Source organism: Ptychodera flava, chromosome 19, assembly GCF_041260155.1.
Source record: "Ptychodera flava strain L36383 chromosome 19, AS_Pfla_20210202, whole genome shotgun sequence".
Taxonomy (NCBI): Eukaryota; Metazoa; Hemichordata; class Enteropneusta; family Ptychoderidae; genus Ptychodera; species Ptychodera flava.
Window position 1 is genome coordinate 38,527,922 of NC_091946.1, and position 144,179 is coordinate 38,672,100.

Here is a 144,179-nt window from a genome sequence, read left to right on the forward strand (position 1 = left end):
ATTTGATGATAAAATTAAATGCACAAGAATTATACATCAAAATGTTGCCTTAATAACCTGAATGTTGTGTGATATATGCTACGATGGCAATGGCTGAGAATACAATTCTATATACATGCATCATTTCACCTTTGAACTTGGATCATTTACATAGGTGATGTATCACTGAAACATCCTGAGACATATCTATTGACTCAAATTAATCATAGTTATGCATGATAATATTTCAATTATTTGATAATTCTAATCACGGTATAGAATCTGCTGAGATGACAATATTTTTTCCTGCAGAATTCACTTATATTAAAAAAACTGAGAAAATCTTTGTGAATAAAGTGAGAGTCTGCTATTTTAATGAATATTAAATTTCATTAATCTTGTGTCCTGGGAAAGACCTCAAAAACATAACGCTCCAAGTTCAGAGATAGGGAAGTCAATGCAAGTCTTGTGTTCAATGTGCAATACAACCCAAATATGTCACCATATTCAACAAGTATCTGTTCAATGGACAGACAAATTGTTAAACTACAACAATTTATCACAGACCTTAGAGAAAAACTCAATGATATGAATACACTCAGTAATGTACTTCCTATTTATTATTGTTGTAAGGCATTTGTAACAATGATAATCATACATTTTATTACCCTCACTTTGTTACACACCTAACCATTTGCTGGCTAACTTATAATACAAACCTGTTGTTTCCTTTAGATTTTGTGAACACTAAAAACGAATGAAAAGTTATCCATATTACCAGAATGCCTGGCACCAATTTATGTCATATGTTTGTTTCTGGTAACCTGAACACTAATAAACCTGCTGACCCCACTCGGACATTTTTTCGCATTTTCAAAAATTTTAGAGTAAATCCTTCAAATTTTACCATACTTTAAGGGTCTAAGCTGACAAATAGAAAAATAAAAGTCTTCCTCTACCTATTAACATACCTTAATTTTCAAAGACATGTTACCAGAAACAAAAGTATTTTTTTATGTAACGAAGAACAAATACCCAAACCATTTCATTACCAGGAAACACCACTAATGGTCTATTAAAGGCTATAAAATTCTATAAAACACTTCTTTTCCTCAAGTTTGTTCTTTCTCCTATGTTCATTTTCACTGTGACTTCTTTATAATAATTGGTTGGGGGAGGGGCGAGATATCTCTGATTCTAAACGCCATGCAAATATTTATCAAAATAAACATATACCAGCAATATTCAGATCACACAGTGTCATTTTGATACATTTAGAAACAAAGTAGAGGACTCCCATTAGTCATAGTATCGCATCATCTAATTTACAACGAGCTTTGATGACAATATAGCACAGTACGCAGCAAATGAACAAACTATGATGAACATGCAACAAATAAAATATAAAATGAATATATTAATAAACTATGTTAAATTTGCAAAAAAAACAGTGTTCATTTTGTAACTGTATCTAGTACTTTAGGTTGCCAGGTTCAATTTAAAGTCAAAGGTCATTATCAAATAATTATGCCTATTAAATATCAACACAGACTAACAATCATCATATTGTCACTCCCAGGTCAAAGGGCAAATATCATGCCCTATAACACCTTCATGACCCCTTGTCTATAATGTTAGTTACCCAGGCAACAGCATTAATTTACAAAGTGCTTTCTAATTAATACAAAAGATTGAATTATTTACTTCAATATGTTTGTATAACAAATGATAGCAGTTCATATAATTGTAACAAACAAATTCCAAAATGTTAAAAATTGCAAGAGCTGACATTAAATGCACTTTTTAAAAACTTATGGACTGACATCAAAATGCATTTCTTCAAAATCTCTACCATGATGATTTTGAGTAGTTTTGAAATCCTGCTTTTACAGCAGGATGTGGCTCGATTGTTTCTGCATAAAACCGAGGGAAGATAAAATGCAGTACAATGTCAGATGTGAATTATGTACAATCAAATTGTGGCTGGCGAGTCTTGAGATGAATGGCAGATTGCATTATGGTGTAAGTGAAAGCAGATTAATCAATTTTAAATGATAACAAATCAAATGATAGAAATAAACAAATGAATCTCATACAATAAATATTTTCATGCAGTATAGTTGACTTTGAACTTGGATTGCGGGCTGACTTCACTGGTTGCAAATCTGAATATAAGCTGTCTTTTCTCATTTTGATCATAATTGACTGAATTTCCTTCCTTTATTTAAACCTCCTTATGGTTTTCCCAAAATGTCAAAACAATTTCCATCAAATTATCATTCTGTTTTCCAGAACTACAGCATACTATGTACCCACGTTCAACAATTACCTGTGTTGTTAAAACCATGTCATTGCTAATAAAATTTTGCGCATGATTAGGTCTTACAGGTATCAAGATAGGAAAGCCATTATCTTGCATGATCCATCGCCTTGGAAACATTTTGTAATATCATCTAGGGTATCATCTGCACAGGAAACAGCCAAATATGAAAACACTGGATTTCTGTATTTCATTCCGATGATTGTAATTAAAATTTGAAGAAGCAAATGGAGATTACAGGCATATAGAGTGTAAGAAGAAACTATTAAGTTGATATTTTTCAGTTTGCTTTGAATGGATATGGAGGTCCAGTCAATCTTTGAATAAAAATACAAGCTATAAAAACACATTTGAGAAGAGCATTAACTTTCAGTGACTTACGACAAAACAAAAGATTGACCGATTAATTTGGATTTAAATTTCAACTTTGTTAAAATCAAATATCAAAAAACAAAATTACAATAAGGAGTCATCATTTCACATCATGGCCAGGGTTGTGATTTAATAATACAATCACTTATTCTTTTTACAACTACACATAATTTTTCTAATATTGATTAAGCATATATATCCATATCGTAAATTCTAAAAAAGTTACATTTCAGTCATATAAAATTCCATTTTAGTGATGTTTCACAAAATCATTCAATGTAGAAATTCTATAGAAGCTATACAGTATCAATTGTAATTTCTGTAATAAAAATATCCAAGTTTCCAGGACTATATTTGGAGTACAAATAAATGTGGGATTATAAATCACACATTTAAAGAAATAAATGTCAAAATTCAGTGACTTTAAAGCACTATAACTGACATATTGAGGGTGAATTAATATTTTTGTACATTTTTTGAAGGTAAACATTTAATGGACAATGGATTTAAACAGGTTATGAGATATTTCTGGCTTCAATAATTATTTGAGTTGATCATATGGTGTATACAATTTGCATTCAAAGCGGTGTCTGGTATCTCCGGGCTGCTAAGAATAGAGAGTGATAGCTAGATGTAACATACCATGACAACGACAAAAATTGAACAACAACAAAAACAATAACAATCATCATCATCATCTATTGAATTTTCTCTTCATATTTGTTTCAAGCTTAGAAGAATGAATTTGGCAAACACCAAAATGTAGACTACATTGCGTATCTATTCAAATGTGGATATGATATATTTTATCAAGCAAATTAAAAGATTTACTTTCTACAGAGTTGACTCATTACCACCATTTTATGATTAAACATCCAGAAATCTACAAACTATACATTTCTTTGTCCTATGGATGGCACAAAGTCATTGAGACTTGCTGAATTGCTGTAGCTGTCACATAACACTAATTTTTCAGTTTGAATTGGTCCTGTTTTTTCCGTACACTCTAAACTGAATACAGTCCATCAAAGTGAATGACAATCATGAAAGCTGATGGGGACTGCAATCATGAAAAATATCATAAAAATTTCAAACTTCCATATTTTGAAAATACCATTTGGAGTGTGACCTTTGACACTGAGTTTAAAATCATGGCTATAAAATTATGAAATCCTGTCTCTCTATTGAACCATTCTGTGATAAAAAAAACTATGGATAGTATTCATGTTGTCTACAATATATTATACAATGACTGAAATTGGTGATAGTCTTCAAGTCCATTTGCTAAGAAGAATATTCATTATTGTAATAGTAAGAATAATAACAACAATAACAATAACAACAATTGTATATAGAATTAAGCAAAAGGAGTTGTGATACTTATTAGCTGTTTGGTTTGAAACAGAGATCACAAAAAAATTGGACAATCATAGAACATAATCAAAATATTAATATCGTTTAAAGTGCATTATCATATAACATGGTTGAGTGAAACCGTCAGAAAATGTACATTTTACTCACACATATCCTATCGATATCAAGGAATTGACAAACAGTGATAGTATATGAAAAGTTTGCTTCTAAATGATAAATTGGTAGGAATACATCCCTTGAGTATTTTGTTATTAATATGGATATTATTATTTAATTCCGATTCATTATTCTATTCATTAAAAATGATGAATTTTGATGACACTAATGAATTTCTTAATTAAAATATGACATATTCTATTACTGATATATAACCATTAATAATGTACAGTTTATTGAAAAAGAAGAAATCTGATTCAAATATTATCTACGGAAACAATTGTACCACACTTATATGACGATGTAATTTGAGAGTTTTGTCATACATGTATCTGAAATTAATAATCTTAACTCTGTTTCCATCAGAAAAGGTTGAACTCCACTGCATGCCAAATCAGCAAGCAGGACAAATTGACGCACTTGAGTTAAATATGCTCATTTCTTGTCCAAAGGTAAATATTAACCAGAAGTATTGTAAAAAATACGTGATTGTTGATTTATCATGGTTGATGCATGATATGAATCAATGGTATTATCTTCAGAACATATTGTACTCACAATTCAATGCTTACTAAATCAATATCAACATGTTGAATCTTTACATAATGAAATTTAAAATGCATGCCATAGTTCTACGTGACAGTGCCACGTACTCTAACTCAACGTTCTCTTAAACATTGTGTTCATTATAGAAATAATCCACGAATTGTGTCTTACAACTAATATTCCTCATTATACACAAGAACAAAATATAAATAAGGCCATATGAGTTTGAAGAACAATCAAATCTGGCAATACAGATACAGTACTGTATCAAACCTGAAGGGCTGATTGGCATGCACTGGGAGCCGGCATGAAAAGGATTCCGCTGGGAATTTTCCTGAAGCAAATAAAACTTGTTTCAAAACAGTAATGACTGTACTGAGGAATCGTGCCGTCTTCATTACTATTTAGGTGATTAACTGCCCTCTGACCCTGCCCACCAACATGGATACCATGGCAACATCTAAACTTTCCCCTACCAACAATGTAATCGTGGCAAAATCTAACCAACTGCTTGGATCAAAAGGTCAAAGTTCCAAACCGAGTGATCAAATTTCAAATGATGTGACCAGCATGCACACAAAATATAATTCAACAGCTCACAATTGGTAGTTAATATTAAAGAAATGAAATCAAAGTGGATTTAGGCTAGTTGATTATTAAAAATCAATAAAAAATTCATATTTATTGTTGATGGATGGTTGTTATTGTTCTGAAGCTATGCACAGTTTGAGATTTCAAATCTTACAACAGTAAAACATAAATAAATCTTGCAAAATAGACATCAGTCAAAACATGTTTTTGAACTCCTTAATCAGGCAAATATGGCAGGTAATTTTCAGCTCCAATCAAACAGTATCAAATGCTGAGATTTGGAATAGTGTTGGTACCCGTAAAAATTTGTTAGACCTTTTTCAGAGGAGTATCTTTGCATTATAGAATAACAAATCACCCTATAAGATATCATTCTAGTTATTACAGCATTGGATAATAAGACATGCTATAGTTGCCATGGTAACATACTTCTTATTGCTAATCCTGGCATATCCAAAAACACTGCAACACAGAAAATTATCTTTGGCAATATGTAAAGAAAATGATATTGATAAAGCTTACAGACATTGACGCTGATTTGATGGACTAGATTGAAAAATTGAAATCACTAAGTTTTCAGACATTGAAGCAAAAGAAATGAGTTTTCTGATTGCAAATTTGAGAAAAAGAAAGGGATATACATTAATTCAGTGTTTCTCAAATAATCAAATGTTATCAAGTTTGCTGTAGCAATTTTTTGCATTTTTATTATGTATTTTCAAATATCGGAAATATATGGAAATAATTTCATTTTAAGCTGTTCAGAAAAATCTGATAAATTATTCAAGCATATATCAATGATTTTAATTATTTTGTCTCATCATTGTTAACTTGTCTTGGTAAATAATCTGTCTCTACAGATTGATGAGAAGTTATTTCTGAAAGACTATTTCCCATGGAAAGGCTCGGATATTTTGACCTTTCTGTGGAGGAAATTGGGAAAGAAACAGTCAAAGAAAGACGGGCTAACAATTGTCATTTTGAAATCTCTTAGACAAATGTCAGAGTTGAATGCTTGATGTGGCATATATGAAGTGCTACTTCAAAGACGTGAATTTCCATTTTAATTTACTAATCTGGGTCATTTTAATTCAATAATCTGCCGGGCTGATATTTTCCAAGGAAATTGGTTTTCATACGAGAATAATTGAATTCATAATAAGCAAGTGATCATTTCTTGGAAATCACAATTGTGAAAACGAATCACACTGTTATATTAATTTGATCATGTTTTCAATGTCATGATAACTCTGTTCCTCTGAAAGACTAAGGTCACTGTTGAACTTAAATTTTGGTAGACGTTTGTAAATTGAAATGTTCTAGAAAATCTAAGAATTATTTTTAAACCCGAGCAACATTGTCATATCAGTTGATTGACAATTAATCGATTTTGATGTTGAAAAAGTGACAGCACTACATTGAACAGAAATCACTACTTGTATGATCACAATATCAACAACATATTTCACGTTTAAAATCAGATCAGAATTTCCATGGTTGAAAACATCCTTCTTCAATGAAAATGAGAAATTTTGACCACCTGTGGTGCTTCCACTTCATATTGCTAATGTATTTTGAAATAAAGCAGTTCATGCTGAAAATCATGAAAGACATAAACACATTTATGTCATTTTAATTTCAAAAACGATCCACACTTTCATTTTCTAAAATTATATTCATTTTGGCAGCCAATTCTATGAATATCATTAATGGATAAATACACATATCAGTATTCATATGTAAATAACATTTTTTAATTTTCAAAATTTGAAAGAATTAAAGATATGGTTCATTCTATTATTTTCCATTAATGATAATTGATTTATAATATCAGTGATTGGAGAGTATAATTTTTTCGTTTTTTTAAACATTCAATGAAAAGTAAAATATCAGTGTTTTAACCAATCAAAAGACTGCTACAGTAAACTAGAAATAATTCTGATTGATTCTATCAATAGCATCTAAATATGCACCAATGGAAATAATTATGATTCATTCCCAATAATATCATATCAAGAACATTTATGACTTATCAAATAGATTGCACATATACCCCATATAACATTTTTAAAAAGTGCTTGGAGTTGGACATTTCAAACAAAATTAAGCTACGAGTTTTAAAATGATTTTTTTTCTGAATAATTTCATTATTTTTCCTGTCATTGAACACATGATTAAACTGTAATGGATGATTGATAACACATTACAGAGTTGGTTTCCAGCATTGCTCTGATGCTGATCACAAATGTCAAATTATTATATCTTATTTTCTGCATTAATATATATATATGCAAAAAATATGGTCAGTAAATATTATTTTTCCTTGCATTGACTCTCACTGAATTGTAAATAAGGAAATGTAGCCATTGGACCATGTGGTAGCCATTGTTCGTTACTATTTTGTAATATTTGACTTAGATCAGGTGATAAACTTACAGCCCTGGCGTGACATATTGACACAAATAGACTGACAACATTATTGATTGTCTGGCTTTGTAAGTGGTCTTTCTGGTTCAACAACAGGGCAACAATTTTACTTTTGTAATTTTTGTGTTTTGAACCTCTGTAACTGGAAAAATAACAATATACAGATGAAAAATAAATACACATGAAATTAATTAAATTGTAAATCTGCTTTCATTGTATGTTAATTCTTCATATGCAGGTCAGACTATCATGGTTACACATGTGCTAAAGCATTTACTGTATTTCTGTAATTAAAAAAAAAAAAATTTAACTAGAAAAATATTTTCACTGATACAGCACATTGTAAGGAAACAAATAATTATACAGGTCATTTTGATAATTAATTGCTTTCTGGAACCTCTTTGGAGAATAAGAAAATACCTGCCAAATCCCAAATTGTCTTTGGTATTATTTACATGTAAATTTTTGTTCACCAATGACAGTCATTCTTTATGACCTTTTGACCTGGTCTATCACAGTAGTCCATGATATGAGCCATAGTTGTTTGCAGAGAGCTAATTCACCTTCATGCCACTTATACAAGGAGAAACCAAGGTCACAGGGTTCAACAGGCTGGTCACATGATCCAAGAGGAATTTCAAGGACCATTCTTGATCTGTTCTCAGTCCAGCTTCTCTGAAGTCAAATTATTTTGGTTTGTAATGTTGTAAATTCTTATTTTAAGATGGTGGCATAGGTAGTTATTAGAACTTAATAGTAATTGTAATGTTGATTGGTATTTTCAATAATGTTTACTGAAAAGAAAATAAGGAAATACATAAACAATGAAATATAATTTTGGGAAGGGAGTAGAAAATAGTGAAACACTAATTGAGAGTATATTCATCCTGTATATACAGTATTTTGTGGACAACAACAGGGGCAAGGCCTTTCACCAGAGTGAATTAAGTCTTTTAAAAGAACACATGGTCCCAGTGGGTGAATTATTAACAAACAAACAAACACATAAATAAAGCGAGGGGTCATGGATGTTGACACACTGCAGACAATTGGAATCAGGTGATGCAGCTGCTGATTATAATGATAAGGAAGTCTAAATTTGCATTTCAAAAAACCAACAGTAAATGAGACATATAGATGCAATCAGCTTTACATTCATTTTGCATTGCACCATATAAAACATTGCATTGAAAGGGACAGTATGATGACATTCATTTTGCATTGTACCATATAAAACATTGCATTGAAAGGGACAGTATGATGACATTCATACAATGGAATGTGTCAGATATAAAAGAAAGGAGAATATGGCAATAACCTAATTTCAAACTCTCATAAAATGCAGATTGAAGAAATATTCATATTTCCAATCAAAATCTAATACTATCAAGTTATAGTAATGATTATAATGACTATGATGAAAGACCAGACTGGTGCTCTAGTTGCAAATATTTATTTTTGATATTTATTTCTGTAAACATTACATATGCACCTGTAACAAACATTGCCAAGATGTTACAAATATAATTATGGATTTCAAAACTACATTTGATAATTGAAAATGTTTAAGTATTCATGTAAAGATATGATACAATCTTATCAGTTTCATTCATTTCCATGGTGACATAGGTTGGAGTGATTCTCTTGTTCATTGTAAGCTATGAATTACATTTTCTTTAACGATACATCTTTATCTTGATATACTAAAATATGATTATGGCTGCCTCTAATCTTCAGCCACTTGAGTGTAAATCTTTATAAATTACATCTTTTCAGATTTAAAGTCACCCTCCTTGCAGTTCCCTGGACACTCAACAGCTGACCAGTTTGAGAAATATATTTGTTTCCTACCATACATTGAAAATTAATATATCATTTGAAAAAGTCATGAAAATATCATATGCTAATTTTGACAAATCAACACAAAATTCTGGTTATTTTATTGATATTATTTCAGTGGTACAAAGGTGATGTTATACTTTTGGTAAAAATGCTAAAAATTTGTTCAGCTTATATAAAAATATATCAATGAAAAAGGTATATGGTCAAAGTTCAAATAAAAGTACAATGTTTCATCAGATATTTTTCTCAAAGTACCATGTTTTTGCTGCATTTAGATTTTCTGCTTAAAGCAATTATTTTGACTCACTATCAATAGTTTCAACATTGCATTTGGAAAGATTTTGTTTGGTGATCATAATAAAATGAACAAGTTTATAAATACATTAATGCAATAATCTGGTGCGTTCTAGATCATGATCATTACATTTCTTATCTGTAGATATAAATTAGTGATTTCCTTGAAGTCATGGATTTACATTTAACAACAGTATGCATCTATAGCTTTATATCTGAGTTTTGTAGCCTTTCAGATTAATAATGTGTTAATCCAAATCACTCGCCAATATCTACGGAAACAAGTGATCAGAGAATAATCCAATATTGATGGTTAGAGTTGAAAATGGCTATAATGAAAATAAAATAGGAGTGAAAATTGATATATTCAATTGACAGTCATGCTTCATTCTCATAGCTTTTTGTGCTGCTGTACGACATCAATTATTATTTAGGAACAATGGCGATGCAAATTTTACTATGAAAATGAATATTTCCAAGAGCAGGATCTACACGAACAATTGAGCATTTTTTTGTAATGTTTTGCCATAATTTTTTTCATTGTAAAATTCAGGAGGTACTTCATTTTAATCATGAAAAATTCAAACAATATATTTTTGCGCTTCCTGCAGAACGGTCAAATTGACATTGTGCAGTGCACGCATTTAGGCAACTTCATTGTTCTCCTGGCGCGGCGCTCACGACATTCAAGTTTACATGTAGCAAGTCACTGCACTGGTGGTTCCTTCAAAAATCTTGTGGGTCGTGTTTTTTTTCGTTTCGAGAGCACAGCTGCCGATTTTAAAATTTCACGAATACAGTCATGTCTGCACGGCAAGCGTGCATACAGCACGCTACGCCGGAGGTGATTTAGCATTCATACCACGTAATCATCAGCGCCAACCGCTGAATACCTAACGAGGCAACAAGATGGCCTACTTTCCTATGACATAAACTGTGTCTGCCAGCTGATTTGAATTTCAAAGTGATGATGTCATACAGCCGGAGAAGATCGTGTTTGTTTGTCGGACAGAAAGGTCGTTATCCCTCCCTTATTTAATTCCTATGCACGGGCCCCTGGTTGAAAATTTAATACAGATTTTACGGCCGCTTTCCGTAATTGGATCACGTGGTGGCTTTCACATGCTGCTCTGTCTGTGGTGTATTTTGTCTCAATCCGCCGTTTGTTTATTCATTATAATTTCATGATTCTCCGTGACCTTATCGCAGTATATCTCATAGTAATACAGAGAAAAATGATAAATCAAAAATACATATCTGAGAATAGGTGACATATTCAAAGTTTATGTTGGGGTCAAACGACGTTAAATAAAGTAGTTCCCCGCGGTTGAAAATCAAGATGAGGTACACTGAGGTTCGACCGCCATATTGCAGCTGTCACCCCAAGAACTTGTGAGAGCTCTTTGCGTTTGAATACTTGATTTTACAACGATATTCTCGCATTTGAGAGCGGTATCCACCCGAAATCGACGCCAAACGATACGAGGATTCGATTTGTCGTAGTTTCGTACAGATTTCCAGGATAATTCGGCGGTTCGCGAGGTTATAATTTTGGTCACCGTTGTCTGTGTGCAGCGTTGCCTTCGTGGACAAATAATCGCTGAGGGTGAGTGAAGTTTTATTGTTGTCAACGATCTCCATTTTCGCACTCTTTCCGATGTTTTTTTGTTCTCTCGACTAATCCCTATAAACTGAATGGGCCGTTGGAAGACAATGCAGTGAGTATCAGCGTGGTACAGTCTGAAATTGTAAAAAAATCAAGGGTTATAATATGCTGGGGCCCGTCCAAGGTCACGAAATTGTCCGAAATTACAATCTGCCTGGAACACAAGGACGTCGGGACCCCATTATCCAACCTTCCTTTATCCAAACCATGCCGGGCCCCTGTTCAGTGTATTTACTCAGTGTATACCATGGTATGATCAACTCGCTGAAACGAAACATCTACAATGATCGGACTCACATGGTATCTGCTTTCGGTTTTCCAATATAACTACTTTTTGTCTCCATGTCTATACACCGAGAAGAGAAGGAAGTAGTTTCAACTCGCATTTCTTGCAGTTTCATTACGACAAGCGGTATTCGAAATGGGTTTTCCCCGTACACCGCGCACCGTGCGTGCTTAGTCGTAAATTTAGTTGTTCACAATGTGGCATGGTTTCTTGTGAAGGGAATGCTCATGCCGTAATTATTCTCTCAACATGCCGCGACGAATTGAAACTCAAAACTTATCACGTTGGCAAGTTTCTAGGAGAGCAAATTTGATTACAATTTGGTAGGGATATAGTTTATTTGTAAATTCATGAGGTAGTACTCCTACTACTACCTCTATGGTAAATTCGATCAGCAGATTGTACTTACCATTAACAGTACTCAGACTTACATGTAAGTCTGTGAATGAACATCAGTTTTGATGCTTATTAATTTTCCTGTGAATGTACAGTCCCAGGTTAATCAGAGAAATCTCTAAGATACCACGCACCCAACATACATACTTGGCCATGCTACAAATAACTCTAGGGACATCTGCAGAACAATATATATATATATATACATATATATATATATATATATATATATATATATATATATATATATATATATATATATATATATATATATATATATATATATATATATATATATATATATATATACATACATATATGAAAGATTAAGCAACAAGTGAATGGTTTCCAAAACCAGCTTTACATTAATTAACAAGTAATATTTTTCACGAGTTATAAACATTGTCTCAATTAAAGCCAAACTGTTGTTGTACATAGCAAGTCATATTCACGATCGTACAAGTGAGTGAGAAGTGAGTACAGAAGGACATTATTGTGAATTTATTGATTTTTTCCAAATCTCATCAAACCACCTCTCTGTGCTGCAGTGTGTTCTAGTGTCAATCACAGAACACAGGGAATGTATTATACATCGTAAAATGTAGGTTGGATTTCCAAAAGTATAACTACTCTACTGGGTTTCATTTAGTGTGTTAAACTTCATCAACTTTAAATTTTCATCCCACATTATCCAGTTAAAATTGTTCGTCGCCAGACTGACATGTTTATTGAACAATTAAAATATAATGAGGTGATGTACTCAATTCAGTGTGTTCTTGCCGATTGATGTGCATGGGTGCCGTTGAGGAAATTGCATTACAGGGTGATCAGACATGTAACAAATATGCTGGGGGCAATTTTGACTTTGTCTGTGTTGAAGCAAAGACAATTTGTCGCTTTTTGTGTAGACGAGATAGCCAGTGCATATTTGTGGTAGTCCAAAGTTCCTTTCACTGTGACATCCCATTTTAGCTGTGTTCATTAATTATTTAAACATATATGACAGGAGAGGTTAACATTAATTAAAGTTGGTCTTAAATTTACTACCTCGATTGACCAACTGTATTTAGTCATGAGCAGACTGTCAGTGACATTGTAAGTTCTTTTAGTGAATGTTATCTCTTTACATTTAACCTGTGAAAACACTGCGGGGTCAAATTCTTTCACTGTCCCTGACCTTCGGATTGACTCAGTCTGGCTAATTTACAAGTGACCCGACTGTTGTTTTTTTGGCATTGCTTGGCTTCAGTCATTTTTACCCCAATGGATAGCAAAAGCACTGCAGAATATACACACATGTGTACTTGCATTCACATGTCCAGTACTCTGTGTGCCTTCCTTGCAGAAGAGGCAGTGTGTTGGAAATACACGCATTGTACTGGTGAGACACATTTGCATACAAATAGCAAAAAGTACTCTGGTGTGAGTGGACAAGGAGTCTTTGATGTTACATACCAGTTACATTACTGAAATTTCCAGAGGCAAGCTTTCCCCAGGGTGTATGGTTGGCATGTATGAAAGCAAGTGAATTGTGGTGACAATTTATAGGCTACGCTAATGATTCGTGACTGAAAATGCCAGCGCTGTAGTGGCAGCCATATCTCATAAATGTTGATTTATAGTGTTGTTATGTAGGTCATTTCCCCCACACTCATCATGACCTGAGTTCAATCAGTCTAGAACATTCCCAAGGTCACTGCCCTTGATGACCTCACAACCTTGAATTCAATTAGTCATGTTTGGAATGTTCTGGAAAGTTGATTAGTTGTGTAAGGGAGATAATTTTAGAACAGTAATTAGCATGTCAATAAAAGGTTCTAGATTGTTCTTACATGCCTTTATAAAAGGGACGTGCACAGCTTCCAGTCAGACTTTTGGGATCGTGTCTCTTGTGTGTTACTATAAACTCCAGCAGTAGTCATTCTCAAGACTTTTCAAGACCTTCACTGTCAACGCTGGATTTATACTGTGGACTTTGTGCAGCTGCAAGCCTGCAAGGACTGTTCATTCATTCAACTGACTGTTACAACTCTGAGACTGGAGCTTTGCCGTCCCAGCTGAGATAAGTAGTCTGTACACTTTTAAAGCTTGTACTCTATCCCTGACTTAGCAATTAGTTTTTTTCGTAATAAATTTTGTTTAAACGTTAACTGCTGAGTTCACCTTTTGTTCGTTATCTCTGCACGTAACAAATTGGGGGCTCGTCCGGGAGACGAATATTTTGAGCCGTTTGACAACATTTTGACAGCCTTTTCAAAACTACTGTATACTGTGAACTCAGCGAAATTCAATCATGGCGGAATTCAAGCCAGACGAATTTATGGATGACCTTGATCAGGACACATTTAATTCCCTCAGAAAAGACAACCTCATAGCACTGGCAAATTTCCTTAAAGTAGATGTCAAAAGATCTATGCGCAAGCGAGAAATTCAGTTCAAGATTGCAAAACATTTAGTTAATTCTGGCCATTTTGAGGAGTCTGCCTTAAAAGATTATGAGCCTGAGTCTTCCTTCGAACTCAAAAAATTAGAATTAGAAATACAGGCAGATTTGGAGCTTAAGAAATTGGAATTAGAAAAGGAAAAATTGCAAATGGAAGAAAGGGAAAGGCAGGAAAAATTACAAATGAAAGACAAAGAATTACAAATGAAAGACAAAGAATTACAAATGGAAGAAAGACAGAGAGAAAAGGAGAGAGAATTGGAAGAACATCGACTACAGTTAGAAATGAGACGTTTAGAGCTTGGACAATCAGGAAAATTCTTCCCTTCAGACAAGTTTGACATCACTAAGCATTTCAGGTTAGTTCCCCCTTTCCAAGAAAAGGATGTTGATAAATATTTCCTTCATTTTGAGAAAATTGCTCAGAGTCTGAATTGGCCTAAGGAGTCCTGGTCTATGCTTTTGCAGAGTGCTTTGGTGGGTAAAGCCAGAGAAATTTACATTCAGTTGTCAGTAGAGCAGGCTTCAAATTATGATTCTGTGAAGGAATTAATTCTCAAGGGCTATGAGTTGGTGCCTGAAGCTTACCGTCAGAAATTTAGGGATTGTGAGAAGGTGAAGGATCAAACTTATGTTGAATTTGCTCGAACAAAAGAACAACTGTTTGATCGCTGGTGTTCTTCTGAAAAGGTCAGTCAGAATTATGACAAATTACGACAGCTTGTTTTGATTGAGGAATTTAAAAGGTGCATCCGGAGTGACATCAAGACGTTTATCAATGAACAAAGGCAGATACATTGGAGGTTGCTGCACGTTTGGCCGATGATTATTCATTGACCCACAAATCTTCATTCTCAGCAAACCATCCCAGTCCTTTCCATACAGAAACAATGCAGGTAAATTTAACTCGTCCTTTTCATCCAAGAATTTGTCAAAGGCGAGTAGAAAATCAAATGACAACAGTTCACAGAGTTCAAGTAACACTCCCACATCATCAGATCCCAAGTCTCAATCTCCTTCTGACAAACAGTTTGGTACACTTTCTTGTAATTATTGTAAGAAAGACGGCCATTTAATGTCAGAGTGTTTCAAATTGAAAAGAAAACGTGAAGGTCAAAGTGGTCAAAGTGGATCTAAGCCAACCGGCTTTATTTCTTCATCAACTCAATTAGAGTCTAATAATGTGTGCAACACATTTTCTGAGGTTAAACCCCTCTCATCCCCAATTAATGAGGTCAAGGTCAATTCTTCTCAAGATAGCATTATGGGTATTTTCGAGCCATTTATTCATAATGGTTTTATATCACTTTCTAGTGATTTCTCTTCCGCTACCCCTGTCAAATTTTAAGAGATACCGGGCTTCCCAGTCTCTTTTGTTGGCAGATACCCTGCCGTTTTCTGAAAAGTCATTTTCAGGTTCTAAAGTTCTTATTAAGGGGTAGATTGTAATGACTACATTCCTGTTCCTCTCCATAATGTCTATTTGTCTCGGACTTTGTTTCTGGACCTGTGGCTTTAGGTATTAGGCCTTTTTTGCCTTTTGAAGGGATTCACCTTCTTCTTGGAAACGACCTTGCTGGGGACAAGGTCATTACTAATCCACTTGTGACTGATAATCCTAGTTTAGATCAGGATCCAGAGCCAATTGAACAAGAGATACCCGATTTATTTCCTTCGTGTGCAATTACTCGAGCCATGTCAAAGAAAACTCCGAGAATCAAAATACTCTCAAAAATAATGTCACAGATGTTGACTTAAATGACACCTTTCTCAGTCAGGTGTTTGACACGGAGCATTCCGTTATCCCTCGTGGATTTGAAACTTCCAGTAAAACTTCTGCTGACCAAAGTCAGACATTTTCTAGATCAAATCTCATTGCAGAACAACACAAAGACCCAGATATTTTGTCTTTGTTTGACAGGGTAGATGATGAAGGTAAAACTTCAGATAGCTCTGTTTCCTATTATACAAAATCTGGTATTCTCATGCGTAAATGGAGACCTCCAGATGTCTTGGTTGATGACGATTGGGCTATAAAACATCAAATTGTGGTTCCAAAGCCCTACCGTGCTGAAATATTGCGCCTGGCCCATGAAACGCCCTGGGCTGGTCACTTAGGAGTAAGGAAAACTTATCATAAAATTCTCAGTCACTTTTATTGGCCTAATCTCAGGCAGGATGTAACACATTTCTGTAAAACTTGTCACACATGTCAGATAGTAGGAAAGCCGAATCAGACCATTCCAAAGGCCCCTTTACAGCCAATTCCTGCATTTCAAGAACCATTTAGTAGGATACTAATAGACTGTGTTGGGCCCCTACCAAAAACAAGATCAGGAAATGAGTACATGTTGACAATTATGTGTACATCAACTCGGTTCCCAGAAGCCATACCACTGAGAACATAAAGACAAAGACTATAGTGAGAGCTTTAGTCAGATTTTTCACTTTATTCGGCCTCCCTAAATGTGTCCAGTCCGATCAAGGCTCCAACTTTATGTCTGGTATTTTTCAACAAGTAATGGATCAGCTAGGCATTAAACAGTATAGGTCATCCGCCTATCATCCAGAAAGTCAGGGTGCTCTTGAGCGATTTCATCAAACTTTGAAAAACATGATTAGGACTTACTGTTTTGACACAGAGAAGCAGTGGGATGAAGGAATTCATTTTTTGCTCTTTGCTGTTAGAGAGTCAATTCAGGAGTCTCTTGGTTTTAGCCCATTTGAGCTTGTATTTGGACATACAGTCCGTGGCCCACTTAAGCTCGTTAAGAGAAATTCCTATCAGACGATGATGATTGTCTGAATATTTTGCAATATGTGTCAGATTTTCGTACAAAACTCTCTAAAGCATGTGAATTAGCCAGAGAAAATCTTGAGTCATCTCAGCAGTCAATGAAAACCAAATATGATAAAAGCACCTCAAAACGGAAGTTTGAACCAGGTCAAAAAGTTCTTGTTCTACTTCCAATTCCTGGCAAACCACTCCATGCTCGTTACTTTGGGCCATATCTAATCGATAAGAAATTGAGTGATTTAAATTACATCATAATAACACCTGACAGGCGAAAACAAAAGCAGCTATGTCACATAAATATGCTTAAGCCATATTTGGATAGGGATAATCCTACTATAACTCAGCCTGTCAGTACCGTCAGTTCTGGCCATTATGAAGATAGTGATACTGAAACTGACTTGAGTGAAAATACTCTAAACTCAAAGCTGGCTCGGTCAAGCTTCAGAACTCAGAAATCCTGGAGAAGCTGGAGTCTACAAAGTTGGCACACCTCCAGCCAGAACAACAACAACAGGTGAAAGAACTGCTCCACGAATATAAACACCTGTTTCAAGATGTTCCAACGAGGACAAACGTCATCTATCACGACGTTGATGTTGGGGACAGTAAGCCTGTAAAACAACATCCATACAGACTGAATCCAACAAAAGCAAAATATCTCCAGGAAGAAGTCAAATACCTGCTGGACAATGACTTTATTGAACCCAGTAAAAGTAACTGGAGTTCGCCGTGCATACTTGTTCCCAAACCAGATCACAGTTATCGTATGTGCACGGACTTTAGGAAGGTCAACACTTTAACAAAGACAGACACTTTCCCAATCCCGAGGATTGATGACTGCATCGACCGAGTGGGAAAAGCCAAGTATGTGACGAAATTTGACCTACTGAAGGGATTTTGGCAAGTCCCTCTGACGGATCGTGCTCGTGAAATATCCGCCTTTGTTACACCAGACGGATTGTTCCAGTACAAGGTGATGCCATTCGGATGAAGAACTCTCCGGCAACGTTCCAACGGATGATCAACGACGTCATATCCGGGCTAGACGGGTGTGCAGCTTACGTTGACGACGTCATCCTGTATAGTGACACCTGGGAGGAACACATCAAGCTCATGCGGAAGTTCTTGAGAGACTGAGCAAAGCAATGTTGACTGTCAACCTTGCCAAATCTGAGTTTGGTTGGGCTAGGGTAACTTACCTCGGACATACTGTAGGACAGGGTGAGGTAAAACCTGTTGATGCCAAAATCAGTGCCATTTCAAGTTTTCCCATACCAAACTGCAAACGACAACTGATGCGCTTTCTCGGTATGGCTGGTTACTACAGAAAATTCTGTCCAAATTTCTCCACAATTACTGAGCCTTTGACTAACTTACTTAAAAAGAAAGTACAGTTTGTTTGGTCAGAGCAATGCCAACAGGCATTTGATACACTTAAAGCCATACTGCAAAGTGCCCCAGTATTGTCTGCACCAGATTTCACTTTGCCATTCAAATTAGCTGTAGATGCTAGTGATACGGCTGCTGGTGCTGTTTATTGCAAGAGGATAGTCATGGGGTAGATCATCCTGTTTGCTATTTTTCACGCAAATTTAACAAATCCCAGAGAAACTACTCTACAATTGAAAAAGAGTGTTTATCTTTGATATTAGCTTTACAGCATTTTGAAGTTTATGTTACTTCTTCAAATCAGCCAATAGTGGTTTATATTGATCACAACCCTCTTGTTTTTCTGCAGAAATTTAAAGGCAAAAATCAGAGATTGCTAAGATGGAGTTTAATGTTACAGGAGTTTAATCTTGACATTAGACATATCAAAGGCAGAGACAATTTAATTGCAGACTGTCTCTCTCGTATTTAGAGTTTATTGTTGTTCACTTTCAAGAAATTTTACTTAGAGTAAAACAAAATGTGAGTACTTAAATCCTTTTCAAGATTACATTTGCAAAAGAAAGATTTTTCTTTGAAAAATTTTCTTTTTTTTGAAGAGGGGGTGTGTTATGTAGGTCATTTCCCCCACACTCATCATGACCTGAGTTCAATCAGTCTAGAACATTCCCAAGGTCACTGCCCTTGATGACCTCACAACCTTGAATTCAATTAGTCATGTTTGGAATGTTCTGGAAAGTTGATTAGTTGTGTAAGGGAGATAATTTTAGAACAGTAATTAGCATGTCAATAAAAGGTTCTAGATTGTTCTTACATGCCTTTATAAAAGGGACGTGCACAGCTTCCAGTCAGACTTTTGGGATCGTGTCTCTTGTGTGTTACTATAAACTCCAGCAGTAGTCATTCTCAAGACTTTTCAAGACCTTCACTGTCAACGCTGGATTTATACTGTGGACTTTGTGCAGCTGCAAGCCTGCAAGGACTGTTCATTCATTCAACTGACTGTTACAACTCTGAGACTGGAGCTTTGCCGTCCCAGCTGAGATAAGTAGTCTGTACACTTTTAAAGCTTGTACTCTATCCCTGACTTAGCAATTAGTTTTTTTTCGTAATAAATTTTGTTTAAACGTTAACTGCTGAGTTCACCCTTTTGTTCGTTATCTCTGCACGTAACAGTGTGAAATGAAGTCAGTTTCTGGATTCAAGCTGAAAGTTTATACAAAATATGTTATTCCTTTGTGTGTGTTGCGTTCAATTTCTCTGGCCAGTTTTCATTTTCTGAAGGACAATGCAGTGTAACGCAATGAATAAATAATGCTAAGTGTGTTTTGGAATTGTTGATGGAGATTCAGAGAGCTAACATCGTCCTTTTATTAATATAAGCTGTGTGATGGGAATCATTGACATCAGTATGATGGATACAAAAGAAAATTACTTGGGATACGTAGAAAGACTCCGGTAATTGTGTGTGCCTTGAAGTGAGAGTATGGAAATTAGGTCACAGGGCATGGCGTGCATTTGAATTACTGTGCATCTCCATTAGTGTTGTAGCTGCCAGGGATGTTGTAGTCACCATGGATATGATAGCTTGGTGCTTGGCAACTAATGGCAACCCTTTTATTCTGTGATCGGAATCAACATTTCTGGTACTCCATACTTTTCCAGGGGTATTCCATTTCCTGTAAATTTCAGTGAACTTTCCCCATTGGAACGTGGGCATATTGATGAGATGAAACAGTGGAACCCAGACTGAAAAGTGAATGATATTTCAGAGGAGATCTATGCTATTATATAGTCACTTTCCTGTGTGATATGCATTGTACAATTAACTGTTGAGAAATTACAGCCACTGTTGGATGTAACAGCTGATGCACTTCCACTGTTTTCGTGTTACTGAATTAATGTGTTTTCTATACACCAAACCATCCCGTGATGGAGGAAAAAAGAACCAATTATAAAACTTCAGGATGATATGTTCCATCTTTCATCCCATACCTTGCTGTACTTTGAAATCAGTTTCTTCTTAAAGTATAGGTAAGCAAAATTGTGTGAGTGTGATGTGACGGAAAGATTCCATCCTTTAAATTTTGTTGGTATGATAATGAAAAAAATAAACTTGATATCACCAATACTCAGCCGTATCGACTGCCAAGAGTCGTCCTGTACTCATGTTGAACATGATATCACAAGATAGTTGTATATGTATCATGACTACATTTAAGCCAGCATTCTCACATGTCTTCAAGACCAAGTTTTTCTTCAAATAACTGTGTTGTGTGAGTTTGTATGATTACTAGAAAGTTTGCTGTGTTTGAAAATGTTTATGTAACACAAACATTGAACGTCATGTCATTTGAGATGGCTGCATACAGATTTGTTGTAACCCTGAAATCTAGGTTTGCAAATGATAAGTGTAAAAACATGCTAATGTTAAAGAACTATGTTAATTCCTATAGTGTAATTACACTAATCTGTTCAGATTTCTGTTTTTTTAGCAAATTCCTTTCCCTGTCCAATTACTTCCATGTACCAGGCCAGACTGCTATCTTTTTGGTGGAAGTTTATCGAATGCAGGTCAGACTGTTTTGTATGAATGGAAATGACGGCATGAACTATTTCCAAGTAAATCTGTAAATTTGGCCATTACTAGCAGGACTTCTGAACTTGGGAAGGACAAGCCAGGAGTCATAATACAATAGCCATGATCACTCCAACAAAGGAAATGTAATCAAACTCTGGATAAAAAAGAAATGCAAACTATCTCTCTTGTTTTATTTATTTGTGATCAGGCAATCTGTTACCTTTTGTCTGACACATGTGCAAACATGCTGTTGTGTTGTGGCGGGTAGACAGCCATTTTACCTCATTAGAATTTCAAAAAGAAATGATATCTAGCCAGCCAGATTTTAGAAATGGTTTGTATAGACCAGAAATAGATTGACCAAATATTTCTTCGTGTTATAATGGTAAAGCACTTTTGCTGTGACTAAAACTTAACAAATGAAGCTGGCGTTAGATTTAGTGGTGGTGGGGAGGGGTGGATACAATAATGTATTTGAAATTCAGATGTGCCCTGCATGAGATCTGTCTTCCTATGCAAATAAAATTGATCAGATGCTTACAAACTGAATGTGTAAACAGAAAAGTATTTTTTTTTAGTGACTCTGTCTTGAGATTGAGGTATCTGACTTGTGATTGTGTGTGATAGTTGTTGGCTTAATCCTTATCCTGGCAAGTTGATGTTTCACTATCAGGTCAAGTTGGTTAAAACTAGTGAAGCACAACATATCCCGTTTGGTGCATTGTATAACAAAGTATTGAATATTTGAAGGCTCCTAAAAACATATCTACTGTACACATATTTTTTACAGATTTTAATTGACAAAGCCAAGTAGGTGAAAATACATACTGTTTTGGTTAATTAATTAATACCACTTTTTACTGACGTGACAGATGGGGAAGTGATACTGTCTCACATGAAAAGAGTTATAGCACTGTGATTATCCGCAATCTCTGACTAGAAAGGGTAGATTCTGATTTTGGAACCTAGTGTATTTTGCATTATCTAGCATGTACGTGTTACTGTGATATGCAGGCAGTTGTTTCAGAAGACTACAGTCTCACATTGGAAAGCAAAGATTAGCGGCATTGCTTAGTTAAAGAAACAGTTTTCCTCTCTATGTTCACTGCATCAAATTTTCTACTACGTGTTGGCTGAAAAGCGGTAAGACCAGAGAGAAAGGCCTGTGGTAAGATTGAGACATTGCTTTCATGTTGTCACGCTGATTCTGTAACTCTTTCCTGGAATAGCCTAGAACAGCATTGTTTTCAATCCATTGTTTACAAGATTGGTTTTACCAGTACACATATTGACTCTTGAATTGAATGAAAGTAAACTGCATCTTTGTTGATGTGGTTGCATAATGCGTTCAATGGTGAAAACCTAATCCTTAGTGTAGGTTTTGCAGCATTTCTTGCACAAAATTAAGCCCAAATTAATACTCATTATCATATGAATATTGAAAATCCCATATTGTAGCCGAGCATTTTGTCATAGAGCCGATCATCAGCAGTAGTCTCTACAGCGTTACTCTGTAAATAAGATTCATAATGCCATATGTACTTCAGTGGATTTTAGGTCACAGTAGGTTCAGCTGTCGCAGCCGTTTTGGAAACAACAATAGATCAATATAACATGTCTACACCAGGTGATTGTGCTCCACCCATCATCACATTATGGATTATGCAGTAACAAATATTATGGGTGTCATACTCATGGTGTTTTGAGTTGGACATGCACTGCAGGGTAATATTCTGCTGCTTTTCTGCCTTTATTCTTGTGAGATTTGTGTACAAAGCTCTGTATGAATGATGTAGCAAAACTGACAAGTATACTCGTCAAACAAAAGTACATGTAACTCAAAGGCCATGCTGTGAGTTTGTGGTCAGTGAAGAATTGTATGTCCCAATGCCTGTTGTGAGAACTGATACTCTTACTGTGGAAAATACAAGTATGAGTTGTTTATGCATGGAACTAGACAGTTAGAGTCAGTGAGTCTATTATAAACACAAAGTGTCAAAATAGAGAAGACAAAAATTCTGTCCTTGGTCTATGGTACTACAAATAGGCTGAAAAACATAGCAGTTCACTGAATGAGTTACTCAGAATTGCAAGTGATAGTAAGTTGTGTGTTTAGAGATATCACCATAAATCCTGCAGGATCACATAAATTTCATTGCATTGTTGATTAGGTGTGTGAAAATCTGTTCCAATGGCATCCAAAGATATCAAAAAGTTTTCCTGATTATTTGATGTCAGTGGTACAGTAACTTTTTGAATATTGTTTCTGAAATGGCCATGTAGGTTTAGTAGCATAGAAAACACAGCCATCATGGTGGGTATATCAAAGAGTTATGAATGACATCAATATGAACCTTTCCCAAAATGACATCAATTTGAACCTTTCCCAATCATTATCTTGTCAGCTTGGTGTAGTGTCTGCAAAGATGTGGAAAGTGTCAGATCCTGCAAGAAAAAAGTATTCTCGGGTTACAAAGAAAACCAGTCTTCTAAACAGGATTTGGGAAAATTTGACTTTTGAATTGATATAGTGTGCTGAGACTCTGCTCTGACACAGCAAGAGTAGGTATATGAGACTGATCAGGGTATGTAGATGTTGTTCATCAATAGATAATTTTATCAGAAGGAAAGAAGATCTGCACATTGTGGCCAGTTTAGTAATATTGGTATTCCTTTGCAGCAAGTCAGCTTTGTCTTCACCACAGTCATTTTCCTGTGCTGAGATTAGGCTTATCAGGGAAATACAAGCGTAGATGTATTCATGTAACTTTAAAGTGAAAAAGAATGTTTCCAGTATAATCATTTTCTTTTGACATTTTTACATTTATCTCATGATTAATTTCTGTTTCTCTGGCAAGTGAGAAGTTGTATGTCATCGGATCACAATAGATCTATAGCAATTTAGACGTTTTATTGAGGAATGGTTTAATGTTATGGGATTTACAAAGAGAAAATAAAATTAGCATAATTGGGGATTACTGGATATTTCTGGAGCTGATAATAGTGTTTATGTCTGGCTACTTGGCTATTGACATCTAGGTTTTTACTATAAATAGCAACTTGGCAAATTGATGCAACTATCTTTCATTGAGGCTTACAGTAGGGTCTTCTAATTGGTGTTCAAGAAATTGAAATGAAGGCAAGTTGTAATTCACATTTGACAGCACAAATGTCACTTGCAGTTTCCCAAATTCAGGTCATTGGGTAACAGGGCAAGTGGTACTTCCATAATATAGTCATTGCTCATATGCAAATGTTGCTCTGTTTATCTGAACACATGGTGATTGGGTGTCTTTGTGTAGTGTTGCAAAGAGGTCGACATTACAATGTACAACAAGGATGTTATACTGCACGTCTGCATTGGACAACTGAGGGTCATAAATTGAACCCTGGCCCTGTGACTGTGGTGTGTTTGTGATGTTTTGGGTATGACAGTCTCTGAGTGAATGAATGTATTTGTATAATGGTTTATAAAGAGATTATAACCCCTTTTCCTGCCAAGTCGGTGAAAATCCGCTTGAAATTCGGTGTAGCTAGAATCTGAGCAGCCACGGCCGTTATCCTCCCAAGGCGGTGGAAATCGGGCTACTTTTTGGTACCCCCTTTCCTGCCTAGTCGACGGAACTACGTGTAGCAAACCCTTGCTCGCGCTAGGGGTCGTTCGAGGACAGGTTTTGGGCGAGGAACGGCGTTTGCTCTCGAAATGGGTTCACAGAGAGTCCAAGGACAGGGAAAGGTGCGGAAGCTACCCAGCCAGTCCCCCACCCCGGTGGGGGACTGGTTTTTTTTGGGGGGACGAGTAGCGTACTTGGCAGGTTAGCACGTTGACGTATTCTAGCGGAGTTTGGGGTAACTTGGCTCTGAGGCACTACATAGATTGCGGCCGAAATTGACCGACTCGGCAACGCTAATCTGTAAGGCAACCGCCTAAGACCGCCTCAGCTGGCGGTGCAATTTTTTGCCAATGGTGCGAGACGAAAATCACGGACTTGGTCCTGATTGACGGGAAGTGCGAACGGATTTGACGGACTCGGCTTGATTAGTCCCTGACATGGAACTGATCCGAACGGACTTGAGCGACATTTGTGAAGGGTAACCACCGCTTTTAACCGACTTGTTACCTTCTCGAAAAGACTACCCACTCAGATGTCGGACGTTGTCGGCTGCACTTGGCTCTAGACGTTCAAGCCGTGCAACGAAACACACCGCCTCAGCCTTGCCATTCAGGAACATGGCCTCAAAATTTGATACCATTGTTCACCGACTTGGCGGCTGCGGTTAGGTGCGTGAACCGTTGTTCACCGACTTGTTACGCCTATGTTGTCCCTGTGAAGTTCGGCTAACGGCCGAGTCTAACGGGAGTTGGCAGACCTGTGTTTGGTTTATACCGTAGTATGACCGACTCAGGTAGAGGTACCTGTCGGTATATTCCGAGTTTTACGCACTCGGGGCGTCAATGACGGGTCGTCATCACCGCTGATGACGTAGACGTGCTGGCCACGTTATTTGAAGGAGCCATGTTTGCCCAACGGACGAGGCCGAGACAGCCGTTGACAATTTTGGCATCCTTCATCTTTGACCGCCTTAGTTGGGTAAGCCGCTCGGCAGGCGACGGTTATGACCTAAACAAGCCGCTGAAGCACTGTTCGTTGCCGTACAAGAACGAGACGGCCAGTCCATTACTGCTTAATGGGCAATCTGTCGGGTTGGCTTGTCACCGACTTGGATGACAATACGCCCTGCGCAGGCGTACTTAGAAGGGACATGAGGTTAAAGATACGGGTTTCCCACCCGTACTAAACATGGGCTTGGGGCCAACGTCCTGGGTGGCAGGTGCGCATGCCACGTACCCAGCTGGACGGAATGTCAAGTTGAGATGCTAATGACATTGACTATGTTATGCTAAGTGCTCGATTGATTTGCATCGCAAATGAGTATTATTAGCATATCAAATGGTGCGGACGCAATTTACATGACGGGTAGGAATGTCAGCGCCGGTTGGTGGACTGATTGCCGTAGGTCCATTATAATACAGGTGGTTGCATATATTAACACCCCTGCGTCCAATCATGTCCAGGGCTTTGTTTCCCTGTGGCTTTAAAAGGAGGGACCTGCTAGTCTGTCGACACTGTTCCAGACATGAGCTTGACGGACCGCAAAAGTTTTCTGAAGGCGAGCAGACGACTGAAGCTCAAAGATGCAGAGTCTCCGGGCGGTAGTGGTAGCGATCGTTGTGATGTCCCTAGTAAACGTTCTAAGAAGTCGGGCAAAAACGCTCCCGTAAGGCGAAGCCATCTCCGGCTGAAAAACCCAGTGGTAAGCGTAAACGTAAGACCGATCGTTCTGCCGATGAGGATGATGACGGTCACCGGTTGCCAGTGGTTCTCACCCGGCTGCTCCGGGAGAGACTACTTCACCTGCAGAGACTACATCTGCTCTTGTGGGAGATACTTCACCTGCACAGACTACGTCTGCTGCTGCTAGTGAGACAGTGAGTAATGAGACGGCTGATGCCATTGGTTCTCCCCCGGCTGCTCCGGGAGAGACACCACCTGTTGCTACTATGACCCTCATCCTGCGTCAGGAGGGGTTCCTGTGCCCAGTGCGAAAGAGCTTGAGTCCTCGTCATCAGCAGAGGCTGCCGAGCCCGCTCCTGCCATAGTTTCGTGTGCTGCGATGTCCCCGCCGAAAAAGATAGTGCGGAGGGTTCGTTATCAGGATAGCCCACCTGATTTTGAGCCAGATATGATCCTTGATGCCGCTACGGGCGAGTTCAGGCCCAGACGCCCAGACGACGGTGATATCACCGCTGAGTCCGACTCGGAGGTTGACGAGGATGCGGCAGAGGACGATGACTTTTATGACAGGCAGTACGTAGGTGAGGCAAGCTCTGACGACGATGATGACGTTGCTGCTGTGTTGGCGGAGGACGACACACCTCCTGTCTGGCGTATGTCGGAGACTACCGATGCTAATATATTTGAGGAGACCGATTTTGACCATGAGAGAGGACCGACTTTCACCTTGCCCAGCCACGCCCGTGAGCTCGATTACTTTTTTAAGTTTATTCCAGCTACACTGATCAGATTGGCCAAGGACGAGACTAATAAATACGCCAAATTCCACCAGCGACATATCGCTAGGAAAATAGATAAATACTGGCGTAACGCTGACTACCGAGAGGTGCAGGCGTTCATTGGCGTCTTAGTCTGTATGGGTATCGACCGTAAATCATCAGTGGAGGATTATTGGTCTAGCGATCCCTTTCTGAGAAACCAGGGTATTTCTACTGTGATTACCCGCAGTCGCTTTCAGCAGCTTATGCGATACTTTCATCTGGCAGACCCAGAGAACGATCCACGTCGTGATCCTGATGAGGCACGCCGCCGACGTCGGTGTCAGGAGGATCCCCTGTATAAAATCAATCCATGGATGGAGCCCATAGTTGATCGGTGCGTAAATAATTATAAGATGGGTAGAGAGATCTCCATCGACGAGGGCATGGTGCGATTTAAGGGCCGTTCTAAATTTAAGCAGAGATTACCGCATAAGCCTGATCGAGACGGTTTCAAGATATGGCAGCTGTGCGACTCCACCACTGCATACATAGCTAACTTTGCACCGTACCTAGGTGTGAAATATCGGGATCGGACTGATGGGAGACGGCAGGAGCGAGGTGTGGTGAAAAGAATTACGATGGAGCTGGTCCAGCCATTCTGTGGATATAATCACAGCCTATTCTGTGATAGCCTGTTTAGCACGGTCGTTACTGCTAGAGAGCTGATGGAGACCGGGATCTACATGGTCGGGAGTTTCAACCGCCGTAATCGTCGCACCATGCCCCCTCAATTAATTCCGCCGGGTAAGAGGAAGCGCCTTCCTCTGTCTGTTGGGGATATGAAAGCCACGACCAGAACGGACTCTCGTCTTAACATCACTGCTTATCAGGATAGTAACGCTCAGGTGCTGATCTTGAATACGGTCTATCCACCCTTGGAGTGCGTGCCAGTGGGGGAGGGAGACGAGCGGCGACAAGTGCCTCTGTCGCTGTATAATTATCGCCGGTACATGGGAGGCGTCGACCGAGCCAACCAGAAGCGCAAGTACTTTCACACTGGGCGCAAGAACCACAGATGGTGGACATATCTGGCATGTTACCTGATTGATGTTGCCCTGGTAAATGCATATATATGCTTCAAGCATGTACACCCTGATAGTAAGCTGACCCATAAGATGTTTCATCTGCGTGTCGGGAAACAACTCATTGGCGGTTATTGTGGGCGATCGCAGCCCAGTGTGAGAGAGGTCGAGGCCACTGTTTCTCTTGCCTCGTACATCAATCCACAAAATCAGCCGATGCACGTTGTCAGCCGTTTGGAGGGGCGGCAGAAATGCTGTAAAGTATGTAGCAGAGAGGGTAAGACCACTGCGAGCGGACGACTGTCTGAGACGTCCAAAGGATGTAGTCTGTGCGGGGTTCATCTTCACGAGGGCGAGTGTTTTGCGGCTTTTCATCATCGCATGATGCTACGAGGTAAGAGGAGCATTGGCGTGCAGACCTCTACTCACACAGCCCCGACGACACCCATCAGCAAGAGAACCCGACGTAAATAACGGACAGGGGACAGCTTCGCCTAACAGTGGCTTGACTGTATTTTGAACACGGACCATGATCACATTTTGAGCACGGTTGTGCCGTTTGTTTGTGCTTTACGATCCCGCTGATTGTAAATTGAAACACGGATTATTTTGTACAATCCCCGATTGTAATCTTTGTAACACGGACCATGCACTCGGACGTCGAGAACAGACTCTGAGATTTATTATTCGGCATAATGTAAATTATTCCCGAATAAAATACTATCTATGGATCGCATATTTTCGTTTTGTTTTGTTTTGTTTAGACGGATTATTTTGTACAATTCCCCCTATTATAATTTTTGAAACACGGATCTGCCACCCCGATTGTAATTTTTGAAACACGGACCATGCACTCGGACGTCGAGACAGACTCCGAGATTTATTGTTCGGCATAATGTAAATTATTCCCGAATAAAATACTATCTATGGATCGCATATTTTCGTTTGTTTTGTTTTTACCCCCACTTTCGTTTTTGGCAGATCCGTAAGGACGCTATAGTAAGGATGAACGTGCGTTGTATCACGTGGGAGGGGCACAGCCCAACGGAGGCTGTGCTCGTGCGACGTAGACGTTGTACCAACCATCTGTCGTTGGGGTTAGTGCATAGAGCAGTTGCACTGTCCAGAGCTAAGGTGGTACAAAACTGCACCTTAGTAACAACTGCACAACTAACGTGTTAGGAAACGGTAACACTAACGAGCTAAGTGTTCACTGAACTGGCCAAACTACGTACACGCCTTCCTTCAATGGCGGAACTATGTCGTTGACACTACGTCAAGCAGACTGCAATGTGCGACTCTTCCAAGTCGTTCAAGGTACGTGGCCAAGTGACACAACCCAGGGGAAACAGGACAGGTTTGAGGGTGCTCCCGCACCCATAGCACTAACCCCTGGGTCTTCTACTAACCCACGAGAGAGGTGACGTTTCCCCGGTGTGGCCGTGCGTGCCGGCGAACGAGCTTTACTTCCGCGAAAGTAAGCTAGAAAAGGGCATAAAAGTGCACGTCCCCGGGGCAAACAACGCCCGTGACCTCGTCATTTTCTGGACACAACCTCATCAGCGGTTGCCCCTCTATACGGGCATGCAAAAATTTTTGAAGTCTAACACGTATATGGTCGGTAATCGTACCCCGAAAATGCGGTATTTTCCCGCCAAATGCCTGGCAGGAAAGCGTGCAGGAGAGCCTATCTTCTGTAGACACGGAAAAGGGGGCCGGTTTTGACCGACTGGCAGGATAACGGACAGGGGCGCTCGGCAGGAAAAGGTTAAAGAGATTATAACCCCTTCACATCCCTTGTTCACAGTATCTAGTTCCCACCTATATGAAAACCATTGGGTAATAGCAATTCTTGACAGCAAAAGGTCACAAATTTGAAAAACACTGTAGATATAACATGCTAGCCATTCATTCATTTACAAATGTTACATGTCAGTACATTTTATCTATAAACTTGGGTAAGTCTACAGACTGTCCTGTCTGAAATAAATAGCTTGTCCTAAATTTCAATGTAAATACCCACTGGGGTCACCATTTATACAGGAAGTTGAACAACCTGTCAGCAATGCAGTGTGACATGCTGTGCATACAGTTAATCCTTCCACACCCATTTTACCAGAGTCCTGACAAAAGAAAACAATCCAGTCAGCACAATGCCTGTAGGTGAGGTTACCCAGAGTATGATGGCTAGGTGAGCAAATACAAACACAATGTTAGGAAGATTCTTGTAAAAATCAATGATGATTGTTATGATAGTTTACGTTCAGTTATGAAGTAACCACACACAGATACAGTGACTATATTTATCAAACAATGGACACAGCTGCAAAACAGCTAATTGTCCTGGTACCAGCCCCTTCTTTCACAGTGAGTTACCATGTCACAATTTACTGCATCTGAATATTCTGTAAATTTCTTGCTTTATGTAAAGTCATCTCATGAAGTGATAATTTCAGCGTGCTATTTACATTTCATCCAAGTGTGTTGTGATTTTGATTCTGTATGGCATGACCTGATAAAATTCCACTGTACTTCAGGATGATGTTTAAGCAATAATAAAAAAAAAAGATAAAATAATTGCAGTATGAGTTGTCACTGTAACCTAACCTCACAGAAAATTTCGTTTAGGTTGTAATAATATATTAGTATCAGGATCAGAGCACAAGTACCTCTGTACTACATGTTTCAAAACACTGCTTGGTTCCAAAAACCACAAGTTCTCAGACCACCATCTAATATTATGTTAGTGGCATTTGGACCACCCTTGTATATTGTGTAGAATTAGAAAAATGCTATACATTAATATTGATGCCCATTCTTCATCACTGATTCAGCTTAATAAAGTTTTATGATAAGGTTTTTGTGTACAGTCTACTCAGGCCTAACATAACCTGTTCACCCCGATCCCCCGTAAATAGGTCCATGCTAACCATTGATAACAATGGGTTTGGGTCAAACCATGGTGACGAATGGGTTACATCACAGTGAGTGCTATTCAGTAACAAGGGAAACTGTTTTGATTGAACAACAAGAGTACATTGATGAATTAAGCCATAGGCCAATTCAAATTTTACAAGTCATATAAATCAAGGCTTGTTTTCACGTTGATAGTGATACTGTGAAATTATTTTGTCATCATTACCATCTTTCTTGTCGGGTCTACCTGAAAATAGTGTGATGGTCTGAACGACCACCCATGATCTGAAATTACAATTTTGAACCCAGTCATATAACACTCTCTGTCACAAATACATACTCTGTGGTTATTTTGACCTGAACAAGGTAATCAATATTGTGACACAACCCTTCTGCACTGTAGAATGATTATATGATGAAAACGTCATTGTTACAGTATTCGGAAACAACTAATACATTATGTAAATTTGAGTGTCTACCAGTAAAAGATGTTTTGTTATGTACTTGTAATGAGTCTGCAGTCCTGTATAGGCAGTTATTATTCATAACACAGTGTATGTACAATGTGAACCTGAAATAACAAACTAACCTGAAGTATTTGTTTCAAGGTAATTGATTGGTTGGTTGACATATACAGTATAGTAGGTATGAAATATGAATACATTGTACCATAATTGATACGGTCAGTTCTTCAAGTTCAAAGTATTGCCACGACAACAAGTGACTGATTTTGATTCATGCAATAAAATGAAAAAAATATCTTACAAGAACCATTGAAAAAATTGCCATTGATAAAGAAAAGAATCAAGTAAGTTGCTTTTAACTCATGTACCATTATGTCTCAACCATTTAGGAGTCTGACTTACCTTGACAATATCATTGACAAACTAAAGCAGGATCCAGTGACTATATGAATCATCCCTGACATTCATTTTATTATCATGATAAGTCTACTTTTGTCCTCCTTGAAGAGAGGTTATTCAATATTCATTTCTAAAGTCATGACCTCGGAGAAGTTAGGCGTACATGTACATGTGGGTGGAAAGGATCGTTGAAATGTCAGTGAGTTTCTGATATTTATGGAATCTTAAGACACGGATGAATTGTTTCAATAAAGATGAAAATTAATCAAAGGAGTCAGTTTTACAGGTATAATAAGTGTAACTGCAGGTGAGTCAGGTGTTGAGTTCATTCAACATTCTGGAAAACTGGAATCATCATAGATCTGTGATAGTTCTATAATAAAAAAGTTGATTATGATGATAATGTATGTTTTGAGTTGCATCTACATATGATATTATACGGTGTTAGGAATTGCTTGTAGCACTTACAAAGATGTTAGATCACAAAAACAAATTGTCTGTTTCATATATTCTAAGTATTGTAGATGTGAATTGCATCAAGTGTAGTAGCATTATCATGGTTGGAAGATGTTATTTTATACAGTGTATCTTCAGCAGCCATGGTGAAGTTTCCATCTACACAGCTGGTAAATAGCACAATAGAACATATGCACATGCATAAGTAGTAGATATTCAAACGTTAACCCTTTTCCTGCCAAGTCGGTGAAAATCCGCTTGAAATTCGGTGTAGCTAGAAGCTGAGCAGCCACGGCCGTTATCCTCCTAAGGCGGTGGAAATCGGGCTCCTTTTTGGTACCCCCTTTCCTGCCTAGTCGACGGAACTACGTGTAGCAAACCCTTGCTCACGCTAGGGTCGTTCGAGGACAGGTTTTGGGCGAGGAACGGCGTTTGCTCTCGAAATGGGTTCACAGGGAGTCCAAGGACAGGGAAAGGTGCAGAAACCTGTCCGCCAGTCCCCCACACCCGAGGGGGGCTGGTTTTTTTTTACCGCTTTTTAGCGGACTTGGCAGGATAGCATGGTGACGTTTTCTGGCGGAGTTGGACGTACTTGGCTGCCTGGCACTATACAGATTGCTGCCGAACTTGACCAACTCGGCAATGCTAATCTAGAAGGCTACCTCTTGCAAACGACTTGGCAGATATGCCGATGGTGCGAGACGAAAGTCACTTATTCAGTTGTGCGTGACTGAAAATGAGAACGTATTTTTGACGGGACGGCTCGACTTGTTCCTCCCATGGAACGGATATGAACGACTCGGAAATACCATTACAAACTGGTGTCCGACGTACTAAGCTGGGCTTCAGCTCTGCAAGTTCAAGCCAGGCAACGTCCTTCACTGCCTTGGCCGTGCCATTCAATGGACGTAGCTTTGGATTTTTATTTATTCCACCGTCCGAAGTACTGGCTCTGGTTTGCAGGCAAACGTATCCTCTTGCCGATGCATTGGTAACTACGTACGCTGTTTGCGTACAGAGAATTCAAAAGGGCACATGAGGTCAATATGCTACATGTACGGGGATAACGTCTGCATTTAGCAGGGACTGCTTTTGTTATGCAAACCAGCTAGCAGTACAATATGGCTGCCAGCATGTGGACACGTCGATGGCTAGAACAATGGAAGCATATTGCGTTGCACCCGTGCATCGCAAAAGTGAACTGAAGACTTGGGGGTAGTGACTGGTTATCACTGGTTAGCTGCAGCCCAAGCCATGTCGGTACAAACCCGTACCTGACTGAGGACCACTCGATTAAGTCAGTAATGAACGGTAACACTCGTAAGCCAACTCCCAACTGAGCTGGCAAAACTACGTAAAGCTGTGCTTCAATGGCTCAGCCATGTCGTTAATACAACGGCAAAAACGTAGTTTTTGTGCTACACTGCCAAGTCGTTGGAGGTACGTATTCATTGCCCCTACCCTGGGAAACAGGACAGGTTTGACGGTGCTTCTGCACCCCTAGCACGACCCTCAGGGCCTCTGACTAACAGACGAGTGAGGTGATGTTTGTGCCTAGCGGACGTGCGTAATACTGAAGGAGTTTATTTCCGAAAAAATAAACATGAAACGGCAATAAAATGACGCACTCCCAGGGGCAAACAAAGCCGGTGACCTCAATTTTTTTCTGCAGCAACCCTTGAGCTCCTTCCCCTGTCTACGGGCATGTAGAAATTATCGAAGTCTAACACGTATAAGTACGGCTAAAACTACCCTGAAAATGGGCGATTTCTGCCAAAATGGCTGGCAGGATAACATGCAGGAGAGCCAATCTTTTGCAGGCACATATTATGGGGCGGTTTTCTACTGACTTGGGAGAATAACGGACAAGGGCGCTCGGCAGGAAAAGGGTTAAAGTGAAAATTCTGTGAAATATGTCATCATTTCCTTCTTGAATGCCAAGATTGACATTTTAGCTCAAAACACAGGCTGCACTTGAAAACACAGGCTGTACTTGAAGCTTTCAAGATATCTTACCAGAAGTGTTGGGTGACGTAAGAAAGCTAACTCTGTTACAATGGATATTTTTAGGTTGATCTACTTGTCACATATGTCATGCAGCTTTGTGATCTTTCTTGAAATGGGCTAAGTGTGTGATTTCTCACCAGATGAGTTTGTATTGGATGATGTGTTCACGTGTTACTCATCAAGTGATTCTAGAGGAGTGGCCTTCTGTTGAAGGTCTGTCTGTACATGTATCCACATGTACGTTTTCCTTTCATGTTTTGTTCTATATAAACTATTGTGCATTTTTTGCTGGCTTTCATGTGTAATGGATGTATGTTAGTGATTTCTTGAACCCCTCACCCCATTTCCTGGCTGTAGATCCATCAATAACATGGCAACAATTACTTCACAGCAGACTGGATTCTGACAACCAAAATATGGGCCATAACACTGTTAAATCAAAGCTCTTGATGCAGTGTCCATATGCACGCACGTCTCTATAATTTGTAATTCACTGGTTGAACCATTTTGAATACAAATTTGGATGATGTTCAGGGAGCTCAAGTACGCATCTTCTGACATAATTTTCCTTGAATCATGGGTTTTATGACTTGTAACCAGTGATCAGCGTTAATACTTCCCATTCAGTATGAAATGTGTCAGAATTATTTGCAGTTTTTTTGGCAGTTGTGACCTTGGTAGTTTAGTGTACAAATGTATTTTACCGTTTGTAGGATGTTTATCGCAATTGTAATGTTATTTACGTAATTTTATGAAAGTTTATGATGGTAGAGAGCTGAATTGACCGGTATCCATCAAGAACAGCAAAAAAACAAGCAACGGTGGAAACATTACCATTTCTACATGTAATATAAAATGTGATAGATACCTATTTCATACATGTAAATCTATACTTATTTGACATTATAAAATAATGTAGCACCACATATGTTCTCTCATAATCAACCATGTGGTGTTTTTGTGTTCACATTGCTCTCTGAGTAATACATATGATCTGAACAGTAACTGAAGTCTGTTTCTCATCAGTAATGTAAGTACAGAGTTAGTGTTATGAATTGTCAAATAGCATGTTTAATTTGGATGGAAGTTTTTGACAGGTACACACAAACCAGACTGTAAAGACATCTGTGACTATCTAGTGTAAATCTGACCTGTTTGTGGTTAGGACTTGCATATTTGTGAATTTGTGGGCAGCAGGGTTGGATGGCCATAGCAGTGGGGTATCATTGATGAGGTGCCAGTCTCATTGTATTTGTAGATGATCCTTGATCTGTGAGATCTCGCGAGATTTTGGCGATGAATGTCAGTCAGGTGTTACCCATGTTAATATATCATTTATAAATACTTCCATGTGTATATAGGTTGACCAAAATCTAGTACTTTCATACCATAGAGATGATGTCTGGACAGGCTTGCAAGATCTTGTAATGTTGTATGCAGTCTGTGATCCATTGCCAGCTAAAAGTAATACAGAATGTGGTAGCTTATATCTTCTGTGTAGTGTCCTGGAATTATGGAGTTTGTATTTGTGCTGAATGAAGAAAAGAAAACTGACCTACAAGTAACACAGTGATCTTAACCACAGTAGTGATACAAACCTTAAGTGAAAATACCAGAGTGTCAATCACTTTAAAATCACACTCAACTATTTTAATGGTTCAAATGGACTTTTGGCTCCAGCTGCAAAAAGTAATGACATCATTACACTTGAGTAATTTGAAAATGTGATGAGTACAGAATCTCTCCCCTAGGTGGTTGTGTGTATGTCAGTTGGTTTAGCATCATGGCCTGGAAGTCAATACAGCCTTGCCAACCCTTTCCCTGTAGCTAATCTCATTTAGTGATGAGAGGATCGTTTTAATCCTTTGAGTGCTGTATTTTTTCCCACCCAAATTTTAGTGCAACATTTTACCAATTTTTATGAACTTTTTTGTCATTTTTTAGATAATTTTGGACCAAATGAACAAAACATTTCATTGGCAAGAGTTTCTTATCAAAAGTTTGGCAAAAATCTGACAAAAATTGACTGAGATATATTTTGTGAGGGCAACAAAAATTGATGTTGGTGCTCAAAGGGTTAATAGAACCTGTCACTGAGTCTCAGTAAAAACTGCCTCAATTACCTGTCACGTCTCGGTAGAAACTGCCTCAATAGCATTCAGGGTTCTCCACAAGGGGATTTTTAGGGGTGGGCCACCCCTCTGGTTTTGGAGCAATCTATTCATATGTTAATAACTGCACAAAAGAATACACATTTTCACAACAAAAGAATATGCAAATCCAGGGTTTTACATCACTTTTTACTTTTGAGAGTCCCTGGGACCCCTGGTGTTAGAAAATGCGAGTCCTACATCAAAATATGGGGGTCCCATTTATTTCAAAAGAATATTTTATTGTTTATCCATGCCATGGTCTTCACTGTGTTCAATTAGTATTAAAACAAAGCAAATGGTTACACATTTCTTAAAATAACTCTTACATGAAAATTCTAGTTCATACTGAGGGCCCTCATTGATCAATTCAAAGAACACTATCCATGATTGAAATTATCTCATAACTTTAATGACAGTTCACAACATTGTGAAATTTGAACAAGTACTCAATTTGGCAAATTGACAAGAAGGTAAGTAATTCCATATTCTGAAATGGCATTCACCTACCAAGTCCAGTAGGTTTGAGTTCACACTCTGCCAGCAGCTCCTTCGGCAAATTACCTAGCAGTGTTCATGAAGTCAAAATCATCTATGATGGGGCCAACCAGTTTGATGAACATTAGTCTATTAAACCTTTGAGGATTGAGTCTATTTCGTGCCCTCTGTTTGATGGCATTTTGTACTGAAAAGCCCTTTCACATGGGGCAGAGGACACTGGTATGACAAGAGCAATTTTAGCAAGAATGGCAAAATCAGGATACTCCTCTGTAAAATAAGTTAGCAACAGCTTGATATACATGTCAAAATTCAGTGCCTCCCTATGAGATCTTGTGAAATGTTTGTAAAACAGAAAGTGTGCCCTAGCTCTATCAGCATCAATACCTGGTGTATTGTTATAATGAATCAACAGTTGATCAAGCTGGTTGACCCCATAGTCAGGTAGGTTGGCCAAATTTTCAGGATATCTGTGTGGGTTGAGAATCACATCAAAACATTCCAGAATATTCATCTCATCATCTGAAATCTGCTATCTAAATTATGCAGCAGTTTGTTGATATAATTTGCTCATACACTACGGAACCTCTGTCTGAGTGGCTGATTGTCAGTGATTTGAATGTTTTTGTATGTGTTTTTTCTGACCATTGCCAGGAACATCACCCAAATCATTAAAGACTTCTCTGACAGTGTGTGAATCATTAGTCATTGTATTCAATGTGTCCCTAGTAGACTGAACACTTTTTTTGATATGGGATAGGTTGACAGAATCTTTCTGAAATGTAAGGCTCAAAATTCCAATGACAGTAAGGACATCAATCAATAAGGCAGTGAATAGCAGAAACAATGAATTGGAGACAAATTTCAACAGGCCATCAGCCTTTCCCCCTTTTTTGTCACTTGCCAGTGCCAAGGCAATTGGCTCAAAACTGATGAAAATCATCTTGACAGCTGATTCAACCGACAACCAACGAACAGATGTAGGCTCAGTAATTTGTTTTGGGTTCCCATTCAACAGAGTTTGAATTTCTCTAAGTTTGTCATATCTCACACTAGAGTCATTGAAATATTTATAATACAATACAATACAATACTTTATTGCTCAACAACACACTCAAGGAGTGCGGTAAGGCAAAAATTACAAAAATATATACAATGAATGGATTATATTCAGTGTTTCCTCTGGCTAATTTTTTCTGTTAGCCATACTGGCTAATTAGCATCAAACTGATTAGCCACCATTTAGCAACAAAATGTTTCAGTATGAGCGTGCCCACAGAGTTTCCCCAGGGAAAAAAATCATATATTGGCTAATTTGCATAACAATAGATGCAATTGTTATGGTAATGATTTTTAATGCTTTTTAATGCTCTGGGGAGAACACAGTGGTATATTTCAAAGAAAACAACATACAAATGTACACACACATATTTTTAACACAGTCATGTGAACAACTTTTTATTTCTCGTTCGTCAAGATACTGTATCAACACATTGTTGAAGACTGTCCCCACACTGACAGATCAAGATACTTTCTTGGACAGATCTAGAGCCAGTGATTCACTTTCACAATCCATGATCTCTCTAAAAGCATTCAGCTTTTCCACAAGTCCTTCTCTGAAAGGTATACTTGATGATTCATGTTCATTTAGTTTACAAAGTACACCAGAACAAATATTCTTCTGTCTTTCATATTCGACCAAACAGTGAAAGCTCTGTTTTGAAAGTCAAATTGCTCGATATCAGGGCCTACAATTGCAATCCTCATTAATCTGTCGACAGTTTTTGCTTTGAGGGCTGAAGGCCTACAGTAAAATTACTCGCCAGTCTGTGCCCTGCGGTACGTTCATGTTTGGTGAAGTTGTCTTTTTTAAAAAACTTCATATGACCGACCAGATGTCAAAATATTGTTCTGCCCTGCTGATTGGCACACTTACAGAAAAACATTTGTTTGTCTTTCTCTAAATTCTCAAAAATCAACCAAGGGAATTCGACAAACCATTCCTCCTGTAATTTACGTTTCTTCTCAACACTGCCCTTGGTCACGTTTTCTAGCGTTTCTTGCCGCTTTCACTTGTACAGACAGTGGAGCTCGCCAGTGACTGAGAGTTTACCGGTAGTGATTCAGGGTCTGTGGCTATCGGGTTGCATTCTGCTGGCCCTATTGAACTTTGATCAGTGTCGACTGCTTTTCTGTCCGTAAGAGGTCATTATGTAAGCAACCCATCAATGCACCATGTGTGCTATTCAAATCAATCATGGCGGGTCATTAAAAACGTTTCAGCGACGTTTAGCTTAAACCCCCTAGACTATTGTTTAAAAGTCGGCAGAGCGTGCGCAACACCACCCATTTTTAAACCCCTTATGCCAAGAGGGAAAACAGTGGCAATGACTCAACACTTCCGCATTAGGAATTTGGATTCGCCAGGCTGGCGAACTGGTCTTCAAAAAAATTCGCCAAATGGACATTCCATTCGCCAATTGCCTAATTGGCGAACGGCAGCGGAAACACTGATTAAGCATTTTGATATTCTTTGCAATATTCAATATCTCTGCCTGCTTGAGAAGCAGCAAGATTCAATCGATGTGCAACACAATGCACTTGAACAAGGTTGGGATTTCTGGCTTTTAATTTTGCACCCAACCCGTTCAAACGACCGGTCATTACGGCCGCCCCGTCTGTTCCTAGTCCGTATATTTTGTCTACGGCCGCGTCACAGATTTCTTTCCTAATCAAAAATTCAATCAAGGCGGTTTCGACCCCTGCAGCAGTGGCATCTGTAATTTGCTGGTTATCGAGGAAAGAACATTCGCCTCGCCATTCTGAATATATCGAACATACTAGTATATAGCAAGTTTCTTATGAACGGTAATGTCACAAGTCTCATCCAACATTATACCGATGAAGTCACTTGCATGAATACTATCAATCAGGGACTTCTCGATCACACGTTGAATACACTCTTCAAACAATGTCTAAGCCGTTCAGATTCTGTAGATGCATGATGTCAGTGAATACATCGCACGGAAGGTCACGTTTAGCGATCAGGTAAACAGTACGTAATTGTGCAGCGTACGCCTCGAGTTCGTTACTCTTACCCTGCAACTGCCGGTCCTCTACAATTTGCAAGCAGTAGTAAATTGCGACCCGAAGATTAGGATTTTAACACTTGTGAGATGACTTTTCGAGTCCTGATGACATGTGAGAGTTGAATGTTGAAAATTGGAACAACCTTCCGTGAACGGGCATGTGACATTCGCTTTCAAACATACATCGCATTCCATGACGTTTCACTCTTCAGAATATCGAAGCCATTTAAACCTATCGAGCCAACTTCTGTTGAATGTCGTAATTTTGCTGACTTGGCCGGGGGACCTGATGTATCAGTATCGCATGGCGTAGCTGCTGTTTCGGCCTCGACCAAACCTGCATCGTGCTGGTTGCTGCGGCCGCCGAAAAACTTTCGCAGATCGGCCTGTTTTGGGTGTTTGACACGATCCGCCATGATGCATAAAACATGTGTTAATCGACGCAAACAAGAAATCGACCAATTAAGAATCAGTTTACATTTTGAAAGTCACTTTTTACCGTAATATAATTTGTTTCCGCGGGTACCATTGGTCATCAAACAGTGGAGGCCAATGCACTACGGAGCATTCCATTAAAGTATGGGTCGGTAAGGTTACTGGGATGTGTTTTACGTGTAGCAGCTTCGCGAGATATGCACACTAGCACAGATATTTCTGCGTCCGAAGGGACGCGTAGTTTAGTTTTTGAGGGGTCCTGCGTCCGGTTTTATGCGTAAAGGACGCAGAAATGCGCGTCATGTAAAACCCTGCAAATCATATGCATTGTTATGTAAATTGCCGCCCCTCTAATTTTCTAAGCTGTGGAGAACACTGGCATTTGAAAACTAGTACAAGTCATATCCTAAAATAAATCATTTTGCTTTTGGTGCCCGTCATGTGTATGCTTTTGCCGGATAGAGTTTTGTTTCCCCATTCTGAAACTGTACAAACCTTTGATGTAATCCCAAGTATTTGTAAGTATATGGAAGTGATTATATGGAATGAAAACTGCTTGGCTGTGTACTGTTGTCATGTTGGTTGCCTGGCTAGTTCAAGAAGTTCCACTTTGTAAACTCCAAAGGTGAGTGATACAGAATATAGACAAACAAAAATATCTGTCCAGCCGGAAAAAGGAAGAAACACGTTTATTTCATTTACAGAAATAGTGGCCATTATCACGCAGGTAACAACATTTACATGTACCTCCATGGAATATTTGAAATTACGTTTTTTTTTCAATCTGAAGTTAATTATCTTTTTTTTGTGCTTAGTCATAGAAGATGTGCATAAAAGTTCAACCATACCATAATTGGCCAGAGAGGCAGCTGACAATTTAGCATCTGTGCCAGGGATCGCCCCACCCGGTCGGCGGTGGTCGGCGCCGACCGGCACTCTCAGTTGGCGACCACCACAGGAAGGCCGCCGACCACTGCCTCATTGTTTCAATTTTCCAGGTCACACTATCATCGCGGTGCGCGAGCACAAACGCAAACACGTTTTAGAAGGAAAAATAATGCGAGGAAATTAAATTCATTATAAAACCACCATTGTTTTCTTTTATTGTGTGATTATTTCAAGGGTTATACGAGGTGATAATCACGGTGTTCTGTCAGTGCGTGCCGTCAAATCTTCCCCAGAGCCGGTCGCAAAGTTGTTTTGCCGAAGTGGTAACGAGGTGTCACTCTTCACCCTTGGTATCGGCAAAATCAAATATGGCGGTTAATCATAAGATGATCGGCATAAGTTGTGCCAAAGTGAAGCAATCGAAACAATGACTTGTTTCATCGGTGCCGATTTCTAAAGGCGATTTCTAAAAGACGCTGCTAGTTTACGAATAAAAACTTGCGAGCCTGATGTGGTACTACCTCACTTTGTGATTTACCACAGTGCTATACAGATCGAGCTCTCTACCCTTCAGCAAGTTACGTCGCCATCAGTTACAACGCAGCATTTTATAGCCATGTCTCTGTACCAGTTTATGACTCCCATCAAACGTAAGAAACCTGCCGATGAAAACCAAGATCCACTGCAGTCGTCTAAGAAAGCAAAGCCCGGTGACAGCGTTTCCAAGAGAAAACAAGCATGTGCCTACCGACACGAATGGGCACAGGGGCGTGAGACGTGGCTCTACTATCGACAGGACGAAGGCATGTACTGCAAACTGTGCCAGAAGTATAACAAGCGTCCCTTTGATAGAGACACTTGGAACAAGACACCCTGTCGAAGACTTCGCCTTGGCAGTGTGAAAGAACACGAGCAGAGCGCCGGTCACCTTGATGCCCTGAAACTCGAACTCTTATCCACCACCAGCCATAACATCGCCGAGGTAATTCAGCCGGAAGTTGGTCATGACGCGATCGTTTCAGCCTTCAAGTGTCTATACTTCTTGGCTAAACGTCGCATTCCCCATGTCGCAAACTTCGAGCCACTTTTAGACTTGCTGACACAGCTGGGTTTAACAGTGAAAGACGACCTTCACGTTGCGAAGAACGCTACATACTGCAGCGACCACTCCGTTAGAGAAATGTTACACTTTCTCTCGTCAACGATGGAAGACGACACTATTCAACGGGTACAGAAATCGGACTTTTTTTCCATCATGTTAGATGAAACAACAGACGTCAGCGTAGAAGAACAGCTAACATTGAACTGTCGCTTTTTAGATGAATCCGGCCAGCTTAGCGTAAAATTTCTGAAGATTATTCAGCCCTTGAACTTGAAGTCCAACGATGAGCCAAATCACCTGCCGACCGTGTCACTGAACGCAGAAACCATTGCTCGCCATGTGACCTCGTACTTCGCGGAGTATGGGCTCAATTTTGACAACTTGGTTGGTATCGGGACTGACGGCGCTGCTGTCATGACTGGCAACACAATGGTGTCGTGAAACGTCTACAGCAGGTTGCAACTTCAGCGATTGGTATCCACTGCTGTGCTCATCGTCTTCAGTTAGCGTCAACGCAAGCCGCAAGTTCAGTTCCCTTCGTGAAGAAGTTCACCACAATCGTACGGCAGTTGTATGATTATTTCAACAACAGCGCAGTACGTATGGCCGGTCTACACGCAGTTCAGACAGCCCTTGACCAGAGCGTGCTGAATCCGATCGAGCCGTCATCGACAAGGTGGCTGAGTATGGAAGCGTCTGTCCGTCGGCTGAAAGATACTTTTGTCAGTGTGCTGATCAGCTTAGAAAGAGAAGGTGAAGAGCGTGGCGATGCGAAAGCCATCGGACTTTTCCATTTGATGTCGACGTACCGGTTCATCTCGACGATGCTGCTTTTGTGCGATTTGCTCCCTCATGTCAGCAATCTTTCAAAAGCGCTTCAGGCCAGCGATTTCGAGCACAGCCTCGTCAAGCCCCTCGTCTCGTCAACGGTTTCTACACTGCGGCAGCTGAAAACCGTCGATGGTGAAAATCTACGAAGCCTACCTGATTTGCTCGATACTTTGGAGAAATCAGACGTCACCGTGAAACAACGTGCCGATGACCACGACTTCTTCACCGAACACGTCAAGGGCAAGTACATCGACCGCCTTATGAGTAACATCGAGCAACGGTTTCCGAGCGAAGATGTTGGCTTGCTGTCTCATTTCGCCATATTCGACCCACATCGTATGCAAGTAAACCAAACTGCAGACTACGGCCAGGAAGAAGTGAAGTCCCTCTCAGAACACTTTCTACAGAAGCCAGATCAACCCAACGTAACAGCCGATGCAGTCAACGAATGGACGAACTTTAGAAACTTCGCGAAAGACTCCGTCCTGAAGCAGCCCGATTTGAAAGCACAATCCATCATCGACCTCCTCTGCACGAAGTCAGTCGCCCAGCACGCTTTCCCACATTTGAGCAAACTGGCGAAAATCTACAGAGTTTTGCCCTGCCACACCGCCGATGCCGAAAGAACTTTCTCTCAACTGAAAATAATCAAGACCGTGCCGAGAAACCGACTCAACCAGGCCAGTCTCGACGGGCTCATTCGTATCGCCGTTGATGGTCCCCCAGTTCATGAATTCGACTACCAGTCAACAGTGCAGCGTTGGGCACAGAAAAAGAATCGCAGACTGTGTCGTAAGTGAAATCTGAACTCTCAGAACGTCCAGACCACTGAACTTTCCTTTTGAACTCTGAACTTTCATTTCGACAGTTGAATTCTAACTTTGCTGAACATTTCGCCGACGAACTTTCCCTTATATATTTGCAGAGCCGCACTATTCAATTCTTATGCCCAATGTGTAGATGAACCATAGACTCTCGAGAAAAGTCTATGGATGAACCTACTGTAGTTTACGTACAGAAAATGAATCAATAACACCATTCTCTCATTTAGTTTTCTGAGTGTTTTATTTACCATACCAATATTGCAATTTGTTGCTTGTTGTATATATATTGAGATGATTTTTTCAAGAAACACAATACCACTTTTGAACAAGATTTATGCTTTGTTGTTTAATTTAATTATGTGTAAGTGGCAAGCCCGTATGTGTGTGTGTTGTGTGAGAGTGACCCGTGATACCAGATACAGTTCATGCAGTTTGGGTGAAGAGAATATGAATATGAATGAGGTCATGAATATTAATAAGGTCGTGAATTTTAATGAGGCGACCGCCACTCATTGAAGGCTGGCACGATCCCTGATCTGTGCTATTTACTATTTCAAAAATAATTTTCTTCAGATAGCCTGATGAAGTGTTATTTATTAATGAGTTTTCCAATACGTTGTTATTGTATAAGTGACACACTGTACAGTCATTGAAAGATACACATGTATCATATAAATCCACTTGACACAGGACAGAGAAAGTAAAGTGACAACCAAGGCTCAGATTTCACAGTTATTTTCAGTTTCTTTCCCCATATCTCTTTTCATAAATATTGCGCATGCAGAATTATTTGAGGTTTTGAAAGTCAAAGGTCATTGCTGGGTCAAAATAACTGACACATTGAGGCAGAGAGTGATATATTGACATATCAATGTCTGTAGACTGCTGGCAGACCATGACCTTTGACCCCAACCTGTTTTCAGTCGATCTCAATGGTATTACATTGTGTGTTATATTGTAATAACATTTCAGGATGTGGTGTACAATAACTCATCCTGTGTGGGAAAGCATTGTACGTGATCTCACCTATCCACACATGATCAAAATAGCAAAATGGGTTTGAATATGTCCTCTGTGGTCCAATTAAATCATTGTTTCAAGCTGATGGTGGTGTATCTTGCCAAAACTGACTGCATATATGGCTAATTAGTAATTCTCATCGGCCAACTAACATTTATTGTTCATAATGGAATATTGCAATATTCAAAGGATTTATTTTACCTACCTTGTGTCTATGATGAGAAAGTGCACCTTATCTAAATGAATTATGTAATTTTTCCAAGTATGGAAAATGTCTGTCAAATGCTTGTAATATATGCAATGAATGAAGATACTCTGCATTTGCTTTTCTTACTTGGTGCTTTAAAAAGTGTTAGCTGATTTAAAATAGGTCAGTCTTCAGTACAACCTGCTTGATATGCCATTATCAGTGAAGAAACCATCTTTCATCAGAAAACCTTTGTAAATAATTTATTTTTGAAATGATGTGACTCTACAGATTGCTATGCTGTGTTGTGATTTGGTCTGATCTGATCCAGAGTGATGGTATTGTAAATATTTAATGCTCAAGCATTGCTACATCTACTTTCATCTGTACAGCATTCATGGATACCAATGTTATGTTATTCATGGTTTCCTGGATATTTTAGAATATATACAGTGTACTACTGAAACACACTGCTGTCTTGCATCTCAGTTATCAGTTGTTAATAGCAAATTTAGAATGAAGTATGTGTACACATTGCTGTTCATGAACCTCAACCCTTTGATTGCTGTAATTTTTCCCACCAAAATTTTAGTGCATCATTTTACCAATTTTATGAATTTTTCTGTAATTTTTTTGATAATTTTGAACCAAATGGACATAACATTTAATTGGCTACAGTTTTTATCAAAATTTTTGCAAAGATTTGAAAAAATTGACTGAGGTATATTTTTACAGGCGACAAAAATTGACTGTGGCGCTCAAAGGGTTATCAGTACCACGGGGAAAAGTTGAAAGACTGACTTGGTCAGTTTTCTGTTAACTTCTATTTAGTAATCCAAGTCTTCTATGGTACACAGTAGTTTCAAGAAGTGTTTGTGTGGGCTGAAGTAACAAATCCGAGATTTTTTAACATACACAGACAGACAGACAGACACACAGACACACAGACATACACACACTGCAATGAATCAGAATGGTTGATAGATGAAGGCTTTCAGGCATACTATTGAGTAATAAGACAATAAAATATTCACTGCAGGTATGCACTATAGATGACCTCCAGAGTTGGCAAGTCACTCACCTCTGCAGAGAATATGAATATGTGATCACTTGAAGTGACTTCACAGAGCAGAATAACGCCATGACACATGCACTGAATGAGAATAGATTATTGTTGTAAACAGGCCTCTGTGTATACTAGTATCTCTCAAGGGAATTGTATTGCTAGATAAAAAGCAATTTCATTATTACCAGAGAATTTGAACTAGCTGCAGTCAAGCTTTAGTAATTCTAGAAACAATTAAAAAACAAGTCAAATCAAATTACCAAATCTTCCACTGGTTTCTTGCCAATAGATCTAACCAGTTGGTTGAAAAATATTGTGCACAGAATTGAACTCAGGTGAATGGGTCAGTCATACTTCAGTTAAAATGTCATTCTGCTTAACTTAAAGCTCTGACAATTTTCAGGTATTTTTGTACACTTCAGGCAATAGATGTGTAACTGCTTCATCTACTTTAAGACCAAAGGAGGGAAAAAGGAAGTTTTGCCAAACAGTGTAGGGTAAATGAATAGTTTCTTTCCACAAAATGGCAATTAAATGGTAATATTGGAAGGGAAAAAAGGAAGAAATTAAACAGCAAGCTACTTCAGCTGCAGTAATCAAAACCAAATATTGTTCAAGTTCAACCATGTCAAAACAATGTAGAGACAACAAAATCAAGGAGTAGAAAATCTAGGAAAAGAGAAACATGTTATTCAGGTTTTGATGAGATGAACTGTCTTGTAGAAGTACCATGGATCCCTTCATGACATTGTTGGTATTTGGTATCCCAACCAATCATGATAGCTTACTACAAGAGGAATTCAATTGAAGTGACACAGTGTGCACTGATTTATAGGACTTGTTTATATCACTGACAATCCTCTTTGCTAACTTCCTTCGTTGAAGTATTTTCAAAAGGGAAGTTTCTTCCTAGTCATGTAAGCAAAACAGCGAGAAAGTGAGGTGTGTGTGTTTACAAATGTTGCCAATGAGAATACCGTGTGGTGATGTAGTGATGTGAAAGAATAATATCATGGATGGTTTCAGCAATAATTAATTGATCGACTGCTGAAGTGTTTCATTTGCTATATTGATTGTTACACACACACCCCTAAAAATTGTGTAAATTGCACAATACAAAGAGCAGGAAATAAGATAAACAAATGAATAAGGAAATAAGTTATAAACACATACTCAAGGGATACATTACAAGTTCAGTGACCCCAGTTTATAAGTCAATTTACATATTTTACCACAATGCCAAATGTGACCTTTTTCTGGGTATTTTTTATTATTAAGTTTGGAGTGTCATGATATTAGTATTGTACAAACATTGTTCTTTTACTGTATTTTCAAAGTTCTGGTATCTTGTAAATGCAGACATCTGTTAGTGTTACACATAGGTCTACTCTACATGGCTGTGTACATATTGCCAACTGTTCATGACAAATGCAGTGTTTACAACTGGATTATTGTGGTTTGTTCAGGTCAAGCGTGTGACCTTGAGATGTTTCTTTGATGGTCATTACTCCAAATGGCGCCAAATATCCTTGAGAATCTATAAACTGTTGAAGCTAGCTTTCTGGCAGAGATCCAACTGTTTTGTGTTCATCGCAGGAAAGCTTAACTCTGCATCATAATTAATGTATTTCTTAACATGCAAAGTAAATATATGTCTATTTTCAAGAGATCATGAAATAACCCCCGCAAAATTGAGTAAAATTGTACTATGCCACCTCAAATGTTAAGAATAATGTTAATGAAACTGACCTCAAACACCAGCTATAAACACAGACACAAAACAGACAATTTTATGATGACGAACTGCTGTATTTTGTGGAATTCTGCAGGTAAGAAGTAATTAATATGAGATTGGCGAGTATAGAAGAGCACGCATAGAGATATTTGAGTGTTTTTCCATCTGCTGAACCAAGCTTCTGTTATAATTGACTGGGATTCCTCACACATTCTTTAGCTCAGTAATAACTCAGAAACTATGGCAACCACACCCAGCTGCCAAGTGTCTGATGTCATCCACAAACTATTACAAATTAAATTCTTAGTTCAAAAGACCTAACAAGTGTCAAAAATCAGCGTTCATATTCAGACGGACAATTGGTGGCCATTAAAATGACTTGTCAAAAGAATGGAACTTGAGTGAGATATATTGGACAGAGTTTTGTGGAGTTTTACATACACATGTAATTTCAACTCAATTCAACCAGCAGTGGTGAACTGTTACCCCAATAGAGAAGTCTGACAAAATTTCTGTGTAATAGAGCCCTAATCATGGATTAGGAAGGCGAGGAAGCCATAGATTTCAGGTTATCCCCTCCATCATCTACCCATACTTACCTTTGTTGTAATAGTTGAGTCCATTTCATGAAGAAAACTAGAAATCCCATTGTTCATGTTGTTCTTGCATATTTGTCAGAAACTAGCGGAAAACAGTTTTTGAGAAGAAATCCATCGGCAGGTAAGATTCAGAGTTTCTGAAAATAATTGGCTGATTTTCTGTGCTGCTGTGAGAGGATAGTGTGTAAAGTGATCAACACTGAAAATATGACATTGTCAAACTCTATGTGCTTGTGATATATTACATGTACGTGATGTAGACTGTGTCATAGGGATGTCAAAGATTAATTGATAAAAGACTGGTGGTGGTGATGTGGTTTCTGTAATGAAGCTGTTATGATAGGAATTACAATATGGCATTGCAGGTTTTATGGTCATTGAGGCAGACGGAATTCAACTTATTTAAATTTTTTACTGAAATACAAGATATGATGGGATTGTCAATTATCTGTATACGTGCATATGTAATGGCAATGTAGTCTTGTCAAAATTATGTTTTCATTTCATTAAATAGAAATATTCTAGGTTTTAATTTATGCATATTATAACTTATTGTGTATTATTATTTGTTTGGCATATGATAAATTTCACACTTGGTGGTCAATTCCAAGGTAATCTTTTGTGATAGTATTGAATTAAACCTGAGTGTGTTGATGGTTAGTGGTGTCTGAATAAAATGACTAAATCCCAGGATATAGCCAGTATAGGATACATGTAGTACCATTGTGCCATTATTGTGGACTGTAAATTTATAATTGTTTTGCCAAATTTTCCTAAAGGACAATAACAGAGACCTGTATGTGGTGATGTATCTGTCAAGTTGTTTTCAACTCATTTGTATTTCTGCTCAGGTATGACTGATAAACCATGCTTACAATAGCCTCAAAACCTTAGGAGAAATTATTGAGTGTTTCTCACTGTATGAAATCGAAATGGAAGCTATTTTCTTTGGTACTGGTACAGTGAAACATCCACAAGCTTTGAGTTCAATAATACAATCCCCCTCTTGTGTTGTTTACTTCAAAGATTCTGTGTCATCCAATAATCTGAAATGAATGCATTTGATACATTGGTGTTGAAGCACTGTCTGGCTTCACGTGTATTGTGGGTTTTCTCACACTGTGTCATGTGATCACGCTGAGTTACTGACCATATATTTTAAGCCGTGGGGAATTTACCAGGGATGTGAAGATTCAACAAAATGCTAACTCTCAGATGAGATCTGCTTCTTTTCAAATGTCATCACCATGGCAATGAAAAGACACAATTTAGAGTATTGGTAACGTTGATGTAGATATCACTCTCAAGAAGTCTGAAAATTCATGGCAAAGTAATTGGTTGGCTTTTCTGTCGGCATAGGTCCCAGATCATACGCTGACCATGTAGGGTTTCCCCAGTAGTTTTACATTTGTGAACTTTTATATCTTGATATTTGCCGACAAACTGAACAATTCTTTTCATGTGAAATTATTTTCAACCTTTTTACCATGTTTCAAGATATTAGATGGATGGCAGCAAATACTAATATATTGATTAATATTCTATTGCATGATAATAATTTAAACTACTAGTATTGAAATCAATGTATGCAAAGCTTTCAGTAATCTGTTGTACTCTTATTCAGATCATACAGTGGATGGCATTGTATCAGTGAGTGATTACAGCTCCACTACAAACGATAATCAGGTTTTCATAAGTTCTTTTCATAACAATCCTAAATATAAATTCCCTTTCAATTTTTGTTCACCTACCTCAGCCAGTAATAATGCTGTTGTCAGTCTTCAGAAGTATCTCACAGAGTTGAATATTGAATAGTTGATTTTATTCCACTGTTGTTGTAAATCCTCTAACAGGATGTTATCATATGTGCTCTGGGAATCCTGGAATATTTCCTCTCTCTGATATTTGATATTCGCTGCAAGAAGACACTCAAGTGGAAGATATCATTCGAGAAAGGCTTGATAAAGTTTTTGTCATTTTCCACTGTTGTGTGTGGGAAAGGAAAGTTGCCTGTATGCTATCAAGAGCAAGAAAAAAGTACTGTACTAATTTTCTGAATTTTTTTGGCAAATTTAATTAGTGTATTTAGTGTTAAAATTGGCAAATATGAAAATCTGAGAGGGAACATTGATCGATGATAATATTTTGTTATAATCAAATTTCTGTATCTGTTGTCTGTGTTTGAAAACACAACAGTCACTGAAGAGACAGACTCACTATGATAAACAATATAGGAGCATTTGGTTTCATGCAATGAAAACATAATCAGTGCCCTACTTGATTTCAAAACAATATGTTAAAGTGGATGTTTTCACGTTACACAAAAGCTGTTTTTGAGCTGCACTGAAATTCAGTTTTTCCAGCTGAAGTTGACATGTGATAATTTGACCCATTCAGTCATCTGAGCCATTCTATCTCTGACTACCTAAATAAGAGATTCAACGTAACCTTGATATTGTCTACTGGGCTTGAGTGTTGGATTGCAGTATTTTCACTCATTCAGCCTGTGATGGTAAGATGTAAACAACATTGTCCTATGGTGTGGTTACACCAATTCTGTATGTATTATTGAATTACAATGAAAGGAATGACACACAAGGGTAAGAAGCCATTTGAATCTTTTATGAAATGTTCAATGCCTGTAAACCAAAAAACTCCAGGTACTGATAGCCTCTATATTCCAGATAAATATGACTCGAAACCTCTGTGTGTTATCAAACGTGCTCTACATGAAACATAGCATGCATAACATTGCATTCTTAGCCACAGCAATTATATCCAAGTATACTGTGAACTTGGCTCTTGCTTGCATTGGTACACCATTACAGTAATAAGGATGGTTCATTTCAACAGGGGTTCCCACAGCCTTTAGTGAACTGGGACAATTTTACGAATAAAAAACAGTAAAATACAAAACTGCTAGCAGTCTTATTAAATTATTTACCTAAGATTCCTAACCAAACCAGTACAAAATCAATATGTGTGTATTTTTAGACGACTTCTAGTCATGTGACCAAGTTACAGGTAAAAGAGCCCCATCACCATTGGCTGCATTGTCCTTGCAATGCTTTGCAGTGTTTGGTTTCAGGCAGTAACTTGTAAAGTATTGCCTTTGGGTTTCAGACAGAGGTTTTATTGTTTAACATGCTGAGACATGTTTGTGAGTTGTCAATGGAGAAAGCTGACATGACAGACTGACCTTTTGAAATCAACCAAGTGTTCTCGTACCATGAAAAAGCTTGTTTGTTTCTCCTGGTACACACAATAACATTTCCACATTTGCTGTGGTATAGACACCACAACTTGCAAGTTTCAACACTGTAGTCTCTATCCTTACAAAAGGTTGCAGGTTGTGACGTTGCTGTGTTTTCCTGTCTTGTCTAATGATTTCCTATGTATGTAGGTTCCACCTACACACTGAAATATCCAGTTTTAAGCTGGAGTGGGTTGTTGTAAAGGTCAAGATTGATTCCATGAAGAGTTTGAAATATGGCTGTAAAAGGCTGTGACACTATAATAAGTAGGTAATGAAGACTTTGACACGAAGAGTTGACTTGTCATAACACACTGAGTTGACAGTTTTACCAAAAACCATGTTTGACCTTTTCTGGGGTTGTTAATATTTTATAAGATGAGAGGCAGAGAGAATTTCTAGATCTGATCCTGTATGTAAGAAAAGCCAACAAAAATTGAACTCAATGTTGACGATTACATGTGACTGGTTTTAACACTGATTTAATTTAATCTAGAAAACTATCAGTTCCTCGTTTGACTAACAGCCATCAAAAAAATTTCACTTTAATACTCTTCACCCAAAATTAGCCTGTTTTGCTAGATATAAAACATATATACCAAATTAATCGTTCAGTCTGGACATTTGTAGTTATGCCTTATTTGAAAAGCATGTTGCATCTTTTGGTTTGTGTCATTGCTATGCAGTCTCTGAAGTAGTGTGTGAGAATGAAGTCTTGGATATGATACAAACCATAACAGAAATGCTGCAATGTAAAGCCTGGTTACAGCATATCACAGTATCTAGCTGCAATGTAAAGCCTGGTTACAGCATATCACAGTATCTAGCTGCAATGTAAAGCCTGGTTACAGCATATCACAGTATCTAGCTGCAATGTAAAGCCTGGTTACAGCATATCACAGTATCTAGCTGCAATGTAAAGCCTGGTTACAGCATATCACAGTATCTAGCTGCAATGTAAAGCCTGGTTACAGCATATCATAGTATCTAGCTGCAATGTAAAGCCTGGTTACAGCATATCATAGTATCTAGCTGCAATGTAAAGCCTGGTTACAGCATATCACAGTATCTAGCTGCAATGTAAAGCCTGGTTACAGCATATCACAGTATCTAGCTGCAATGTAAAGCCTGGTTACAGCATATCACAGTATCTAGCTGCAATGTAAAGCCTGGTTACAGCATATCACAGTATCTAGCTGCAATGTAAAGCCTTGTTACAGCATATCACAGTATCTAGCTGCAATGTAAAGCCTGGTTACAGCATATCACAGTATTTAGCAATTAATTCATGAATTTTTGCTGTGAATTACTGTACAGCTGTAGTTTATACATACTTTCAATACTGGCATTCCCACATCAAATGTTATGTGATGAGAAAAACAGATGAAAGGGCAGAATATTATATTAAAATGAATCTAAAAGAGTGATCATGATTCTTTGCATGTAGTTTCTATCATGCATTTGAAATCTCACATAATACTTTTTGGAATACAAAGAAACTGACAAAGTTTGATAAACTACAGTTGTAGCATTGCATCATCACCAACCATCACAGCAATTGCTGACACGAATAAGATAATATATAGACATAGATTGTGATCTACTCAAGACAAATGAAATATTTAATGAGACTATAAAAAGCACCTTACATAATATGACTTCAGATCTGATCAACATGCTAGACGTATAAATGAATTGCTTGGGTTGGTGAATCATGTGTAAGTAAAGCGACTGATACAATGGCCTGCAAAAGTAAAGTTTCAATCAAGGCCTGCAGAATTCTAAAATAGAGAGCTAATAGTGTAAATGCATCTTACACTGCATTGATCTTTAATCACATTCAATACCTTTGAATGTCAAGGGCAAGGAGCCAGTGTCCATCATGTAACCTTTGACAAAAACTAGCATATATCCGCTTCATAGATGGTAATCCATTGATTTGCTCTTCATCTACTCCAAGAAAAGTAACAAAGAAATATTTATAGCAGGACATTATGAAACTGAAATTCAAGAGTTTTGCCAACATATTTTATAGAAAACAAGGTGAACTGATAGTAAAAATTCCCAATGAATGTAAGTGATGTGACACTTTTAATTTAATTTAGGTAACCTTTACCAAGGGTTATTCTTTTGTTACTTTTGAAAAGTCATTAAACATACCTGATCTACAGTATGGTACTAGAATATACAAGTAATGCAAGAATGTGAAACAGTTACAGTATATGAAAGCAAATTCCCAACACATTCCATTGTGGGACAATGGTTGTGACTCAATGTGTCAGACATAACAGTGTCTGGGGACTGTGAGGGGTCAACGCAGGGCGGGATCATGGGATCACATGGGTGACTGTTTGTAACTCTGGCTGTATATTATTATGAGTGAAACAGGGTTATTTCAATGCAGCCATATTTATTCAAAACTTAGCCCCTGACATATGCTTTTAAAATTTTCATACATAGGTACAGACACACCAGGCTTATTTTTATCTGCATGGTTTGAACAATTGATGTTATGGGTGGACCAGGGCTGCATGACAGAGAGGTGGGTGTGTTTGAAGGAGCTGTTATATAGGTCGAAGGTCATACAGGTGTTGACATACAGCAAAGACTGGGCTTGAGTTTCACATCAGCTCCCTGCAGACTTCTGTTTTGCGATAAACAAATAAAGGATGTGGGTTTCTTTGAAAAGAAACAGCTGTTAGCATTGTGAAATAAATCTTTGGTACAATTCATTAATTCATCCTCTCACCACCATGGTTTTGCCCAAACCCGCTGTTATCAATGGTGATTATGGACCTATTCATAGGGAATTGGGGATGAACAAGTTCATGTTTTGAGGTTAATCAAATCTCAAGTTTTTTTAGAAGTTCATCTGTCTTTCCAGTCATAAATACAACCTAGCAACAGGCGTTACTAACCACGGAAGTGATGGGGACTTACATAAATGAAAAGCTCAGATCACAGTAACCCTCTGTATAAAATGTCAAACTTGTTATCTGAGAATGTATTTCACATTTCATGTCTTCAAGTGATTTGTGAAAAAGTTCTACCACAAAATTTGCTCAAGAAACTTTCAAAATTCAACCTCTAGCTTCTAGTCTTATCAGTCTGTATTCCAGAGCAATGATTTTAGATTCTCCTAAGTATATTTCTAAATCTTATTTTAAGTAATTATCATGTATACTCGTCTTTTATGTAGTCCGAATGCAAAGAAATAAATTTGAATGCATGGCTCTGCATATGAAACTTGTAATATATGTTATTCTTGTCTCAAATGAATGTAAAACTACTAAATATCATGTTGAGAGGTACCTGTTATGAAGTGTAATAAATCTACCAACATGACTCTGCATATATATCACAGATCGCTAAAACCTTATGAAGGTATAAAAGGTCATGAAATATATGAATCTCGTGTAGTTGGTATTATCACTTTCTCCTTGAAAGCCCCTCAAGCAATGTTGTACAGACGTGTGTGTGTGTTGAATTCCCAAATTGCCAATCAGTTTGGTCTGCTGTCAATCAGTATGCCATCGCTAGCATATACGTTCCCATTGCATGTCCATTTCAGGGAGATAGATGTGAGCCTTACTCATGTTTTGACTTTGAAATAAAGTAATGCAGTCATTAGATGATACTTGACAGAATGTACAACCTCAGAAAATTACAAGACAAATTCTCATTACATGACAAGACTCTTAGATAATTAATTACACCTTGTAAACCAGTCTACAAGATGGAATGTGTTGTTGTAGGATATATTAAAAGTAGAAAGTAAACATTGGTTTAATCATGCTTTGACTGTTCAATAAGCAAATGCTGCAACTTTGGCAGAGTTGGAAACTTGTCATGTACCTACATGCACACTGAACATACCAGAAATTTGCTGACCACTATTGACACTTGTATTTGAAATGTATGCTTAAGTAGAACAATATGATATTTCCACGTACACATGTGTTCGTAGAATTTTCTGATTGGCTCAATTTCTTGGCATTTATTCAAAGTTTGAAGGAGTACCTTTCAGATCCGTTTGTAACAATTTCCTGTGTAACACATTAGAGTACCTACTGACCTGTCCAAATAAGGCAAGCAATGCCGCCACCTCTACATGTACATCTCAGTGCACCACTTTGTGGCTGTGTTATGTATAGGTCATGTACTGTATCTGCTATGGTCTATATTCTGGTCAAAACACTGGGTACACTGCAAATTGTAGGAAACTTCCACTGAACTGTGCATGTAATACATGTCGATGTTGCTGCAGTGTGTACAATGTCTGTGTGGCACTGTATATATGATATGTGCATGAACATGGGCCCTCCAGATGCCATAGCATTTGAAATCACCATTTCTTATTTACTGTATTCAAATAATTTTGAAATAATTTCAGAAACACAATGTGGACACTAATATTTAGTCTGTTGATATATATATATATAGAACAGTGAAGACATACAACTCATGGACAGTAGCTTGACCAAACAGGGTATACTCTTCCTACATGTAGCTGTAATCTTGAAATTTTAGGAAGGCAGCAGTTTGAAATGTAAATCTATGAATTTGAAGGTGAATCCATGTTTTAAATTCTAATCCACAGCACACACTATTGCTGATATGTAGCTTGAAAACAATATACAGCTTTTTATAATTTGTATCTAGTTGTGTTCATGGTAAATACATGTAATTGCATTACATATCCTAATGGACTACGTCATTAGTTATGTAATTGGAGTAACCCTACATTCAAGGCTAATGTTCAAAGAGTGACCTGTCAGTGTTTGTTCAGGGGAGTAATATGCTTGACAACTGAATATCTGATCCATTAGATGTAATTACAAATACACCAGCATTACTCTATCTTTGCTCTTACATGCCTTCCTTCTATTGTATTTTCATAGCTGTACATCAGCTGAAAAGCATGACATGACAAACATCAAGGTATTATTGATACTTTATTTTCATGAACTGAAACTCTTGTTTGGTGTTTTATCACCAGTACCAAGAGGTGGAGTCATCAAAGGACAGCTTTTGTCACTTTTGAATAACCTCATTTTGTTTTGGAGTTGTAGAATTTATATTTTAGGAGGATATATGTTTGTTTTTTGATATTTATTTGTATGTTTGTATGTATATATGTATGTCAGTTGTTTGCAATATCACATAGCCTTCAGTATAGGTAGAAGGGTTCATCATATATTCAGAAGGGTGGTTGTATTTCATAGCCTCACTCAATATTCTCAAAGTACACACAATAAAGCTGATGTTATCTGAAAAGTAGATAATCTAATGAAAAATTTGGAATTGCTTTGACATTTATATGAAAAAAGATAACTGCCTTTATTAGTTTAAAACAATGCAGTTTTGTGTGAATATTATTAAGCTAAGGAATTATCATTGCTATGGGATACCTGCTATGTAATTACAGCTACAGGTATCCAACCCTGGGTCATGACTTCACATCTTAATGAGTGCTGTCCATCTTGAAGGGAACTCTATGCTCTGATAATTCCACTCTGCAACATATCTGAATAGCGCCAGTGTCACTCCATCAACAGACACGTATACCCTCAGGGAGATTATCATCACTGGTGCATGCTGAGAAGGAAAATGTCCCTTGGAGGAATACAGTACATCTTGTCACCATGGCAACAGTCTCTTGCATCAGTAGGATTACTAATTGAACTGCTGTTGGCTTCCCTTCTATGGTTGTTTTTCCCATGACCCTTTCAGAATTAGGGCATCGCCGTAACATTTTTTTTTAATGGTAGGAAGATGAAATAGACAAGCTTCAGTGGAAGTAGGAATCACTCATTCATATCTGACACAGTGACAGAAATTTTAATTGTGTAACTGAAAGATAGGTATTAATAAGAAATGTTCATATTTGACACAGCGACAGAAATTTTAATAATGTGACTGAAAGATAGATATTAACAAGAGATGTTCATATGTGACACGGTGACAGAAATTTTAATAATGTGACTGAAAGATAGGTATTGACAAGAGATCAACATCACAGTATTTTTTTACTTCTGTCATCTGTGGTCAGTCTTTTCACTGATCCTGTAGGCTTGTATTTGTCATTGCTGTATTGACTGTTGAATATCAGTTTTCCAGCAGGATGGACTTGCCAGCGACAAAGGTTGTCAGTTTGCACCTCAAATTTAATACATTATCATTTTGTTTGCCTATGAGACTAATTCACATGGCAGATGATTTTATTCATCACATCTAAAGATGTGATTTTGTTGGTTAGGAATATACGTAGTACCTCTACATTGTATGTACAATAGAATATAGAGGTAGGATATTCCAGGTGTGCCACCAACCGACCTTGTTCATGTGGCATGAATATCTTACCCTTCGTACTTTTCACACTCTACTACATGAACATGATAATGTCACGAGTATCAGATGCAACAATGAATTATTGAGGGAAATTTATTATTTTAATCCCATTGCTAAATCCTACCTTGAGCCCAGCATTAAGAATTGCCAGTGAGTTAAGGAGAATTTGTTGATATCTAGGTGCTCTGGTCTGTTTCCCTGCTTTGTGTCTGTTCAGGTATAATCTGTTCACCCCAAATTCCTTGTAAACAGGCCCATTTCCACCATTGATAACAACATGTTTGGACCAAACCATTTTGGTGAATGGGTTAAGCAACATACAATTAGAGGCTTGAAAGAGTGCATTTGTTGATAGTGATCAGTCATCTTGTGACATGAATGGCAAAGTGTAATTAATTACTTTACATGACAGGTACTGCCATAGTATGATTTGACGGTGGAAACCACACTCTACTTTCTTTTCATTTAATTCATTTCCTGCCAGATAATATCACTTCCCCGTCTGCCAAGTCAGTAAAATGCGGTATTGAGTCAAAACCTTTCGTATTTGAACTCACTTGGCTTGGTATTGTATAACAGTTTTAGTCCATAAAAATCATGTTTACAGTATCTATGTCGTCAGGGTCCTTCAAATGTTCAATTTTTTGTTAAAATGCATCTTATGGGAAATGTGCTTCACTATTTTTTAACCAACTTGACCTGATTGTGACCTGATTATGAATTAAGCAGGATAAGGGCTGCTGTAAATCTCATCATAGCAGCCTTAGACAGACACTTGCATCGTGGTTTGAACTGTAATTTACGGTCTCATTCTTCATACTTCACAAAATCAATTTAAATTGGAACATCAACTTGCAAGTACACATACATGTAGATATTTATTTCTGTAGAATTTTGAATGATCATATGCTGTAACTCTGCAGGTATTATGAAACAAACAGAATGAATCAAATCAGATATACTTCATCAGTGGACTTTCTCACAGTCCCTCCTGCTCTGCTCTAGTATGGCCAAGCTCAGCACAAGTTGGCTAAGCCAGCTCAGTGAGCTAGCAAAGCCAGCAAGGGTCACTCCACCAGCATACTGATCTACTCGACACCACCAGCCCAAGTGTTATAGCTAGCTAGGGGCTGTGACTCTACTTCAACTGTAGGTTTGCATATCAATATTCCATTGCTCAGATACAGGCAGAGGATCAAGGAAGCCAATGCAAGTCATCTGAGGATAGAATGTTGTGATCATTTTTGGTAAGGCTCATATTGGCAAGTCAATGTACATGTATATAACATTTCTAGATTAATCTACTAGTATTTGAAACTTAAGGAGAATTACATCATGTTATTGCATGCTTGTTAGTTGTAGCAGTATGAGCAGAAACAAAGTCATCAATTGATAGAGTTGTCCATAGCTGTGTGCATGTGATATGCAAATTTACATGTACTTTATTTAAGTATTCATTTATTTCTGATCACCTATGTGTACAGGAAAGCAATTTCTTTGTACAGACTCACTTCACAAATCTCAATACATAGATAAATATAAAAGAGTGGACTCAGTACTGAAAAACAAAACATACAAAAGTGAAAAAAAAATCAACATAAATTAACATGCTTGTCCTTAACTGCTTTGACATGATGTTCAGTTACTGTCTGTTGTCTTACATATCAAAAAGTACAAAACTGATAAAAGATGTGTGGACATTTTGATGTTGTATTTTGTAAGTGTGTTCTGTCATTCCATATTACCTCTTTTGTAAAAATCTCTCAATTTTAATTTTAGGTTTACACATATAATTAGCATGTTTCTTGCTGAGTAAGCCTCCACTTCAATCGCTTATGAATCAAAGGATTACAAAAACTAAAAATCTACTCATACTTTGATCCGATGATACCTTCCATTAACCAATTAAAAGCTCTAATGTCATACAATGTCACAGTGGCTGATGACCTCAAAGTGCTGACCTCCAAGCGACCTTTATATTGATGCCCTTAAGTCTGAATACAGTGTGTTTATTGATTTGTGTCAGTAATTGTATTGCCTGAATGAAACCTAAGATGACATTTGAATCAGGGGGTGTATGGTATTGTCATCAACTGGGACTTGGCTGGAGGCATATTACTTAGCCTTATGGGCTTCAATCCAATTTCATTTCAAGAAGCACTAGATAGCCAGTCCTTTCATTGTTTACCTTTAGTCAGATTGACAACAGCCTTGACAGATGAACCAGCAGTCCCCAGTCCCTGGTCCAAGCATTAGTGCTTGTTGACACTATTTAATATATAATCTTATTCCTCTGTTATCCTTTGAAAGATGTGCCCAGGTAATGGATTTATTAATCCTCTTTCAACCAGTCTTCATAGACAAAGCACAGAAATAAATACAACTTGGGATAAAGAGGATTAAGAGATACAGCTGATAAATAACCTTGCCCCTTTATATAAGCTGCCATTATCTTGAAAGTAAATCTGAAAGTTTTATTGGACAAAAACACTCCATGTAACTTGTGTCATATCAAACACTCAGTATCAGTTGTCGGTTTTCAGTCTTGCCACGACTGACTGCTGCATTCTCTGTTCAGTTTTTCTCTCACAAAATGTCCAATTTTGTCGTGTCAAAAAGCAATTTGTCGGAACAGCTTATCTGTCTTTTATGTCATAACTGTGGGAGCATGATGTATGGCGTAATATTTCTGTAGTTGTCATCGGCAACCACCTATTAACCATTACTGTAATGGGATTTGCTCAGTATGTCCCTCACTGTGCACCAAGGTCATGTAGCCTGCACACCCCTCTATGAAATAATGCATTGTTCCATACCACTGATATGAAGGTCATCGCACTGTAACAGCCACACACTAAACCTGTCAACAAAGACCCATTGCAATGTGGCAGCTTCAGATCAATGCATAACACAGTGACACCACAGATCACATGACTTGTGTTACAAGGTAGATGGGAAGGAAAGGGGCACAGCAGCTGGCCTTGCATTCACAAGGTAAAGCCAACCATTATTGAAAGTTTCTGTTTCACTTGTACAGGATGATGATGCTTTTTTTTTTTCACTGGAATTTCAGCCATGATGAGGGACATAGAGTATTTTCACAAATTCTCTGATATACATGATAAATAATATAAGCTGTTATGAATGTACTTAACAGTTGTGTTGCCATTGTATTTGAAACAAAACCATGTGCAAGAAAATGTTTACATAATACACATCGCTCATTCATATGTTCAATGTCGTATTAATTGATTTTTTTTCCTGCGTGTCGGTTTCCACTAGAGATTCCATGACATCAGTGAAAGCTATTTTTGTCTCAAATGAAGTGATTGGGGAAATCTTGTCAATGGATATGTCATCTGTCCAATGGGAATGAGTGTTTCTCATGTTCCAATCCCTAGGACTTATGTAGCTTAGAAAAATTAATTTCCCTATATGTACAACCTCTAAACATATACATGCTGATATTACAAACTGCCCCCTTGGAAATATTAGCCCCAAGTTGGAGCAGTCATCTAATGGTTATATCATTTCATGTTAGTCAATACTCTGTGTAAGTAGGCTATATTGTACATTCTGGGATAATTTTACAAATGATCTTTTGGCAGCTCTCCAGTCACTTTAAGTAAGTGCCTACAGTTGTATGTCCACAATAAAAAATGAATACTGTATTAGTCTACAGATACTGTAGTGTACATGGATGTTAATACCCAATCCCTGTTCTGAAATTATTTGCGTAATTAAAGATTTAATTTTCAATCAAATGATGTATGTCTCTCTTTTGCAGGAACAATTGCACCGTGAAATTGTGTGGTTCACTGATTTTTTCTTGCCTTTTTCTAAAATAAACAACTCTGTACTCAGTGGTTTTGTAAAGGGCGGTATCGAGGTAAATTTCACTGTGGTTTGCTTGTTGTGGTACCGGGCTTTCCTCAGAATATCAATGCAATGAGATTAGGGACTACAGAAATGGTACCTTGGTTACCAAACCATTTACCTATATACCCAAACCTTAGCAAAACACTGGTACTGGTATACAGGTGAAACCAAATATACCTCTGTACACACAGTCTCTATGAAGGGTACGCCATTTGAAGTAACAACTCAATTTTGCCTTTTAAGTTCCATCCTAAATGTCAATGTAATAAGACTTGCAGGAAATTCAATTTTCAATGGCATCCAAGCAGGTACATCATGAGGACAAAGATGGTCTTATCTTGATATCAATTGATTGGTAGAAAATGGTATGCAAATGAGATGGCATTATTGAACAGAGCATTTAGGTCCTTAACTGTAACATGGTTATTTTTCATTATTCATTCTGTTCTCTACAGTACAATATTGTTTCCTAGCTTTAGAGTGAAAGCTAGGCATTGATCTGGCTAGTCAGCATGAAAGCGAAAAGACCCAATATTTCACCTGATGTTGTGAAAGGATGTGTTTGCATAAGATTTTATTAGTCTGAGTCAGTCTTTGACGTGAAAGTTATTGTCCGCTTTCAGTTACATGTTAATCTATAATATCAATCTGTGCGGTAGTAGAGCCATGACATGGTTTGTTGTTTTCCGACGTCTTTCTGGAATACGTTTCTATCCAAGGTTTTCCAGGCACATGCAATCAAATTGTCATTTATGCTGATTCTTCAAGTGTAGTCATCCCTGTGGTATCAGTGTCAAAACAATCTCTCTGCCTTGATGTAAACAGCAGTTTTATGGCCTCTGCTCTGAATCAAGTATTCTGTAATAAACTACACAGCATCTGGTGACCACATTTCTTGGAATCATGAAGTCATGTGATTTTTTTTTCTTTAAACATGCCTTCTAATAAATGTGCTGAAAATGGTTGCCTGCAAGCTTTAAGTAATTCTGCAACTCTACCAATTGTAGTTTACACAACAAAGAGAAAAAAAGAACACATTGTTCTTCAGACAAAAAAGTTGCATAAGAGCCAGTCGCCAATGGGAAATTAACAGGTGTGACTTTGATTCCTGAAACATTAAGTTATCAGAATTCATACACACAAATTTCAGCACATATCTATAACTTTTCCGCATTCAAAGCACACTGTCTATTGGTCTCCTTTGAACACATTTGATCATGGCAAAATCTTGTATGTATATGGATGACAAATGACAATGTTGACTTGTGTTGATGATAATGTTCAACCATGATGCCACGGTTTTATTATCTCTGTGGTTTGGAATTGGAAACCGTGCAGAGAGGTCAACACTGGGTCACACTGTCAGTGACCTTAAAAAGCAGGTCAAAGTGTGATGAGTCATCAGTTAAGATGAGTCAGCGCCAGATACAGCTTTCTATCTCAGTATTTGTCTCAAGCAGCAGCTGTGAGGTGACTGATAGGATGTGTGAGATGCACACAGTGAATGCTAGCATTATGATCTGATAGAAACCTCTATACTTATGACAACCCTGATATCACGGTTCATACCCACATCTAAGTCAATAAAGCCTTGAAAGAAAAACTAAGGTAGATTCATATCGCTTCTCTCATTTCAAAAGAGAACATGCAAAATTTATGGTGTGAAATGTTTGCTTTGTGGTGACACCGTCCAAATGTCTGTGTAATTTTCAAGCATATGTGATGAAATATTGGATGAAGTAAGATTATCTATTGTATCTGTTGTGTCATTCGTGCACTCTCCCTTCATGCAGGAATCCTGAATGAAAAACTTTCTAAAAATACCCTCAATGGAACTATTTAACGCCTCAGTTCAGTTTGTCCCTAGCATCACGAGGCTGTGATATGGCCTGTCAATTTCCAGTCACCATGAAAATGTCACTGCATAGAGTTAGCCATACTCTGATAAAGAGTCTCAACTTACAGTTGAAAATGATAACAGAAGTCACCCACTCAGAGTTTTGAAAGGAAACATGAGTAGATCCTGGCAGCAGGTCTTTCGTCTCCATGGCACCTGTCACCATGGCAAATCGTTTGCATTCATCACTACACATGCATAAACGGGCCTGGTGTAAATTAACTCTTGACTGTGCATGTTTATTCACTTTCATAAATCTAAAATGTGTGTTTTCTCCCAGGACAGACTTATTAGTTTTTCTGACAGGCCTGAAATTTTGTATCTCTGACTTAACTCTTCCTTTTCTTTGTGTTGTGTATTACAGATTGTGAGTTTTTTGTTAGTGCTACCTTGGTTGATGTCCTTATGATTGGGTTTAAGTATAGACCAGGATGAGTATTAGCAGTGATGAGGTCAATTTCCTGGTGTATAGGTACCTTCAAGAGTCCGGTAAGTCTTACAACAACCTATTCAAGGGCACGCACACAAATGCACCAAAATTGAGAGTTTCCAATATGGCTGACTTCTAGCGAAAAATATTAGAAAACATCAATAGGCCAAACCCGGAATTTGAATCAACCACGTGCAAACAAAGCCATGTGCGCAAACGCGCATAAACGTACGTGTATTTCCATGCACGTTAGTACACATGTGGGCTTGTTTGTACTGGTATTACATGATTATTTGGGCGTACGGAGTCTGTAGAACGCATCACGTCCTTTTATTCGAGAGTAGAACCATTGCAATAGACATGGACCGTACAAAATGTATCAAATCAAAACATATCAGTTGATATTTCACAGGGCTTTCCTTTGTATTTGAACCAATGGAGTGTCTGTAGTTCCAGAACCTTTTAAGTAGACTTGGCAGGTCTATAACCATCAATTGTAGGAAAAATAAAAAAGTGTACAGTTTGTGTTAGCAGTTTGGGGAGGTCCTGCAGGACCTAGTGATGATATTTGTGGGCAACTGCATGAAGAGTTGTGTGTTTGGAAGTAATTTTTCTGCTTTCTGACCTTCAGCAAAACAAAAAAGAAAGCTGCCCTCTTTCCAATTTCTTCGGAGAGCTTACTGTAAAGTTCACATTTGTGTAATCTTGGGACTGATCCATCTACAGATGGGCTAATCTTTCACTGCAGGCAAATCTTGAAATCCACTTTCTAATGGAACTTCAACCTTATGACACTTGATTGAACTCTCTGTGCCAGGAACCCGTTCCCTCACTGTGAACGGTCAACCACCCAGTGATTTCATTTTATCATTCTCAGAATTAAAGTTGATAAGTAGAAGGAATTTAATCTATATCAGGTCAGAAAACTTATTACAGATTATACCGTTTAACCCTCATACATTTCATTGCTATGTTATTTTCCAGGTTTTTCGCATTCAGCATTTACATTTGGTATAGAGAGTCATATTAGTCAGTCCAACATCAATGGAGCTCTAGTACCGCCTGCAGCTCTTATATCAATTATCCAGAAAGGTCTGCAATATGTGGAAGCAGAAATTAGCATCAATGAGGTATGTGGATTGTATGTGTGTATGTAGAGACAGAAATTAGCATCACTGAGGTATGTGTGTATGTGGAAACAGAAATTAGCATCAATAAGGTATGTGGATCATACTGGTGTGTGTGGAAACAGAAATCAGCATCACTGAGGTACGTGGATTGTATGTGTGTATGTGGAAACAGAAATTAGCATCAATGAGGTATGTGGATTGTATGGGTGTATGTAGAGAAAGAAATTAACATCAATGAAGTATTTGGATTGTATGGGTGTATGTGGAAACAGAAATTAGCATCACTGAGGTATGTGGATTGTAATCACTTGGACAAGTGTTAATTTACATCCTGCAAAAATTACGATCCATGTTCAAACAATTGATGATCACTAAAGGGATAACTCTTCTGAGCGGATAAAACAAAACTTGTTGAAAATACTCTGGGCTGTAAGTTGATGCAAACTTAGGCACACTTTCAACTGAATTCAAATTGGCCTTTATGAACTGCACCCTGTTATCATCGCTGGGTTGCAGCACCACACATATTTCTAGAAGTAATGTGTGTACTAGTGTACAGTTAAGATGAAAAGTAGTCAGTTATCGTGCTAAGTTTGTACGTCAGCAGCAGCATAAATGTAAAGTTTTTTTAAGGAGTGTTGGTGGGGGTTTTTTACATGCATCGATTCAGTTAGCCTGGACCCCATTCTCCGTTTTTGGCCTTCGTCCGGCCAAAAGTGGAGAATGGGGTCCAGGCTACAACTCGTTGAGATAAGGTGCAAAAAAATCTCTTAGTATTATTTTGGTTCTCATCACAATCACAGTCACAGAAACATTGACAAATTCCAAGGATTTTGCTAAGCAAAGTCCCTGCTAGGGATTTCACTTGGGTGTCAACTGTCATGGAAGACTGTGTTGGGTTATTTAAAATGCAAGTTACGATTTTGTCGTAACAGGAAGTGTGTGTGACACTCACAGTTCACATACATCAGAAATCTCTCTACGTACTTCAATGAAAATTTACTTAAAATGAGACATGATTGATTGGTAATGTACATTAAGGGAGGCGTGATTGATTGAAGAATGGTAAAATAAATAGACACGCAAGGAAAAACATTACTTGAAAACATTGTAATCTTTGTGTCGGAAATTTACTTGAAGAATACTTGCAATCAAATCAGCCTTATGGTTTATGTGTGCTGTAAAGGCAGTGTGAAAACAAAAAGAAATGTTATGTTATCGTTTGGTTTTATCACAGATAACATTTATTATATCAGTTTGAATTTCTGTTTGGTGTAACTGAAATAAATTTTTGTGTTAAGAATGTCACGTTTCAATATTTCACTTGAATCTTGCATTCCAACTCAATGCAGACACGCACAGTTCATTTTCCATCCTTCAAAGCTTTGCAATTTAAAACCTGCAAGAAAGAAAAATAGAGAAAAAGATATGTGTGTTGAAGTAGAAAAGCATGGCATGAATTAGAACATGGAGAAACAGCACTCTGTACACATGTACATGAGTCTTGTCTTGAGAAAAGCATCCTTGAAGAGAAATCGCTCCAAGCATGGCAATTAGCTCACTCAGTCTGTGAACGTTGTTTGTACAATGAAAGTCTCAGCTCATATTGCCTTCATCAGATAAAGAACTCTACAATCTGTGTAGATGAATACCTGTATGATTCCCTCAATCATTGTTGAGTCGTGTTTGGATATTTTATTTTTTGTTACACTGTGAATGCTATACATGCCAAGTATTGATATTAATAGCCAAGTTCCCTAATAGCCAGTTACATGTATTCCCTAACTATATCTATACCACTATTCACATCTCTTTGTTGCCTCTAGACTATAATTCAGCAATTTTTTCAATCAGCTTGTCTCATGATATGTTAGAAGTCTGCTATGTGTATAACATTCAGAATTTGACAGAAAAGAAATTGGATTCAAATTCATGTTGATTTACTCTTTACTTCATGCTTTATAAATAAGGAAAACATGAGCAATGTTGTGAGGTTAAGAAAAGGTGATACTAAATTCCAAATAGAAGCAATGTAACTTTCTGTTAACTAGAAGGATCCACTGTTAAAATTTCTGTAATCTCCAAATCTCTACAAAAATAATCAAGGAAAAGTGGAGCAGACTGAATACAAGTGTTTTTTAAAATTGCAAACTCTTTATAAGTGACTCTATGACTAAAGATATTGACTTTCAGAGAAATTTTAATAAACTTCAACAGCTGCCAGGAGTTGCAGTGTTCCCATGGGAGCAAAGCGATGTTTGCCTGTTTGGTATTGAAATCTGGTGTACAAAAGACTTTACTTGGAAATTTTGAGGATTTGTAATTTTTAGCTACTATAGACTATAGTCTATAGAAGCTATTGGGATGGGTATCCATCCGGCGTCCGGCGTCAGTCTGTATGTATGTATGTATGTATGTATGTATGTATGTATGTATGTATGTATGTATGTCCGTTTGTGAGGCGTCCGTCCACTCAAATATCTTGAGAACCACAGTACTTACTGATTTGATATTTGTTGTGTAGATGAAAAATATGATTTTGAGAAACTATTTTTTTAATTTTTTGATATTGTTGAAAATAGGCAAATTAATGCCAAAAAAGGCGTTTTTGGTAAAAAATCTTCTTCTTCATAACCGCTGGTCAGACAGCTTTGTTATTTGGTATACAGGTCCCTAGGGATAACCCAACTTAGATTTGTTAAAATTGTGATGAAATATGCAAATGTGTATTTTTAAGGAATTTTTTTGTCATTTTTGGTCAAAATTTGACTTACATTGTTTGTAATTCTTGTACTGTATAAACCCTATCAATTCACCAAGAAAAAATAATTAATGTGATTTTAAATAATTGAATTAATTAGAAAATCATCAAAGCCAAAATAATTTTAGTGTAGAACTATCAGAAAGTTCAACTTTTTTTGACAGTTCATAGTGAACTGCTTACTATCTTGGAGTTTTAAAACATGTAAAGGCAACTTTCCTGAATCCCATCTTTGACATTCTGAACCATCATTTGTATGTTATCTAATAGTTTGTCATGATAGGGTGGTCAAATAAATAGAGATAGAGAAAGTTCTAATTTCCATTTATGGTTGACTTGGTAAGGATAAAATAAAATTACTTTTTGAGGAAAAAAAATAGAGTGGTCAATTACATGTAAAAGAGTAGTCAAAGTGATAGGGTTTTTATGGTAAAGCTGGGCTGTAAGATTCCTCATGTGCTATTTATAGCAATTATGCAATCTGTGTAAACAGTGCAATGAAAGTGTAACATGATTCCTTATAATGCTTTTGATGACCTTGAACTTCTTAAGTTTCAAACATTTGTCTCTTCAGTGTGCTTTCTCTGAGTACGTACAGTCTCAACTTCTTCAACAGAACTTACTTTATAACCTGAGATATACTGTTATTTTATGACGTAAATCTTGATTTAAGCAAGTCTTGTTTACTTTAATCAGAATGTAATTAACTGTTGTTTATTTGCTACTGTAGACTAATATAGTCTGATGAAATCTGTATTTTTACGGAATTTTTTTCCATTTTTGGTCAGGCCATCCTGAAATGAGCTATCAAAGATATCCACCTTCTTCATCAATACATGTGTCACAAAAGGTTATTCTCTACATAACACAGCAGAGCTCTGTCAACTGTTGAGTTGCTTGTTTTTTCAAAACCGCTGGTCAGACAGCTTTAATATTTGGTTTACATGTCCCTAGGATGACCTTAGTGAGATAATTTCATACAGTCAGGAAATACTTAATTTTGTATCCATGTCTATAGTAGCTTCAGGGACTTTGGCCCTATTTTTTCATCTGTGAAATTTTTTCCAAATAATTATTCCAATAGATACTAATAGTAGAAGAGTTTGACATTACTCTTTCACTGTTCTGATTCCAAGAGAAATTATTACATGCCTCGACGTGAGTGCAAATCAGTGCATTGACTTGAATAGGAACATCCGGAGAGTTAGCGGGCCTGTGAACGATATACTGACCGGTTTCCATGGTTACCCAGTCCGGTGAAGCCCTTCGACGTTTTCAACTTCAAAGTAGACGCTTAACGCTAGAAGTAAAATATCCATGCGCGCACTGCTATTTTGACTTTCGTTAAGAATCTGTTTGATGCTGGTCGATAGTGGCAAAATTGTTTGAAAATGCCCTGCATGTAACTAAATGTCATATAGCATAGACAGTGAAGAGGCATGTAATAAATATATTATTGCCTGAATACATGGGTTTATATGCCCTCGCAGCAGGAGACAATTTGCCGTCCTGGCGTTGGGCACATAAACCCATGTATTGAGGCAATAATATATTATACTTCAAAATTTGCAAGGTTTGGTGTGCTGGGATGTATGCTCAGTTTCTGGTGAATTTGCAGTCCAGAGTGTTGATCACAAAATCCATTTGATTTGATATTTATCCAAATCATTCTCATCAATTGTCTGAATAGAGATATTTTGTTTTGAAATATGATATTGACAAGCACTATTGTTTGTTTATTTTGAAATTTATATTTTGATATTTTTTGAGACGTCATGATGGGAAACCAGTGTTTACTCAAAGTCACCTTGATGATAAACAGAATGAGAACAGCAGGTAAAAAATGATCAAGTTGAGGTTTGAAGTGGTCATCTCATTACTGTCTTTTTCAATCCACTTTAGGATGGTACAATGATAGACAACAGGGCGTTAGAATCATTATCATTAGTAGATGCTGTGATGCCAGATGTTATCTCTTCAAAGAAAGCTGAGATCAAAGCACAAGCCTTGGCTGTGGCCAATACGTCACAACAACAACCCCAACAGAATGACACTAATAAAGTGGAAGGTACTAATGAGAATGGCGACGATTCAATGGCAAATTCAATACAAGGTACAATTTCATTACTATGCCTGCACACTTCTTTAAGGCCAAGAAAAATAAAAAGTTTGTTTCTCATCCTAGACATATTGCAAAAATGATGCGGTGACGCAGGTTTTTTTTTCTTCTCAATTTTGTTTTATTCTTCAACCAACAAAAATGTGCAAAAAACACAAAAACAACATAGGAATGCATGCAGAGATAAATGCACAGCAGTGTTGCTTTAGTATTTTTGTATAGCAACAGTTCTGCGGTTTGACTTTCAGTGTGTTGACTTTCAGTGCAGCAATGCACAATTTTGACTGCGTAATGTAACAGTGACATATGTGTACAGTTCTGAATGGAATGTTAATGTCAGTTATTTTGTTCACAGTTCTGTTTTATACAGCACTGTGTTATGCACTATGTTCACATATTTTTGCGTTTTTTTTTCTATTTTATTTTCTCATGAGCACAAAAAAAAGGTTGACGCGGCGGGATGAGAAACAAATTTTTTATTTGTCTTTGCCTAATGGAACATTGATAGTTGAAAAAATGATCATTAAGTCATGCCAGAATTGAAATTAAAAAATTATATGTTCAAAACTTAGAGATGACTTTAAGTTCTGTCCAGGATTAATTTTTAAAACAGATACAGTGAATGATGTTATGAAAAAATATACCCCTATTTTCTCAAGCTTGCCTTACCACAAGAAAGAACACTGTCAAATTACTACTGCAGCTGCATACTGGTTTATAAATCCTCATCTATTTAAGCCATTGCTTCTATTGGTATTTAAAAAGCCAAAATCAACTGTTTTGCTGTTGCTTGTGAAAAACAATCACAGACTGGCAACCTGGTGTCAATACAAGATGATGCCAAGGTGTGCTGGACAGAATCTTACCATGAATAGCAGATCAAACCTGTATCTCTCTGTGTGATTGATTTTGTGTATTAGTACAAGAACACCTGTGACCAAGGTTTTCCTGCTTTACTTGTAGAGGCAGTGTGCAACTCACTAACAAAACCAGATTTGGTTGAATGCCTTAGCCTCCAAAAGCAAAGGAAAGACTGTAGACAAATTACATCTCACCTGGTTATAATGTCCGATCAAAATAGATGGATATTTCCAGCACTCCAACCTGACCTGTTTTGACCCCTGACCCACATATACTCATGAACTGTATCAACGTCAGCCTTTCTCCCTACATGGTCCAGTGTATGTGCTGTAGAAGGCATAGCTGATATCAACAGAGTTCACACAGCCTCCTATGCATAGACCCTCAACTTTCCTTTTTTACATATTTGAATGCAACACATGGATGTGTCACCCTTTTCTCTGTGGTCTTTTGGTCGCTGATAGCCAACACATAATGAAAAATTGCAAAAGTTCCTGCCCCGAGGCAAAAAGTATTTTTTCCTGATAATTGTATCTCCCATACTGATTCCCTTCTACTTTGCTTGTAACCTCAACAAACAAAAAAATGTTGCATTATTTCTATTTATCCATTGGACGGGTAACTAAAATTTCACTTGCCTAGTCAAACATTTACCAGCCCCAGGCAGACAGGCAGTTATTTTCCACTATTACAGTAAACAGATATAATTTTTATGCTGACTTTCATTCTGTGTTTTTTCCCAGCCAACCACACAGAGGCAATGGAAGTGGATGGAGGAATAGAAATCCCGCCAAGCAAAGCAACAGTTCTAAGGGGCCATGAATCAGAAGTCTTCATTTGTGCCTGGAATCCTAGAAATGATCTTTTAGCATCAGGGTAAGTCACCTTTAAAATAAGTCATTAACCTCTGACCTGACCTGTGACCCAACATCTGAAAGAAGTACATGTACCTCTGATTTGACCAATGACCCTGGGATATTGTATCTAGTTATTATCCTGCGATGGGGATATTAACCTTTGACATGTTGGTCACATTTGCTGTGGGCAGTAAGGTTGCAATTACCACTTATGACGGAATTATATGAGTCCTAATCAAGGCACATTGTGATTACAGCAAAATCAGGAATACTGCATTCAACAGTAAAACAAGCCTTTTGTTGTAAATGTCATTTATTTAGATGTGGATTGTTAGTCAGATAGTTGTCTTACTTGTGCAGTCATCCGATGAAAATTATGCACCTTTTTATCAGAACACTCCTTTTTCTAGGGAGTCATGCATGTTACTTGTCAGTGACTGGTTCTTAAAATCTTACCTTTTCACCCCAAATATTTTGTTTCAACCTATTGTTATCTATGGATGTGCAGGACTAGTATACAAAGGAATGGGGGTAGAAGGGTTCTATTACAGTGTAGTGTGTTCATTGATACCCAGTGACACAGAATAGCTGAGATCGTCTTTCACATAACTCAAACTGATCAAGAAAGACTAGATTGGTCCCTGTCTCTAAGGGTTTATTTAGAAATATTCAACCTTTGGATGACTGTACTTTGACATAGTGGAGTTCTTTTTCAGTTGTATGGCTGAACTTTAACAAATAACACACTGGTTACTAAGGTTTGCAAGAGTCAAAATAGCTGGACAAAAAGTTAACATGATCACCTTCAGATCTTGAATGTATTGTACAGTTTGATTGTTTGTGCACATTATTTTAAGAAAATCTTCATGTATGGAAAAAGACTCTTCTTGTTTTGCTGCCCGTTATTTCATGAACTGAAATAGAAGTATTTTAAGTAGTTGTATTGTGTGATATTCATCCAGGGATTTCTATACATTTACAGTTGATCTTACAAAAGTGAATACCATGATATACACCTGTGGTATGATATATATGGAAATTGTATTGCAACATCCACTGCTAAATTGTACAGCGCCACCTAGAGTTCAATGTAGCTGAAATTAGCATAGTTATGTATTTCATTGTTCTTTCCCTGAATAGGTCAGGAGACTCAACAGCCAGGATATGGAATTTAAATGACAGTCCAAATAGTGCGAATCAATTAGTATTACGGCATTGTATCAGAGAAGGCGGCCAAGAAGTTCCCAGTAATAAAGATGTGACTTCACTAGATTGGAATGTAAGTTTAATTTAGTTACAAGATTTGTAGATTAGCTTTGCTAGCCTTAACTATTTGCGATACTTCATGAAAGAATTTACTGTAACAATGATCAGGATAATTATGGATTTATATATCGCACACATGCCAGCAGACTAGGAATTCAGTCACATATCCACCCCATTGGCCTGAAATGCTTTATGAACTGTTGTTATGATGACCAGATTATAATAAATTAATAAATGTAAGATGTAAGCCAAAAGACAACACATCAGGTTTTGGTAGTTTTGGTCATCAATTCCAATGATGGATAACAAAACTTAGAGATTCCATGTTCAATAGACAGCAAGATTTGATGAATATTAAATGGAGGAATCCGCTAGAGAATTTCCATTTAATGTAGTATTTATCCCGATTGCATGTGTGTTCTTTCTCCTAAAAATTTCTGCCATCTACACTCACAACTGAAAGCAATCTTAAAGTTTTTTTGTTAATAGCAGTTAGTCTCAAAACATGGTTGATATAATGTGAGAGATCTTTGCATAGAAAAAACAAACTTATCTCACTCTATATACTATTTTGATGTGCATTTCATGTAAACTGGAGCTAATGTTGTCTTTGGATTTTATTGTTCCTGTATTGAAAGTTGTGTGTGTGATCTTTTATCACAGAGTGATGGAACACTCCTAGCAACAGGGTCATATGATGGTTATGCCAGAATATGGTCAACAGATGGCAGGCAGGTGACAACGTTAGGCCAACACAAGGGACCCATATTTGCCCTTAAATGGAATAAGAAAGGCAATTATATTCTCAGTGCAGGGGTAGACAAAACCACCATAATATGGGATGCTCACTCAGGAGACTGTAAACAGCAATTTCCGTTCCATTCAGGTGAGTTCAACGTCCTTCACTTCAGCTGACCTTTCCTTAAAACTGTCAAGTTACAGCTGTAAGATAGATAGGCTGACCTCAGATCTCACAGTTCATAAGTTATAGCTTTAGTAAGGTAAAGGAATATGGATGATCTGACCTGAGATCTCAGTGCTACCGATCATAGCTCTAACATGATAAGGGAACATGATGGATTTGGGATTGCTGTGAAATTTCCTTAAATCCAGTGGTTAGTAAAGTGCTGATAAATTGTATTTATTGCCGTTTTGGGGCAGTGTTTGTAGGACATTCTTAGGTCACAAAATAAATAAATTGGTGGTATTTTTTTTAATTTCAGCACCTGCACTTGATGTAGACTGGCAGTCAAATGTCAGTTTTGCGTCATGTTCAACAGATCAGTGCATCCATGTTTGTAAGCTAGGGGTCGAAAAGCCTATCAAGACATTCCAAGGACACACGGTGAGTTGGTCCCTCAGAATGTAGTCAACTTCTGTTACCACCAGGAGGACGCCCTCTATGTTGGGTAACTCTAGAGGGCGCCCTTTTGTGTTCAGAAATCAGAAATTGAGGAAATTTGCAATGGGATTTTGACTTTTCAACCAATGATTCCTATTTACCCGGTGAAGCCAGCACAGCTTAGCTAAATCCCAACCTGTTAGAGTTCATCATGTAATAGCTGTGTTGACTACTGATAATGCGCAAAATATTTTTGAAAATCAGTGTATTTTCAGCAACTCACCTTTTCTATACATTTGATGATATCAGAAAGCTATTCGCCTATTTGTTTCACAACAGATAACTTTGCCTGAAACTTCAGATACTAATGAAAAGTAAGGTTTGTAAGTTTTAAACAAATGTAATATTTCTAAATTGTCCCTGAATACTTGAATGATATACCAAGGACAATATCATTTGAAGAACGAGCCAGCCTTAGTGATACTGGTAACATTTACTGGTCTACTGCTTCTACACAGAAACACTGTGAAGGACCCAGATTTGTATTTTATCATGATCATGAATTTCACATTACTTTGTATATTTTTACCTTTTTCACTTAGAATGAAGTCAATGCCATCAAATGGGACCCATCTGGTACACTCTTAGCGTCATGTTCAGATGATATGACACTTAAGGTAAATACATGTATGTAATTACTATAAACTTAAGGAAAGTCCTCGGGATTATTCTGTTTCTCTTTCCTTATATTGGAAAGTATAGCTGTTGTTTACACTCTTAGTAAATGTATATTTATTGGAAATGATATAGCTGGTCAGGTAGGAAGTTAGAGCACAAGTAAATTCAGTTGACAGTGTTCAACAAAATTCAAAATTGCAGGAAATAAATTGTCACACATTCAGAAGAAGTCAAAACATTGTTGATAGAATAATTCAAATTTCTGTTTGCATTTGTAAGCAAAGGAAACATGAGAGACTCAAATTACTTTTTGATCCCTTTTGAGTGAATAATTTATGCTTTTACATACGGTGGAGTACCCCTTACCCTCCTAATTTTATCCCCAGATATGGTCAATGAAGCATGAAAGTTGCATGCATGACCTCCAAGCACACAATAAAGAAATTTATACGATAAAGTGGAGTCCGACGGGTCCCAGTACAGATTTTCCAAACCAGTCTCTTATGTTAGCTAGGTAAGTATGTTGCACATGTTATGTTTCGGGAGATCCTTAATTTGCTATTCAGAGGTATTTCATTGAAAGAGTGTCAGTTAGTAAGAATTTAACTTCTAGTCTTTCTTGATATTATCTGAAAGTAATCATGTTCTTGTAATATTTGCTGAAAGTAGTACCCACCTTTAACTTTTGCTCAGACTTGTTTCAAGGAAACTTGAAGCGATCCCCTCTCAAAATCAAGAATAAAGAATTACCATGCAAAATTTCTTACTAGAGAAACAAATTACCGAAAAACTACATATTTTGAACTCAAAATGGCTGCCATCCGTGTGTTATCTCCAGGGGAAAAAACTAAAGTTTCAAATTGAAAAAAGACAAGAGTATTCACCCTGTAAGATTCAAATTGCTTTATATTCAAGCTAGGTCAAAACTTTGTATGCCCAGTGTATGCTTTCGGAAAGGAGACAGGAAGAGAAAGTGTAAGGAGTCATCAAATTCAAAAGATGTGTATATTCCTGGCAGCAATGAAGGCCATAGAAAAAAACGGTGTTGTTTCTCCTTCTGGCATACATCATGTAACTCTGTCAGTCTCCTTTCTATGTTCACTCAAAAAAGTAAATAAATATAAAGAGAGGACAGTGCACTATGGAAGACAGAAAATGTTAGATTCTTTAGCGACACATGTACACACTGTATAGTTTTGAATATTGCATTTGTCATCACCATATTTGTGCATGTCAGATATACTGCCACATGTCAGCAGTTCTGTATTTGTGATTTATATGTCATTGTAAATAATGTATCACCAGATCATTTTTGGAAGAGACCTAGAGTGGGAAACAAAGCAAATATTTTTTTATCCAGAAGTTGTATTTTATGTTTGTTTACAGTGCATCGTTTGACTCAACAGTGAGGCTGTGGGACGTAGAGAGGGGTATTTGTATTCACACATTAACTAGGCACCAGGAACCTGTGTACAGTGTAGCATTTAGTCCAGATGGAAAGTATTTAGCTAGTGGTTCATTTGACAAGTGTGTTCATATATGGTCCACACAGGTAAGTGAATTACCCATTCTTTGGTTTGTTCAGTTCACCTTTTATGATAAAGAGCTGAGAGGAAACTTGCCCACAGTACAGGCGTACAAAGAGTCAATTATATATCCATTATGTATTTGTATACGTTTAATCCTTTGAGCGCCAAAGTCAAATTTTGTCACCTTTATAGAATGTACTCCAGTCAAATTTTTTCATAGTTTTGCCAAAATTTTGATGAAAAACCGCAGCCAATGAAATGTGATGTCTGTTTGGTCCAAAATTAACAAAAAATTACAGAAAACTTCAAAAAATTGGTAAAATGTTGCACTAAAATTTTGGTGGGAAAAATTACAGCACTCCAAGGGTTAATACTGTTTATGGTCACTAGTAGCACACAGTATACATAGTTTTAGGCAATGTGTGTGACATTGGCCAAAATAATGCAATGAGTGTGTCAGCATTACTTCAGAACAACAATGTCTGGTTTTTCTCTTCTGCAAAACTTTTGAGGTCAGCTACATTAAACACAACATTTGTATGGAATTGAATAATAGATGTTGTGTATAAGATAATTTAGATTGCAAGCAAATCTAGAAAAGGTTAACTTCTACTGAGAAATTCTGTCAGGAAAATAATGTTAAAACTTATTTCTTCTCAAATTTTAAATCATTGCCAAGAAAAATGAATTCCAGTAAGTCAAGTTTGAGGTGGTGTACAATATTGTTAGGTGAAACCAGTCACTCAGGGACAATCATACATGGTCTACACTTACTAGATGATTTTTTGGCATGATTTGAAGAAAGAATGTTTTCTGCATTATTTTGAATGGAAAGAGGTCACTCAGACAATCATGCATGAATTACACATACAATGTTCTGGTCGCATGGCATGAATTTGAAAATAATGAAATATTTTTGTAAATTGTTCAAAAATCACTGAGGCTGATCCGTAGTGGTCAGTTTCGCTGAATACTGATAATAATAATCAAGTTTCTAATAATTACTTTCTTGGTTTATTCACAGACCGGTAGTCTTGTACATAGTTATCGCGGTACGGGTGGTATTTTTGAAGTTTGTTGGAATTCTAGGGGTGATAAAGTGGGAGCAAGTGCTTCAGACGGATCAGTAAGTATTTTCACATTTGTTTATTAATCTCAGAGCTGAACAAAATCCAGTTATCTTGTTGTCCAAGATCCAGGAATTGTGTTCCGTGACCAATCTTACAGATGTGACTTTGCTATGACAGACGATAGGATTGGATCAAACTGTGTTAGTGAAAGGATTAAGTGTTTTTGCATTAATTTGTCCTTTAACATCATTTTTCCTTTAACATCGGTTCTGTCTGAATTCTTTTACAGGTCTGTGTACTTGATCTCAGGAAGTGAAGTCTGTCATAGTTAGCTGTAGTCTCAACTACTTCCTGATCTCATCATTTATGCTGTCCTGCTTTGAAGATTCCTCTGAATGTACAGTCTTCAACTAACGATCTCATCAAACAGCTGTCTCTATCTCATCTGTTTTTGATTTCAAGTTCAAGGTGACATCGTCTATCCGCAGGCATCAACAAAGATCCAGTTATTTCTCTGAAATATGAAATTATTTGAACGCCTCAGGATAACATTGGACAACTAGAGTTTCAACGTACTAGGTGTTGATTTGTTAGGCCATCCACCCTTTAAAACTAGCAAAGATTCAATGTTCCTTTAGTTTTCAATAGCCTTTTGGACTGCAGCACATTGTAAGCAGGAGTGAGCCAGTCAACAATCTTCGGTTCACTCTGAACTCTGGTGACAATTAGCTTCGCTGAAGGTCATTACACTTTGCCATCTCTTGTTAAGCCCTACCAATCTGTTCGATTCAGTTTGTGTTGATGAACTCTGAAATGAAGAGAAGTCTTTTCAATGAGCTTGGAACTACTGGACCTTGTACAGTTTTTGCTAATTCTACAGCTGCATTGAGTGTTTACCATGAGATAGCATTGCTGAGGCAACAGTGGCCCTCAATCCGAGGTCCATGCCAATGGGTCAAACCAAGAGTTCTAATGGATGCTGGTTCAAACAAAACCATGTGCACAAACGCAAAGAGAAGTGCATGTATGTCCATATGCATTTGTACAGGTTGGTTGTCTGTACCGCCATCACGTGATCTCTTGGGAGTATTGAGTCTGCAGAACACCACCGTGCATCCTTTAATGTGGAGAAGAACCATCGCCTGTGTGTTTGAACGATCTTAGAGGAATCAATTCAGATTAGTTGACAGAAAACCGCTGATCAGATCAACCACCTTGTTCTAGATGTTGTGACAAGAGATGTGCTGTTGATGTCTCAACATAAGGATGGTCTATATTAATTTCCCTTATTTTGTCATCAAGTGATATCGTTTTTCACTCTCTGGTAATTTTTCCAATAATGTGCCAATCAACAATCAACTGTTTGACCTTTGACCTCTGAAAGGTCAGAGGTAAATTCCAGGTTACCGTTAGTGACAGTATTTTGTAGTTGGGGGTTGGGGGTAAAAAAGAAATATTGTGGACATTTGTAAATTTCAGTGACTTTGCAAACTGATATTTGTAATAAGGTGTTTTTATGAAAGAGAGAAGGGAGAAACTGCTGCTTTGAGGGAACTATGATCTAGATTTAGACTTTTATTCAAAGCAGTACGTGTTTTGTAGCCAGGGTTGCCTGAACTACCAAAAGGTTAGACTGCCAACCTACCTCAATGTTAATTGTTGTTTAGTATCCATTTGTAAGGTCTTCTTGTGGCACAGACTTTGATCAAAACTTCTGTCACTGGGAAATTTCATGACTCCAAGAAATCTACCTAGCCTAATTGAGTTTGATGAACATGGGAAACAAATCTCTGCTATTCTGTATCCTTCAGATGTTCCTGTCACAAAAATGGAAAGACAACAGAAAGGAACACTGTAGACTCTAGAGGGCTCACTGTACAAGTGTAAAAATCTTTGGAGAGGGCAACCCTGCAGTCTGCCAAACGTAACCTTTCACCCCTCATATGATACAACCCTGGAGTTGTTTAAAGGCAAATTTGATCTAAACAACTCAGAAATGGGGGTGTAAGGAGCAAGAGCTGTGTACCATAGTTTGCCCAAATTTGAGGAGTTTTAGCTTCCGTTTTCAGTGAATTTCCATCAACTTGGTATGTACAATATTCTGACGTGTAACATGTATATAAAAAATAGGAATGCTACAATTGTCTCTTACAGTCCTGGTTGGCTTATTCTTTCCTGTTGCCCGTGTCTGATCAACATATACCCTATTCTTTGTTTTGGAATTGGGTTTTAACTTTAGATAAACGGTATAAACAAATATTGTGAGAATATTTCCGGGAGAAAGTATTTTCAAGACAAAAAGAAAGTAATTACAAATATAATTAGAAAAAAAGGTAAAGTTTGTGGATTACCAAAAAAAGTAAAAAAAATGTATAAAATATGGTAATTGCCTTTTTTATGAGTTTGTTTCTACTGCCTTACATATTTTGTCAGGCAGTGTGGCTCCTGTAACTGTGAGTTTACCAGGTGTAGTACATTACTATTTGCTCAAGCAGTTTGGCTACTTCTGTTATTTTATTTACCTTTTTGTAAGTATGTCCATTGTAGTAACTCTTGTACAAAAAATTGTTTAAAAAATCATACAGAAACAAAAAAATAGTGTTGGAAGGCTTGCCATAATTCATGAAATGTTGCCTGTCCTAAGCATGAATGCTGTATTTGTTCATTTTGTAGTGTTTCTATTCTTTGCTGACTGAAGCAATGTTTGTCAGAGGGTCGAACAGTAAAGGCAAGATAAGCCCTGAAAAACTAGTGTTTCTGTCATGAACTTTTACCCATTTGTCATCTCTGGCAACAACCTACAGGTTTTAAAAATTCTGTCGTCCAATCGGCTGCCCTGAACTGAATCAGAATGCCGTCTTGTAAGACACAGTCATCTTCAGACTACATTTCAATTGTATGAAGTGTCTGCTCAAATTGTCCATAGTTCATGATAAAATGTTTGAAGATAAGGGCTGACGGCTAATGAAAAATAAGGCAGCCATCCAAAAATACTCTGTGCTGTTGATGCCTGACAAATCTGTCTTGGTACACTATTGTTCTTGAGTGTGTAATTCCAAAGTGTAAACTGCATACTCAGAATACCACTGCATAAAGAATTTCATAAAACCTTGCCACATGGATACATGTCATCAGACTTCCAGTAAAATGTGAAAACAGACTCACTAGTTCATAGAGTGTAATTGTTGTGTGCAGCCCATCCTGGCAAAGATTCCTATAACAAATCAAAATGTGCAAGTTCTGCTTTGCCCCGGTCATCATCAAAATTTATACCACCTTGGGTCAGGTTAAAGTTTTGCTGACAAATTTCATGATTTTGCTGGAATGTATGATTTCTCGACAACTTTAGATGAAAAGAAAACTAAACAGCAGCTTGACGAATATAATCAATATTGTATATGTGCTGTTTGGTTTGTTGCATCGTTGAAATAATCAGTACAATGACCGAGATCTAGAAGACTAGGTCAAATTTGAAAAGAATCTTGTCCAGCTGTAACTCACTGACCAAAATATTTCTGTAAGAATTTCTTTCATTAAAAGAGGACAAGGGTATACATGACTCACCAATGACTCAACCTTAGAAAGCTGTTCATTTTTGTTGCATAGTGTCACACTTTTCTTTTCTGTAGAGCATCCTCATTTTACAACAAGAAGTTTCCCCAAACTTACCAACTTTATGAAGTTGTCCCTCAAAACCTATGATATTGATTCAAAAAATTAAAGACTTTTTAAAACTAAGCTTTGTCACATGTCAAAACATGCATAAGAGTACATTTGTATATGACAAAATTTTGACCATGATATTCTCACATAAGTATAAAGAATTTATGACTTTCAAACTAAAGACCTTTCTGTGTTTAATTTTTGCAAAGCTGAGCACTTATGTGGTGACCCACTCATTGTATTTGTAAAGAGCTGCATCCAAGCAAAATCATCAGTATTTATATATATTGTCATTGTAGTACAACCATGTTGATCAGTTAACTGAAGAAACCTCAAACTTGCTGTGTCCTTCCTGTTTCAAATCAGTTCCAGCTTTCACTGTCTTTCCTCATGGTTAGGCAGTCCTTTTTGTCAGTACTTTAATCCATGTTCCACCTGTTACCCCGAGAAGAAAAAAAAATTAACATGCTTTGCAATGTTTTGCTCAGTATTTAGACAGGAAGGTTGGAAACATCATATTTCCAATGTTGTAAAATGTATGAACTGATTAATTGCAGTCATGAAATCCCATTTGTTTTGTAATCTGTTGCTGCTGAAATTCTTCAAAATTTGTGGTCTTAATTTCAACAAACTGGAAATCCCCATGTCTTACCATTTCATTCACTATTTCTTTCTGTGTGTATGTTTGGGCATTTCCCTCCCTTTTTTACATTACTGCTTAAAAAAACTAGTAGCTGTGCCCTCTATTTTCTGGCTGGTCAAAAACATTTTTGCTAGATATTGTGAATTTCTGTTTTCCCAGTAGTTGATATGTGACCATTTCTCTCATTCAAGTCAGAATAAATTGCTATATTTTCATATAGAGAATTCTTACCTGTTGTATTGTTTATTGCAAATCATCCATCTTACCCACACTATCACTATGGAAACAAGTTCATCTTGCTTTTCAAAGTTTCATTTAAGATCAAATGAATCATAATGAAACTTTTGACATTGTTTTTTGTTAAGGTAGAATGCGCCTCGAGGACAGATATTCGGACTCGCAAACTTTTTGAATTCTCCTTTGAGATACCACGTCTGGGGGTTCATTTTATAACTCTTGATTTAAGAAAACTTTTGACTGTCTTAGTTTTTTGAAAATCATAAATTGTATTTTCTCTTCATAGAGTTAACACAGGAATGATAGCCATTATAATAATTTTCATATCTTTCAAATATAAATCTCTGGTAATTTGTTTCTCTAATACCAAAATTTGGATGGTGATCCTCCGATTTTTATTCTTGAATTTTGAAAGAGTGGTTGAAAGATTCAGTGAGGAAAGTTTGAGCAAAAAGTTCAGTCTTTCACTTTTTAGGCGCATACTGCTTTAATATGTTGTACAGCTTGTCTTAGTAGGGCTGTTCACGATTGACGTCATTGTTCTTTTATTAATATGCAAAAATAAATACTTGTCCGCATATTTGGATTACACTTTTTGAAAATTACGCCATCAAGAATGATAAATATACATCTTAGTAGGCGATTGCTGGTATAACAATGAATACTAAAAGACGTATTCATTGTCAAGATTCAGATTACAAGCTGCAAAAACAGCCACGCGTGCAACGTTGATAAAAGTTTATCAGCATTTGTTGCTTGAGCGTCTGATGTCGCACGCGTACAGCTATATTTAGTAACAAACCTGTAACGGTGAACAGCGCCCTTTTAGTTCTGTCTTTCATAAGCACTTTTCGTTTTAGGTTTTGAAAGTTGTAAATTTGAAAAATTTCAAATGGCAAGACTTCTATTGAAGAACTTGTCTTGCATTGAATTTTAATAATATACTGAGAGCAAATTTCCCTATTAGATTGATGAAAATTAATTGTAATTCAGGGACGTATTTGCATTTCACCCTCCTAAAAAAAACAAAACAAAACAAAACAAAGGAAAACAAAATAACGAAGGTTAGGAAATTCGAAAACGCAAATAAATTATGACATGAAGGTCCCTCCGATTCGAAAAATTTCTGAACAACAAAACTTCTGATTAGTTATCTAGTATCATTTGTTTTCAAAGTATTGTTGCAAAATTTCCAAAATAGGGCGTGGCAACCCTCCATGCAAGGAGTTTCCCTGCCATGCACGTATTTAGGGGCCGTGGATAATTAAAACATGCGCACGGTAAACGAAACTAAGTGCGTTTGTCCTAAACCCCCTCCCCTTACGGTGCTGAAAACAACACACAGTGCGAAAATCCAACCAAGCCTCATTCTGTATCTGCATCCAACAATCGGCGATTACATTCGCCACACTCAGTGTGACAGTTTTCGGACGACCTCAGTTTTCGGACATTCAGTCTCATGCTGTTCGTTGCAGTTGTATTCACTTCGCTCTGTATTGATACTACATGTATAGCGTTTTATAAGTCATGTGTTAAGTGAAGTGACGCGCTGCTGTCCCGTTTTGGATAGTTTTTTTGGTAGAAGCTATTTCGGGCGCTATAACCTTGGCGAAGTTAGCCAGGCCATACGATAAAAGGTGCTGAAAACAACACACAGAGACAGCCCGTGTGTACTGGACACACGGGCTGTCCTCTGTGTGTACACGCATCTAAATATGGTTGAGTCGTCCATGGATTAAATGTAACTATCACGAAATATTTATATACAGTTTTCTAAACACGTCGAAATTGAAAATCGGGGTTTTGAAGTTTCAAATTATCAATATTTAGCCCCTAATCACATTCCAAATACACGTTCGATTATTGCGATAGCAGTCCGATTACTACGCACTCAACATGGGGTCAAAAATTTGGCAACTTTGACCCACTAAATAGCACTTTCGTGCTGTTATTATCAATCGCTGTTCAGTGCCAACTCAAGAATGACGCAACCAATAGAATGAAATGAAACTGTATCCAAAATGATTGTTACGTTATTTTACTCGTGCACTGATTCACATGTATATCAACGAATGCTGGTGTAGCGCCGGTGCCGTACTGGCCTTGTACACGACAAAAATGTACCGCGATATTTTACGGTACAGAAAAACGTGTAGCGAGATGTCACGATAGGAAAACTTGTAGTTGTAGTACGATTTTTGCGCACGATAATCGAAATACAGCCAAACCCCTTCCCCCTATAACACAGAAGTCGCGTTTACCGTGCGCGTGTTTTATTAGTTATAATTATCCACGGCCCTTAATCAACCACTGCAATTAGGCTAAAAGCATGTCTTTGTATCAAGTGTAAATTATTGAACTCTTTCACGTTGCAGGGCAAGTATGGCAGTGTGTTTGAAACCATTTGCTTTGTCGTTCAATCGAGTTAGTTGTTCGGTCAACTATTACGTTATCCCTTGCCCATTTACACTGCCAAGACTATGTACGTAATGATGCTGAAAAACAGTTTTTTTATCAGTGCCTCTTCGTGTACATTAATAATCGACACGCTGGCTATGACACGAATACATGTATATTGTGGACCAACACCTAAAGTCCTCGTTGCATGTTGTTGCATGAGTTTTCTATCGTTATCTTGTATTATCGCCCCGCCATAGGCAGGGTCTGCAAAAATTGTCTATAGACTCATTAGAATGTTCTTCTGCACGGAAATCTTTAGTAAAAGGCGAAAGATTTATGCGTGTTGCAGAAAAACCAGAGTAACAACTTGTGTGGCAACATCATTACCAGTATCTCGCATGACCAAACTTCATATGCGATTTGCTGCAAGATCACTTTTCATACTCCTTAGTACAGTGTTCATCGGCGTTGCTGAAAAAATCCAATTTTGGCTAAATTTATTTTTATTTTTCATCACGTCTTTAAAAACGAAGTGTTTTTGGAAGTATCTTATCGGATATCAAAAATATTTAATTCATTTTTGAAAGCCTTTGCTAGACTGTAATAGGTTTTACAACCGAAATAAGTTCGAAAGGAGTTATGGGAAACAATATTTGCATATCAATTAAGGCCCGGCTGTAGTCTGGTTCCCTACCCCATTCTACCGCGAGCTGCGCCGCCAGCGGTAGAAATGCACGCGTGGGTCAGGGAACCAGACTAGCTGCAGTGGACATATAGCCGTAATTGTAATCACAAATGCAGTCTGTGGGGTGCCTTCTCCGTTCCCGGGCTCCGTTCCCTCTGTACTTGTTTATCATCACGGAGATAAAAAGCGAGATTACCCCATATCGAATTTCATTAATTAGGCCTATTAGTAGACTCGAGAGAAAACTCGAGGGTCTATGGTATGGTCTTGCTGGGAAGATACTGAGAAATTATTGCAACTCACTGTTTACAATTTTTACAATTTTGGCAAATCGATGACTTCGTACTCCTTTGCCGAGACTGGCAGCCGCCGCGCCATAAGGGAGTCGTCATTATTTACGACCTAGGGGTCGGAGAAATCTGAGTCACTCAGAGACACTGAAAGCGACAAGAGGGTTGCTCAGAAGGGGGATTACTCAATTTTTGATTCATAATAAATTGAAAAACCTCTCAGATTGCACCATTGCACACATCAATTTCTCAAAATTTTTTATGCTAGAGGGGGGACACCCCACTCGTGCGCTCCCCTTTGGCTGTTCTAACAGTTTTGATTAGAAAATAAACACATTGAAAACACCTCACATATTGTACCAGACTGTACCATTGCACTCATCAATTTCTCAAAAGTTTCCATGCAAAAGTGGACACCCCATCTGACACTTCCCCCTCAGCCCCTCGCGTGTTCTACCCTGTCAGATATCCTGGTGAAACCCCGTCATGAAAACCCATCCAAACTGAACAATACTATATGGTTAGATACTGGTTATACCATGAGGTTTTTTATCCATAATTTGTTGTGACTTTGAATTTCATTTTGGTAGTTTCACCTTTTTCAATCGTCATGAGTTAACCGATGATAATCCAGCAGGATACACCAGAATGTAAAAGGCCATTACTATTGCTGAATTTTTGTAAATTTTACAAATACATGTATTGATATTTAACTTCTCTAAGTAGGGCTGGGTTGGGGTCAGTCTAAATTTCTGTGTTAGAGAGAAGGGGTTACTCAAATTCATCATGGTTGGAAGGGGGATTACTCGTTTCCGATGACATTCCTCCGACCCCCCCCCGACCATAAATAATGACGCCTCCCTACAAAAATCCTTCACAGCAGATTTCATACACAATGTTGGTTTATTATAACTTTATATAAACTTACATTTTTTTGACGTGCGCTTGATCTGATACCTGTATTGTGTGCGAGCAAGCGTAGGTGTAAATATTTGATATACATTGAAAAGTGTCAGTGTTTTTTATGATGGTTACCTCTCAAACAGGCTCAAAGTCACTGATAATTCTTGCAATCTCAAGTAGGCTTTCAGAATTGCAAATAAAGGCCATCAATGAGATAACCCTCGAGCGACGGATCTTTCAGTCTATGTACAATGTATACGGGTCAGTCTTCCAGCCTTATTTCTTGGATACATCATGTAGAAATACGCTTACCCATTGTTTTGGTGCAGTCTACGCCACTTTATGACAAATTTCAACCCTAACGTGTTTCAGGTGCAGCCAACGAACAATGCACTTTTAAAAAGGTCCTTACTATGATAAGATATATTGTGCATGACAAATAATGTGAATTGACTAATTTTAAGTCAAGAGGGTAATTAACTAGCTGTTCTGCCCTCCCACAGAACATTTTTCGACTTACCCTCCCACACTCAAACTTAATTTTTACCCACTCCCCACTTATTTTTGCCTGTTTCCCCTCCCCACTGTGAATTTTTGAAGCTCCTTCGCCCTGTGGCGAAAAAAAAACTTGCCAATTTCCCCTGCCCTGGAAACAATTCCCCTCAAAAAGTTTTTCCGCCAAGCCCTGTCCCCATGACAATCAACCAATATTTGCCCTGCCCTACAAAAAAACCTAAAATTTGCTCCCCTACCACCTAAAAACATGTCCCCTGCCCTAGCAAAATTAAAATTTCCCCTGCCCTCAAAATTGCTCCTGGAATAGCTTTTTCGATGAATAGCTCCGTCGAATGCACCTGGTGTTTGAGGGCGAGACAGAATGTACCATAATGGCGTTGATTAAACTAAAAAAGGGAACTCGCCTCTACAATCTACCAATGTCTGATAATATACTCACGTGATCATGCTGCTATTTATAGAAACAGAAATACGACATGTTTGTTGTCGAAACCAAATATTCGTGCACCTGTAAATTTGGGTATAAACATTTAACGTTTATTCTAAGTCATCCTGGCAAAGAAGCTATGTCTGCAGGTATCTTTGTAAGCTTGATTACGTTGTGCTTCGTAAGCATTCCATTTGAATCTAGGAATTATGCTGCTGCACAAGGTGAGTTTATTGTCATTATTATCAGACTTCATACCGGTTTAAATTGATTTATCCTCTTGAATTGCTGAACTGTTACTCTTGTAAAATCATAGCATAGCGAAGACGGCTTTCTAGCCACATCATATGTCGCGGCAATCCGCACAGATATAGATAAGTATAAAGCCGGCAATTATATAATTAACAGGAGGGCAGTTTAATGATTGGTATACGTAACTGACTTCACAGCGAAAAATCAAGGAGAATGGCATAGCAAATGATGTTTGTTAATGTTAGGTCAACATTGAACACTGCTTTCAAGGTTCACTGGTTCTACCTATTGGTTGTCGATATCAACAGTAGCTTGAATAAGACTTTTAGGGACAGTACCGTATTCTGTGGTGAAACCATGACATGGCTGTTAAATCTGGCTTAAAACTGACTGAAATCGTTTGCAAAGCTCGTACCGTCATTGTTTGTTTTTTTCTCACATATTCTGCAAATCATCTCATTGGCACTTTGTAATGCATTAACAAACTTCCAGACTCGAAAACCTTCCTTAAGGCCAAGAAAAACAAAACGTTTGTTTCTCATCCTCGAGCGCGTCAATTCAGACCCGCCGCGTCAACCTTTTTTCTGCTCATGAGGAAATAAAATGAAAAATACGCGACGATAGTGCATAACACTGTGCTGTACAGAACAGAATTGTAAACAAAATAACTGAAACTATATATTCCATTCTTGGCCTAAGCTTGTTTGTCAATTTTCGCCCGATGAACTTTCCTTCGAGAACAATTATTAAAGTTAGCTCTTTCGTCTTTATCGTGTTTCTGATTTTTAAAGCCATTATTATAATTCTCTTTTGGACAAGTAAATTCTTAATATCTTTACTGACTCATGGTTTTGAAACACTCGTACTCGTTATCTTCCAATCACAAACTCCTCACAATATTGAAAGTGCGATATGGTATCAGTTCCTCGTTTCTGAAGAAGTGTCGAAACATGCACCAGTCCATGCATTCAAAAGAAATTGCAATCAATCTATGATATCAATCCACAGTCACGCCTACGTGGCCCATAGACGAGCGCACAGGTCAAACCCCTTGACTTGTATATACACATGTCTATGGGCCGTATTGGCGCAGAGCGGCATTGCTGCCAACGAGTGACTGTGTATAAATTGTCCACAGTTTCATGACTTTTACTTGAGGTTTTTACCTGAATCAAACCGTTCACATTTTGAGATCTCAGAGTTAACGCAGTCGTCATTAAAATATGTACACTAACCTCCTCCAAAACTTTCCCCGGGTCTTTCTAGATCTCTGTCATGACGGATACAGGTAAAATGATCTAAACTAATATTACATGAACCATTTCTCTCTCATGTCTCGGTTAAAAACCAACAAGCTGTATCTGCCATAGCCAAGGCAGAAACTTTTCCATTTTATTATGTAATGACCTGACATTAGCGTAAGTAACTTATGGCAGACGTAGCCGGTATCGTCTTCTCTTTTAAGATTGCTGAAATTCGCGTTGACGTTTTGTTACTCCAAAGCGAACAATGTTCTTTCATTAGTCTTTATACATGACATGAGCTGTAATTGAACGAAGTTGACACAGAATTTCCCTTTTGAAAATCAAACCATTTGAAACCACGGATCGAAAGTGCCCGCTTTATCGTGACCAAAATAATCCCTGTACTCGAATTTCCTATTCTTTGTTGCTTATTGAATATTGTCGTTAGAATGATTATGAAAAATGGTTTTTTTTTTCAAACCCTACAATGCTGTAGGCTATATGTCTCTTATCACCCTGCATACAGATCGTGGTCCTTGTCACACGGTAACAATAGGAGGAACTTACTCAGTGGAAGTCAACGAAGTAAGGCTCTTTTTATTTTTTCACTGTCAAGTGAATTTTAGTTGTCTCTGTGCCTTGCCCATGAGCAATTTGCGACGCTGTCGTCGGCCAACTTGGGCCATACGAATGAGCACTGGTAACCAATGTGTGTGTGTGTGTCTGTCTGTGTGTGTGTGTGTCTGTGTGTGTGTCTGTGTGTGTGCGCGCGATAAGAACGGACATTCACAAATATTCCAGTTTAATTTGTCAAACTAAGCATAAAATGGGATTAATTTAATCTTCGACGCGGACGATGTGCAATTCACCTGAACTGATTACAGCCAATTTAAATCGTATTTTTTGTCCAAATAATGGTATCAGCTTTACTTGATTTCACCACAACAAACGAAGATTGCGAAGAGCAGAAAGTGTGCGCAAATCGGTGTTCTACTGAGTGACTCGGTACTGAAGCGAACAGAGCGTTTTCTTTATCGTTGTTACTACTTTACACTCTAGCTGCATAGCCAATTATCGTGACAATTTATGACAATGTTTCAGAAGAAAAAAAGTGCAGTATAGCAAGAACAAAACTAACAAGTCATCGTTGATGACAGAGTCCCCACTAGTTAATGGGCACTTTGATTACTGGTCCTCAGAGAGGATAGAGTCTTCTTCATTAGGTCTTTGATAAAAATACTTTTGAATGAATTCTCTTGATACAGTCTGAGTTGTAGTTCAGGACATGAAAAAATCGTAATAAAATGGCCAAATGGCGGCCATAGTTGATCGTATCACAAAACAAATTGATGTGCATATGTATGACATAGGTCAATGTCCTTGTACCAAGTTTGAATAAAATCGGTTGAGATATGCCTGAGTAATGGCTCTGTACATGAAAAAATCGTAATAAAATGGCCGCCTGGCGGCCATATTGGATCGTATCACGAAACAAATTGACGTGCATATGTATGACATAGGTCAATGTCCTTGTATCAAGTTTGAATAAAATCGGTTGAGATATGCCTGAGTTATGGCTCTGTAAATGAAAAAATCGTAACAAAATGGCCGCACGGCAGCCATATTGGATTGTACACACAAAACAAAGTGGCATGCATATCTTTGTCATTGGTCAATGTCCTTGTACCAACTTTGAATAAAATCGGTTGAAACATGCCTGAGTAATGGCTCTGTATATGAAAAAATCGTAATCAAATGGCCGCCTGGCAGCCATATTGGATCGTATCACAAATCGACGTGCATCTGTATGACATATGAAGTAATCCGAATGAAATCGCTCCAGGCATCTCTGAGATATCTGCGTGAACGGACGGACGCACGGACGGACGCACGGACGCACGGACGGACATGACCAAACCTATAAGTCCCCCGGACGGTGTCCGTGGGGACTAAAAACATCTGCACAAAGTTTCATCAAATTTGGCACAGTTGTACCAGAAACATCGCTCTAATCTCGAATTATGCAAATTAGAACTCATTATGCATGCCACACCAATATAAATAAATCTGCATATGTATGCCATAGTGTAGTATCCTTGTACCAAGTTTAAAAAGAATTGACGCAGGAATATCTCAGATATCTGTATTCATGAGCCCCTATGCAAGAATCCTTGAACGCCTGTGGATCATACCTGCGGACCCTGTGGATGGATATCAAATACAGGAAAGAAAACGGCCGTCACACAGCCATTTATGATCGAATCATTACAAAAATCGGCGTGCATATATATGTGATAGAGATCAATATAGGTACCAACTTCCAATGCATTCGCGCCCGGCATCGCTGAGAAATTTACAAGAACGAACGCACAGTCGTCAAATATAGGAAACAAAATGGCCACCACTCAGCCATTTTAGACCAGATCAAAACAAAAATCAATGTGCATATGTATAACATATAGAGTAATCTATGTACCAAGTTTGAATGGCATCGCTCCTAGCATCACTGAGAAATTTGCGTGAACATACGCACCGACATCAAATACAGGAAACAAAATGGCTGCTAGACGGCCATATTGGATTGGATCGTATAAAAATCGAGGTGATAGGTGATAATCCTTGTACCAAGTTTGAATGAAATCGCTCCAGGCGTCTCTGAGATATCTACATGAACGGACGCACGTACGCACGCACGGACATGACCAATCCTATAAGGGACTGTTCAGTTTTTACGGCCGGGGGGGGGGGAGGCGGCAAAATCCAGGGCGGGGGTCATCGTAATTTGGAATCCGCAAAGGGGGGGGGGGGGGGTCATCGCTTTTTCACTGGTAGGAAAGGGGGTGTCACCACATTTTCAAAAACATAATACCAACAATAAAGTTCACTTTATGCCATGGCCATGATCGACCCTCTTTACCGGCGGGCCGCCTTCGGCAGCCACTACAATAAATATACATTATGTATTACCCATGACCCTCTTAACGGGCAGACGCCTTTGGCAGCCCCACTCCAATTAGGTTTACTTTATGCAATGGCCATGATTGACCCTCTTTACCGGCGGGCCGCCTGCGGCGGCCCACTACAATAAATTTACTTCATGTAATACCCCACGGCAATCTTACCGTAAAATTCCCAATTGAAGCCGCGGCTTGTATTAGAAACATTTTTGAGGGACCCCTTGGATCACGCACTGAATAATGGTAATGGCCGCGCGCCTTCAGCGGCCCTGTCCAATAAAGTCTACTTTATGCAATAGCCATGATCGACCCTCTTTACCGGCGTGCCACCTTTGGTGGCCCACTAGAATAAAGTTGACTTTACGTAATGGCCCATAGGCCTAACCCTCTTTACCGGAGGGCTACCTTTGGCGAACCACTCCAATAAAGTTTACTTTATACCATGTCCATGGACATGAGTTGTCTATGGAAATGAAGTTAAAAATTGCCTTACAGTCGTCCTAATTAACAGACGTTTCAATGGATGTGGCTGAGAAGTTTGTGCACTGGCATCTCTGCTATACGAATAAAGTGCGCTGCGTACCGGAGTTCAAATCCAAACCATGCGGGTAAATTTGACATATGGGTTTTGGTTATTTTTCAGGGGGGGTCATCAATTTTTTTCGTCTGACAAAGGGGGGGTCATCTTTTTTTCACAAAAAATGCAGGGGGGGGGGTCTATATTTTTTTGAACACCGGCGACAAGATTTTGCCACCCCCCAGGCCGTAAAAACTGAACGCTCCCTAAGTCCCCCCAGACGGTGTCCGTGGGGATCGACTAAAAAGCTTTACATAATATAGGGCGATAGCAAATAGAAATCGAAGAACATCGTGAAAATCTGACGACAAAAAGGAAAAACGGCGAACGGATCTGCTGTCAGATGTTTGTGTGTTTGTAATATTTCGATTGTCCACATTCTAGGGCAAACCTATCTCACTTACACCAATGTTCGTAAGGCCCTTAATAGCTGTGCAACGCTTTCGTCCTTGCCTATAAAGAAGTGTCAATGGTTCAGTGTGTCACCATTTATTCCTTCAATAATGAAGCGGGTACAAACTGGAGCAAAATTTGAAACGATTCGTGTGACAATAGCGGCTAAGTCAAAATGCATACTTTAAATACAACAAACAAACAAACAAACCTACATAAATCCATCCATCAATCCATACACGCAGACATGCAGACAGACAAGCAGACACTGGCATACAGACAACATTTAACTCCCCTCAGAAGGCATATATTTGACATACCTTCTCCATATTTATAGGCTACACAAGTTGATACTGAATTGTACCAATTGACTCCAGTCAACGATCAACAATTTCCACTGCATTTTTTTATCGACGACAGTACAAACAAGGTAAGAAGTACATGTAAATGAAACGTTTCTATCTCTTTACGGAGAGTGTGAGAAGACAGTGGTGTTTTTGATATAGTATTTGGGTAATTTAAAGAGTATTTCTTTGAGTAGATAGTACTGTCTCTGAGTCGTGTTGTCTGAGCAGACTTAACAGTGCTATATGTGTACATTCCATACAGGATAAAAGATTTGGTGTGAATAATTCAGGCGTTATCTATCTCGCTGCATACCTCGACTATGATATTGACAAACTCTATGAACTCACCGTGATCTCATATGAACGAGATGTAAGTAGTCTTGACTTCTTTGTCAATAAACATTGTCTTCGTTGTCTTCATCATCATCATCATCATCATCATCATTATCATCATCATCATCATCATCATCATCGTGCACGTCGTCGTCTCCAAGCACGATATTTGTGTCTTCAAACAGACTTTGACTGTCGACGATCGTACTCACAATTTTTAAAAGTCATATTTATAAACTCATTAGGGATGCATTAGGGTGGCAGATAGCGAACAGCGTTAACTGGTAGAAAATTTAGCTTCCTTATTCACGTGATGGTATGATTTCATTTCAGAACATTATTGAGGAGACATGCACACTGCACACAGTGAATATCGTTGTCGTAGATAACCATGATTGGCCACCACACTTCAACGAGACGTGTTGCTGCATCAAACCAAAGAACAGCCCTCGACCGAAAAACTATGTAAGTCAGCGTGTTATTGTCGGCAAGATTGCAAATCTGTGAAATTACTAAGTAAAATCATCGTGATAACAGCTATGCTATATCAGTCACAAGTAGTAAAAATGTTTGAATAACAAACACTAAAACATCGGCAACTATCATTCATCATTCCATTCAGATAATATTTAAGCGGTTGTAACTTTCGATGTCTTTGCCAGCATCTTATGTTTGTAAAGTGTGATTTCTTTTTTCAACTATTACGAAGTCATGTCGTAATGCCAAGTTTAAGTTGTCAACATAGACTGTATTTGACTAAAAAATGTTATTGTTGATGACTGTACTGTACTCAGATAGATTTAAGGAGATATCGAAAAAAAACCAAACCATTGCAATGGAACCACTGAGTGCTGTACTTGATGGATTTTCTCATAAAAGTTACCGTTCACCGTCGATAGTAAATATCCTTACTATCGTCCAGTTTACTAGATATGGTGGTCAGACAAACCAAATCTCCTTCAATCAGAAAACAATTTTCATTAGCACTTCCAAACGTATCAAATTTTATTAAAATAATGTATTTATCACTTTTTCAGCCTTTCGCTTTCAAACTCCTGTTCGGTAAAACCCAAATTCCATTGGGAGAAACAATCCCAGCCCATTGGCAGGATAGAATGTACTTGGACAGCATAGATGGCTGTGAGTATCACTTCAATCCAAATGCATTGTCTTAGATGCTACGTATCGTCAAAAATTTGAAAGTAGACTTTTACAAAGACGCCTACAATAAGCTTACCGATTTCTCTACCAAAGAGAGAGATAATCACAATGGCCGGTGTAAGATAATATTAGTTTTACGTATAAAGCAAGAATATTTCTCCCCCACCCCCAATCTCTCTTGTTAAAGTACTCGATGCAACATGCAGAGCAATATACGCATGGAATTAAATCATTGACATCGGCGTTGTTCATTATTTCTTGAATGTCCTCGTCAAAGATAAGGCAGACAGCAGACAGATACAGCCTAATTTATAATACACACACATACATACATACATACATACATACATACATACATACATACATACATACATACATACATACATACATACATACATACATACTTGAGAAATACGGAGAGAGAGAGAGAGAGAGAGAGAGAGAGAGAGAGAGAGAGAGAGAGAGAGAGAGAGAGAGAGAGAGAGAGAGAGGTAAACACTTTTACTACTAATGTTTACTACATCGAATTAATATTTAGAGTGCACCAAAACCCTAATCGTTGACATCTGTAGATTTTGAGAATCCCATTCAAATTATATTATTTTTTGTACTTTTTATCAGGTTCAAGTAGTATATATCTAACCATAGAGGGGCTACCTCTGCAAAACTCCCAAGTAGTTGAAGCGTTTCCTTCACATCCCGTTCATATCTGGTGCTTCGATGAGAACACTGACGACTCATTTGATGGCGGGTTTTTACAACTTTATAAGGTAACGGAATTTATGTTAAAAGTTGTGTTCAATGGCGGACGACACCTCGTATGTAGACATCGAGATTTGACAACTGAATTGAAAATTAGTAAGGTTTAGTGTCGTGTAAAAGGTATTATTCATGAGCTCAACCCTGTGACGTGTAATGCAAATAATGTAAAAAGTAATGCAATTTAATTCCTACTGAAAATGTTGGCGATTACGTCACATATAGATTCATGTAATATTAAACTTTATATGGTAACGGATTGCGCGCTTGAAGTGTGTCAGGGAAATAAAATCAAATCTTGTGCACTTTGTGCTAGATTCTTGAAAAGTCTATTTTCAGGGTGCAGTTCAAGTAGCAACTTGTAATATCGAATCAGAATTGAGTTGTGTTGATGCGTTACGTCATCACGGCGGCGGACTATAAAAAAGACAATACCGAGGTCACGCCTGTTTACTTATATTGTTGTGTGCGATTTTATCACAAAGGTGTGTAAATGAAGCTTTGTGTATTAATGGGAAATATTGTATATTTCTGTCGATATGCACCCAGGAAATAAAGAAGTTAGGTCAGGAACGTTTTGATATTTTTTTACTCAGGTGTAACCAAGAAAAAAATAGCAAAATTTGACAAAATTATTCGTGATATTTTTTTAAATGTGAAAGCAAGTTTAGAGTCTGAGGGTTTTAACTAGGGAAGGTTTGATTACAGGTCACAACTCAGATTGCTGATTTGGCGTCATCTTTAATTGAAAATGGATGAATTTCTTAATCGAGGACATTTCGGTATTAAAGAAACAAATATCACCCTATGCTTACCCACACTTAAATTCAAAATTTGCCGCCATCCCTATGTTAACTCTATGGGAGACGTCACGTTTTTATTGTAACAAAAACAATACGATAAATGCGTCACCTAGTATAAGAACTTCAAAATGAGCCTCAAGCGGCAGATCAGAACAAAATTGTGAACAATTGCCAGCCCTGACATCTGTCACTAAGACGTGTTTTTCTTAAAGAAAGCTGTAAACGTACTTTAGTTTCTGTAACATACACAGTTTTGGTGCCATATGGGTGAAAATGTCCTTGTTTTATTTTACAGAACACTGACAACGTAACAGAACAAATCCGCAAGAGTCACTGGTTCGCTGTCAACCAATTTAAAATGTATATGTTATGGAATGTCAGCGGAGAATTCGCAAGTCGTGTACTTAGCGAAAGTCTCGTGTCGTGTGAGATATCGTATCCTGGCAATCCTGCTAGGTTCATCGAGGAGGGCAGTGTTATACTCCTAGGTAATGATTGCAGATAATGCATACTGAACCATAATGTTTTGAGAAGCGTACGTAAAGAAGTTACTTGAAAACATAAATGTGACCATTCTATAGACAAGACAAAATGAATATGTTTGCAGAATCAAAGAAAACGTAATGACGTGTCAAAAAACAGACAACATCAGAAATATTGCGAGACACAGCAAATGCCTGTTGGACAGTATTTTACAGGCGAGATCATCAAAACGACTACCGTTATGAAGCCATATCCAAAGATGGCAATAGCGTTTAGAAAACCATTCTATGTATGGAGTTAGAATAGGTCTCTTCACCGTATAACTCCCCGAAAATCTATTTGGAATCAGCAAAATCGTACAACACTCAGGTCTTACTACAATGAAAGCCTGTGTATACATCTCCGTGCGAAATGCAATCTGTCACGTGATCAGAATACCTCCAAAGAAACATCTCTGATGTTCTTGCTTGCTATGCTAATATGCAAGGAACGCTTGGAACGACTGTAAATTGTAATTCTTCCATGATTTTATCCTTCGCGTCTCCTGTGTATTACATGCGGTTGTTTGAATTGTCAAGTCCAACTTTCAGTTTACACCAATGTGTAACACTTTCTTCTATTGAAAATTATTTGACAGGATGCCCGGATGGATATTATGGGATAGAATGTAAAAGGGAATGCATTTGTAGAAACGGAGCAACTTGTCACGCTCTTGATGGTTCGTGCAAATGTGCTGCTGGTTGGCGTGGGCCTGCATGCGACATTCGTGGGTTACATTTTTTTCTTTTCTTGTGTCTTATTGAAGCAAAAAGTATAGAAATATACACATGCATGGAGTAAAAACGGTTATGTATGACAGAAAGTAGATAAGACGTTAAATCAAGATGTTGGCAGTCATCAGTCATGTGATCGAGGCAACTCTAATCGTAGGTCAGTTTTAGTCACATGTGGTCATAGTTTATGCCAGTCACAAGGGCTGCAGCATGTGTTTACTACACTCAATGAATTAAGAGTTACTGGCTTGTCTATGCTTATGATAAGAGAAATAATATTGTCTAGAACTTTTTTACACATGCTACACATATGCTATTATTATTTATTTAATAACATTGCATTAAGATGTATTTATGTCTTATGAGCCAAAGTCCAGTTTGCTGGATGTGGCCTGTTTCGAACACGCAAATTCATTTGATTTTTTTACAATTTGTAAACGCCATATAGGAAAAATTAATGAATAAACAACGACAGAAACTAGAATACATTGCTATTTCCCGTTGCCGAAGTCGGCGGTGAATAGTTGTAAGTTTCCTTTTGATTCGGAAAAATATACTGTCGATGTAACCCGTATAAAGGCCATGTAATAATGTGGTTTTACACACAACCATTCTGTTTTTATTTCGATGTGCTTGAAGCGATATCCGTCTTCAGTTGCGGATGTCCCTATTCTTCCTTTTTACAACGTATTTCACTCAAGGGGTACTAGCAATTTCTGTCCAGGCTCATTGTGTGCAAGTAATCGTATAAGTGAAATCAAAGTTATCATATTCATAAAACGGTCATACGATGCAAATACTCAAATCACATCAAATTATGTCCTTGCCTTTTACATGAGTCTTGTTATCGATGAGCTCTTCAAGTTCCCGCCCTTACAAAATGCAAACTACCGCTCTTTTCGTAAGTGCTCACTGCTAGCACAATAACTTTAAAGTTGATAGCCGCCATAATTTCAGAGTTGCCAGTCGACAAGACGACAGCCCTGTCATGGTCACGTGACCTAACACCAGACCATAAACTGATACCATCTGAAGTAAGTTTTCAAGCCAGTACAATGTAATGTTATTTAAAAATTGTTATCTTTATTCTTGTCATATGACCTGTTTTACAGAATCACGGTACATAATTAGCATGTAGTGTTTGCCAGTGAAATGTATTCTACGCACGTATTCGTCTTTTAAATTTTGAAAATTGTGTTCTTTCATTTCGTTGTTATTAGATAATAGTGAAGTTCGTTTTGGGAGAACGAATCGAGAAGGATACTTTGGCGAATCATTATTTATGACAGCAAGAACCTACAATATTGTGCTGGAAAACAGTATGATCCAATGGTACTTGAACGGTTCCAGCGAATTCCTGAATAACACAGAAAACGTGAAGATTAGGATCGAGGCCAGGTAAAAGAACGGAATCTAGTAAATTATTTAAATCAGAATCACATGTGCGATATCTGATAGTAAATTCTTAGTTCACAGCGGTAGATCCATACCATAGATCTGTATTGTCAATGTTCATGCTATGATTTTTTTCATTGAGTCGCAGCAAATGCACAATTCACAAGACGTAACATACATTTTTACGAATTTGAAAATACAATTTTTACCTTTGAAGTTTACTTACCTTACAGTAAAAACATCGTCGCTCTAGATATAACAAGAATGACTGCTGATTACACTGGAAGATACCAATGCGTTGTGACTGACCAATCAGGCAACGTCTATGCAGACTCTACATTTCTGTCTTTCCTAGGTAGGTAGGTAGGTAGGTAGGTAGTTAGGTAGGTAGGTAGGTAGGTAGGTGGGTGGATGGGTGGGTGCAATTAAGTGAGTGAGTGAGCGAGCAACCAGGCGAGGGAGTGAGTAAGTGAGTTATTGAGTAAGTGAGTGAGTGAGTGAGTGAGTGAGTAAATAAGTGATTTGAGTGAATAAGTAAGTAGGTGAGTTAGTAAGTGAGTGAGTAAGTAAGAAAGTAAATAAATAAGTTGAATCGGTCAATCAGTCAGTCATCACCCAGTCAATCAGTCAGTTAATGAGTCAGTTTTGAGGTAACGTATACATGCAATCGTATGGATAATGAATGGATGGTCAGATGGACTGATACACGGACGAATAGATGGTTGGATGACCTTGGAGACATACGACTAGGACTGGTGGGCAAAAATGTATTGACAGATGTTTAGTAGAAAGGAAATCTATAACCGAATTACATTTCTTAACTCAGAGATAGAGAGACTAAAATTCTTGATCTCTGTGCCGATCACTTTTCATGTTTTGCGATGTATATATCGTATTTACTGTCTGATAATATATTGATATCTTTGATGTAATTTATCATTATTTTTATTTATTCAGGATGTCGAGATAATTACTATGGGGAAGAGTGTGACACACTCTGTAATTGCAAAAATGGCGCTAAATGTGATCGACATCGAGGCTGTATTTGTCCAGCAGGTTGGACCAACACAAGCTGCGATCAAGGTACATCGATTATTGTTATCGCATTTTAGCATCATTGTTGTTCTTCATTGCTGTAGATGTTGCTACTCCCCTGGCGATGGGAAATTGGAGACCTTACCGCAGTGTTTTGTTTGTATGATTTCAAGTAAATTACTGCGAATGATTTAGACTTCGGTCAATTAAGAAACATTTAGCCAGGGATGAACGGTGAAAGCATCGGTAAAAACTTCAGTTTTATTGAGTGCTGATTAAGGATAATCACAGTATGCTTCCTGAGAAATGCCTACATACAACAAGTCATCGTTGATGACACAGTCCCCACTTGTTAATGGGTACTTTGATTACAGGTCCTCAGAGAGGATAGAGTCCTCTTTATTAGGTCAGTGATAAAAATACTTTGATACAGATGGCACTCAATGGCCAAGAATGAGTTCCATGGTGATGAAAACATAAAACCAATTTAGGCCACTATTCTAAAGGTCATTAAATGAGTCAACTGGGAATTAGTTGACAGGATGTTGCAAAACATTTTTTCATACTATCCTAACACTAATAGATTATCACCGGTACCATATTTCATAAAGTTTCATGCAGTATTTACAACACTATGAGATCAACATCTGTATCAAGTTTCATCAAATTCGACGCTGTATTTGTGGATATATCACTCTAATTAGGAAAGTTCATTACATATGCAATTACAAATTAATTAAAATGACACTGATAAATATCTTTTTAACTGTTAAAGCAATGTGAGCTTAACATCTGTACAAAGTTTCATGAAATTTGATGCAGTGTTTCTTGACATATGAGCCTAATTATGAAACTTCAATAATTAACATGATACTGCTACATGACGTGAAACAAATTGACGAGCATGTATGAAATAGGTCAATGTCCTTGTACCAACTTTGAATAATACAGGGGGAAATATGTCTCAGTTATGGCTCAGTACATGAGAAAATCGTAACAAAATCGCCGCCACGCAGCGATATTTGATCTTACTGTTTAAAAAATCAACACGTATATGTATGACATAAGTCAATGTCCAGGTACAAACTTTGAATAAAATCAGTTGAGTTATGGCTCTGTACATGAAAAAATCGTTACAAAATGACCGCCTGGTGGCCATATTGGATCGTATCACAAAACAAATTGACGTGCATATCTATGACATTGGTCAATGTCCTTGTACCAACTTTGAATAAAATCGGTTGAAACATGTCTGCGTTATGGCTCTGTACATGAAAAAATCGTAATAAAATAAATAATATTGGATCGTATCAGAAAACAAATCGACGTGCATCTGTATGACATATGAAGTAATCCTTGTACCGAGTTTGAATGAAATCACTCCAGGCATCTCTGAGATATCTGCGTGAACGGACGGACGGACGGACGCACGCACGCACAGACGCACGCACGCACGGACATGACCAAACTTATAAGTCCCCCCCGGACGGTGTCCGTGGGGATTAAAAAAAGTTAAATAATAAGAAATTCAATAATAATCACCTGCTTGTTTTCATATACCGGTATGTCATAAAAAGGATCTGATTCTCAGAAGGCTTTTTGAAACGAGTGTTTCGTATTTGGAAAGCAGAGTGATGTGTCAGTGCTCAGATTAGATTTTGAACCAAATTAGACTTATCATCACTGTAACGAAACCAACGCTCTGTCTTCACAAAAAATCATTTTCACTTCCAACATTAAAGAATAATAATTTTCACTTCATAATTTGATATTTTTGCCATTTACCATTGTCATGGTACATGGTATCTATGCAAACGAATGAGTTAATAGCAGATTGTTTAAATGAACTGTTAGCTGTGTGACTAGACCATGCTAGTATCACGCTCGTAGTCAGGAGAATAGGCCAAACCCGGAATTGAATCGACCACGGTACAAACAAAGCCATGTGCGCAAACGCGCATAGAAGTACGTGTATTTCCATACGCGCTAGTACACATGTGGGTTTGTTTGTACCGGCATCACATGATTATTTGGGCGTACTGAGTCTCTAGAACGCATCGCGTCCTTTTTATTCCGGAGTAGATAAGGTCCGCCTACTACCTTATGAGCTGCTAACGAGGTATTTGGTCAGGGCGATAAGCCCCCGCGTTGGCGATCGGCAGAACAAATTAATGAAGGGGATTAGGGAGGGCAATTAACAGATATAGACTGTTTTCTTTGAAATACTATCCACAGATAGCTAGGGTAAAGTAATAGGCACACACTAGACACAGGTAAGGCTTGTATAATGAAAAAAAAGTTTAATACAAGACATTTTTTTTGATCATATTCATAATTTCTAGACGAATATTGCTCGCCGGACCCTGTGTAATTACAATGGTTATCACGTGTTAATTTTCCCGCCAGTCTTTGATTGTTTCTTAAGATTAAACAAGTCATTGACAATGACACAGTCCCCACTTGTTAATGGGTATACTTTAACTCTTTTCCTGCCAAGTCCATATTTCACCACCAGGTCAAGATGGTTAAAATTAATGAAACGCAACATATTCCATATGGTGTATTTTAACATAATACTGTACATTTGAAGGCTGTTGAAAACATAAATACTGTTAACTTGATTTTTTTGGACTAAAGATGCTATAACAGACCAAGCCAAGTGGGCGAAAATACGTCGTGTTTTGGCTCATGCATATATATGTGATAGGTATTAATATATGTACCAACTTTCAATGCAATCGCGCCCAGCATCGCTGAGAAATTTACGTGAACGAACGCACAGTCGTCAAATATAGGAAACAAAATGGCCGCCACGCAGCCATTTTAGACCAGATCAAAACAAAAATCAATGTGTATATGTATAACATATAGAGTAATCTATGTACCAAGTTTGAATGGAATCGCTTCTAGCATCAATGAGAAATTTGCGTGAACATACGCACCGACATCAAATACAGGGGAAAAAAATGGCCGCCAGACGGCCATATTGGATCGGATCGTTAATGTATGGCATAGGTAATAATCCTTGTACCAAGTTTGAACGAAATTGCTTCAGGCATCTTTGAGATATCTGCGTGAACGGACGGACGGACGGACGCACGGACGGACGGACGCACGGACATGACCAAACCTATAAGTCCCCCGGACGGTGTCCGTGGGGACTAATAAGATCACACCATGGAATATTCCGTTCTCGATTGTTCTTATTGAAATCTTGATCAACAATTAATTAAAACTATAACACTATCTCCTATATGATTCTCGTACGATCTGAAGTCATATGACCTTCACACGCCTTGGCCATGTGAGGGACGTTTCGAGATAAAATCTCTACAGGGAAGCGCGTTACAGTAGGACTAGGCGATCAATAATAATTGTTTCATTGACTCCAAGTCACAACAGCTAAATTTTTAAATTATAGGATGTATAAAAATTTAACCACATAAATGACACCTGTCAAAATGTCAGACGCTATGCATATTAACTGTTGCTGTGAACAAATTACTTCTGCAAGCCATTTTGACGTCAACTAATTGCAAAGATATGTAGCTCGTAAGTTGTTCTCTAAGAGGTCAGGCAAATATGCGATGGTATTTCCATCGAGCTTTTAATCTAAGAAATTTATACGCTGCTGTGGTGACAATTTTCCCTGAATGAATTTTTTATCTATCAAGTACATCGCTTTGTAATTGCAGCGTGTCATCCGGGACACTTTGGTGTAAATTGTGAGTCGCAGTGTCTTTGTGAGAATAACAGTACATGCGATCTAATCGATGGAAGCTGTGCTTGTATGAACGCAACATGTGGCAAGTACTGTGAAATCCTATGTGACTGCCACCATGGCCACGATTTCGTCTGTGAAGAAAGTACCGGAGAATGCCACTGTCTCGGGGAACTCAGCTCAGGTACTGTCCTTTTTTGATAATTATTTCTCTTAAAATTTCAAGTAAAAGCGAGGGAGCAAAAGCAAAAGTCACGTTTCATTAAATTTATGACGCAACAAGTAGGTCTGATGCAACCTCATGTGAAACCATAATCAGCAAATGATCTCTAAAGCGTCTACTCGGAGACTTCCATGCCGCATTGTTCAAATGAAAGCTACAGAAGGGAGTATTATGTCCTACTAGGCCTGTCGAGATGTCGGGAGCAAATGACGCTTTTGCTTTTGTTTAAGGTAGTATGCGCCTCGAAAGTGAAATACTTAAACCTTTGCTTAAACTGCGAACCATTGTTATTCAAGAATAAAAATTGGGGGGTCACTATGCAAATTCTGGTACCAGAGAAACAAATTATCCAAGATTTTAGCCATATTTGAAATTCAAAATGGCCGCTATCACAGTGTTAACTCTATGGATTGAAAAAAAAATTCGGTTTTCAAAAAATTGAGACTGTGAAAAGTTTTCTTTCACAAAAAGTTCCAAAGTGAACGCCCGTAGTAGGAAGGAAAGTATTGGAAAACTTTAAGCATCCGAATATCTGTTGCCGAGGCGTACCGGTATTCTATCTTTAGCATTTACTGTCTTCATATTTTACCTTTCAAAACCAAAAATGAAAACTTTCTTTGGTTTTATATGGACTGCCATGCAAACTGTACAAAAAGAGAGATTTTATTTTTCCCTACACATGATTTACATCAGCAATAAGAGCCTGTAGGATTTTTGAGTGCGAAACATTGCTTTGAGAGTGCAGTCTGGCCCAAGCTAAATCGCTCGAAAAGTGTTTGCTTCGAATTGACCTCAAGTGCTCGTAACGTAGCGGTCAATACCAAGTCATATATGATGTTGAAGATTTACCCGCCAACCTTAGACATTTTTAGCGTTTTCGAAACATTTAGAGAAAATTCTCCAAAATTTACCGTATTTTACGGGTCTCAGCCAACAAAAATAAAAATAACTCCGATCTCCCTTTCCTAATTTTTTGGAGTCATGTAACATGAAACACATATAGTTTTTTGATTCAGCCTTAGTAAGCACTCTTCTTGTTATTTCTCTACAGGAATGGTAGAATTCAGGAATGGTAGAACCGTGACCTTTGTGCTTATCGTTATAATTACTGTTTCTGTCATTTTGATATCATTGTCTGCATACATGCTAAGATTACGACACAAAGTTACAGGTTTCAAAGCAATCGTTGACACGGAATTTGATGATTTCATTAAGGTAAGTATTTTTTTTCACACGGTCTAAATGTAAACAGTGCGAATATAAAATAAAACTCACAGTATTAATCAATATCTTAACTTTCAGAAAATATATTATACTCTAATGGGGTTAGAAACTCATTTATTGCGGAAAATTTATTGTTTGTTAGGGTCGAATACTTGTCCTGGAAGATTAAATCATTTCTGTTCCCATAGGAACTATTCTTTCATAATCCTGATCTCAAACAATGTGAAATTGCAAGGAATGATATTATAGTAGAGAGAGAAATTGGATATGGTGAATTTGGTAGGATCGAATTGGTAGAGTTTACTGGTTCGAGGAAATCCGTCAAGGCTGCCGCCAAATCGTTGATATCAGGTAAGCTTTTATCAGTTTTCATATGTGGATAATTTAAACCTGAAAAATTTTGCTTGTAAGGGACTGGACATAAATTACAGGGGGGTGGGGGGTGGGCCGGTGTTTTTCGAAAAACCGCTGCGTAAAAAATAGTGACCCTTCAAAAGTTCATGCACAAAAATTAGTGACCCTCCCCCTTATCCGTGCATGAAAATAAGTGACCCTCCCCTGTTACTCAATACCCCCCAAAAAAAACCCGCAATGTGTTAAAGACCCCCTTCTGACTTGCTATACTTTTTAGTCGCCCCTCCGAAAGGAAGGCAAAATGTGGCCGATATAACGCGTTGTCCAAAAAATATCAAATCATATGTGTGTGATAATTCATGTAAATGTACTTTGCTTGAAGTGGCAGGTAAAAAGTGCATGCCTGTACAAAAAATGTAATTTTTAGATTTTATCGATAATGTTGATTCACTATATACATGTAGTCGACTATAAGAAAACTACGAACGTGTATTTTCCAGTATAAAACTAGCTATATCTGTTCATATACAGATGTTTAATAACTGATATAGATATACTTGATTAGCATGGGTTGTTTACAAGTGCACATGTGAACAAGATATTTGATTTTGGAATTTCTCTCAAAATGTTGATCCACCATACATGGGAGTCTATGACAAAACTGTAAAAAAAATTTTCAGAATTAAAAATATGCACTACTTGTGTATATATGACCCTGAATAATTGACATAATTGTGCTTGATTAGAAGAGGGTGGTAACACGTGCATCTGTGTACAATAACTTTGTTTTTGGAATTTCGCATGAAATGTGGATCCATTATACATTGTAGTCTATGAAGAAACTATGAATAATTTTTTTTTAAATACAAAACTTGGCAAATCTGTGTATTTATGTATGCTTGATTATTGATATTTATGTTCTTGATTAGACTAGAGTGGTTACAAGTCCATGTGTGTGCAAGAAATTTGATTTTGGAATTTCACCGAAATGTTGATTCACTATACATGGCAGTCTATGATGAAACTATGAATAATTTTTTTCCAATACAAAAATAGGTAAATCTGTGCATTTATGTACACTTGATTATTGGCATTAATGTTCATGATTAGACTAGAGTAGTTTCAAGTCAATGGGTGTGCAAGAAATTTGATTTTGGAATTTCACTGAAATGTCCATTCACTATACATGGCAGTCTATGATGAAACTATGAATAATTTTTTTCCAATACAAAACTTGGTAAACCTGTGCATTTATGTACACCTAATCATTAGTATTAATATTCATGATTAGACGAGTGGTTTCAAGTCAATGGTTGTGCAAGAAATTTGATTTTGGAATTTCACCAAAATGTTGATTCACTATACATTGTAGGCTATGAGGAAACTACAAATAACTCATATAGGTTATCTGATGCTAAATTGTTATTCAAAATTTGTTCGACCTGAAGCTTCCAGTTGTTATTGATGACACTATGCACTATTCTGAACAGTTTGTTTTCTGTCAATGTCCTCAAAAAATTAAAAAATGTACATACAGCGACATGAACGTTTGACACCGACCTATACCCAATGTATTGTCAATGGGAGAATGATGTCAAATAAGTAATCTCCCAAATTGTTATTGAAAGAGTCATTATAGGGGACAGTTATGCACAATAGTGTTGAATAAGTAGAAATCATGACAACTTAAATCAATGTGGCTGCTTGGATCATCAACACATTGTTTATTATACCTGAAATTTGCGCCCGAAGGGCGCGCCGAAAATGGTAATGGCAGAAAATGAAAGTGCCAGGAGGTATTTTTTCTTTTTTCATTATTCCATAACGTGCACATGCAATTTCAGCTTTGATGCATGAAAAAAGGTGACCCTCCCCCATAGGCTTGCACAAAATTTTATGACCCTTCAAAAATGCTTGCGCGAAAAATGGCGACCCACCCCCAAAAAACACCGGCCCACCCCCCCTGTAATTTGTGTCCAGTCCCTAAATTAAACGCATTGCTTATTTTCTTATTCTGTTGACTGAATTAGTTTTAAGAAATGTACGTTTAGTTTTTCTTATTAAGAGCCAGTTTGCTGGGGTCACATAGCAAATACAAGCTTCGTCAAATGTCATATGATGTTATTGTAAGTAGCTAAACGTAGTCTTGTTTATAAAATAATTTTCCTGTTTAATCACCATGAGCATGCTGTGTTATTAATAACTCCAGATTTATTCTTTCGAGGGTTGGTCTAAGATAAGTATCCAACATTTACAAAACACATGAATTGAGAAAAATTTAACCAATACTGACCAGTGTCCGGTACACTGTCCTGTCCATGCAAAGCGCCCTCAAAGTCTTCTGGCAATCATAACGCGATCTTTCGTTATTTCCTTCCTGCTTTGCAACGATCGTTTTAAATCGGACTCCAATTAAGCCCGATGCACTGCAACTTCCTACCGGGATTTCTGTCACGAGATCACGTGCTTGCATCAACTACAGGGTCACCCAAACATTATCAGCTTGTATGGAATTGTCATTTCAGGCGGTAAGACAACATGCCTTTAGATTTTAAACAGAAAATACTGATTGCGAAATACAAATAGTTCACGAGATACGCATTATTCTGGAAAATGTAGATTCTAAAACGATTATGATGATCAATGCAAGCAACGCATAATATCTATGAAGAGTTCAACGATAAGGAGAAGCTTTTGTTTGAAAATTATGGGCACTATGTCAGATGTTATGTCGTCAAGAAATCGACCGCGTGACGATCATAGCTGCAACAAGAATATTTAAACAATAACTTCATCAATAGCAACATCCTGAACATTGATAACCACTACCATCAGAATATCATCATCATCATAATCATCATCATCATCATCATCACCATCATCATGAAAGATTCAGAAATCGTCGTATGACAATCGCGCCTTTCTGTAGCCATGGTAACATAGTGACCGACTAGGCAAATTCTAAAATTCCGTGATCATTTATTTATTGATTTTCTGATTTTGCCTAGACCCGAAGTATATCATCATAGAATACGCGCTACACGGTGATTTACTGTGCTATGTACAGAATTTGGACACTGAAAATATCACCTTTGAAATTGACAGGAGACTCATTAGTATCGCACGAGATATAACACTAGCAATGCGACACATGGACTTGGAAAAGGTCAGTTCTCTTCTTGTAAATTATTCGTCTTTTCCAGTGTGAGTGAAATATACAGCACGACTTGTAACTTTGTTTTGACACAGATAAGAAACTCGTACCATTATTGTTTAAAGGTGTTCATAACTACGGATTGGACGCAAGGTCGAAAGAAGTTCATATATTTCATCACAGTGATCACAGAGACTCTATGACAATATGTGGATTCTTCCTTCCGAGCTCCATCGTAATTTGATCATATAAAGCTTTAATGAGGTGTTCAATAAATTGCTCCCAATTTAAGTAAGTAAATTGCTTTGGAATTTCTTGACGCGAATCAATAAAAGACAATTAAAAGCAAATATAGGATCGCATTTAAGAGTATTTTACTAAAACATGGCCCTGGAATATTTTACTGTTTATAAGGTAATTGTGTGTCTTGCTTGAAAAGATAAGGAAGTACACAGAGTCACAGCTACAACAAACTCTACGACAGAAATCGAATTATCTGTTCCTATTTTACATTCAAATGAAATGATTATTTCTTTGTTGTGTTTTACAGTTTATTCATCGTGACATTGCATGTAGGAACGTCCTTATTATGCAAGACTACGTCGCCAAAATTGGTGATTTTGGACTGAGCCGTGATATCTATGAAACCAGACAATATTTCAAAGACCCATGGGTAAAAATATAATGTTCATACTTTCATAATTATCAATGAGGGCGCTTCACGAGGTAGGACTTTTGATTTGAATATGTCCCCATGTACAAAGACTATAGAGCAGAAAGGAAATACAAGAAAGGCAATTCCTCTGTAATGATGTCATTTTGCATGAATGATCTCCCACTTACTCCATTTACTTGGAGACAACTATTAAAACATACGCAATGTGTCGCCGATTTCTAACGCACGAACTGGTGCATGACAACAAAACTGTGTGATAAAATGAAAATCGGGGCAAATGTTCGGGACATTCACACCAATATACACACCACTACGTACAAAATGGGCGTGATTTAATTCGATAGTGAAGTTCTCAGCTTCAAGAGGGGCTTGTTTTGTTCTTGACGAACATGCTAGAATCAGCAATTAACGTCCACAAAAAGGGAAAGACTAGCGTAATGAAATGAGAAAGTTCATATTCTGTCCCGGCATATTGGTGCAATGGATCAGATTATTACAATGCACAGTCCTCATGCAGTCAGTGCAAATGTAAGCTTATCTAATAAAACACACCACGGTATTGGTCCATAATAACGAAAAAATGTGCATTGACATTTCTCCTTTATTATATATGGCTATATGCAAAATTTGAAGTGACCGATTTACTTTAACCTAATTGTTCCAGTCTCAATGCCAAGGTCCTCTGCCGCTGAAATGGATGCCGTTAGAATTTCTGACTCGAGGTGTTTTCAAGCAGAAAAGTGACATGTAAGTGAAAACGTGACATTTTTTCGAAGATGAGTGAATTGAAGATGAGAATAATGTTCCATATCATATTGATGACACCTGGACACACACGATTGATCTTTTTATTGGGAAAGCGGTTGATGTTTCCTTTAATTTCTTCAAGTAAGTCATGTTGGATGATGATGATGAAATGTCTGATGCTCCAGCTTATATTTTGATGTCAAAATTGTGGAATTTGGTTTATTACATTGTGATATTTTATTTTCTGTTCAAGTTGGTCCTTTGGCGTTTTATTATGGGAGATAACATCTTTCGGTAGGTCAAGTTCTACTACATTCAATATGTTTAGAAACTTCATAGATTCGAAGTAATGACAGATGAAATTCAAAATATCTCCGCCACAAATTTTAGAAGCAATCTTTCTCGAGAAACCAGTCAGTGTTTTCGATTGCCTCGGGAGAATCAGTACAACGCATTGCAGCAGTTGTCTGAAAATCACTCAGGTTTGGCTAGGCCTGCCACAAAAGACAGTCATGCAGTACATGCCATGTACAGACAGCTACAGGTATTACTTCTTTGTGTGACCTGGTGGATCAAGAAACTTGTGGTAGTACAAAGCTATGTCAGTGTTGTTCGTAAAGATACCCAAAAAATGTCAAGGAGTCATTTAGCATTGTCTTGCATTGTGTATTCTCTGGTGTATTCTTAGAAATTCACGTGTGGTTCGAAATAGTCCGTGGGCTGGAGGGGCCCACCGTGCACCCCCCATAAACCTACTACATGGGTATTTTTTTGTTCTTTGGGATCTGCTGAACTAGAAAAAAGATGTTAACATTGGATATTTTGGGATGCACTACCTGTCTGCACTGGTTTTTGATTTGTATGTACCGCAAAAAATGGCGAAAAATGGGTAGGGGTAGGGGGTACTATATCTTCCCCTAAATTGAGTAAACTAGCATGAAATAGCACAAACCTTACATTTTTGGAAAGCTCAGATACTGCTCTTTCTGAGGAATACCAACTTTAGCAAAATTAATTTGTGTACATAGAATAGGACGACTTTAAAATGAATTTTTTGACAATTTTGAAATTTTTTACCCAAAATACCATGTAACAATTGTGATTTACTTTTTATTAAGCAAAATTTTCACAACTTTTTGTGTTTAAATTATTTATTCCAACATATTAAACAAGAAAAAAAGTGTTAACATCAGATATTTAACTCTACACTACTTCTCTGGAGTCAATTTTGAATTGCGTGTATCTGTATGGGATGTGCAAAAGCTAGGGGTAGGGGTACAACATTCTTTCCTTGATGAAGTAAACTGGCTTGAAATGCCATATACCTTATAGTTTTAGAAAGCTGAGATACTGGTCTTTCAAAAATGCATAAGGTTTTAGTAAAAAAATATGACGTCATAGAATTGGATAACTTTAAATCGATTTTTTCTGGTAATTCAGTATTTTTAACTGGAAGAAAATACGATAACTATTGTTTCCTCCCAATGAAGCAAATCAAACAGATTTGTGGATGTTATTTACTAATTGCAATGTGCTGAAGAAGAAAATAAATGTCAAAATTGGGTATTTACAATGCATTATTGTCTCTACTCACTAAAATTGCAAGTTTTGCTACATTGGTATATCGTGAATGGGCATTTTATTGTTATGCAATGAACTAATGCACAGCCTTGAAAAGAAGACTTTAAAACGCGCACACATAGTCATACTGCCATTTTCTCCTTAAAGTAAATAGATTGTTGATGACTGTCTATTTTTATAATTTACTTTTTAAATATTTTTTTATAAAATAATTTTGATATGACGTATTTGGAAAATTGTCTATGCCTCCTTGTCTTACTTATACAGCAAGCATTACTAACAATCTATTAGGCCGTGGGATAGAGGGGGTGTCTACGTGCACCTCCCCCCCAAACCCCACAGGATAACAAACCTTTATTTTTCAGAAGCCTTGGGATCTCTAGAATAAGAAATAGGATTTGAACAGACAAAATATAGGGACTGAATAGCTGTCACGGTCATGTTTTGAAGGGTACCGCAAAATCACGATTTTTGTGACCCACATGGATTTTTGTCGAACCTGTTTTCATGTACGTCATCTGCTGAGCTTACTTTTTAACATGACCTGACTTATGGGGTATCATTAGTAAGGTGATTTATTCTTCTTGAAAATGGTATATAGTAATATGCAATATCTTCTATAGTTTTCATGAAATAGGGCCATAATTTACCCATACCCCAAAGTTTATGTCGCAAATTACTGTCAAAACTAATCTAAATTCTACCAATTATTTACCTAGACATAATACAAAGGGCAATGCTGTGTATTAACTTTGTTTTATTTGATACAGGTACATGTTAGAAACCTGAAATAAACTTTTGACAGAAAAAATATTGGGATCCTGTAGCTGTAACAGTCATATTTTGAAGGGTCCCGCAAAATCACAGTATTACTGAATCACATTCGTTTTTGTTAAACCTGTCTTCTTGTAAGTCTTCTGCTGAGCTTATTTTGAACATAATGAGGCATATGCGGTATCATTAGAAAGTAAATTTACTTTCTTTTACAATGATATATTGCAATATGCAATATCTTCTATAGTTTTCATGAAATGAGACCAAAACTTACCCCATACCCCAAAGTTTTATGTCGCAAGTTACAGTCAAAACTAATCTCAAATTCTACCAATTATTTTCCTAGACACTTTACAAAAGGGATGCTTTGTATAAAATATATTTGATTTGGTACAGGTGCATGTCAAAAATATGAGTTAGACTTTTAACAGACAAAATATTGGGATTGAATGACTGTTACTTGCATGTTTTGAAGGGTACCGTGAAGTCAGAGTATTACCGACTCGCATATGTTTTTGTTAAATGTGTCGTCTTGTAAGTCATCTGCTGACCTAACTTTTTATCATAGCCTAGCTTTTGGGCTGCCATTAGAAAGACAATTTATTTGGCTTTATAATGACATATTTTAATATACAATATCTTCTGTAGTGTTCATGAAATAGGACCAAACCTTACCCCATACCCCAAAGTTTTATGTCGTAAATTACTGTCAAAACTAGTATTTAATTTCGATAAATTCTATAAAAAAGACAAACTTTGTATGAAACCTATTTTATTTGTTACAGAGACATTTCCAACTATGACAGATACCATTAACAGGATAATTATTGGGATTTAATAGCTGTTAGCATCATGGTTTGAAGGATAGCAGGATATGTTGCTGAAACCCGTGAAATGTTATTAAACAGGTTTCCATGAAATTTATCTGCCAACCTTTATTTTATCCGTAACCCAGATTGTAGGGTATCATTACAAAGATTTTATCACTCTTATTTTTAGCATATCATAAAGTGCATTATCATCTTAAGTTGTAATGAAATAGCAAAAAACTCATCACCCCAACCCTTAGTTTGATTTGCAAACTACATCTGTTCTAAAACTTTGCAGTTTGCGAATTTGGGATGTGGGGTAAGTTTTGGTCCTATTTCATGTAAACTATTGAAGATATTGCCTATTACAATATGTCGGTCGCTTTTAGGCAAAATTTTCTTTCCAATGATAGCCCATAAGATAGGTTAGAGTAAACAGTAAGCTCAGCAGATGACTTACAATAAGACAGGTTTAACAAAAACGTATGCGAGTTGGCAATACCGTAATTTTGTGGTACCCTTCAAAATATTACTGTTACAGCTACAGCATCACAATATTTTTTCTGTTAAAAGTTCGTTTCAAGATTCTAACATGCACCTGTAGCAAATAAACTAAATCTAATACAAATCATTGCCCTTTGTATTATGTCCTGGTAAATAGTTGGCAGAATTTGAGATTAGTTTTGACTGTAATTTGGAACATAAAACTTTGGGGTATGGGGTAAGTTTTGGTCCTATTTCATGAAAACTATAGAAGATATTGCATATTGCAATATAGTATTTTAAAGAAGAGTCTATTAACTTAGTAATGATGCCCAACTTGCCACGTTATGTTAAAAAGTAAGCTCAGTAGGCGACTTACAAGAAGACAGGTCTAACGAAAACGTACGCGAGTTGGCAATACTGTGATTTTGCAGTACCATTCAAAATATGACTGTTACAGATACAGCATCCGGATATTTTTGTCTTAAAAGTTTATTTCAAGTTTCTAACATGTACCTGTATCAAATAAAATAAATTTGATACAAAGCATTGCCTTTTGTATAATGTCTAGGTAAATAATTGGTAGAATTTAAGATTAGTTGTGACAGTAATTTACGACATAAAACTTTGGGGTATGGGGTAAGGTTTGGTCCTATTTCATGAACACTACAGAAGATATTGTATATTAAAATATGTCATTATAAAGCCAAATAAATTGTCTTTCTAATGGCAGCCCAAAAGCTAGGCTATGATAAAAAGTTAGGTCAGCAGATGACTTACAAGACGACACATTTAACAAAAACATATGCGAGTCGGTAATACTCTGACTTCACGGTACCCTTCAAAACATGCAAGTAACAGTCATTCAATCCCAATATTTTGTCTGTTAAAAGTCTAACTCATATTTTTGACATGCACCTGTACCAAATCAAATATATTTTATACAAAGCATCCCTTTTGTAAAGTGTCTAGGAAAATAATTGGTAGAATTTGAGATTAGTTTTGACTGTAACTTGCGACATAAAACTTTGGGGTATGGGGTAAGTTTTGCATTTCATGAAAACTATAGAAGATATTGCATATTGCAATATATCATTGTAAAAGAAAGTAAATTTACTTTCTAATGATACCGCATATGCCTCATTATGTTCAAAATAAGCTCAGCAGAAGACTTACAAGAAGACAGGTTTAACAAAAACGAATGTGATTCAGTAATACTGTGATTTTGCGGGACCCTTCAAAATATGACTGTTACAGCTACAGGATCCCAATATTTTTTCTGTCAAAGGTTTATTTCAGGTTTCTAACATGTACCTGTAGCAAATAACACAAAGTTAATACACAGCATTGCCCTTTGTATTATGTCTAGGTAAATAATTGGTAGAATTTAGATTAGTTTTGACAGTAATTTGCGACATAAACTTTGGGGTATGGGTAAATTATGGCCCTATTTCATGAAAACTATAGAAGATATTGCATATTACTATATACCATTTTCAAGAAGAATAAATCACCTTTCTAATGATACCCCATAAGTCAGGTCATGTTAAACAGTAAGCTCAGCAAATGACGTACATGAAAACAGGTTCGACAAAAATCCATGTGGGTCACAAAAATCGTGATTTTGCGGTACCCTTCAAAACATGACCGTGACAGCTATTCAGTCCCTATATTTTGTCTGTTCAAATCCTATTTCTTATTCTAGAGATCCCAAGGCTTCTGAAAGATAAAGGTTTGTTATCCTGTTGGGTTGGGGGGGGGGGAGGTGCACGTAGACGTCCCCTCTATCCCACGACCTAATAGATTGTTAGTAATGCTTGCTGTATAAGTAAGACAAGAGGCATAGACAATTTTCCAAATACGTCATATCAAAATTATTTTATAAAAAAATATTTAAAAAGTAAATTATAAAAATAGACAGCCATCAACAATCTATTTACTTTAAGGAGAAAATGGCAATATGACTATGTGTGTGCGTTATAAAGTCTTCTTTTTAAGGCTGTGCATTAGTTCATTGCATAACAATAAAATGCCCATTCACGATATACCAATGTAGCAAAACTTGCAATTTTAGTGAGTAGAGACTATAATGCATTGTAAATACCCAATTTTGACATTTATTTTCTTCTTCAGCACATTGCAATTAGTAAATAACATCCACAAATCTGTTTGATTTGCTTCATTGGGAGGAAACAATAGTTATCGTATTTTCTTCCAGTTAAAAATACTGAGTAGTAAGATTTTATTGACCTCCAGGACAAAATAAGAATTTTACACCCCATTTTATTCATTTATCTACATGAAGCGAAGGAAAATTTAACCATCCATGTAACTAAAGTATGACCCTGACCTATATACGAACTCACTCACGCGCAGCAGTGCATTGTCCTGTACTAAGCGGGGAAATTCCCTGCTGAGTCATTCCAAATGGAACTTGCGCAATACAGTAGCTATGACTCACCCCCACTGGGCAAAACAGAACGACATTCTATTCTCTCTCTCATTTGTTAGATAGATTCTGACTGAGCCGTACAGGAGCTCTTACAAAGACCCGTATCGGAACAGTTCCGAAGGTGCGGGTCTCGTTTCTGGATGTGAATTTTATCTGCTGGCTGGTCCATTTTCACTATGTTGGAGTCGTCGGAACGAGATTTTCCCCTACCGGAACCATAGGGATGTTGCGCAATACCCCTATCGGGACGTTTCCAGTAGGGACTTTACAGGAATTTCGCAATACCGCTTTTGCAATACCGGGCTTCGAATGTTGCTTAGCAACTTGTGATGTCATGTTCAATGTCTGTCATTCTACAGTTTTCAGAAAAATTTTCTACAGAATTTTTTCTGAACCTAACTTTCATATCCATTCAATCCATAATATCGTAGATATCGCTCCAGCGGCGGACTAAATCCTTCTTGTTTTTGAATTTCTAGCGCCTGATGAAATATGTCCTGAATAAGTTCTGACCCCGGAGCCTCCTCGTTCCGAAGGGTTGCGCCTTTTTCTTGTATTTGTGTAAGCAGCTGTTTATATTGAACATAATAATGTTTATATTTCTCTCGTCTCTTTGCTACACCAGTTTTCCTTGTATCACATCAATAACAACACCTGGTATAGGAGTTAAGGCTAACAGTACCGGAACTGTTGGAATTGCTGCTATGACAGCAGAGCTTACAAGAATTCCCTTAGTAATATTGAGAGCCATATCAATTCGACCCATTAATTTATAACTTCGTCGATATGCAGCACTTGTTCTTTCTATGTAATCAGCCAATTGTTCAACGCTTTCAACAACTGAGATGTGCATTTTTACTGTATATGTAAGGCATGATAAAAAATAATTGTAGTAATATAGAAATACAATATGGCAGAAGGAGGAGAAGAAAATATACCATTCCAGGATTTCGATGATGCAAATTTAAATGATAATGATGACGCTACTGCTGAAACATTCTTCATAGAAGATGATAATGCCCTTGCAGAAGCTGATCCTTTCCTTGCTAGCCCACAGGTTGGTCTTTTGACTGAACTTAAAGCAGATGAAAAATTAAGAATGGTTAATAAATTCTTAGATGAGAATAAAATTACTGATCCGGATGCACTAAATGTATTGGCTATGGAATCTGAGGTTAGGGATGGAAAGCTGTATTATAAAAACCTCAAGCTGTCTAAAGATAGAGGAGGTGGATTTTAAGCTGTCCACATTAATGAGTTTAAAAGGAGGACATGAATTATTAGAGAAGTATTAGCAGAGCCCGAATATGTGAAACGTACATTGCATTCTGAAGATGTGAAAAACGATAAAATACCGGCTGAGAAGATGTCACCAAAAGACATGGGTATATACAAAGATAAACTGACAGAGTTACGAAAAGATGCTTCTGGTAATGCACACAAAATACGAGCTTTTGAAAATAAAATCGACCAATGGAACAATCTAAACCCTGAATATAGAGCTTTTGTTGATGAATTAAAGATGGCAAATATGCGTCTTGATGAGCTTTACAGTGAAAGAGAAAATCTGTTAGAGCAGACAGAACTTACACCCGAACTCAGAACAAGACTAGCTAAAATTGATGATCGAATTGAAGTACAACATGATATGATCAGTGGGGCACATGAAAGACTGGCGTCGACTAGGTCTCTTCGTGATGTAATTTCCGATCCAGAATTGTCACTCAGGCTGAAGCTGACAGAGTTTATTTAAACGAAATGGTATTACAATCGCTGCAATACTGACTGCCCTTGGAATGACAATATCAACAATTGCCCTGGCTGTGACTAGAGGAGGAGGGGGAGGAGGAGGAGGGGGAGCAAACACAGGAGGTTCAGGTCCGCCCAAAGTATATACAAAAGCGAAAGAAATTGTAAGCAATTTGGCGAATGGTTAAAAACATTGGCCGCAAAAAGTGCTGCTGCAATACCAGGTTTAATCGGTTCCCTCGTCAGTTTTCTATTAAAAACAGCAGGATCGGTTGTCGGATTTGTTGGAGAACAGCTATGGATATTTTTAAATGATTAACATTAGTCATTATAAATAAAATTATGTATTAATATATGACACCCCTACGGAATCGGCATGTTTGGTGAAAAGAATATTGCAAAGTTTCTTTCTAAAAATAAAGACCTGTTTGGTTTCTCTGTCGAATTGGAATGGTGCAAACTCCGACGAGTAAATCGACATATCCTTCGAGCAAATCCAGGTGTCCGACTCAAAGATGATAATCTTTATCATAACATATTAGCTTTCGTGAAGGAATGTCAAAAGACTAACTTCTTTAAGCGACTAGAATTCATAGCTGTATTCCAGGATACTGAGGATGACCAAGAGGCTCATCATCTCCAAGAATATTGGGTCCTTCGATTGATTCGCGACACAGGCAATCGATTTATCTTCAGCAACGAATATTTCAGGCAGACGGAAATATTTACGTAAAGATGTGATTTTTCTTCTAAGTTATTATATACACGAAGTGAAATGTAAGATGTGATTTATTTTCTTTTTTTTCTTCTACTATATACATTACACGAAAATGGGGTACGATAGAACATTATCACCGACTTTCACCAACCGAATACCGAATGGAACGAAGTCAGAAAGAACTCATCACGTGATTGCTCATAATCCAAGTGAGGCAGATCCAGGCCAGACACTTATCATACGATGTCCGAAGTTAGAAAGCGGAGTACTCTTAGTTCCAGATACTTTCGACCTGGTTTTGATCTCGAAGTAACGGGAGGTGGAACTACCCGTGTAGTACAAAATGTTGCAAAAAAATTTGGTGGAGTGTATGAAACTCACATTTGAGGGTCAGACACTTTTCGATTTGAATAATATAACCTTATTGAATGTTATCGCGATCTCTTCAAACATAAAAAGGAGAGAACGAACATGACACTGTATGGAATTCAGAACGAAAATCTAAGAAAATTAAGAAGCGGTGCGACCGATGCAGATGCCGCCGTCGTGGGCGATAAGTTACTTTTCGACACATATAAAACAAAATATGCTATTCGTCTCACTCACCCCCTCGTGACAGGTCATGGAGTTGCATATCCAAAAGCGTTAGGGAGTCATATTGAATGGGAAATTACGTTGGCACCCGCCCCCCAATTACTTGTCAGTAATCAGTTTATTACAACCAATTATAAATTAAAAAACATTCAAATGGAATACGAGACAATTTCTGACCTCAATCTCGCGAGTCAACTGCTGGTTATTACAACGGTGGAAAAAGTTACCTTTACGAGCATATACATTATTTTAGAACAATCCCATTCAAAGAATCGGACACGGTTATCAATGAAAATAAATGTACCACGACGTAGCATTAGAGGTATCGCTATACTCTTCACTAAAAATCAGAATCAGGCAGAACTGAACAGTGAACTTTTCATTAACCCCTCCATTGAATCTGTGTCTGTATCAATGAAGGCATTGCAAATAAAGTATACGCTCAGAAGATGATACCAAGACAATTTTGGCGAGAGGTGCGACGGTATTTGCTGAAGATAAAGATTGGTGTGAAATTGATATAGATGAGGCCGATTATTTGAAGAATAAATTCTGTCTGTTTATCGATCTGCGTAGTTTTAAAGATATTGAGTTTCATGGAAATGGTTTAAAAGTAATGAACACAAAGGACGGAATTCAACTTGAGATCCTGAAGAAAGATACCGCGTGGGTTGGCGATGACGCTCACAATGATAATATATTTGCCCACATTTATGTTATCAGTGATGCCCAGGTCACTGTTGAAAATAGTAGATTAATGTCTTTGCAATATTAACCATGACCCGTCGTCCGTCCTATCGGCCATGTTTCTGCCAACCATTCGCCTGTGTCTGGATTGTATAACTGCACACGTTTGATATCATTTGGCGCCATCATGATTTTACTGCGCTTTTCACTACGGATTTCTCCAGCCTTTTTCCGTACAAACTGTACAAATTGTGCCGGCTCGGGCTCCTTCCCAGTTTCAAACAGATCTTTATAATCTTCAAAGTTCAAATGTTTTCTAACACAAACATCTTTCACCCCTTTATTTTTTTTCGTCTCCGAAGTTGGAGTTCGAAAAGCATACACTTTCGAGCGTATGCCGACAAAATCAAGAATAGGTTCACCATTCAACTCATCTTTAAATTTACCTATCACTTTTTTATTAATCTTCGGAAAGTTGGTGGCTATCATGGGTCCACTCATCCCACTAGTATCATATATAGACTTCTCACCATTCTTTTCAACATCTTCACGGACTATATCATTGAAAGTTACGTCCGGGTCCGGGATCGGTACACTGTAAACAAAACTGTCAGTATCCATGTAGGCTAATCGTATTCCAGGGAACTGGGTCCGAAAGTAATTGTAATGCGTCTCATACATTAGCAGCTTAGAAAGTTCTAGTACTGCGGCGCCGATGAAAACTGGTTTTACATATCTATGCTCATCCGTTTTCAGTTCCAGTAGGGCACTGTCGCAGGAATCGCCATCCTCTTCGGAAGTTATGAAAGTTATATGTTTCATCTTTGGATTATACTTCTGAATCTTTTTACGGCCGGAACCGCGGTCCGAAACAAATTTAAAGTCTCTGTACTTTCGAACATCCTCTATTGTCTTACCGAACATTGCATTATTCATCAGCTTATAGAAATTCTTTTCAAAATCTGTCTTTCCCTTTGCCCTCATTTTAGTGTTAAAGTCTATATATTTCGCGAGACATGGAGCTTCATCGAAAGCAAGCACCCGATAAATCTTTTTCAATCTCATTCCCATCCGAAGATAGAATTCCAGCAACTTGTAGTGTAAGACGTATCTCTCTCTATCCATCACACTTGTAATCAGTCGACCGCCCTGCCTCGGAAATTCATAGTGATGCGGCGCTAATGGCAAATCGCTGTGTTCTTCATGTAATTCGGCTGGGTATTCTAAGTCTACTTCTAGAAAACTTGGTGGAAAGGTGGCGTCGGGTCCCCAATCAAATCCTGCTCCGTCATTCTGAGCAGACCATTCTAACAATTCTTCCTTCGTCATCCAATGAAGTCCGCCCGTGGGCATATCCTGACTCATTGCCCATCCGTAAAGATTATTAGCATCGAGATATTTTATTTCGGTTAACGGTTTCTCCGGATCCCAGTTCCCGCCAGCTCCGTCAACGTAAGCTGGATGATTTGTCTGTAAATAATGAATATTACACTGGCTGATACCGCCTCGAATTCCCCTTTGAATGAAATTCATCTGCTCAGCATCTTGAATGAGCTCAAATTTATTACCCGTATAAAGTAACATAGCATCCCATGTCAAGCCGGGCGCCGACATGTAATGGGCTGGATCTAACTTATATGCTTTTAAACATGTGTCGCGGAATTTTCGAATATATTTGCAAGAAGGAGAACGTCCGTCTCACAATAGAATTCCATATAATCTTTAATCGTCTTACATCCCACTTCATCCCACACCTTCAATGCATGCTCATAATCAGATTCTGAAATCCCCTCTTCCGTCAATTCGCTATAAAATTTGCCCCTCGGTGGTAGCTCCTCTTCTTCCAATCGCTCTGGAGAATCTAAATATTCATACGGAAAGAAACCTTTCGCTCTTTGAATGTCCGGGTACGTAAGTGGTACTGCCGTCCATCCGTGGTCCGGCACAGTTTTTGCCAACTTAGCGAGCGACCCAGACATCAACTGAGCACTGTCCATAAACTTTATAGAAAAGTGGCGTCTCTTTATCTCCATCTCCCCATCGACAACAATTGAGGCGTGAAAAATAAATGTTTTCGAGAGACCCATAATTCCACCATTGCCCGTCTTAGCTATGATTTTAGGCTCTGGTCCCCCTCCGGCGTCGATTTCATGTAATTCTTTCAAAATAAAAGAACCATCGTATCCCTTGAGGTTGTGAAAGTAGATAGGAATGGTTCTCGACGGACGGCACTTTTCACAATAAAAAGTCGTTCCGTCTTGGTATCCTGCCGGCTCTCCACATGCAATACAGACTGGATTGCCGTAATTAGAAGGATCCCCCATCGTTTTTATTTTCCAATAATACGATTTCGAATAATCCTCAGCCCGTTCTTTCATATCCTTTAGAAATTCTGTAACACAGGAGAGCCCGGTGAATGTTCTTTTACCATAAACAGTGGGTGGTCGCCCTTCGCCCCACCGTTCCACCATAACATACGAAAGACAAATTGGAATGTGTCGGCCAGTGCCCCGCTCAATAATTGCTTCAGTATCTGCGTAGACGACGTAGGGGGACACCACCTTCTTCCGATGTCCTTCAAATTGACATACTTCCTTAGGAAAAACTGGCTGGGCAGTGTCTGTTCCACAATAATTCTCATGTTCTTCCAACTCTCCTGTTGACGCAAATCCTTTTCCACAAACCAGGCAAATACACTTCCGTCTGTGCACATTCTTACGATTTTTATTAGAATTACGAAGGCGATTTTCCGCAGTAATTGGTACGAAGTGGTCCCCGCCGTCTTCACCGACTATTAGTAAAATTTTCGCTGTCTGGACGGTTCCGGGACGGGTTCTGTTAGGAGCTACGCTACTATAAAACACAGTTATACCGGACGGATCGGGATCGGACTCGTAGATCTGAAATACTTTGAGTCTGATGCCTGGATTTTGCTGCTCGAAGCGCCTGAACACAGTCAGATCGGCGGGTGTAGGAAAGGGAATACCTTCCCAACAGTAATCGGCTATAAATGGAGAGTACGTATTCCAATTTTTTCTGGTATTACCAGCCTTCTTTTTACGAAACTCGGGGTCGGCTAACTTTAAACTTGCTACGACGGCATACTGGAAGCAGTCCTCGGCGCCTCTGAGTAGGACCAGATCGCTCACACATTCTTATTTTTCAACCATTCCGGCAGTTGGGGGCCGGGGCCAGCCCCGAGTAGTAATTCTACCAGTCTTACTTTAAAATTAAGTATCTCCTCGAGAACTAGACCAGAGCCCTCAACAGCTTCAGCTTTATCAAGCCATTCTTTGTAGTCTTTTACTAATTGTTCTTTCACTGCCGCCCCTCCCTTATCTTTTGTGTATATACCCTCCTTATAGTTAACATAGTGTGTACGATTTTGCACACTTTGATCTTTTGGATTTGAAAATTTGACTTCCATTTCTGTAAAAACACGGTACATCTTTCTTTCTTTGGCCATACCTTCAATATCAATCTGCGCGATATCCTCGACTCGCTTGACTTCGGAGGAAAAATCTTTTTCTATAACTACACCTTTGAATGTCCTCCGTAAGCGACGTTTTTTTATGCTGTAATGCACAGTAAGTCTCCTTGGAATAAACTGCGGCGGCACCTTCTCCCATTTCTTCACCAATTCTTCTCTAAGATCATTGAAATCTATCCATGGTTTTTTTCCGAAGGGATTTTCTAGAGTAAAACCTTTACCTGAAGAATCTGTTAAATCTGTGTGAGTCATGGTATACAGATAATTCTGAGTGTCTAGCCCTCTATTTAAATCGAGGTCAAGTATATCGGCCAATTGGTTTATCTTATATTCATTCACGATTGGATCCATTGTACTGTCCTATATATATCATAAAAAATTTTCTTAAAAGAAATATCTATTCTAATTCATCAAAATCCACTATAATATTTTTGGCAGCATTTATTTGTTTATATATCTCGCCTAATCTTTCTAAGTCGACTAGTTCTTCCGCATCTTGAATTTCTGGTTTATTAGGTGCAGCACAAAATATTAATCTCTCAACAGTGAAAGAAAGAGCACGCTTACTTAATCGCGGTTTAAATGCTAAGAATTCTATCTTACTACCTTTCCTGATATTACGAGGTACAATAGCAGGATTTTCTCGGACTGGCAATGGGCTCACTGCTTTAAAAGCACAGTCAATTTCTTGAACCATATCAATACATGTAGCGAAATTGGAAGTGTTTCTCCCTCTTTTAAACTGAAATTTAAAATACGCAACTGGCTGCGCCCCGCTCCCTCGTTTCTGATACACTTTAGATGGATTGTAAAATCTGCAGGTCGTTCCGATAGGATTCCCTTCGGTGACGGTTCCGATAGTATTCTTGGAGTTAGCAGCCAGGCTTGCAGCATAACTTTTAGCAGTAGATGCATCGAAACTTTCACCTAGGGTACGGAATATTATTAAATCAGTAAACTTTTGAAGACTCGGTTGCCAACGGACACACACCCCATCACATGTAGCTGGATCTCCTCCCGAACCATATTTAGGTCCGATGTTGAAAACTACTTCTAGCTCACTGTCTACGTATATGAAAGGATCTACATATTCACCAAATACTAATTTGCCTCCATCATCAATTTTGATGTTTTCTCCGGTTTCAAGTATTTTTATTGCATCTGAAATAGAAAGGATTGTCATTGTATTATCGTATATATCTTAATAAAAATAATTTAAAAAATTTTTTCTAATGATATAGTATCCCCAAAATGTCATACATATTCATAAATGGACCAACTGGAAGTGGTAAGAGTTACGATGCAGTAAATTTGGATCCGTATCACGTACCAGAATTTGACACTAGTTTTTCCAGCAACATTGCCGACTTTTATAATGGGCGCCACGTTTCGATTGCCGATTTTCAGAACCAGTTTATAGAACATACGCTTAGTTTACAATGTCAGGCTGGGAGGAGGAGGGAGGAGGGGGGCCTCCCTTCAGAACAATACATTATTTGTGACTCTTCCATAATTCAACATCTGACTTTTTCTCGAATCCGGGGCGTTTCCACGGAGTCGGAAGAAAAAAAGATTGTTTCTAGAGCATTTGACCATTTACCCAGTTTCATTATCATATTCAAAGATATGCCTTGGGATTATTGCAGGCGGAATGTGTTGACTCGAGCCAGGTCGTACGAAATAGCCGCCTTAGAAGAACTAGAAGAGATTCACAACAAGTTCAAACAGACTTTCTTAGAAATTTGCCACGACTACAGACTTCCATGTTTGGTAATTCGGAACGCTCTTACCCCCCTCGTTCTCAAGAATATACTTAATCCAACAATTGATACCGAGACAGTCGGACCAGTAGAATATCCACGAGCTTTTGACTTGGAATTGCATGGAGCGGCGGCAGCCAGGGATTTTTAATAGACGGTTTCAAGGAGGAAAAACTTGAAAAAGCGTACTTCCCACCTAATCAAGAACAACTAGAACAACCTCGAGTCTCACTAAAGAACCTACACAAACTTCTTAACGCTTGTGAATCTGTGTGTGCTTATAATGCTTCGTTTGACCTACGAGCACTTGACATTATGAAACCCTACGGTTCTGTAACACCGGACTTTGAAGTTACTTGTCTATGGCTCATGTCAGTTGTGTACATTATACTTCAACCAGAACTTATCGATAAAGCTGAAAAAGGGGGACTCGAGAGAACGGACTGTGGTAACATGAGAAGTCGTTTTGAAGATCTTGCAAACTTAATATGTTCAGGAACCGAGGGGCCCCCACCTCATCCACATACTGCCGAAAAAGATGCAGTAAGTGAACATTACTTACGACAGTACATGATAAATACTTGGCCAGGTGGGGGGTGGAAGTGGGGTGGTAAACTGACACTTTCGGCTTTCAAGAAATTAAGACTTTTTCCATGGTACTTATTGAATAACTTTCGTAAATACTTACGTTAGTACTTACGTAGTACTTGACAAGTACCATGGACAGGAACTTACGAAGTACTTACGTAGTACCAGCACAGGAACTTACGAAGTTCTAATAACATTTTCCTCCGGCTCCCAACTATTGAAACTTTCTGGATAACCTTTCCATTTTATCAGATAATATTTCTTTCCTCTAATTTTTTTCGTCTTCAAAATTCGTTCTACTCTGTACAGCTCGTCCGAAAGGGCGCTCTGAAGTTCATCAGAATAGAAAGTGCCGAGTATTTCCTCTCCATTCAGATCTTTTATTTTGTAAACTGGTGGCGTTCCCAAGCCAGCTGCGTACACAACTTTTGAAACTACGAAAATCTCCTCTGTCCAATTTGGTAAATATCCTTTCTTGAAAGTTGTCTTGTATTTTGTAATTCGGACCCGTTCTCCCGGCTTGAATTCAGGGTCAACTCCCCCGGCTGCCAACTCAGGACCGAATAGTGTATAAAATGCCTGCCAATCGTTCTCCTCTGTTACGTCCCTGGGTTTCATTTTGATACTTCCGTGAACGGTGTTATTGTAATTCTCGAGAAGTTCTGGTAAAATAGAAAGCCATTCACGTGTCTGTCTGTATGTAAAGTATTTCCACATCATCGTCTTAAGCGTCCGATTAAAACGTTCAACGACGCTAGCTTTTTTGTCACTGTAGGTGTGAAACCAGTGAATTCCCGCCTCCTGGAGCCACCCCTGCATTTTTCGATTAGTAAATTCCCGCCCCTCATCTGTCTGAAGTTTGTCGGGCCTTCTCCCAGATTTCTTAATCACGTCTTGTAGTGCCTTCAGAGTATCATCTGCCGTTTTTGACTGTATCGGCCTGGCCCATGCATATTTGCTTAGCACATCGATTACTGTTAGCATGTATCGAATGTTACGATTCTCTTTTGCGAATGATGAAGGGAATTCCACGAGATCCGCTTCCCACTGTGAGTCTATCGATGTTACAAAAACGCGTCGGCCGCCCCGGAAGGCACCCCCACGAGTACGAGGGACCGGTTTATGTAGATTATAGGTTAGCTGAGTTTTTAACCAGTCTGCACCTCTTTCTTGGTCACTTTCAGTCCGCTGGAGCGTGTGCTGCGTCATATAATTTTTGTACACCTCCAAAACCAGTTTTTGGGTTGTAATATAATTCTCTAAGAGTGCCTTCGGTAGTGTCGCCTTCGGGATTCCTATCGGTAGAGCCTTCAGCTTCCATAATTGCTATATTATACGAAAAATTTTATGCCGTACGGATGCCGTAAACGAAATACTAGTTTACTGAATTGTGTATTTTGCAATTGATTGATTAGTGAATCTGCCTTCTGTTTTGACATCCTCATTCCATATTGTTTTATAATAGAGTTGATGTCTATCTCGCTCGGTGTGAAAAATAGTACTAACATCTGTATGTTTTCCCTGAATGGTTTACTAATACTAGTATATTGTTGAGTCAGAACCCAGACAGATAATCTGTCATGTCTTGAGCTGAAAGCAATTTTGACTAAATTGTCACTGCGCTTCTTCATATCTTTGCACGCGGCGCAGTCGTCGAGTACTATTAAAGTGTTTGTACCGGCCCATTCCTTATGTACGAAGGCTAGTGTATCTTCCACAGCATCGTGTTCGACCGGAAGCACGAATACGTTGTCATCTGTGAAAATGAATCTTTTATTGTACGTTTCATTGTTCATGAATGTCGGACAAATGAAAACTATATATTCGAATTTCCTTAAGTACGGACCGGTGAGGAGGTCCATTACAAATTCTGTTTTGCCAGAACCTATCGGTCCAGTTATAATCATGTTGAATGGTGGGGTTGCGAACATTTCCATCGGATCGGATCTATATACTGTAAATTAATGAACTAATTATGAATCTCTTCTAGTTCTTTTAAGTTACTGGCTCGAGTTAGAATATTCCAGTACCTACAATAGTAATGAATATTGCTAAAGATAACAAACCAATTTTACCATATTCGTGAATAGGGTCTGCGCCGGTCACGGCTGCTGCCTTAGGAATCCGAGTCGTGTCATTGTGAGGTGACTCTCCGGGCTCGTCCTGCCACTTCACAGGATCCGCCTCCCCTTCCATCTCGTGTACAGCACTTTCTCGAACTTCCGTGTTTATATCACCGTTCACCCCGAAGGACATAGATTCTGTTGCGTATTGCAATTCATTATTATAACCTGAGATCGCCGGGCCCGAAAGAATGACCATCTCAGACGGTAAGAGAAGTAAATTTGGCGAGACTGCCATATCAAGTTTGACACCAGTATTCATTATTGTGTCTTGATATCGCCTATAACTGATTACTTTGTCGGTATTACGAATTTCATCTTCGAGGAGAACACGAATTCTTTTCGGACTTGCTGTGCACTGCCAGTATCACCCACAATGGTACTACGAATATTCGCTTGTGCGCCAAGTATGCAATATACGTAGGCTTCAAGGCTTTCATTGAGGCGAGCGAGACCGGCCTTGTTAGTCCGGAGTCTCCTGTCAGAGGGATGAAACTATTATATTGTCCCTCCGATCCATCATTCGGAAGAAATAGTAGTGCGGTCGTTCTTTGTCGGACAGTACATGTTTTTTCTTTCCAAAAATGGTATGTGTATAGAAAACGCCTCCGTCGGCGGAGAGGAAAAAGTCCCGACCGTTGTATATCGCTTTTGGCTGTCGAACAGGCCCACGATTAGTGTAATATTCATATCCATAACCAAGACCTTTATTTTGACCTTTCGATAACGAAAGTCGGACTTCGTTGGACTTATATTTCCAAATTCTGTACATAGAAGTTCATATTGGACGAGATTGTACGGATTGTCGCCGGATTTGAAGGTGGGGTATCGTCTGGAAGTGCAACGCCCATTTCGTGAAGGATCCTACGTATTGTAAAATATACATGGAAACGGCAGAATGATCGTATTTGCGGAGGAAATTTCTTATCGACGAGATGGGCGAATGATATACCGCAACCAGTAGTGCTGCACCATACGGCGAAATTTAATTGCTGGTCCCAATATTTCATGTGCGGGCCACCCAGCCAGACATTACTTTCTTTAGCTGATCGATGAGTGATTACGTTATCTTTAAATATATCCCGTGGATGAAAAGTAAATTTATCTGTCGGCGTTACATATATTTCTAAGTCCATGAGAATAGGTTTTATTCCTCCATTCGGTTGGTAGGAATATCAGCATGCTGTACTGTCGGTACGCTCGTCTTATTCAATTGAAAAGCAACTGGGAATAAGTCTGTACTCATGATTTGTGTTTCTATATACAGATAGATTTAAATGGAGGAGAATTTTCCATACTTCGGAATGGTACTAACATTCCAGACCATGTTAATATTATATTTCGGATTCAGGTTTAAACGAATTTTTTATTTTTTACTAAGAATAGATAATATACTGCAAACAATGGAGAATTTAATAAAGACATCGGCAAATACAACTGTGGTACTACCAACCGCAGCGTCGGACAATAATCGATCCATAATAGAGACGAAACGTGAAAAAATACTCTGTGTCATCGCAAGTGGTCAAAGCAAGTTATTTTTTGGTAAGGAGATTACAGTTGTTGACGTAGAAAAATGGGGAGATGAAACGGTGAATAAAGCATTTAAAGTCTATGAAGCGAAATACAGTTCTCTTATAAGTGATAATATCACTCAAAGTTTCATAGATCTAGGAGCCCGCGCAATAAGTCAGGTAGTTCCAATCGATGATCGAACAAACTATGCCACTGATCTTAAAAAAGATTTTATTCTAAACAGTGAAATAAAAAGATTATCAGGACGGATAGCGTACACGTGGGGCCCCATACTTGCTCTAGTTTCCACCGGTTTAATTACGGGTAAACATTTAAATTTTAAAAAAATCGGGTTTAATATAGTACCTGAAATAAATGGATTCAACTTCGCCGACTCAGCAAACGGAAACGACGACGGAGCCCACACCGGAAACGGAAACGATTCCGACACAGCGCAACATAGAGAAAGTGACGTTACCGCCGAAGCATCCAGGGAGAGTTGCTGCGGGCAAGAAATTAGCGGAATGGAACAGGAAAAACAAGGAGAAGAAACTAAAAGCAATGATTCATGATAGCGATGCGGTAGCGACTGAAGCAGACCTACCGCCTACAATGAAAGAACAGTGTGATAATAATTCACGCTGGTATAATAAATGTTATCTTGTTTTAGGAATTGTGGGAGTTTCATTGACTGCATTAGGGCTATATTGGGGGCGTGCTCGGCATACCCCCTGTCCTCCCCGGAAAGATCCTCCTCAGAAAGCGGCTCCGGGGGCCAGCTCCTCTACATTGTATGAGATGGATTAACTCCCCATATTTTTTATTTTTATTTTTTATTTTATATACTAGTCAGCAATCATGGATATTAAAACAGTTGTAAACACAATGTACGATGGTATTGTAATCGCAGGACTTGCGATGGGATATCTTATGATCTCCAGCAAATTTCTGAAAATAGAGGTTGGCGATCCAAGTCGACCAAATTTGACTCGATTGGCAAAATTAGGCGGTGCGACTGCTGCAGCGGTAGCAACCAAAGATCTCCTTGAACAGAAAAATATTATTCCTGCAGAACCTTATACTTCGTAATGGGCACCTTCGGAATATTATTCATCGAACATTTATACTTAGTAATATATACATACAACGTACAACGATGATCATTTGGATTGAAAGCAAAACAGGTGAACCTGTTACTGTTAATTTTTACCCTTGTATTGACACGACACAGTTTACGAAGATAAGACTGCTAGAGTGCGGACTATATAATTCATGGCATAACATAACATCGACGAATAATGTAATAAAATATCAAGAAGGTGACCAACCGAAGAAGACTAAATCAATACGTCCAGGTAACTACAATATCGATACGTTAAACAAAGCAATCGGGTTGAAGCAAAAAATTAATTTTGAAAAACATCTGCCGACAAACCATGTTTATCTAACTTTGGCTAAAGATATTAAAGTCTATTTCAATGCCACAGGTAGCTTCGCCAACGTCGTCGGCTTTTCAGATAAACCTGAGAACAACCCAGTTATAAAAAGTACTATGAGTCCGAAGAAAGTGGATTTCTTAACAGTCACTAAATATATAGTTCATTCAGATGTAGTCGATGTTACTGGAAATTATGTTTCATTTGGTTCGGGTGCCTCCGGAGGATACATACAGGGGAAAGTATCGAACTGTTTACAAATACTTCCCATCCGGGATACGAGAGAAATAAGTGAAAAGGTTACTTACGATTTTAAAAACGGAGCAATTTCTATGCCATTGAGAAAAGGGGGAGATTACATGAATTCAATGCATATCTGGATAACAGATCAGGATGGGAACATGATCGATTTCAATAACTGGCCAATTAGCTTTGTATTGAATTGCTGTAGTCGTTCTGAAGCGTTCCGAAGGAGCCCCCTACCGGTGTAACATAAACCATCCCACGACTAATCCTCCAGCAATATAGATCATCTCATATTTTTTTTGCTCAGGGCTGGGTTGATAATAATCTGAGAATTGAACTGGACTTGACGTAGAGTTGCTTTGCACCGCTTCTGCTTCTTCCAGGATTTCTGCATCTGTATCTCTTAATTCTGCCGCAGCATGCGCATCCTTTGCTTGATTTTCTCTTTCCCAGTCAGCCTGTAGTAATCTTTTTTCTGACCAGACGTTGCGATCATGTTCAAATTTTTCTAATGCTTTATCATGTCGAATTTTTTCTTCAATAAGAGCGTCACCATTCCCAGAAAGCTTTTGTCCGATAATATTTCCTCCTGTGAATGCCGTTGCATTTAATACAGCACCGAGAACTGTCATTCCTATAGCTGAAGCCATGGTTGTGTATATTACAAGGTATTATTTTAATTTTCACTGTATATAGGTCCCTACGGAGTATGTCTGATCCAAGTGGCTTCGGTCTAGGTACAATTCGTATGCAAAATCTTGAGCTTGAAGATCTGAAGTGATGTTAAAGTTAACAATAATACTAAGATGGCTGCTAATCATAATAAGGATTACGTCCTTCGTTATAAAGACCGCGAAAAATATTTCGTTTTAGCCAATGCCGCGGCGCCACCCCACGAACATGCTGTAGAATTTTCCGAACTTAAAGACATTGATGAAACTGTAATTGACGCCACAAAGGCTTCGAATGATCCTACTCCTTTTGCTCTGACATGGGATGGGGATAGTCAGAAATTCATGCCTTATAATGTGCCGCGTAACATCTTAGATATATTGGATAGTGAAATTGCAGGAGGTGTTGCTGAACCACCAGGAACTCCGAATGTGATTTATTTTGATAGCAATGTAAACAAATATAAATTGTTAGATTTTCGTAGTTGGCTTACTCCTACAAATCCATACATTGCACTTCTTGGTATACCAATTCATCTTAAAATTAGTCCTCTTAATACAATAATGAAGGCAGATAATACACTAAGAAGGTGGATAAACGAGGGGGAGAATTATTGCTCGTATACAGCTAGCGGAGTTCCAGTTAGATTATTTTGGGACACAACTTTAAAGAAACTGGGTCTGAAAAGTGTCGGTGATGAGGCAGCTGAATTAACTTTACAGACTGTAAATCAACAGATGACTGATAATATGAAAATACTTCAACATGGTACAGTTCTCATTAGATGTGTAAAGTTAGCTACTGGAGATGAATTTGACGATTTGGTTGGATATTATGCTATGAAAACAGATAACAGAACAACTTGTGATATTATCATAAGTATTGATAAAGATCGGGGAGGGGAAATGAGTATTGAATGTTTTGTTGGTGGGAATAGAATAGAGAACGACTTAGGAACTACATTTGTACGTAGAGATAAAAGAGTGAACACTTTAGATATCAGTACCATTCATCTGAAACGACTCATTTTGTTTGAAGTAATGGTCTTTCGTCATATTTTAAGTTCAGAGGAAATTACTAAAATTTTATCTATCGGGTGAACAAGTTAACTAGAGTCGTTCAGAAAAAATTCCACAGAAACCTATCGGAACGATTTTCTGAAAACTGTAGAATGACAGACATTGAACATGACATCACAAGTTACTAAGCAACATTCGAAGCCCGGTATTGCGAAAGCGGTATTGCGAAATTCCCTGCTGGAAAGTCCCTGCCTGAAAACGTTCCGATAGGGGTATTGCGCAACATCCCTATGGTTCCGGTAGGGGAAAATCTCGTTCCGACGACTCCAACATAGTGAAAATGGACCAGCCAGCAGATAAAATTCACATCCAGAAACGAGACCCGCACCTTCGGAACTGTTCCGATACGGGTCTTTGTAAGAGCTCCTGTACGGCTCAGTCAGAATCTATCTAACAAATGAGAGAGAGAATAGAATGTCGTCTGTTCTGTTTTGCCCAGTGGGGGTGAGTCATAGCTACTGTATTGCGCAAGTTCCATTTGGAATGACTCAGCAGGGAATTTCCCTGCTTAGTACAGGACAATGCACTGCTGCGCGTGAGTGAGTTCGTATATAGGTCAGGGTCACACTTTAGTTACATGGATGGTTAAATTTTCCTTCGCTTCATGTAGATAAATGAATAAAATGGGTGTAAAATTCTTATTTTGTCCTGGAGGTCAATAAAATCTTACTACTATACTGAATTACCAGAAAAAATCGATTTAAAGTTATCCAATTCTATGACGTCATATTTTTTTACTAAAACCTTATGCATTTTTGAAAGACCAGTATCTCAGCTTTCTAAAACTATAAGATATATGGCATTTCAAGCCAGTTTACTTCATCAAGGAAAGAATGTTGTACCCCTACCCCTAGTTTTTGCACATCCCATACAGATACACGCAATTCAAAATTGACTCCAGAGAAGTAGTGTAGAGTTAAATATCTGATGTTAACACTTTTTTTCTTGTTTAATATGTTGGAATAAATAATTTAAACACAAAAAGTTGTGAAAATTTTGCTTAATAAAAAGTAAATCACAATTGTTACATGGTATTTGGGGTAAAAAATTTCAAAATTGTCGAAAAAATTCATTTTAAAGTCGTCTTATTCTATGTACACAAATTAATTTTGCTAAAGTTGGTATTCCTCAGAAAGAGCAGTATCTGAGCTTTCCAAAAATGTAAGGTTTGTGCTATTTCATGCTAGTTTACTCAATATAGGGGAGGATGTAGTACCCCCTACCCCTACTCATTTTTCGCCATTTTTTGCGTTACATTCAAATCAAAAACCAGTGCAGACAGGTAGTGCATCCCAAAATATCCAATGTTAACATCTTTTTTCTAGTTCAGCAGATCCCAAAGAACAAAAAAATACCCATGTAGTAGGTTTATGGGGGGGTGCACGGTGGGCCCCTCCAGCCCACGGACTAAAACGGTAAGAGAGGATACACTTGCCAGGATTTAAACTCGCATATCAGACATTAAAGAAAGCAGCAGCAGTATTACGTAGATTGCCCGTGCGTTAACAGGAGTAACCATCATTTTAAAATATATATTGTATCGTATTAAATAATTCTGCTCATGACATGCTCATTTGGCCATACATGGTGTCACGTGGACCATTTTTGAATAAATATAAACTCTCACTACATTAGATACATTTCACATATTCTCACATTGTTACCAGGAGAAACGCCGTTTCGAGATCTTTCTAAGATTGACATGATAGAAAAATTATCCAGCGGGTTGAGACTCGACCGACCAGAAAGATGCACAGAACATATGTGAGTAAAGGAGCCTTCTTTTAAAATTCTGATTGCATTCATAATATGTATGTATGCATATATGTATATATATATAAATATATATACATATAAATAAATATATATATATATATATATATATATATATATATATATATATATATATGTATATATACATGCATTCATAATATGTATGTATGTATATATATCTATATATATATATATAAATATATATGTAAACATGCATACCTAATATGTATATATATATTTATACATACATATAATGAATGCATGTATATGTATATATATTTATATATACATATAATGAATGCATGTGTGTATACATACATATATATAAATATATATATATATATAATATATATATATATATATATATAATACAGACCCACTTAAAATATTAACGCATATCAGAAATGAACATTTGTCATAAAATTTAACTCACAAAATGGCACCAATGTGACTTATTCCAAAACTACTTGACCTACGGGAGGTTTAACCGATTCTGATCAATACAGACCTGTTAAATTGATTCATTGCCAAAAATTAACAAGTGTTTCTGTTGAAATACTCTTTTAGGTACACTTTAATGCTGAGGTGTTGGAATTTGAGCCTGGAGGAAAGGCCTTCTGCGGTTGATCTAACGAACGAATTTTACCGGGTCCTTGAAAGTGACAAGGTACGTATGATGTTGTGCGCTTCAGTTTATTTTTTTATTCATGCGCACTTGGCTTACGAAAATTGTGTCATTCATTGTTTTAAATCAGCTGCCACACCGCTATGAGATTATTATGAAGCTCTTTTTGATTCCCATCAGTCAAAATACAGACACAGACCTCAAAGATTGACTGCCGTGTATGGTCAAAGACCTTTTGTTTACAAAGTTCCAAAAGTGGAAAACACGATTTGTCTAAAGTGACGTTTCCCGATGCCGTCAAGATGCAGTCAGTTGTTGCAATTATTTCTTCTAGATATAATGATGACAGTCGTCTTTATCATGAATTGAATTCTTAAGTCAATGATTACATTGAGACACAGAGATACAGGCAACAAGGTCTTGATATCGAAGAGATGCAATGTCCCACAAAAGTAACTTGTCTCACTTTCCCCAATTTCGAACTTTGTACAAAAAGCTGTGTTTTTGTATGATTACAGAATTTCTTCACCGATGTCAGGTGTGATGAATTCGATCTCGAAGAATGAACGTTCGTGCATGTGAATCCGTAGTTTTGCGTCAACCTGAAGACTCGATGAGGGCGCTATTTGCAAGTTCTTTCGAAAAGTAACAGAACGAAATACGACGCTTCGTGTTGAAAGTTGACATATTTACTAGAAGACATTCTGATTAAAATGAGATTTAGAGATGGCGACTTTTCCACCTCTGCGTGTTCTTTGCTGTTCCTGTTAGCTGATAGTCACTTCACCATTACGCGACTATCAGCTGATAGTCACTTCATCAGATGTAGTAAGGCGACTACCAGCTGATCAGAAAAAACAGAACAAGCAAATGACGTGAACACGTCGCAGTCTCTACATCTTGTTTTTAATCAGATTGCTGCATTCATGAATAAATGTAACTTTAAATAATAATTGCAAGACACGCTTGGTACGGGGCAGCACTCATGGATACATGCTTGGTACAGGGCAGCACTCATGGATACATGCTTGCCGACAAAACGAACATACAATTTCTGCACATGTACTGGGTAACACACTTCGATTATATAAGACTGTTACTTAACCGAACATCAAACGTTTGCAAGCGGTTTTTGAAAGTCATCAAAATGTTCAATTAAATGCAAGAAAAAAACACATTAGCAACGTTAGCCTTTCAGTAGATCTCAAGTAGAAGTGCTGAACTGGTCAGGGATAAAGTAATCACAACCGAGTCCGCAACAGTAGAACGTTTTCCCCGAGGGTTAGAAAACTTTTTACCTGTAATGCGACTGATGTTGTGTTCTAACAACACATCAGATATAACTAACTAGTACGTCATTAAGAACACTTACACACTGTAATTGCTGTTTCTTCATGTAGATCAGATTCTATCAATGTAAATTCAACAATCAATTTATTCAGATTTAATAGTTTCTGTAGCCAAAACTGCCTAAAATCAGACTTTATAATTATCCAACGTGGAAAGTGTACTTCACACAATTAAAACGTACACTGCTGAGGGAGAATCTTTTATATCGGGCTTTTGTTAAGATTTTTATGGTGTCCCTGACTTCAGAGGTGTCCCCATGCTAAATGTCCTGTAACATAGGGTGCTGAACACAAGTTTGACAATAGCTAACGTATAATGGACGCTTTTTATTCACATGGACATTTTCGAAGTGATATTAGCTGCTATTTAATACTGCAAGTTGGAAAAATATACAAAATTAGGGCCAAGGACGGAATAAACAATGGGGAGGGCTAGTGCCTCAATAAAAACGTAGCTACTCTATAAAATATTTGAAGTCATATCGACATTTTGAAGTCATACTAATCGCTGCTTTTAACTACATGAATGGATATGAAAAACAGAGGAATTGGGCTCGAGGCAGAATTATACTGGGGGGGGGGGTATTTTTTTCAATAATATATTTTTTTCAAAAAATACACCTGCCATATACAGAGATGCTATCGAAGTCATGCACAGTTAAAGCCATATAAGTTGACGCTATTTAATTCTTCAATTCATATAAAAATATACATGATTAGATCTGTAAAGAGTTATTAAGGGAGGACTAGTGTTTTGAAATACATATCGTAAAATTGAGGGAAAGATTTGAAGTAATATCGATGTTTTAAAGTCATAGTGATTTATTTTATTCAATACTTCAAGTTGAATATAAAGTACGAAAACGGAAAATAATGAACGATGGCTTGGGCTAGTGTTTCTCAAGAATATACCTCCAATACAAAGGGACTGTTTTGAAGTCATAGTATTTGCTGATATTTAACACTTACAACAGCACAAAATCATAGCATGGAACGAAACTAACAAGGTTAATGGACTGTGTATTTTTCCTAAATATACATTGCTTATAGAGGGATGCTCGTCAATTGAGAAATACAACTTCGAAGTCAAAGCTATAACTGCTATTTCATAATTCAAGATAGATATAAAATTAGAGATTAAGGTTAATTGTACAGTAAAACAATTTGCTTCAATTAGACAAAAGTAGTTGGATAGAGCAATGAAGAACACTAATATAATCATCGGAAGTATCTAGGGACACTTTTGAGGTCATAGGGACACTTTAGGAGTCAAAGATATTTTTCAATTCGATATGTTGTGGTCAAAGTTGTGGACATTTATAATAATGCTATTCGTAATTGACAGTTTACAGGTCACTTGGCAAATAAACGAATGTAAACACATTTCTTCAATTATGTATAGGACGTAAAATATCTAGCGGAGGCAGCATATACCTCAGAATTATCCACGGATACCCTTGAGGTCACGGACACTTTTTGAGTCGTATTTATTCTTTACAATACAATTCTAAATGTTAGATAGATTTCCGACATGCAGAAATTCTTGTTTAATTTGAGATTACCTTGTGAAAGACAAGTGATAAAGAGCCGCGTCATGCTTCTATGGATGTATAAAGCGAGGTGAGGAGTTAGTGTCAGAAACCGTTGTCCCTCTTAAGAAAGCAGAGGAGGGTAAACAGCCGTGTGAGGGCGGTTTTTTTTTGGTACGCAAGGCAAAAACTAAGCCTTCGCCGGAGCGGCTAAACTGTGCCCAAAAGCCGAATTTTCCCTTTTTTTCTCTCGAAATTAAAAAAGTGAACTTTCTAAGCATACATTTGACCTAACTCGGACATAAAATTTTTCAATAGGTCAATAATTGGATGAAAGGCCTCCACGGGTAGGTAGGATTTCATGCAGTCAAAAACTTGGAACGTTGCATTCCTTTTAGAAGACATTTAGCTAAGAAAACCATCGGGTACCTTCACTTAATTTAGTAAGGGACCAAAAGGGCAAAAAATTGCATGCTGAAAACTTCTTTACCCCAGTATACTTGTTGGGTCAATGACCCTGAGTGACCGCATGTCAATCCAAAGTACAGAAATTGTCTGTTTTGTTGCTTGTGTTTGTGTCCTGTCTGAACATTTTTCAGTATGGGTGGATTCTTTGTACAGATGAGTGAGTCCTCTGTCATGGGGAGTGCTTCGGTTACCAGGGAAGATAGTCCGTCAAGAAAGTAGTACCTGAGATTATGAGGTGTCTTGAAGTAGAGCAATACTTATGCCTAACTTTAGCTTCACATTTAAAGGTTGGTGAGAAATCAGTTTTAGCCCAATATCATATTCAATGTCGGTGGAAACTTTGTGGATATAAGTAAGTTCACTGTTATGCGGAGTGCTTTGGTTATCCGTTGTTTGCACGGAAAGTTGTACTTGACTTTAAGTGATCCGACGTGAAGAATGTTTTATTTAACTTGAAATTAACATGGGAAAGATACGTGATAAAAACCGTTACATGCTCGTACGGATGTATAAAATGAGGGGAGTTGGTCTTAGAAAATGCCATTTGCATCTGTCTCAAGGAAGCAAGGACGAGTCACCTGACGTGTGAGGGCGTAAAAAAGGCCCGCCGGATCGGACAAGAGTCTCCAAATGGCCGAATTTTCACGTTTTTTCCCTCGAAATTCATATAAATAAACTTGCCTTGCAGGTTTAGTTTCTATTAAAGCCTATAATCGAACTTTTCCCGACATACAACCACCGATTAGGTCAATTTTTGAATGAAAAGCCTCCACAGGTCAGGTTAGGGTTAGGTTATTTCTAATAGTTGCTTATCTTTTGATATAGGTATTGTCGACTGTTATTGACCAAGAATGCCATAAACATAGCCAGATAGTATTTTTTTAAGGAAAGTTTCAACTGCCATGAATTTGTTGATGAATGGGGTCAAGAATTTGGACTAAATCGTCCTTGTGTATTACTGTATCCACGTCGAGCTAGTCGAGTAGGAAAAACGTGTCAAGTTAACTATGGCGATTCATGCACAATCTATTGAAGGAGTCGTGCGAAGAGTTAACCTTGAAGGGTCTCTCAATATTTCCAGACAGGGATATGCCTCTAAAGTTGAAAACATCGACCAACTTATACTCCAAAAATTGACCCACGATACCAAGGATTGGTGGTCGAAAGTTGGCTCCAAAAAGTTTGATGGCACTGCTCGGGGCCCGAACCCATACATGTTGAATGCCGCCATGCATATAACAGCCGGCCGGGGACTTGAATTTCTTTGAGAACATCTTCAGGGCAGTCAGCGTTTTCAATTTCATGTAAAGGTTTTACTGAAGCATGGGGACATCTCCTATTTTATGGAATCACGTATAAATAGTTTTGTGGAAAAGTTACTCATGCCCACTCTAAGGCAGTACGCGCCTTTGAATTGTAAAACTTTCACTTTTGGTCAAACTTTTCTTCAGGGGCTCTAAACCATTCTCTTTCGAAATCAAGAATAAAAAATCAGGGGTTACAATACAATTTTTTGAAACACGATACCTTAAATTTACCAATCTTTGAATTTTTAACTGGCCTCCAACTGCCCGATTATGACACCCTTTTATATCTAAGGTCCGTAGAAAATTCAAAAATTCTGTTTTTACAAAACTAAACTGATGAAAAGTTATTTACCCTATGAACTTCAAAATGAGTCCCACAAGCAGTCTTTTATTTTGCAAGTTTAAAGCAAAAATGTTGAATTAAATTTCTTGTTGATAGGGCTTCTTGTCTAATCACGTCTGAAAAATGTTAAAAAGCCTCTTAATCAGAAAGTATTTCAACTTTCAAATTAGCATTGACTTTTCAGTTTTAGATTAAATGAAAGCATAAATTATAAACGATTGAAATAAAGCTTCAGTTATTTGATTATTTATAAACATTCAATAAAGTAATCCTCACCAAAAACAAAGTAAGCTTGAATGAGCTTTTCTTACCTTCATTTATTAAAGAACGTAGAAATCATATATTTAGATCCATTTTACGGACCTGTTTTATTTTTTTAGGTCTGCGACGCGACTTGAAAACATCTATCCACACCCCAAATATGACCTAAGTGAATAGGATCGCTGTGTAATCGTCATTAATATAAAGCTAGTGATTATCAAACTTAGACTGCGCCAAACGTATATTACTTCGCATAACGGGAGGCAGGCCCGATATAATTTCAATGATATCAAGCTCAAACGTCAATTTTTTCAAAGTTAGGAAACTCATGGCCTTCTTGATCGTTATTGAGTCTGAGGAGAGAATTGGCTCGCCATAGCCTGAGTTTTCCGCCATGGACAGTATAGGAGTTAGCGCCACAGAAAGAAATGTAGTCCGTTTCAAAGAAGCTGAGTCGGGTACTTGGCCGTATTAGGACGTTTCTGGGCCGCGACCTCAACAAAAATCTCCGTCGGAGCGCACAAGTTCTAACATTTGCCGAATTTTCCCGTTTTCTCTCTCTCAAAATTGAAATGAATAAACTTGAATCGCACATTTAGCTTATGTTGAAACATATTATTACCTTTTTCGACATAAAGTCGCCTAGTAGGTAAATTTGTGGATGAAACGCCTCCAAAATCCAATCAAAAACTAACAATATTACATTCTTTCTAGAAAATAATTAGTATGATACCGTCGGGCATCAGCTGTATATTTTCCCAAAAATTAATCGGGACCAAACAAAGAAGCAAAATATAGCATGAGTAAAACTGCTTTACTCCAGTAAACTTGAGAGGTTGATGACCATGAGTGACCCAAAGCGAAGCCGAAGTGCAGACAATTGTTTGTTCTTGATCTATAACAGTTTTATTTTTGTAGCCTGTCTTAACTTTTTCCAATGTTGGTGGAACCTTTGTGGAGGTTAGTTTACTGTCAGGCCAAGTGCTTTTGTTACCAACGAAGATAGTTACAAACATACTATAGACGATATGCGAAAAAGGATGGATGACCCACGCTATAATTTATGCAGCCTTCTGATTTATATAAAACATTTCCAAAATGAAAAGATAATTGACAAATCTCCCAATTTTTACTAACTAGTCCTCTCTATTGTCATGAAAGATACCTTCTTAGAAATTAACAACAAATCACAATGTGATATCATATACCCTGTCTGCCAAAGCACTACTGCATTACCGACGACATGAAGAAAATTGTGAATTGTGTTATTGACTCTGATATTGACTGATTAACATTCAAACAGACAGTGACAGTGTTGCTAGCTTGTCTGACATTTCAATCAATCCTACCAGATGCAAATTCTTATCACTGTTACACGGAAATAGTATCTATCGATTGTATATTCTGTGTGTATAAACAAGGTACCCATACTTTAGTGAAAATCAAAGGTATGAGAGATCTTGGAGTTATTGTCAGCACGAGATCAGTTTTTTCATGAATATATAAGTAGCGTGATTAGTGTGCAAGAAAAGCTCTTTTATTTATTTTATGAGAAAATGACTTTTTGTTGATGATATCACAGCAAACAAAAAATATGTTGGACCTTTAAAACTCAGCGACCTGTAACTGTTGTTTTATTAGCAAGTACTGTAATGTTTGTAAAATACAGTGATATTTACTTTTATGAACTATTGTATTGCATCTCATGGTAGACACATTTTTATGATTGTTGGTGTCCGTCAATACCAATAACATTCTATGTGTAATTTACAAAGTATTCCGGGTGCATATGACGTCTTAACTGTGTTGCGGTACACATAAAGACCGATAAGTGTATTTAGAAGACGGGGCAGGAGTTTAAACAAACATACTATATAACTGACTACTATGCATTTCACCGAGGTGAGCCTCGGAGAGTGATTCGTTGCTTAGGGACCATTAAAGGTATACAGTCACCTGTTATCTAAATATGCCCATATATGGTCAAAGGGGCGTTCCTTGGCATTCAAAATGCTAATGTTAGGGCGCTGTTTTTAAAAAGCGGCCACCCACTTAAAATCTGTGATTGGTCAGATTTTCTCTTTCCATGGTAACTGTGGCAAAATTGGAATAGGTGACAGTATACCTTTAAATCCTCCCCTCTTACTCACTGAATTTGCACAAAATAGCTCATTGCCAATGGGGGCGTGGCTCGCACCAGTTGGCTGTTTAGTCTGTGTGTGCATTGGTGTTGTAAATCTAACCTCGTGGGAGCATCGTAAATACCAACCAACGCGCCGACTGTTCCTTACATATCTGTTTTTCTATATAAGGAATGCCAACCACTGAAACTGAACATGACTCAAGAAAATAACGAACACAACTATCTAAAACGTAGAAGTACCATGGTTGTAATTAGGAACTTGGCACATTGTCATAGATTTATTCCATGTATTTTATTTAATTTATGTATACTTACATCAGAAAGCTAAATATTTTACACTGTAGATGAAGAGGACACGAATTAGTTGACCAGATCATATAGAATTATTTTCCTTATTTCAAAATGTTGTTTTGCGACTTGAGTATATATTAAGCAGGTAAAGACAAACGGAAAAGGAAGCCGGTCAAAACTTAAGATATTCAATGAATAGAGATGAGATAAAAAAGAGTATGGCATACACCAGTTTTGACTTATATATATCTGGAATTATTGCTGATAGCAT

General features: G+C 37.8%; 4 protein-coding genes and 1 non-coding gene across 8 annotated transcripts; 4 read left to right on the forward strand and 1 right to left on the reverse strand.

Annotated features, from left to right (window-relative positions):
• The first annotated feature begins 11,049 nt into the window (after nucleotides 1-11,049).
• Nucleotides 11,050-83,218, forward strand: LOC139119494 (F-box-like/WD repeat-containing protein TBL1XR1-B). Of its 4 annotated transcripts, none has more exons than XM_070683350.1 (14): nucleotides 11,260-11,507; nucleotides 54,979-55,060; nucleotides 65,010-65,134; nucleotides 66,060-66,205; nucleotides 70,869-71,079; nucleotides 72,690-72,822; nucleotides 73,944-74,082; nucleotides 74,733-74,955; nucleotides 75,293-75,414; nucleotides 76,014-76,088; nucleotides 76,476-76,603; nucleotides 77,476-77,641; nucleotides 78,643-78,744; nucleotides 78,978-83,218. In XM_070683350.1, exons 3-14 carry the CDS (start codon nucleotides 65,077-65,079, stop codon nucleotides 79,002-79,004), a joined length of 1,530 nt encoding a protein of 509 aa, XP_070539451.1. In that variant the 5' UTR covers nucleotides 11,260-11,507; nucleotides 54,979-55,060; nucleotides 65,010-65,076; the 3' UTR covers nucleotides 79,005-83,218. The 4 variants fall into 4 exon arrangements, with proteins under 4 accessions (XP_070539448.1, XP_070539451.1, XP_070539449.1 ...); XM_070683348.1 differs by lacking the exon at nucleotides 54,979-55,060 and adding an exon at nucleotides 49,345-49,386 and having other exon boundaries at nucleotides 11,340-11,507; XM_070683347.1 differs by lacking the exon at nucleotides 54,979-55,060 and having other exon boundaries at nucleotides 11,050-11,507.
• LOC139118195 (protein FAM200B-like) lies at nucleotides 42,518-43,444 on the forward strand. The gene has a single exon (XM_070681488.1). The coding sequence runs from the start codon at nucleotides 42,518-42,520 to the stop codon at nucleotides 43,442-43,444; it is 927 nt and encodes a 308-aa protein (XP_070537589.1).
• Nucleotides 43,606-44,634, forward strand: LOC139118196 (uncharacterized protein C17orf113-like). Its single transcript, XM_070681489.1, has one exon. The coding sequence runs from the start codon at nucleotides 43,606-43,608 to the stop codon at nucleotides 44,632-44,634; it is 1,029 nt and encodes a 342-aa protein (XP_070537590.1).
• Nucleotides 83,219-85,875: 2,657 nt separating the features above from the next.
• On the reverse strand, nucleotides 85,876-85,994 carry LOC139119504 (U5 spliceosomal RNA). Its single transcript, XR_011548946.1, has one exon. It is a non-coding gene; the product is annotated as a U5 spliceosomal RNA (small nuclear RNA).
• A 2,509-nt stretch (nucleotides 85,995-88,503) lies between these two features.
• LOC139119491 (proto-oncogene tyrosine-protein kinase receptor Ret-like) lies at nucleotides 88,504-137,161 on the forward strand. Its single transcript, XM_070683342.1, has 23 exons — nucleotides 88,504-88,676; nucleotides 90,475-90,533; nucleotides 94,213-94,305; nucleotides 94,485-94,592; nucleotides 94,889-95,020; nucleotides 95,593-95,695; nucleotides 96,338-96,486; nucleotides 97,574-97,766; nucleotides 98,399-98,527; nucleotides 99,755-99,932; nucleotides 100,163-100,284; nucleotides 100,887-101,012; nucleotides 104,660-104,869; nucleotides 105,960-106,123; nucleotides 106,321-106,483; nucleotides 108,904-109,014; nucleotides 109,495-109,652; nucleotides 110,191-110,313; nucleotides 110,981-111,063; nucleotides 111,317-111,357; nucleotides 135,487-135,583; nucleotides 136,160-136,259; nucleotides 136,736-137,161. Exons 1-23 carry the CDS (start codon nucleotides 88,592-88,594, stop codon nucleotides 136,781-136,783), a joined length of 2,775 nt encoding a protein of 924 aa, XP_070539443.1. The 5' UTR covers nucleotides 88,504-88,591; the 3' UTR covers nucleotides 136,784-137,161.
• The last annotated feature ends 7,018 nt before the right edge of the window (nucleotides 137,162-144,179 follow it).

Bases quoted from the DNA above. Each gene is read 5' to 3' on its own strand.
- LOC139118196 (XM_070681489.1), top strand. From the start codon at position 43,606: ATGGCCGGTCTACACGCAGTTCAGACAGCCCTTGACCAGAGCGTGCTG.
- LOC139118195 (XM_070681488.1), top strand. From the start codon at position 42,518: ATGTCTCTGTACCAGTTTATGACTCCCATCAAACGTAAGAAACCTGCC.
- LOC139119491 (XM_070683342.1), top strand. From the start codon at position 88,592: ATGTCTGCAGGTATCTTTGTAAGCTTGATTACGTTGTGCTTCGTAAGC. The intron at 94,306-94,484 runs GTAAGAAGTACA...CATTCCATACAG, and splicing joins TCGACGACAGTACAAACAAG to GATAAAAGATTTGGTGTGAA. The intron at 106,484-108,903 runs GTAAGCTTTTAT...ACTCCAATTAAG, and splicing joins CGCCAAATCGTTGATATCAG to CCCGATGCACTGCAACTTCC.
- LOC139119494 (XM_070683347.1), top strand. From the start codon at position 65,077: ATGAGTATTAGCAGTGATGAGGTCAATTTCCTGGTGTATAGGTACCTT. The intron at 74,956-75,292 runs GTGAGTTCAACG...TTTTAATTTCAG, and splicing joins GCAATTTCCGTTCCATTCAG to CACCTGCACTTGATGTAGAC. The intron at 78,745-78,977 runs GTAAGTATTTTC...ATTCTTTTACAG, and splicing joins CAAGTGCTTCAGACGGATCA to GTCTGTGTACTTGATCTCAG.